Source organism: Lynx canadensis, chromosome B4 (genome assembly GCF_007474595.2).
Source record: "Lynx canadensis isolate LIC74 chromosome B4, mLynCan4.pri.v2, whole genome shotgun sequence".
NCBI lineage: Eukaryota > Metazoa > Chordata > Mammalia > Carnivora > Felidae > Lynx > Lynx canadensis.
The window spans coordinates 91,797,427-91,941,605 of record NC_044309.1 but is presented as its reverse complement, the minus strand read 5'-3'; the positions used below and the strand labels follow the sequence as shown (position 1 = coordinate 91,941,605).

The 144,179-nt window shown below is 39.2% G+C and overlaps 1 protein-coding gene and 1 pseudogene across 2 annotated transcripts; both read right to left on the bottom strand.

The window, feature by feature from the left end:
* Window positions 1–60,536: 60,536 nt before the first annotated feature.
* LOC115519284 lies at window positions 60,537–61,122 on the bottom strand (annotated as a pseudogene).
* A 17,069-nt stretch (window positions 61,123–78,191) lies between these two features.
* On the bottom strand, window positions 78,192–121,174 carry CAND1 (cullin associated and neddylation dissociated 1). Of its 2 annotated transcripts, XM_030323154.1 has the most exons (15): window positions 120,734–121,174; window positions 109,577–109,720; window positions 99,419–99,573; window positions 97,516–97,639; window positions 95,665–95,921; window positions 95,480–95,585; window positions 93,965–94,110; window positions 90,530–90,822; window positions 88,644–88,785; window positions 86,816–88,309; window positions 86,007–86,102; window positions 83,149–83,318; window positions 82,904–83,068; window positions 81,201–81,308; window positions 78,192–80,232 (listed from the first exon to the last, which is right to left on the bottom strand). In XM_030323154.1, exons 1-15 carry the CDS (start codon window positions 120,799–120,801, stop codon window positions 80,008–80,010), a joined length of 3,693 nt encoding a protein of 1,230 aa, XP_030179014.1. In that variant the 5' UTR covers window positions 120,802–121,174; the 3' UTR covers window positions 78,192–80,007. The 2 variants fall into 2 exon arrangements, with proteins under 2 accessions (XP_030179014.1, XP_032449901.1); XM_032594010.1 differs by lacking the exon at window positions 99,419–99,573 and having other exon boundaries at window positions 120,734–121,173.
* Between the last annotated feature and the right edge of the window lie 23,005 nt (window positions 121,175–144,179).

The window sequence follows — 144,179 nt, the reverse complement described above, 5'->3', positions numbered from 1 at the left end:
TAAAACCAATGTTCCCAATTAAATTAGATAGTGAAATTGATTCAATATAGGGACATTTTTAACTGAGAGAACTGTTTATATGAACTGAATTTATTTTTTTTAATGTTTTTAATGTTTATTTATTTTTGAGAGAGAGAGAAAGAGAGAGAGCAGGGGAAGGGCAGAGAGAGGGAGACACAGAATCCGAAGCAGGCTCCAGGCTCAGAGCTGTCAGCACAGAGCCCGACGTGGGGCTCGAACTCACAGACGGGGAGATCATGACCTGAGCCCAAGTATGACGCTTAACCGACCAAGCCACCCAGGCTCATATGAACTGAATTTAAAGAGTCACTTCAAGTAGAGCCTGCCTGACTTCATTAGATTCACAGAGATAAATATCATATGCAGCAAATAGCCAAGAGAATGTCGATTCCAAGACTGCCTTTCCCCTCTGCAGTGTGTTCCATTAATCGCAGTCATATATAAAATTTCAAGCCACAATTGGACAGGAATTACTGTGTTCTTCCAACGGCATTTCTTTTTAAAATTACATGCATCTTTCATTCATGTTGCAAGTTACATCTACTGCTTCAAAGTATGGAATGAAAAGCTAGAAAGAAATCTAGTTATCATCTTGGACAGAGTTTTTCCAACCCATTTGTTAAGCAGAGAAACTCCTCCCACCACCCCCCCCCCCAAAGGCACAACAAACTTAAAAAAGCAGAGTTTCTCATCAGGAAGGTCTTAGAGACCCATTTCTTTGGGGCTTCCTCCCTTCCTTGTTATTGGCTGGCCCCCAGCCCAAGAGCTCCTGGAATATCAATGTAGGGTATAGAAGTTGAAAGCAGATATCTGGGGGAAAAAAAACCCTCTCATTTTATGGTTAAAACGAATCCACAATAGTTAAACTACTTTCTTAAATTGACACAATCAGCTGGTTGCTAACCTGAAACTAGAATCTAGGTGTCTACGACACCAAACTAAACCAAGCAGTAATTTGCTGCTGCCTTCATTGTCCAAGATAGAAGTCATTTTTGATTATATAATTCGATATAGCAGTTAATGAACATCTGTCAAGCCACAGTCATGGTGTTTCTTCTGTTAAAAATAGAACTGTTGTACTACTCACAAGAGCCAAGGTGTGGAAACAACCTGTGTCCATCAGCAAATGAATTGATAAAGAAGATATGATATATGTACATACACGCAATGGAATATAAAGAAGATATGATATATACACATACACACAATGGAATATTAGCCACGAGAAGGAAGGAAATCCCACCTTTTGTGACAATATGAATGGAACTTGAGGACATTATGCTCAGGGAAATAAGCCAGAGAAAGGCAAATACTGCATGGTGTTGCATATATGTATCATCCTTTTTAAAAAAATCAAACCCATGAAAACAGAATGGAAAAGTAGCCAGGGGCTGGGGGTTGGGGAAAATAGGGAGAGGTTGGTAAATGGGTACAAACTTTAAGCTATGAGATAAGCACGTCTGAGGATCTAATGTAAAACATAGTGACTGTAGTTGGTGACACTGTATTGTATAACTAAAATTTGCGAAGAGAGAACTTAAATATCCTCACCAAAATAAATAAATAAGGAAACAAATAAATAAAAGTGAGGTGATGGATGTTTTAATTAACTAGACAGGGGGAATCTTTTTGCAATGTGTAAGTTTTTTATTGTCACCATGATGTACATTTTAAATATCTTATCATTTTACATGTGAATGATATCTCAATAAAGCTGAAATTTAAAAAAAATTAGGTGTATTCCACATAATCTATCGCCATGTATCTCCACCAAGAACAACCCTCTGATTGTCAAATTTGTCTTATGAACAACTAATAATGATTTAAAAAGCATTAAAAAATATAAAGTGCATAATTGAGACATAAGAATATGAAGTTGTTTCCTAAAACTGAGAACATGGATCCTTAAGTCTTATTGCCTAAACACTGGGTACCTGTCTATGTAACAGTTGCCTCTCGCCAGACATCACTGATATAATGTCACAGACAAAAGAGAGCAGCCAATGACACAAAGAAGCAAATATGGTCCACAATTGAAGTGGTCTCTTCAGACATTCAACATTCAGATGTTCAGAGTGGCGGCTGGCTGTATGTTCATTGTTTGTTTTCTACAGTAAGCTTGTATTTCTCACCATTTACATCAACCCTGAACTTAAGGTAACTATTTCCTGTCACTGTTCATTTTACTTTGTCCTGGAAAAAAAAGAGAAAAGGAGATAAGGCATTTCTGGAATAGTATAAAGTGATCCAAGCTAATTAAATGCAGTAAGAAAGAGCCAAGTGACGGATTAGCCTTTCATCCCATTAGCCCACATGCATAAACCAAAGTCATAAACATTTAGCAAGTTCTTTGTCATTTATTTTAATGCTTTTTAAATGTGCTAAGGAGGAAAAATTTATGAGGTGTTTCTACAGCATTCTGGTTATGAAGGTTCTATTTATCAATAGCTAATTTATTTCTATAATGGAATACCAGGTTACCAAGAAAGCTTCCTATAATAAATATGAGGAATTAATGTAAGAGTCTCTAATTATTGAATAATATAGGTAAGAATATAAGTAGTTACTGAAAAAAAATTATATGTACTGAATCTGCAAAAAACAGTATAAGGAGGTATTAGGTATTTTAGGGGAAAGACGGATTTTTAAAAACCACACAGGTAAGACAAATACCATATGATCTTATTTACGTGTGGAATTTTAAAAACAAAACAAAACAAGAAAACCAAGCTCAGAGATCCAGAGAACAGATTGGCGGTTGCCAGAGGTGGGATGGAGAGTGGGCAAAATGGGTGAAGGAACTCAAAAGTTACAAACCCCAGTTATAAAATAAATAAGTCACGGGAACGTAATGTACAGCATGGAGAATATAGTTAGTCACATTGTATTGCATTATTTGCAAGTTACTAAGAGAGCAGATCTTAAAAGTTCTCATTACAAAAAAAAAAAAACTTCTGTAACCACGTATGCTGACAGACGTTAACTAGCCTTATTGCGGTGATCATGTCGCAATATATACAAATATCAAATCATTACATTGTACACCTGAAACTAATATCATGTTACATGTCAATGATACCTCATAAAAAATAATAACAAAATTAAAATGCTAAAAAGTTACACAGGTTCAAAATTTTCCCATAAATAAAGGGTTCCAAAGCTCAGTTTACCATCCACTCATTAAAAGCCTAAATTCCAGTCCAAAGAATTTAGCACCACCCCAGCAAGGTTACTGTAATAGGATTTAAAGGATTACCACGATATATCTGTTAGGTAAAAATGACTAACTATGTCACATTTGCTGGGAGGTTTACTTTAGTTAACCTATTAAGTCAAACGTAGTCACATAAGTTTAATCCAATAAATCCAAAGCTTCAATATCACCAGCAGTTTGCTAAACTTGATAAATTAACCTGGCATTCCATTATTTAAAAATACCTTAATAGAAACAAAAATCATAAATAATTTTAAGTAATTCACCTGTTTTCTGTGTGCACACTGCTCCAGCATCATCCCAGCTAAGGTTCGCTGGACCTTATGTTACACAACCAAGTTTTTATCCATAAGGTGGCTGAAATTGATGACCATTCTTCTCAGTCACAGGTGGTGATCTTAAAATGGACCACACAATTTCTTTGCTATAACCACCTAACTCAGCTTGATTTGAGTGTTTATGGGGCCAATGCATCCTGACCAAAGGAGAGACGGTAGCAGTGAAAAATACTTATGTATTGAGGAATATTGAAAGTATATGTCAGTGCAATTCTCAACATTCCTTTATGTCGCAAGGAAAACCCAGCCCCAGGCAATGGAGGAGACCCTCAGAAGATCCACTAAGGAAGGCACTCCTTTCTCAACCGGTTCTAAGCTGAACCAAGCTGCAAGCAACCCAGCTGCTCACAGAAAGTTACTAAGCAGGTCAAACCACAGACATAATATTCAAAGACCCTATTTGGTCTGCCCTCCTTTAAAACAATTCAGTTCAAGTCTTCGAATATGTCTTTGAAGTGTGCCCGTTGTGCATGCTAAACACCAAAATTCTATTGAGGAGACAGGATATGCACAAAAGTGCTCCAGCGGGTTGTGGCATGGTAACTAGAAAACAAAAGGTACATAAATCATGGTTGACAGTACTAGGTAATCTCAGAGAGATTAGACAGTCTGAGAAGGCCTTCTGAGAAAAGGGGGTTTGGCTCGCCCTTAAAGACAGGAGTGATACTGGAGTGCCTGGGTGGCTCAGTCGGTTAAGTGTCCGACTTCGGCTCAGGTCATGATCTCACGGTCTGTGAGTTCGAGCCCCGCGTCGGGCTCTGTGCTGACAGCTCAGAGCCTGGAGCCTGCTTTGGATTTTGTGTCTCCCTCTCTCTCTCTCTGACCCTGCCCCTTTCATGCTCTGTCTCCGTCTCAAAAATAAATAAACATTAAAAAAAATTTTTTTTTTAAAGAAAGAAGTGATATTGTAAAGGTAGAAAAAATAGGATAAGGCATTCCAGGCTAGGGACCCAGAATAGCAAATCTATAAAGGTGATGGTGACCAGGTCTCATTCAGAAGATAACAGGGACATTTTCCTGAAGACAGGGCACCTGTCAGGGTGTTGATGTTGGGGGAGGGGCAAGCGGATAGTAAGGGTCTTCATTGCTGCAATGATGACTTTAAATTTCATTTAATAAGGCCCCCATAAAAATGAAAATATCATGCCAAATATGTTTTCTTCCAGATTTTTATGTAACTGCTAGTTAATTAACCTACAGTGCAATATTGGTTTCAGGAGTAGAATTCAGTGACTCGTCAATTACACACAACACCCAGTGCTCATCCCAACAAGTGCCCCCCTTAGGACCCATCACCCATCTAGCCCATCCCCCACCCACCTCCCTCCATCAACCCTCAGTTTGTTCTCTAAGAGTCTCTCATGGTTTGTTTCCCTCTTTTTCCTCCCTCCTGTATGTTCATCTGCTTTGCTTCTTAAATTTCACATATGAGTGAAATTATGTGGTATTTGTCTTTCTGTGACTGACTTATTTCACTTAGCATAATACATTCTAGCTCCATCCACATCATTGCAAATGGCAAGATTCCATTCTTTCTGGTGGCTGAGTAATATTCCATTGTATGTATATTCCACGTCTTCTTTATCCATTCATCAGTTGATGGACATTTGGACTCCTTCCGTAGTTTGGCTATTGTTAGTAGTGCCGCTTAAATTATGTTAAATATTATCCCATTTATGATTGAAGAATAGAGGTGCATATTTATCCCCATATAAAAATGCTCAGAAAACAATCTGTATGATACACACAAAGAAACTATTATCGGTGGCTGCCTCTGGACTGGGGAGGAGTTAGAGTTGAAATGGATTAAAGAGAAATATTAGCCTTTTATTTTATACATTTCTGTGTTTCATGGTTTTCTGTTTTGAGGGTTTTTTAACAACAGGTTGTATTATATTTCACTTATATACATACCACTTACATACATTTAAAACACAAATTTGGGGGGGAGGGGTGCCCGGTGGCTCAGTTGGTTAGGTGTCCAACTCTTGATTTGGGCTCAGGTCCTGATGTTGCAGTTGGTGAGATCGAGCCCTGCCTCGGTCTCTGTGCTGCAGTGTGGAGCCTGCTTGGGATTCTCTCTCTCCCTCTCTCTCTTTGCCCCTCTTCTGCTTGCATGCTCCCATGCTCGCTGTGTGTCTCTCTCTCTCTAATAAACTTAAAAAAAACACATTTTTAAGAGTAAATTTGTGGTGGTTTGTTCAATTTTTAAAAGACAAATGTAACCAAAACCCAAAACTTAACCAATTTTTAGGTAAAAGAAGAAAATAAAATCCAGCGGCAACTTGTGCGGCATGGTCTTTGCTGACTGGAGCCTCGTGCCATTACTCTTGACATTCTAAATGGAAGCGCTTCCTCAGATGTAAGTGTGTATTAAAACGGAAAGACGCTTAAGTTTGGCGAGGAGAATGGCAACCTACAGGAGTCAAGGAGTTGGAATTTCAAACAGAATCTGTGGTTTGCTCTCTCAACACAGACTCTTGGCTTCAGGGGCTGGTGCACAGTGTGTGGCTCGAGGACATAACCTTCAGGATGTCGGTTCGTTGACATGAATTGAGTCAACCAGGGAGGTCTTATTTTCACCCTTTTTTTTTTTTTACAGGTGATGAAACAGACGCATGGACGGGTTATATGACGTGGTCCAAATTACACAAGCAAAAGTGGTGTACGCAATTCATTGGATCCTTGAGCCTGGGTTCTTAGATCTTATACCATCAGGCCATCAGCTGATGGCCATCAGCTTCGCATCACAGCCACCAGCTTCATGACCCAGCTCCTCTCCAGACTCCAGATTTCTCATCTGTTAGGTAAGAGTGAAGTGAGATCTTGGATTAAAGAACCTGGCCTACTGCCTGACCCATGTTAAGTGCTCTACCAATTGTAGCTGCTCTTATTATTATGATGATTATCTTATTATATAATGTTGGGGATATAACAATAATGCCAATCCAAAGGCTTCCTTTTTCTGATTTGACCACAAGTTTCTAAAGGCTTCCTTGAGCGTGCCTCCCATTTGCAATGGTTTTTGTGCCACATGGACAAGCTTAGAGCACATCGTTCTGGAAAATCTGTGATTAAAGCAGAGCTGCAAGAAGGGCTAACATTGAAATGCGGGAGACTTGGGGCTCCTGGTGGCTCAGTCGGTTAAGCACCTGACTTTGGCTCAGGTCATGATCTCACAGTTCGAGCCCTGCGTCGGGCTCTGTGCTGACAGCTCAGAGCCTGGAGCCTGCTTCGGATTCTGTGTCTCCCTCTCTGCCCTCCCCCAATCGTGCTCTTTTTCTCTCTCTCAAAAATAAATAAAACATTAAAAAAAAAAAAAAAGAGGGCCACCTGGGTGGCTCAGTCGGTTGAGTGTCCGGCTTCAGCTCAGGTCATGATCTTGCGGTTCCTGAGTTCGAGCCCCGCGTTGGGCTCTGTGCTGACAGCTCAGAGCCTGGGGCCTGCTTCAGATTCTGTGTCCCCCTCTCTCTCTGCCCCACCCTGCTTGTGCTCTGTCTCTCTCTGTCATCCAGACATGAATAAACATTTTTTTAAGCATTTAAAAAGAAAAAGAAATGCAGGAGACATCTCTTTCCTATTCATGGGACGGAGGGCCTGCCAACTTACAAGCAAGGAGAAGGCCTACAAATTGCCACTCTCCAGAATATCTACATTCATGAACATGTGCAGTTTTCTACTGACTCCACCCCAGATCTCAAAAGGGAGCCATACGTCAAAGGCTGTTCATTGATCAATCATCATTTTTGGAGGGGTTGGGGTTTTTTTTTTTAATCAATTGAAACCTTGCTCATTGATACATTTTCTGTAATGAAAGTTTAAATTAAGCATTAATGTAGCCTGTTTTGTGAGGGTTTTTAAAAAGCAACTTAAAAATAGAAAAAAAGTTTAAATGCTGTCGATCTGTGTGGATTGAGCTACCCGGGGGGAAAAGGTGTGGGACGTGAGCTGCGTGGTGTTGGTGAGCAGTTTTTGCGTTCTGTCCTTTTCAACCTCACTTTGTTTTTTTATCATCATTTCCTCTGTCAACTGGCAAACTTGAAAAAGCTTTAAGGCTTTCAAATATCTGTGGTGACAAGTTGCAAACGAACCTAAAACAGTCACGGTTTTTTTTTTTTTCTCTCCAGGTGATTCTCGCTCATGCCTTTCTGAGAAAATGTCATGAATATTTCATCAAACGTGAGAGAGAAGAATGCCATCACTGTGAGCATATTTTTTTATTATATTATTTTGTTACGCAGCTGCTATTGAATTCTTTCTGATAGAGCACCTACTATTATTCAGGTCCTTTGTGATTTTGATTTTCTCAAGCCATCTGCTCCCCCTCTAACCACAAGAAGAACTTTTAGTTTCCCAAACTACCCACGGCTGAATTCACAAGGTTTGGAGGGACAGAAGTGACCCATTTGCCAGCAACTGCTGGCTTTCTAGATAGCTCTTTGATGATCCCTTGATTCCCACTGTCTTATATGAACACTGCAGAGATACTGACCATTTCTCATTCCTACAGCTCACTTTGTGCCTTGGGCAAGTTACTTCTCCTCCCTAAGTCTTTCTACTCATCTGTAGTAAGGGAATAATGATACGTACTTTGTGGGTCATTATGGAGATTAAATATATGTAAAGTTCTGCTTGTACTACCTAGTACAGAGTAAGCCAATATTTGATGCCTATTATTATAATTATTTGCCTTAAACTTATCTGACTACTTAAGTAAATGAAGGAGGTGCCATTATAATGAAACGGTTACAAATGAATAACCCTGTTCTATGGGCCTCCAGGCGAACTTGTCCTTTGGGTCAGAATGGCCAGGCTGTCCCTGTGGGAAGTCTCTTCCCAGCTTCCTTAGTGCCTGCAGGAGTGACCCCCGGGCGTGTGTCAGAGGTGATACGCCTTGGTGATGCCATACTCACCGTGTGGACGAAGACTGGGATTTCAATGTCAGCCCCACCATTTATTAGCTTGGGACTGTGACAGTGAACACTATTCAATCTCAGTTTCTTCATCTGTAAATTGGAGATCGATTATAATAGTATCCCCAGTAGCTCTTGCAAGGATTGAATGAGACAGTGTCATCAAACACGCAGTGGGATTCAGTAAACTCTCACTAGTCAGCTTGCTAGCCCAGTCCAGGTGGTGGTCAGAAGGATCAAAGGCATGTGGATTTGCTCTCCTTTCCGTCCTGACAGTTGTATCCCAGCCCTTGGGGTCAAGACAACCTCACCATAGCTTTTTACTGTTTTTAATATTAAGATGTTCTTATATTGAATCTGCTTAAATTAGAATTCCCCTCGGGTGCCTGGGTGGCTCGGTTGGTTAAGCGTCCGACTTTGGCTCAGGTCATGATCTCGCGGTTCGTGGGTTCATGCCCCGTATCGGGCTCTGAGCTGACAGTTCAGAGCCTGGAGCCTGCTTCGGATTCTGTGTCTCCCTCTCTCTCTGCCCCTCCCCACTCTCACTGTCTCTCGCTCTCTCAAAAATAAGCAAACATAAAAAAAAAATTAAAAACAAAAAAGAATTCTCCTCTACTTAGTTATCCAAAGACAATCATCCTTACTGGTGTTTACTCACAAGCCTTTATAATACAAGCATTGAGTAGATGGATTTGCACATCAATAATCAAAGCTAAGACCTACCGAGGGCTTCGGTATCAATCACTTGTGTCATTCAATTTTTACATCAATGTTTTGAAGTGCTATTCTCACTCTACAAATGAAAAAACTGAAGCTCAGAGAGGTAACCTTACCCAGATTTACAGAGCTAATAAGTTATTACATTATTACATTACATTAGCTATTACATTAGCTAATAAGCTAATAGACCCTGTATTTGAATATAGAGAATTTAAATCCACAACTACTTGTAGTATGATATACATCCCTCAAAAATGCTTTACCACGTTAAATACCATATATATATAATTTCAACCCATGTGCTGACAGACCTCTCACTGACATGCGCCCTGGGGACACCGCTCCGGCAGGACCAAGCCCTCCACTTCACCATTGGATTGTCCTGAATCTCTGAACCTGGGCCAAGCTATGGCCATTGTTCATGAAAATCTTTCCATGGGATCGTGCAAAGAAAACAGAGAGCGAATGCTAAAAACCCAATAGCAATCTAGAGCTGACACACTATATAGAGAATGGGCAGTCTGTCAATCAAACATTCTAGTTAAATCAGAGGTTTTAGCATTTGTATGGAACATTAAATGTCAGTTCCCAAAGAATATGCATATAATTTCTAAAACCCAAACTGAGCATATTTTCATCTTTCTTTGGCAATTCAGAAGTCATGGGTTGTGTCCCCAGGTCATTATCAGACACATTAGTCACCTCAGTGTAAACTACCAGCCAAAAAGGAAAGTGCAATTTAAATGGGATATACCTGGGGCGCCTGGGTGGCCCGGTCGGTTAAGCGTCAGCCTTCGGCTTAGGTTACGATCTCACGGTTTGTGAGTTTGAGCCCCACGTCAGGCTCTGTCCTGACAGTTCAAAGCCTGGGGCCTGCTTCGGGTTCTGTGTCTCCCTCTCTCTCTGCCCCCCACCCCTGCTCACACTCTGTCTCTCTCTCCTTCAAAATAAATAAACATTAAAAAAAAAATTAATGGGATATACTGGATTACAGAGAGTATATTGTATTTGACTATTGGCTGAAAGTGTCCTAAGTTTTCATTTCCATATTTCATTGTACTTAATCTGTAATTCATGAGAGCCCTCAGCTAAGCGAAAACCATGTGAATGTTTATTTGCCTAGAATAGTTTACATCATGTTCATTTGTAAATGTGCTTTTTCTGTTGCCTTAGCCCTTGCAACCTTCCTAGTGTGGATTGAAGGATGAGAACTGTGAACACAGAGATGGGCAAATGGAAAAGTCACTGGGATCTGTCCAAAACATTGGCTTAGGAATTTAGGGAACATCAGAAAAATGCCCCATTTCTCAGGGTCTCCCTTTCCTTTATCCTCTACTAACCACAGGGAAACCGCCTCCCTCCCAGCCCTGGGAGTCTTTCTCCACTACCTTATTATTTCAGCTTCCTTGAGGTTCAGCTTCAACGTGCCAGGAGACCTTAGTTCTAAGTCATCACTTTCTCAATCCCACTGCCCCACATGAGGTCATTAGTAAAGCCATCTCCAGCTCTAACCTGATCCCTAGTGGGCTGTGTCAGATGAGGGAGTCAGCACTTTGAGAGCTAAGGCGATGCTGACCCTCTACAGATACCTTTGGAGTCTTGGTACGTCTGGGCTAAACAGAGAAAGATTGTCTATGGATTCTACTTTATGTATATATACTGCCGGTTCGAAACCTCAGAAGCTTCCCGGGTAAAATCTGAAACTGGCCCAACACACAGAGGGTAAGGAGAGACCTGAGAAAGAGGCAGGCCACTCCAGATTGGTAGGTGGCAGTTTTAATAAGCAGGGAACTTACCAGTCTCCTTGTGGGTGGCCACAAGACAAATAGATCTCCACACCACCTGCCACATCTCAAAAGTTTATACAGAGACCTTAACTGGGTCCAGTCACATACACTGTCCAGATGGTCTTAACAACACATTGCTCTCTCAAGGCTGCATCCTTGAAAACAGCTCTGGCTGTAAGAACCATGGGCAGAAGGTACATTCCAAGGACAGGGGAGGGTTGAGTAGCCTCCAACTGCCTGGGTCTAGTTCCCTGGTCCTGTCCTCTCCATGACCTCCTGCAACGTGTTTCCAGTGACTTTATAAACACACAAGTGATTTCTCATTTCAGTATATATGTAAATTCCCTTTGGTTACATTAAAATCTATTTCTGTGTACTGACTACATAATTTATTGATAATCTGATGGTCTTCTTCTTACAAACTAAAAATATTAGAGGCAGCAGTGATGTGGAATTCTAAATCAAACCTTGCCACCCATCCACATCTGGCCAAGGAGACACTAACGGGTGACCTCCGCTATATTCACTGCTATGGTAGACAGAACTCTAAAGATGGCCCTCCAAGATTATTCAACCAAACACAAATCTAGGTATTGTTGTGGGAAAAAAAAAAACAACTTTGCAGATGTAATTACATTTACAGATCTTAAAATAGGGAGATTATCCTGGATTATCTGGATGAGCCAAATATAATCAGTGGAGCCCTTAAAGGAGAGCTATGTCTCTGGCTGCTGTCAGTGGGATGTAGCAGCAGAAAGCAGCAAAGAGAAGATGAGGCAGGATCGAACGAAGGTCTGAGAGACATGAAGTGTCATGAGATCTGAGCCACCCTTATTGGCTTTGAAGATGGAGGAAGGGAACCATGAGCCAGGGAATGTGGGTGGTTCTAGGAGCCGAGTAAAACCTCCTGTGGGCAGCTAGCAAGAAAACAAAGACCTCAGTTCTTCAACAGCAAAGAACCAGATTGAGCGAACAACCTGAATGAGACTAGAGGGAGAGATTCTGGCCGAAGAGCCTCCAGGAAGGAGCACAGCCCTACTGACACCTTGATGTTAGCCTGTGGGACCGTAAGATGAGCCTACCAGACATCTAACCCACAAAACTGAAAGAAAAGAAATGGATGTTGTTTGAAGCTACTAGGATAGTGGTAATTTGCTACAGCAGCAGTAGGAAACCAATGAACTAATCTCCAGTGAGGAGTTCCTGTTTTCCAAATCCTATTCCCTATTTGGTTTTCTTACCAAAATCATCTTTGATTCAATTGCTCACCTTTTCACTCCCATTTACTGGGATATAGAGATAGATCCATAAAGTCTATGTTCACTCTAAAAATGAAATCCATATCCATTATAAAGTGAGGGTCATACTGAACATCTAATTGTGTGACATTTTTCTGCCATTTACACACTGTTAGAGTGCAGGAAAGTCATTGTATCATAGAAATGCGTGGGGTTTTTTAAACACAAAGCCAGTCAGTTTGGAGAGACAAAAGAAAGGCTTAAAAATTCAGTCAAATGCATTTGACCTCAGCTTACACTGAGCTTTTATAGGAAAGAGACCCACTTTTGGAAGTAACCTTTAGGTACCTAAATTGAATGTTGGAAAGTCTCAAATGCTTTCTCAAAGTCCCAGGAATGGATACAGTATTATTTTTCACAAAACCTTGCAGTGGAAATTAAGTGAATTCAGTCAGAAATGCCAACAGTTATGGTAGACCTTAAGGAAGCCGTGGTTTATGGCCTTCGACCATTTTGTTCACAGCTTGGATCCCATTTATAACAAACGTGATGACAAATAATATATATTGTGTAATGTCTCTCAGTCATAGTTCCTAAGTGAAATTTGAAAGAGCTAACCCACAAACAGCACAATTTAACAGGATTTGGTTTATTGGAATTCGTGATAATGTCTCTGCCTTTGGAACCAACAGCAAGCATGAAATCCTACGGCAGCAATGAGTAGGTAGCCTTACCTACTGCTGAGGAAAAGATTAGAAAGATGGGTGGGCTCTGAAACCCAGTATGCCTGCTTTCCCACTGAGACTTCTCTTTGTGATAAAATCACTAACGACCAATAAGGAGACTTCCAGGGCTCTGAGCTGCCCTCTCCGTGTGGACGTGGTGTTGACATGAAGACAAAGAGAGTTCTGAGGTGGACCTAGCCTGGCCTGGGTTTGGGCATTCTGCATTTCTGCTCACCAGAGTGGACTATAGAGTAACCAAATGCACAAGCATGCATTTTGTGCGCAGTTTAAAAAAAAATAATTCCTATTGGTATATGTTTTACTCCGGATCTATTTCCTGAAACAGTGAAAAAGGAAACACTTTCCAAAGAAGCAAAAGCAGCCAATTAGCTTTCAATGGACCAAGACTCAAAAATCTGGATTCCATTTGTGGTTCTGCCGGTGACCCAGAATGAGAAAATTAACAACTTGAAGCTTGGGGGCCTTTGGCTTACTACACTCTTTCTACCATAAAATGACAGAAAGAAACAGTGTGGTGCCTAAAGGCACAGACTCCCAAGTCAGACAAACCTTGCTTCCTGTCCCAGCTCTGTCGCCTAGTGCCCATGTGCCTCCGCATTACTTAAGCTCTCTAAATGTCAGTTTCTTTACCTTTAAGTGAATACAACAGTATCTACCTCAAAACAAGATGATCTTATAACCAAATAACCTGGTAAGTTTAGCACAATTTCTTGCCCACAGTGAGCACGCACAAATTTGAACTGTTAGTATTATGACAGCTATTAAGTAGGACTCCCACTGCCCCTCGTGTAACACAGACAACTTACGTTCATCGGGCATTCCTAACTTTGCACTCATCTATAGCTTTCCATCCTCAGAACCAAGTGGCGACCAAATAAATTGCTTTACATAATCGATTTCATAAAAGTAAAAGTAAATCTCACCGGACTCACACCTTCCACCTCCACAACTTTGTATTCCTGACGTGCCCTAACCTGTAAAACTGCCTTTCACAGTGTGACTGCAAATGACACTGCTTGAAAAGGAAAAGAGAGAGAGAGAGCACGTGCGTGACAGTGACAGTGTGAGAAGGAAGCTGTTAGGACAGGGCAAAGCGGACACCCAGAGGGCAGACAAAGCACATCTGTCTCTGTCATTGCCACCTGGCCCCGTTTCCAGCGCTTAGAGACCGTTTTTGTGTGTTCGGTGTATTAATTGGGTTTCTGTCACCCACAGAGTCCACCTCTGTCAGTCTCAAGGCAGCGTCGAGGCCTGGAGTCTCGACGCTCACCTTAGGAGGAAGCTTCCTAAAAGCCACAACTAGGAAGGCTGGGAAGTGTCACAGCAAGGTGGGAAAGGAGGAACGGTGCTTACTCTCCAAGGACCGATGCATTTCTCTTTGAATCGATCAAGAAACGTTTCAGATAAGTAAACTTGTCAAGCAAATGGAAGTATCAAAAGAGTGAGGTTACCATATCTGGGTCTGCTGCTCACATGTATGCTGGCAAAGAGCGAGGCGCTAAGAGGCAACGTTTGCTTCCTTGCCACCATTTGATGACTGCGAGAAGCTAGACATGGATGTGGGCAGCAGTTACATGAGCCTCTGAGTCAGAAAATGAGGGTTTTGACTCTGGATCTCTGTGGCCTTATCTAGTAAGTTAAACTGCTCTGAGTCTCAGTTTCTTCATCTCCAAAATAATATAGATAGATAGATAGATAGATAGATAGATAGATAGATAGTTAGATAGATAGATGTTAGATAGATACAGATACAGACAGATAAAGACACTGATACAGATATTGATAGATACAGATATAGATACAGATATAGATAGATCCTGTTCTATAGAGAGATCCTATATGTACAGAGTGGTAAAGAGTTAAATGAGGCACCACATGGAAAGCCCCTGGCTTTAGGATGTTCTTAATAAATCTTCATGTCCTGCTTTAAGTCCTTGACCTCTACCAACTCCGGATTATTCATCAGTTGATTACATTGGTCACGGATTACACAGATCTTTTCTCACACTCTTTCCTTCTCTTTGTGTTTTGTCATTTTCATAGTTTCTAGCCTCTTCATTTAAGGCTATCCCTACCAGAAGGGGAAAGCAAAGAGGGGACTTAGCAAGCATTCTCATAAGATATTATAAAAGAAAGTTATTGGTACTAGGCTTAAATAAAATGGGTGAATTTTATTTCTCTAGATTTTCCTTAGAATCTATCAAAAACTCGAATGTGTAGTAGCATTATAGGTATAAACAAGGGCCAATATTATTTCTTTGAGCCTCGCTTGGCTTAAAAATAGCAGAAACCTGGGATAGTATTTCAATAGCAAAATCATTTTGCATCAATCAACACCATTTCAGAATGGTTATTATTGTTAAGAAGCATTTTCATAAAATCTTAATTTCTTATTTTACCTTTCGTACTTAAAACCTCATAATACAATTTTCCTCTGACTTCCCTGGCCTTGATGGTTACCCAAATAATATTTGAGCTCACAGGAGAGAATTAAATGGCTTCTGTCCAAATGAGATATTATTCTAGTTAATTATTAGCCATTAAAATTCCAATTTAGTGTTCAACACACCAGTAGACAGATGCTGCCACTGCCGTGGGTCAGTGCTTTTGTAAAAAACAATCCCATGCTAGTCAGGTATGAAATTACGCTGAAAGGTTGGATGAGCTAACGGCACCGTGTATTGCGAATGTGTGCTCAGAGCTCTCTGCACAGAATAAAGCCCACAGAGGTTCCCTGGGGTACGTCTAGGACTTTGGAAAGTGAAGTTCATTTACATTCTGCAAATTGCTTCTATTAATAGCATTGAAAGAAGAAAATATAGTAAAGAGCACTCTGGGAGATTTCAAGAGAAACAGCCCCTCTGGCTCCTGGAGGGGCCGTGAGGGTGGAGAAAAATGAATCACATGGAGAACAGCTTTACAAAGTAACATACCGACATGCCTCCCTTAAAACAGTTCCGAGGCCTCGTCTCATAAGCATTTAGAGGGCTCTAACAAAAAGGAGGGAACAGATCAGAGGACTCAGTCAGGAAAGTCTTTGAGGGGTGAGTAGAAGAAGCAGTAAGTGATGATCTGTGTAGATGCTTGAGTCAGAAATGAGCAATTTATGTGAGAAAGGAAGGAAATGTACTTGCTGCAGTAGAAGGTCTGCAGCAGACTAATAAAAGGTGGGAACATCTGAGAATTGTTCTGTATTTTGACAGTGAGGACGGTTGCCCAGGTGCATACATTTGTCAAAGTTCACTGAAATATAAATGTTAAATGGGTGCAATTTTGTAACTGTAAGTTATACCCCCGTAACGAATAGTTTGAAAAGATGAAAAAAAAATTAATTAAAGAAGTTCAATCAGCAGGGAATGAACTTCTTCAAAAGATCATTTCTCGACCTTTTTTTCTTTCCCTGTTTTAAAAATTGAATTTCAAATCTAATAGAGAGGGACTAGAGAGCATGCTTCCCAAACTTAACGTTTTTGAAAAAAGGCACTCATAAAAATCACACTTTTGGAATTGGATACAATTTTGATTTAACTGTGTGTACACTTTTATGACCAATGGCAAACTGAATTTGGAATATTTTTCATTCTCAGCAGCTGATTAAACTAAGATTTTGTCTTCTTGTACATTCTCTGGTAATGTATTTAGACCTTAAATCCTCAGTTGTAGATTAATACACAATTTACATAGGCTAAGCAAGTATATTGCCTTGTCTCGTGTAAACTACGTTGGTATTTGAAGGTGTAGGTCTCCAACCACCAGCATCAGCACTATTAAATGTAAAATAGAATGTCACAGGTTACAGAGAGCCAACATTCCCACTGCAATAAACAAAAGACAAACAAACTGCAAAAAAAAAAAAAACCCACATTATTTTAAGATATTAGAGTTTTCTGGAGGCAATGAGGTTTAGATTAACTCAAAAATCCCATCCAGAGTAGGGAAAACTCTTCCTAGGTGAGTTGACCGTAACCACCTGTTTTCTTCCTTTGGGGCACTCGCCAAGAGATAAATGCCATTGGTGAGAGACCAGTGATTGAGCTTGGCCCAGGTAGAGTGAAACCAGCAGAGCTTTTTGTGTTCACACACATCCAGCAGACTGAAAACTACAGGACACCCAAATGCAGGGCTAGGTTTTACCAGGGATCCTTGGCTGCCCTCAGTCTTTTGTTGCATAGAAGGCAAAATCCTACTGGAAAGAAGGAGGCTGCAAAAATACAACTGGTCTCCTCCCGAAGATAGTTCTCAGATTTTGAATTTGCATGGGTCTGAAAGTTAGAGAGTTTAACACTGCAGAATCATCAAAGAGCAAAACTTTCAGACTAAAGAGACAGACTCCCACCAATGCCTGGGTACAAAACGGGCTGTGCACAACTCGTCCACCAGAGGGTTTCCCTTCCATGCAGCAGCTGGAGTGAGCAACTTTTCTGAACCCAGCCATTCTATTCTTAGGTATTAACTCAAGAGAAAGGAAAGCGTACGTCCATACAAAGACATAAATGTCCATAAATTGCCCAAAAAATGTTCATAGGTTTTATTTGTAATGGGCGAAAACTGAAGACAACCCAAATGCCCATTAATAGAGGGATAACCAAATGGGGGCATACTTGGCACAATATGGATAAATCTCAAACTAATGACACTGAGTAACAGAAGCCAAACGAGAAAGGGCACATGCTATATGATTCCACTTCTGTAAAATTGTCAATGCAAACTTATCTACGGTGACAGAAAGCAGATCGCTGGTTGCTCAGGGATATGTGTGAGAGAGAAGGGAGGGACAGGGAGGGACAGGTGGTAGGAATTACAAAAAAGACAGCAGAAAGTGTGGGGTAGTGATGGAAATTAACTTTTAGTTCTGTATTCTCAAATGCTTTGGGGGCGCCTGGGTGGCTCAGTCAATTAAGCGTCTGACTTCAGCTCAGGTCATGATCTCACGGTTTGTGAATTCCCAGCCCCACGTGGGGCTCTGTGCTGACAGCTCAGAGCCTGGAGCCTGCTTCAGATTCTGTTTCCCTCTCTCTCTCTGTCCCTCCCCTGCTTGTGCACTTTCTCTTTCTCTCTCTCTCTCTCTCTCTCAAAAGTAAATAAGTAAACATTAAACATTTTTACATAATAAATAAAGTTACAAGCACGAGGTTCAAGATCAAGATCTAGGACTTTAGAAAAGTTATTCAATCCAAACCGCGCCTTCTTCGTCTGCACCATAGAGATAAATGGTCCCTGACCCATTTTCAGTCACTGGGTTATTGTAATTTTCAAGTGAGATCATGTCTATAAGGGCATTTTGAAATAAAATCCTTAAAGGTCTATGTCACTGCAATAATAATTTAGGCAGAGCCACTGCCTGCTATGTGGGGCTCTTGTACAGAACAGAACAAGAAACTCCCTCTGGGTGCGTGAATTACATACAGGTCCCCATGGGCTGCCTCAGTCCCCACAGGGTACACAGTGGGAAAAATGGCGCCACTTGGCCAAGAAAGGGGCAGAGCATGGTGGGTGATGCACAGTTTGACTTCTGCCCGGGCTTGGTATTTTGGGTCACTGCAAAATCCCTGACCCTTCCTCTGTGGTTCTGGGCGTAGTCCAATCCTTCCTTTCAAACTAGGTAGGAGCAGCATACCTGTGTTAGAGTTTAAGTTGAGTGGATGAGAGGCGGAGGAGGAAGAGGAGGAGGAAGGTGTACCCTGAATGTCAGTGACTGGCAGACTCACAGATTCCTTGAAGGCCCGGGATACTTATGAAGCAGGTGCGAAGGAGCACCGAGCGGTGGAATCACAGCTCAGAGAAGGGAGGACTCAGCAACAGGACCACTACCTCTTTCCTGCAAGGTCTTGCCTTGGCCTGGCCCAGGCTCTGCAGAGCGGAGCTTCATTTGGAAGGCGAATAAACCATGTGCACCAACAGACCTGAACCGGAAGCAAGCCAGGGTCAAGCTTCTGTTTCCATTCTAAATTACCTTGCTCCAAATTACTAAACCAAAGGCCATTATCTCAACATCATAAACCTTATTTCTAATTAAGATGATCCATGCCTCTTTCAGAATCACACATTCCAATTAGCCAGGGAATAAAGTTATTCCTATTGTGTACTGACATGTTAAAATTATCATGGAAAAAGTAAAAAATTACTTCAATTAAAAGAAAGTATTACTCTTCTGCCAGGCTTGTTCTGAAATATGGATTCTTCACACGGCATTACAACTTCATTAAATATATTTTTGCTTGTAACAATATATATATTCTTCAATATTTTAACAGAATGTCCTCAATGCTTCTAAGTGGCAGCACGTATGTCCATGAGCTGTGAGAGCTCATGTCCCATGCTCAGGTTATTTGCATCTAAATCTTCTAACATTATGACAGGAGATAATTTTGCCCTAGGGAGACATACAAGACCTGGCATCAGATTTCCTTTCGTATTTCCCCCTCATGTAATTACTCGGTGTTTTTTTCTAGAAAAGCTCTACGCATTCTATAAAAAGAAGATTCTGGGAAAATAACCGTAACTACGTGTGGTGATGGGTGTGAACCAGACTTATTGTGGTAATCATTTTGCAATAAATCATGTTGTACACCTGAAACAAATATAGGATAAAAAAAGTCAATTATATCTGAATTTAAAAATAAACACTGACAATCCCATGTATTTGCAAGGATGTGGAGCAACTGGAACTCTCCTACCCTGTTAGTGGGAGTGAAAACTGGCTTAAACACTATGGAAAGCTTTTGATAGTATATTTAATAAAAATAGATATACACGTGTTTTATGACCAATCCAAAAAAAAAAAAAAAATCCCGTTAGCTCTCTTCTAGACACACAGACCAAATAAAAATTCAGAAATTTGATACCTAAGAGTTCAGCCTCGTGGAGGACATGAGGAACTAGATTCGAATTCCAGCTCTGCCACTCCCCACCCCGTGGCTGAACATTCTCTGGGTTTAGGTTTTATCACCTGCCAAATGGGTTCTGAGGAGATGAAGTAAAATGATATATGCAAATCTCATGTCACGTAATAGGTGCTCATGAAATGCCAATATCGCCTCACTCGATATCTTAGCCCTTCATGGTGGCTTCAAAAATATTTATTCAGTCAACTGAAGATGAGAGTCCCAAAGAAGTTTTTATTTGTTCTGCAAATCAGGGATATTCTTTCTGGAAGTAAAGTTTGAAGAGGCAACAGGCTAAGTTCTGGGCAAAATTTCCCATAAGTCAACTGCCTTCCTTGCTCTTTCATGCTGCCTAAATATATCTTGGCAATCTTCCCCTTCCCCTACTCCACCCACAGAAACTCCAAAATCCTGTCCTTCCCTGATGTGCATTATAATCTCCAAGAAGGCTTAGGTTGCTGGAAAGCAATCCAGTTAAATCAATTCTTATTTGGCAGTAACTGCCTAACCCATCTAGAGATATTTGCATTTTAAAAGGAAGCCCAGAGTGTTCATTCAAAAGAACACATTGGCAGAATTTCAGGCAGCAAATCAAACAGAAGAAATCCTGTTGTATAGGAGAGGCATTTAGGGTGAGGACAGGCTTGGCACCCATACCCTTTAAATTATTGTATTAACGGGAGCCCTTATTGGCACAATGGCCAAGGTGGTCATTCCTAAGTGTCGCTTCTTTGGGGGGAGATGACTCTTACACTGTGGGCGCTTTTTCTCCTGGAGACCCTTTGGCTATACTTTTTCCTCCCTTAGCACCATCACTCTGACTCCAAGAAATATCAGTGCAAAGTACCAAAACCAAAGTTTTATTTCACAAAACTGTAATAACTGTAATAGTTCAATAACTTTAACGTTTTCTCCCCCTAAAGTCGGAATTTGTGACAAAGGAATATTCTTCTTCATATAAGAAAAAACCCATTGAGTTACAAATTGCAAAAGTAATTCGACTTGCAGAAACTGGGAATTGTTTGCATTAGGATCATAGATCATCTATGAACCTAGATGTTACTTTCTGTCATCTTTCTCAACCTGTCTTACCTCAAATATTTTATCAAAGATATTGATAAACAAGAAAGCCAACCAGTTTTACAGATACTAGAACATAATTATGATGACTCCAACACTGGTGGAGATCTTAATGAGAAAAGAAAAAGCACAGACAGGGGAAGAAATGGAGAGACATAGAGAATCTATTAGCTGAATGATTTCTGAATCATTTATCATTTTTCCTTGAAATAAAATCTTTGACCTTGGCTTTGAAAGTGCCAGAGACAGTATTTTCATATCAGTGTGGTGGGAAATATCTATTACCATGTATGAAACTATTTCTTTTTTGTTTCTCTTGTGTCTAATGGGTTTTTTTCCCCCTTCTAATCCTTATAGCTCAAAGCAGAAAATAAAATCATCAAAAGTTTCCACCAAAAGTACCAGATGACCTTTGCTCAGAATTGTTTTCCCTTCAGATGAAGTTGGGTGAGGATATCACTGGGAAACCAGAATTTTAGACTCCAGCGTTTCCTCTTAAAATATCACCCCCAGTGATATTTCCCAGTGATAAGCACAGTCTCCTCTAAAGCACAGTGAGAATTTTTCCTCAAAGCTTCTTCACGCCCTCCCTCAATTAGAGACTCACTGGTAGCCTCTGGGAACAAGTGTTTTAGAAGAATAAGAATTGCCAACATCCACAGCATCTTCGGAAATGCTGCTGCCAGACCCCCTAGGTAGTTTGACTGGCAAGAATGGCCTCCCAGGTAGCTTGGCTCCTAGAAACGTGAACAAACACAGCTGGCTCTCCATCACACTTGAGATACACTTGAGATAAGCGGAGAGCACTGAGCCCAAGTCCTCAGCTCCCCGGGGTGGAGTGGCACCTCAAGGGCAGGGCCACCCCACACTTAAGCAAGCCGAGAGCCTGCTCCAAGACCACGCCCCCTTGGCTGCTGTTCCGAAAGAGTTTCCATGGCTGCTACTACCCGCCCTGATGTAACAACCAGCTCACACCTTGCATTCACTCTCACTTCTTTTTATCAACCTCTCCTATTCTTCAAACACCTCCGTTCTCCTTCCCTTGCTCCCTGCCAACCAGCCAGAGAAATACTGAGTAGTTGGGTTGACATCCTCCCTACAGGGCGCTAGTGAGGCCCTGGAAGAAATGGTGGCTTCCTGCCTTTGTGAATTGCAGGGTTGCCTCACCCTTTCCCCTTTTAAACTCTCCCAGCACCTCTCTAACCAGTGTCCCTAATAAATACCCTCTACTACCTGTGGTGGGTTCTGCCTTCCTGACTAGACCCTGACCAATGCAAACACACCTCAACAATGGTTATCGGCATGTGCTCCAGGTTTTGCGGGTGTTTGAAGAATGGCTGATCTTCTGTGGGCCTCCACAACATCCTCTGAGGTCCCTTGTCTCCCTTCAAGCCTTAAGGGGCATTGAGCCGATGTCTCAATAGGCTACAGTCTATGATCCCAACTGTTTGCCTCCAGTTAAGACAGGTCCTCAAATTCTGCACCTGTTTCTCTGACCCCAAACCTCTGTGGTCCTCTGGCTTCTGAGCACCTCCAAGTCCCTTCGTCAGGGCACACAGGTGCTCTGAGGTCTCCTGAAGGCTGTGGTTCCCCATGGCCTCAGGCTGTCTCTCTCTCACTCTCTTTCTCTCCCTGTGCCCCACCCCATTCCACTTTACTGCCTTTTCTCCTTTTTTGGATATGGTGTCCACTTAAATACAGGGTGTCTAGAAGCTTGCATCCTTCCCTAGGCTATTCCCATGGAAGCAGGCCACTACCTTCAATTCCATTATGTCCCCTCATGCTTACATGGGTGTGTGTATACCTCACCCCTCAGCCCTAAGAGAGGAGGAGAAAGCACAGACACTGATATCTCACTCTACCCCCTTCGTCTCATCCTCTCTGCTGTCTACTTGTCTCCTCCTTAGATCAGAAACATCTGCTTTTACTTCTTTGTCTTATTTGATGGAGACTCGCCCCAGATTATTTCCTTCTCCCCAAAGTGTTATTTATATTCACTGCTTTCTGGGGAATCATACTGACAGAAAGTCTGTAGGAAAACATGATTTCAAGTTGGAGGAAAAAGAAATGAAAAATATATTCATTTAGTATTTTAACATCTTCCTCCCACTGCGTGCTCCCTCTGGTATATACATTTTTGTGCCCTCAGAGGACCTTTTTTCTTATCTAGATCTCTTTGTAAGTGAGAGCTAGCCCCCTGCATTCACCCCGTGGGTCGGTGCTGTTCAACATGGTAGCCACTAACCACATGTCGCTGTTGAGCACTTGAAATGTGGCTCATCCGAGTTAAGATGTGCTCTAAGTGTATTAAATGGCACACCAGATACTGAAGACTAAGTCTTAAAACAGAATGTAATATATTGCATTCTTAATCTTTATATTGGTTACAGGTTGAAAAGAGAGTGTTGATGTACTGGGATTCATAAAATAGACTAAGATTAACTTCACTGGTCTCTTGCTCCTTTTTTTTTTTTTTAATTTTTTTTTTCAACGTTTATTTATTTTTGGAACAGAGAGAGACAGAGCATGAACGGGAGAGGGGCAGAGAGAGAGGGAGACACAGAATCGGAAACAGGCTCCAGGCTCTGAGCCATCAGCCCAGAGCCTGACGCGGGGCTCGAACTCCCGGACCGCGAGATCGTGACCTGGTTGAAGTCGGACGCTTAACCGACTGCGCCACCCAGGCGCCCCTCTTGCTCCTTTTTAACGTAGCTGTTGGAGAATTTCACATTACACACGCGCACATGGCATGTTTCTGTTAGCTGCCGGCTTCACGGGACTTAGGATAGTTGCTGTGTGTTGACTATTATAGTCATGGCTGGTACCCCGTACATTTGCCACTGGGGGCCCATACCAGCCGTTTACTGATGTGGTCAGTTTCGGTCAGTGCCTTGCCATCAATTGTGATTAAATACCTTTCCTATCACTTGAGTGGATGGCCATCGGCTGGCACCGTGCTGGCCTATAGCACTGGTTGAATGAATGAATAAGTGAACACTCAGGTGATACTTTCCTTAGTTTCTACAGTTACTGCACAACGCTGACATGACAGAAAATTACATGAATCTGTCACACTGGCCAGATCTCCATTCTCTGCCCTGTGATTAGAAAGACCAAGCTAGAGGGTTACATTAATGGCGAACTACAAATGGTTTAAAAGAAAAGCCTCCTGCCCTATCTCTTGGGTGTGATGAGGTCATATTAGAGTAGGGTGAGTTCCTGATCCAATATGACTAGTGTCCTTACAAAAAGGGGAAATTTGGACACAAATGTGCACCACGTGAAAGGATCAGGGTGATGCTTCCAGAAGCCCAGCGACACAAGGATGGCTAGCCAACCACCAGGAGGTAGGAGAGATGCACCGAACAGATTCTCCTCATGACCCTCAAAGGGAACCAATCCTACTGAAGCCTTGATCTCACACTGCTAGCCTCCAGAAGCGTGAAATAACAAATTTCTGTTGTTTCAGCCTCTCCGTTCTTGGTGCTTGGTTACAGCAGCCCTAAGAAATTAACACACTCCCGCAGTCTGAATGAGAATCCGGGCTCCTTTGTCTCCTATTGGTTTCTTCACGGTAGTGGATTACCTCCAACAATAATCTGTAGATATTTTTTTCGGGTCTGTCGGTGTAATGTCTGGGTCCCGTTTTTCTCTCCAAATTCAGTGAGACACCAGTGTCTGCTTTGCCCCCCATTGTATACCCAGCATCTAGAAATAAAGAGCCACTCCATAAACATGTTATGACGAATACATGGGCTGTCCTACCTACCGCCAGAAACAGAATTAAAACGGTTCCAGGACCACACACATCCCTCCTCAGGAAAAAAAATGTCACAAAGCCTGAGAACGTACACTAACAGTTTGTCTCAACAGAAACAAACTCCTTTTTTTTTTTTTTTTAAGTTTTTATTTTTCTATTTTGAGAGAGAGAGAGCTTGTGAGGGAGGTGCACAAGAGGGAAGGAGAGAGAGAATCCCAGCAGGCTCCACACCGCCAGCGCAGAGCCCAGTGTGGGGCTCGAACCCACAAACCGTGAGATCATGACCTGAGTTGAAGGCAAGAGTTGGGCCCTTAACCGACTGAGCCACCTAGGTGCCCCAGCAGCCCTCCTTAATACAAGCTAAAAGGTGACGTTTATCCTAGATCTCTTAGGCACAGGCTAGTTCATCAGATTAGCTGGATGGTATCAGACAGGGACTGGGAGTCTGAGATAAGTTCTAGAAATAGAACCCTATGCCTCTGGAGACAGCAGGCCTACAGGACGCACCACAGTGTGCATGCAACTTTGAAAAGGCCGGGGGGCGGGGGGTGTTTCCCTAGGATCACAGCAACAAGCAAGCAGAGGGCACCAAGCCCTCACTAGTGGGAAGGGAGCCAGCCAAAGGGAGACAAGCAGAAATGATAACCGTAGCTACCACTTACTGAATCTGAACCAAGTACCATACCAAACGCTTGACGTACATTATTTCATCCGATTCCCACATCGAGTATTATTATTCCCACTTTCCATGAGGAAACTAAAGTTTAGAGAGTTTCAAGAATTTGCCCAAGGTCATACAGTTAGTGAGTGATAAGACAGGGCTTAAAATCGGGTGTTTGCTGTTATGATATTTTCCCAGCTTCCCAGTCTAGCATACAGCTGGCCTAGATGACCCCTGAAAGCTGAAAAATCCATGTATTTTAGAAAGTACTATTTACCGATGTCGGTTCACTTGTTCATCTACGAGACAGCAAACATCTTGAGACAGCAGTACTTTGTCTCCTTTATATGTGCGTACCCAAATTTAATTAGGTTTGCATTCCTACTTCCTTAACACAGGACCCAGCTTATAGCAGGAGCTCAAAAATGTGTCATGAATAAATTGGGTAAACACTTGGTGGTCACTTATATACACGTTAAAAGAAATTAATCAATCTTAGAACCCTTCTTGTCAGTAAAAGAGCAGTTACAAAAATACTGGTCTGGAAAGGAGCATTTATCTTTGCCACTCTTCAATTATGGAGTACTGCAGTATGGTTCTATTTTTTTGTGAATGGAAAAGTATTCAGGGGACGCCTGGGTGGCTGAGTCAGTTAAGCGACCGACTTTTGCTTTCCGCTTAGGTCATGATCTCACAGTTTGTGAGTTCGAGCCTTGCATGGGACTCTGCCCTGACAGCGCAGAACCTGCTTGGGACCCTGTCTCTCCTCCTCTCTCTCCCCTCTCCTACTTGTGCTCTCTCTCTCTCTCTCTCAAAATAAATACACTTAGAAAAAAGCATTCGGAGCCACCCTACAGAAAGTCCCTATCCTTAGTTGCCAAGCTGCCCTTGGGAGCTGGCCTCTAGATGCCCAACGTCTCTCCCCTTCTAGATTCTTTTTCTTCCCCTTCTAGATTCTTATGCTTAATTCTCCATTGGATTCCCTTTTGCTCACCTATTCCAATTTTTCTTGGAGTTGTTTTGCTAAATCAGGAATTTTTATTTTAATAAAACCTCCAAGGTAATCAAACAATTGATATTTTCAAATTAGATCACTCTGAAAGGTCGCTAATTTTAGACAGGCAGCTACCGATGACAGACCTCGGAGTAATTTCTCCCTCCTAATAAGGAAACCAGAAGTCCGCTGGTGGATGGACAAGCAGGATGCAGAATTTCCATTCCCAACCAAGGTCATGTGAAATGGTTTCTTGGCAAATATCCTTTTGTTTCTTTTGCTTGCCTGTATCCTAAGCGGAGAAGGGAGGCCGGCCAAATACCAACTTGAACAGTCTGTAGAGTTGCCAGTCCCCAGAGAAGGCCTGGGTTCTCATTAGCAAAGAGATATGAGAGCCTATTTTGCAATGAAATAGCTCACACAGGGCTCAAATCCTGAATAATTATCCACACTAGTGTAGGCTCTAGAATGGGAGGCCTTGAGGGGGCCAAACCCTTGCATATTGTAATTTGATATTTATGATGTTCTATCGCCATCTCCTGGAAGGAAAGACCAAGAACACACAAAAAGGATATCAGGCTTCCGGGAAGAGAATTTTCTTCACTTCTCAAGAAAGGTGAAGACCCTGCAGTCACTGAAGAGACATACTTACATCACGTTCCAGGTGAATTAGCATAACGTTGGGCAACCAAGAAAGCTAAGAGGCAAATGTTCAGAACGCCAGCGTCTGTTATTTGAGAGTGAGAGATAACATCAAGCCTATGAGTGATGAGTCTTTCCAGTTGCCAGTCCCCAGAGAAGGTCTGCTTTCTCATTAGTAAAGAGATACGAGATCCCATTTTGCAAGAGTCAATTGCACTCCAGGAGCACAAAGAGATACCGAAGGAAGGATTTCCACGCTTGGCATCGAAAGTAATCATCCTTATCTTTGCTTTTTAAGTCTCAGAATTTGGCAAAACCGTGCCAAGGATTTTAAAACATTATGAATGTTTTAAGAATTTTTCCAGATTAACTCTTCTTCCCAGGCTAGCTGGTGTTGGAGTTATGCACACATTTGTCACAAATACAGCCGAAAGAATTGAAATGCTTGACTCACTCTACACAAGATCCCATCAGTCTTCATATCTCAAGGTTTAGTTTACATATCAACAAAGGCTCATAGTGTAACGCTTTAAAATATTGTTTTAAAACACAATTTTATTTTGGTCACCATGTCTTCTCCATCAATATCCTCATGCAGGGGGGGTGAAAAAAATCATAAAACTGTAGAATAAGAAGTATTTCAGTCCAACCACTTCATAGTCCCAAATCCAAGCTTCAGTCACACAAAGAGGGGAACTCTAAGGTTAATTCTCATGAGTCATCTGTTCTCCCTGAAATTGTTCTTCCATCCTGCCCGACCATCCTGACTTTAGGGGAGTTTTACAGCTTATACAACTCACCAACATCCTGAAGTAGCCAGGAATTGTTGACTTCTTTTCTGAATATACATTATGCTTATTCACAAAGCACAGAATATGAAACAGGTTTCAGATTTTAGAATTGGAAGGGACCTCTCCTTCATAACCGATAAAAGTGATTTGTTGGTGATACCTGATGGCCTATTTTGAAAGATGGCAGGTTTGAACATGGCATTGAAATATGTCAGGCCTTTTTTTTTTTTTTTAATTCAACTTTTCCTGAGGGCTTGCCCTGTAAAAAGCACTGTGAGGAACCTCTAGAAGATTTATTTCTATTCCCCAAAAGTTGACTATGTTGTCTGAATTGGGCTTCCCAAGCTACCCATAAACTGAAAGGAAAAGTGTGGTGGTCCGTTAGAAAAGTGGATACAAAGAAGCCTCATCCTTTCCTGGGTTCTGTCTCTTTACAGTGTATCTCATGCAACATGATACTCAGGAGGGTTACTTGACAGTCAGTCACCACCTCGGAACTCTTTCCAAAGCTGCTGGCCAGAAAGAGAATTACCCTTTGTTACTGCTAAATTTCTTATGGCAGGAACTCTGCCCACACACCCTCAACAACAGTTCAGCATCCCAGCCTCGCATTCAATCCACATTTGGGGTCAGAAGTGCAATGTTCATAAATATCCAAAAAATCGAAGTGCTTCACTGGCACACAACCAAATTCTTGGAATCTTTACAGTCTGTCCTGTCCTCCTCTTTTTTTCCTTTTCCTCTCTCACGATGAAATCAGGGTTGCCTCAACAATCAAGCAGTTTTGGGTAAACTTCCCGTTCATCTTTCAGCTATTTGCCAGCTGAATATTTGCAGAACATCATTGTGTTTAACGATAAATCCATGGAAGTCAGACATGTGACCAAGACATACAAGGTTTTGATGCGATCGAGTTGGCGATTATCTTTCAACTTCCTGCATCCTGTCCTCAAAATGAGACAGCCATGTGCTAACCTGACAGTAAGACTACATAAAAGTAAACTGAGAGGCTGGCTGCCTTCATCAAATTCATTTCAAATATATATCTACAAATATATTTCACAAATATATCTAAATTGCCATGGATTCCTTTCCCTGTAGATTTCACCAGTCTCTCATGGGTTGAGTTTAGACAATTTCTCATCTTCCAGTCTCTCACCACGAGCTCAACTAGTAGCACACAGAGCTACTTAGAAGTTTCTCGAAATGTGCCAGGTTCCCTCGGGTCTCTGTGCTTCACCTACGCTCTCGCTTCTTTCTGCCTCTAATAGCGTCCCCCTTGACCTCTAGATAATGCCTATTTGTTCTTTAAACTGCAGCTCAGAAGTTGCTTTCCCTTTATCTCCTCCAGGGAGTCTGGAGTCCTTCACCTCCACACTCCTACAAGACCATGTTTATACCTCCATCGTGGTGCCATTGCCAACCAGTAAAGTTGTTTGTTTTCCCCTCCTGCCACCCATGGGTAAGGACTAACCATTGACTACCTTAGCACTCAGGACTGTGTCTAACACACAGCAAGCAAGTTGCAGATGTTTGCATGGGCACTATGGACAGCCTGCCAGTTCACACAGGCAGGAAGACAGGACCACTTACTTTCCTCCTTCTCCCTCTTACCATCTATTTGGTGTTCTAGACAGTCCCATTTCCCCATCAGCCAAAGTTTTGGACCCACACTAGTAAACCTTTCGTGGAAGTGGTTATAACTTCTCAGCTTTTCCAGGCTTCCCTGGAGAACCACTAAGTCTCTCTGAAGTCCAACAATGAATGGGCCACTCATGCCCATGTGACTAGTCCCTCTAATATGCAGGCACATAGCACCATGTCAGGCATGCCATGACACTTGGGTATTATGCAAATCTGATTTTTTTAGTCATGGACTCAGAACAGACATCAGAACTTTCCCTCTTCTCCCAGCTCAACTCGCTCAAAATCTAGGCTTCATTATTTTTTCTCCTAAAGTCAACTTTGTTATAAAGGGAGTTCTGTTTCCAGTGTAGAAATTAACTAATCAGTCCATACTGAAAATTTCTCACTGACTCTATAAAGGCACCATTACTAAATCCAGAGAAGGAGGATATTCGGGCAAATCTCTTAACTTCTGAAGAGCCTGTGACCAAGGGAAACCACAGCTCCCCAAATTAACATGCTTTGGTGTCAATGTCAGAAAATACCAGGCTTGCTAGAAAACAGACTTGACATATAGTTTCCAATATTATTTACGATCTCAATATTCCAGATTATGAACTGTCAGCTTACTCCTTTGACCAATTTTGATGATCTGCGGAGACTTGAGATACATAAAAGTCAGAATGCACATATTTTGTAATGTCAGTTTTTCGGTCTACTCATCACTAACACTTTGTTCAAATATCCCCTTTCAGGAAAGCCTTTTTTTTTTTTTTTTAAGTCTCCAAGTAATTATTTTGCTTTCAATAGTACACTTTTGCCATGCTATAATAAGAGAGTAATATTTTAATACTGACCTATAGTATGTGTCCCTGCCCCCCCCCCCCCCCCCCCCCCCGCAGCTCTGGGCCCCACACCCACACTGGGGCAGCCGCAGGGTTTCCCCTATAGGTGCTGCCTTCAATCGCAAAAGCCCTGGCTTTCAATTGTAAAAGCCAGGACTTTGAGAAAGAATGGCTTCTTGGTTTTGTTTTTTGGATTCAGCTGATTTTCTGTCTTTTGTTTCTAACTTCTAAAACACTAGGCCTTAAGTATCATACACTCAAGGACCGAGGACACAGACTTTACACAATAGCCCCTACAGTGCGATGACAAGAGTTGCTACCATACTCCTGAAATAAATAAAACAAGAGTTTGACTAGAGAGAGGAAAAGGGAGAATCAGAAGGGCTGTGACAGCATAAAGAAGCCGGAGGGTCCCGCAGAAACGCCCAGCGCTCCAGGCTGTAGACCGAATCCTGGGAGCAAGGAGACGGCAGGACTACAGAAACTACAACAGAAATCCCAGGAAAATGTGAGGGGATCCCAGAGCAGAAGCTTCCCAGAGTATTGTCCAGGAGGGTACAAGTCTTAGGAAGAAGGCCACATTTAATCTGGCGGCAATGGACAGAGAAGATAAGTAGGCTGTTGGGTGTGGGGGAGGTCCCAGCAAGTCCCACCCTCCTCACTCCCAAGCTTCCAGAGAAGTGTACGAAGTGGCTGAGAACTGGCCCGCAGCTCCCAAGAGCTGCCTGGGGAGGCAGCGTGAAGGCGGCGGTGGTGACAACCAGATGCCTCAGTGGGATCACAGTCCCCTCAAGGGAAGTAATGGCCGTGAGGCCTGAAGCCTGAGAACCAGGCGGAGACCCACATCTCCACGGAGACTGGACTGACTTCCAATGCCAGGATGAGGCCTATCATAATCTGTTCGGGCTGCTAGAACAAAATACCATACACTAGGTGGCTTATCAACAACAGAAATTTCTCACAGTTCCGGAGGCTGGGATGTCCAAGAACAAGACACCTACAGATTCCGTGTCTGGTGACAACACTCTTCCTGGTATGTGGCTGTCTTCTCACTGGGTCCTCACGTGGCAGGAGGGGTGAGAAAGCTCTCTTGGGCCTCTTGTAGAAGATCACTAATTCTGCTTCTGAGGTCTCCACCCTCATGACCTAATCACCTACCAAAGGCCCACCTCCTAATACCATCATTTTGGGGGTGATGAGGTTTTAACATAAGAGTTTTGTGGAAGTCAGTCGATAGAAGGCCCTGAGGAAGTTAGGCCACCTGAACCTCTTCTGAGGAAAAGGGTAGAGAATTCTGAAAGAGGCGGAGCCTTAAACCAGAACAGACTACGAAAGACGGAGTTTTCCATTACCCAGTAAAAATGGAGGCTTATGACTTATGCCAATTTTAATTTTAATAAAATAAATTTAAGCTTTTTCAAATATATTTTTAAAACAAGATTATAAGTCTGTTTATACTTTAAGTCCTTGCTCTATAAAAATGGCAGCTTAATACGTTGACATCATTCATTCATTCAACCAAGAATCGAATATTCCAAGCACTATGATGTAAGCTAGAGATATAAGGTAAATAAGATGTCTTTAAGAAATTTATGTTTTAGTGTAGGAGACCCTATCGTTACGTGTGATAAGTACTATTGTAAAGGCATATGTATTTGTTTTCTTTTTTTTTTTTTTTTTTTAATTTTTTTTTTTCAACGTTTATTTATTTTTGGGACAGAGAGAGACAGAGCATGAACGGGGGAGGGGCAGAGAGAGAGGGAGACACAGAATCGGAAACAGGCTCCAGGCTCTGAGCCATCAGCCCAGAGCCTGACGCGGGGCTCGAACTCCCGGACCGCGAGATCGTGACCTGGCTGAAGTCGGACGCTTAACCGACTGCGCCACCCAGGCGCCCCTGTATTTGTTTTCTGAGGCTGCTGTAACAAATTACCATAAACTTGGTGACTTGAAACAACAGTCATTTTCTCACACTTCTGGAGGCCAGAGTCTAAAACCAAAATTGTGGTAAAATCAATATTTGCTAAATTAAGAAATCCAGGAAGCACTAATATGTAATTCACAAATCATACATAAATATGTCCAATGATTATGGAAGAATCTCCCAATTAAAGTAGAGTGATTTTGGGGCGCCTGGGTGGCGCAGTCGGTTAAGCGACCGACTTCAGCTCAGGTCACGATCTCGCGGTCCGTGAGTTCGAGCCCCGAGCCTGCTTCCGATTCTGTGTCTCCCTCTCTCTCTGCCCCTCCCCCGTTCATGCTCTGTCTCTCTCTGTCCCAAAAATAAATAAACGTTGAAAAAAAAAATTAAAAAAAAAAATAAAATAAAATAAAGTAGAGTGATTTTTACATATTTTATATCACTATACATAGTTAAAATAACTAAACTACAAAACTGAGGTGAGGAAGCTGATGTTGAAAAACAGTAATTTAGCATGTTTTCTCTGCTGCCTTTTATCAGTTTGATTTTTGAAGTGCTTGATTCTTTAAACAAATTACTTTTTAAATCGACATAAGCAGCCTACAACGGTATGAGGTATTTTTGTAAGCAAATTCTCTACATTTTGGTTGCATTTTATTTGAAAGTTTGGGATCTTTATTAATCAAGGCATTCAACAAATGGAGGACCAAAATAACTTCAGCTGCTAAATGTTTTAGGAAATTAAGGCTATTGAAAACAGACATTACAAACAGACAAGCAGGGAATGTAGTCCCCATGAAAGCAAGGAACTGAACGACTGTGACAATAAACGATTAAAATGGTTACAGTGTTTAATTTTGAAATTTCATAATTGCGCTTTAAAATGTCTTGACTTGGGGAAAATCTTTTGATGGAGCACCTATTTTTAATTAGAGAAATTGCATTCAGTTCTAGAATAGAACAGAATATGGTTGAGAAGCTTATACTTTTACAACATTTGCATTTGGTGAACCATTTCAAATAATCATAAAGACAACCTCTTTGATGAATTTTGTCTTATAAAAATATATGTCAAAGAAAAGTATTCTGGATTGAAACAAAAATATCTGGGCTAAAATTTTTACTCGCTTTAATATTTAAAAAAATAGAACTGAGAATATCTTCAACTGAGCAGAATTTGCTCTGAGCTTACTAAGTACCCCAGCGCCCACAGAGAGAATATATTCTCATTAAAAATAGGATCTTCAGGGGCGCCTGGGTGGCGCAGTCGGTTAAGCGTCCGACTTCAGCCAGGTCACGATCTCGCGGTCCGTGAGTTCGAGCCCCGCGTCAGGCTCTGGGCTGATGGTTCAGAGCCTGGAGCCTGTTTCCGATTCTGTGTCTCCCTCTCTCTCTGCCCCTCCCCCGTTCATGCTCTGTCTCTCTCTGTCCCAAAAATAAATAAACGTTGAAAAAAAAAAATTTAAAAAAAAAAAAAATAGGATCTTCAGAGAAAAGTCAATTAAGAGTGTCAAAAACTTCCAAGTTATATACCATAAATCCAATTTTGAATATTATAGGGAACTTTATGAAAATGTTAGAACTATATTGACAAAATGAAAGAAAAAGGAGAAATACAGTATCATAGATCCAGCTAAGAAACGAAATAAAATACAGTAATGTTTCTAGAATAATTGTTATACTTATGTTATTTTTTAACATTTAGATCATCAGTATGTCTGCTTTAATGCTGTTATAAAACCTCATTTTTTGGAATTGTTTTATATATCCACCAATAAGATAAAGCCAATTGGTTGATCAAAAAGTAAACGTTTCCAAAGTCAGATGATTTTAATTATTTTTAAAATAATTACTTAATCTCAAAAACAGTTTGGTTCGTAAATTATATTCTTATTGAAGCTCAGCCCAAGTGCAGACTGGGGGGCAACACCGGAGGGTGGAAACAAGGCCTTTGAAGCCGATTGGATCCTGACAGTTCAGAGGACCAGACTGGAAGCAAGAGGAGAGAGGAGGTGAAGCCAGGCAGACAGGTCCCCCCACACCCACTCCGCCTAGAGCAGCTCAGCCTATGTCCAATACCTATTGGACTTCCACGAACACTCTGATTTGAAGAAATGGTCCTCTGGCTAAAAATAGGCCTGAAAACACCACTGTGGAGCAATGGAGTGAGTGTCAAGGATAAATTTTAAGCAAGGGAGTAACATGATCAGGTTTGCCTTTTTAAAAGTCACTCTGGCAACAAGAGGGAGGATGAACAACTTACAAGAAGTAAACAGCGGGATATGTGGGTTTAGCACATGCGTGGAGGACCACACTGAGGTTTAATGGCTTTTACCAAAACAAAAGAAAACAAAAACAAAAAAACAATTCTGTTTCTAGAGCCCCTACTGTGAGGATCTACGCATTAAATTATGATTAGAAGTCCATGAAAAGTTCTGTTTCTTTAGACCACCTAATTTGATTTCAATTGCGCATCAACAAGAACTATCTTACATAATGTGTTTCCTTGTTTTGATCTAGCTCCCTGGGTGCTCAGAACTAAATTAAATGTTTGAGTGTAGCAACTAATTTATTCTAGCTACTTGAGTGCAATTTTTTCCTCTACTCTGTTTCTTTGTTTTGTTTAGCTTTTTTTTCCCCCCTGAATTGACATTTTCAGTATCTTTTGGGAATACAGAATCTAAATGACAAGTAATAACTGTAATGATTGCTAACATTTTATAGGACTGACATATGTCAGACAATGTTCTAGACTCTTTATGTACATTAACTCATTTATTCTCACCAAAAATATGGAACTCTCTCTGGCTTTGTGATTAGTAAACTTATTTAGAAAACACTGGTGATATCGAATGGCATCTGTTTCTCTTCATCACCAGTCTAGGCTTAACTAGTCATGTCTGTGTTTAAAACCTATCAAAGGATTGGGGTGCCTGGGTGGTTTAGTCAGTTAAGCGTCTGACTGTCGATCTCAGCTTAGGTCTTGATCTCAGGGCTGTGAGTTCAAGCTCCGTGCTGGGGTCCATGCTGGGCGTGGTGTCTACTTAAAGAAAAAAAAAATCAAAGCATTGAAATAGCCAATTTCAAGAAAATAACTTTTATGAAATAAAACGAGAATCACTAGAAGCCCCCTCTCTGATCCTTAACTCCCTGTTACTTAAATTAAGTATTAAAATGATACACAACAACGGCATAGGGAGTTCCGACGAGAAAATTAGTGCAAAGTCATGTTGAACATTTTACTGGGGTAAACAAATGTCAGTGATTGTTTTTCTGAGAAAGCTACAACGAGGATGTCTCTGTTACAGTCTTACACCTCTCATGGGCTCCATGGGCAACTCATTCTTCACAATGATTCCGGAATTTGATCACTTCTCAACACCTCTGCCCTGGTCCAGGACACCAGCATCTCTTACCAGCACCACGGCCACAGCCTGCTAATGGGTCTCCTGCTACACACACAGTCTTTCCCCCTTGCACATGACAGGCAGGGTGATGGCTTTCAAAATACCATGCAGAGGGGCCCCCGGGTGTCTCAGTCGGCTCAATGTTGGTTTCAGCTCAGGTCATAATCTCGCTGTTCGTGAATTCGAACCCCACATCAGGCTCTGCGTTAACAGTGCAGAGCCTGCTTGGGATTCTCCCTCTCTCTGTCTGCCCCTCCCCGGTATGTGCGCTCTCTCTCTCTCTCTCTCTCTCTCTCTCAAAATAAATAGATAAACTTTAAAATAAGGGAAGCAGATATTGCCCCCTCAGAAATGTCTGAGTCCTAATCCCCGGCATCTGTGGATATGTTCCCTTTTTCGGCAAAAGGATCTTTGCAGATGTGGTTAAGGATCTTGAGGTGGGGGTAGATTATTCTTGATTTTCCAGATGTAATCACAAGTGTCCTTATAAAGAGGGAGGCAAGAGTGTCAGAGTCAGAAAAGGAGATGTGACCACAGAAGGAGAGGTTGGAACTGTGTCATTGCTGGAGGAGGGCAATGAGCCGAGGAATGTGGGCAGCCTCTAGAAGATAGAAAAGTCAGGAAACGGGTTCTCCCGTGAAGTTCCCAGAGGGACAGCAGCCCTGCCATCACTTTGACTTTAGCCCCAGGTTATAGACTGAAGTGGGCCTCCCCCCCCCCCCAGAAATATGTAGGAGTCCTAACTCCTAGTACCTCAGAATGTGACCTTCTTTGAAGATAGAGCCTTTACAGAGGTAATCAAGTTAGAACGAGCTCATCAGGGTGGGTTCTATTCCAATATGACTGTTGTGTTTATAAAGAGGAAATTTGGAGACAGACATGCTCGGGGTGATGCTTCTAGAAGCCCAAAGAATGCCAAAGACTGCTAGCAAAATGCCAGAAATTAGCGGAGAGGCATGACCTCCTTTTGCACTTCCCCTCACTCCCTTTGTCCCAGACCCACTGGCCTCCTTGCTGTTGTTTGAACATCCTCGCTCACTCACCCCAGGGCCTTTGTATTTGCTGCCTCCTCTGACCAAAGGTTCTTCCTCCTCTTATGCTGCCTTACTTCCATCAAGTCCCTGGTCATACATTACCTTATCAGAGAGGCCTTCCTTCAACCTTCTATATGAAAGAGAACTCTCTGTCTCCTTTCTCTGCTTTAATTTTTCTTAGCATGTATCACCATTTGACATGCTCTGCACTTGTTAATTTGTGATCATCATCTCCCTTCTTCTCCATGAGAACATGAGCACCTGGAAAGCAGGGGCTTGTCGGGCTCACTCCTGTGTCCCCGCTGCCTATCACAGTGCCAACCGCAGAGGAAACACTCAGTACATCTTTCTGGTTTGAGTGAATTCAAATCACTGCTATCTTCTGCCTCTAGACTTCTTTCCACTTCAACTATTTTCGGTATCTTTGTCTTTGCGCACGTAAACAACGAAACCATAGGTTCTGGGGTCAGAAATCCAATATTCGCACTCCACGTGACCTTCATCAAAACAAATTGGAAGATGAGCTCATAAGGGAGGCAGCGGCGCAGCTTTTCCAACAGAACTTCAAAACCTTTCAAACCAGATAGTCAAGCGCACAACGAGGCAGGCCGCTCCTGACCAGAGAAACCAGTCAGTTGTAATGACAGCTCTGGACTTATAATTAATCCCAAAAGGCTGGCTAGGCAATTAAGCCTGGGTTTGGAACTAGATGTTAAAATATTAACACACTAAAACATTTTTAATGCAGTAATAAAAGGGGGTAGATGTGGGTTGTTTATAAGGAATTCAAAATTAATTATAGCTTTCAAAAGCTCTCCCATTTCCAACTTTAAATTTTATCTCCTAGGATGTGCCTGTGGTGACAACATAGGCAGGCTCGCGATGAAAGTTACAATGCGGATAGATAGGCTGGGGAGTGCAGCTCCGAAGGAATCTGCGGCTCAATCCCACGCTCTTGCGATTTTTTTCCCCTTAAACTTAGAGGTCAGATCAAGCTCAACATGTGAGTATAGGGGAAGATATAAGCGCTTTTGTTTTAACCATAAGATAAATAGCATGCAGTCGATTCATCTCACATCTTGGGAGATCCGTCTAGACTCCTGTAATTGCCATCATAGGAAGAGGCATGCTTCTGCCCTCCCTAGACAGTCTCAACAGAAGGAGCCAATCTGATTGGTCAGAATAGGACATGTTGATTAATATGTTTCTGGTAGCTGTTTCCCTTGGGTGAATCTCTGCCTCCTGTTCATTCCGTAGGGCAGGAATAGTCCCTGGGTCAGGGCTGCCTCTGGGGCCCAGCAGTCTTGCTCTGTCCCGTCTCATGCCCACACATGTTGGTCACTGATGAGAGAGCTCCTCTACTGGGAGGCCAAGCAGAGGTGGTAAGACTCCAAACTTTGGTTGTAGGCTCGAGAGGAACTCAGAAGTCCCACTTAGGCCTCAAACATAAGCCAAATTTCCCTTCATGTATACCGTTGAGAGACCATACTGGCCTAGTCTCCCCTCCCCCCAACAGTGAAGTGACCCCTTTCCTTTGTTTCCCATGTGCTACTGGTCCTTATATCCATCTCCCCCTTGCACAATACTATTAGAACTCTGCCTTTTATTCCACTCTACATATAATTTCCCCCTACCGTGTACAGAGAAACGTATCCACTCTGGCATGATCCCTTGGGTTTCTTAATGAGCATGAGAGCACAACGGCCATTGGCTGAGAACCACCCCGGCGATTGGTGGGGCTCCCTCACCAGTTAATCTGCTCTCCCTAATTTAGATGACGTGAAATTACATTACAGCGAAACCACATGAACCTGCAGGGCTGCTTGTGAGCAGTCAAATCTGTCAGCGTGAACTGCAAGATTGCTGTGTCCACTGTTTTATTTTCAGCAATGTCGACATTCTGTAGATTCCTGCAGGCAGCCTTACGTAGGTGTTAAATGCACGGGCTGAGGAGTTAGGCAGCCCGAGACGGAATTCTCAGCCTGTCATCACAAAGTATGTGACCTTGAGCATATTCCTCGGGACTTTGTGTCCTCAACTCTCCAGAGGGAATAATAATACTTACTTGATGGGGTTTGGGGAGGATTACACACACAAAAAAGCATTTTTCACGATGTTTGCCACCTGGCGAACACTCAATAAATGTTAGGAGAGATTGCTATTGTTATTCCTATTGTTTCTTCATTACCAAACGAGTTAGTCTCCATAAATACAGAAATGATGAAGACTCACTCAATTAATGTTCTTTTTGGAAAGACATCTAAAAGTAAAGCCATCCTACAGTTTTACATGGGGAAATAGCATACATAACTAAATAAAACAACCAACCAGTCATCACAGTGTGCCCCCATAACCCCAATGTCCTGTTCTAAAGCCTCAGAGAGAAAAAAAAAATTGACCTCAATGGAAAAAGAATACAAAGTATGGCAAACTGGGGTTTTCCACTGCTATCTAATAAATTACCAAAACTTAGTGGCTTGAAACAATACAAACTATTACATCACATGGATTAGGTGTCCAGGTACATGTTAGCTGGGTACTCTCCTCGGGGGTCTTATGAGGCTAAAATGTCAATCATGGCCTCAATCTCATCCAAGACCTGGGTCCTCTTCCAAGTTTGCTGGTTGTTGGTAGAATCAGTTCCGTGTGATTATAGGACTGTGTCCTCATCTTTCTAGCTGACTGTTGCCTGGGAATTACTCTGTTACTACATGCCATCTTCTTAGGTCCCTGACACATGGCGCCCACCAGGAGCATTTCACATGATTGTTTGCTTCTTCAAAGCCAGCAGGAGAGCATCTCTGCTGCTTGGAATTTCCCTGACCTATAGATTTCACCACCCACCCCCACCCCCCACCTGATTAGGTCCAGCCCACCCAGGACAAATTCCCTTTCAATTAATTCAGTCAAACGACTGGGGACCTTAATTACATCTGCAAAAAAATCCCTCCATCTTTGTCATACAATAACATATGTTTGACATATGATAACATATATAACCTAACCATGGATAACCATGATATCCATCACTTTCACACCTCCTGCCCCTACTCAAGGGGAAGGGATTACATGGGGTATATACACCAGGTGACAGGAATCATGAGGGCTAGTTTAGAATTACACCAACCACAATCGGAAATCAAATACTAAAACCATAAAACAGAATTCACAGATTTACTTATTCTCAGGTCAAGTAACATTTGCATTACTTTTAAATAAAGATAGAAATTGAGAAATCACAGATTCTGGAATAAACATAGTGGGTTGAGCACATTCACTTATCTCCTCTGTCCCCCCCAAATGCACTCAAATTACAGTAAAAGAATAACACAAGGCAAAGCTTCCAGGACAAGGAAAATAAGAGTATGAACAAGAGATGTTGACAAGCATTTGGAAAATGAAAATGGATAGAGACATGGTGAACGGCCCTGACAGAAGAGAGAAAACTGAACCCAAGTGCTCACAGAGGCAGATACCAACCAACAGAAACCCAGAAAGACGCAGGGATCAGGGTCCCTATGGTAAGGAGCAGGTTAAGGAATGAAGAAGAGCCTCTCCCAAGATCAACATCCCCCACCACGGTGGTACAATCATCACAACTGATGAACCCACATCGACACATCATAATCACCCTAAATCCATAGATTACATTAGAGTCCACTCTTGGTGTTGTACATTCTGCGGGTTTGGACAAATGTATAATATGACACATATTCATCACGATGGCATCCTGAAGGGTATTTTCACTGCCCTGAAAATCCCCATGCTTTGCCTATTCATTGCCCCTCACCCCTACAAACCTCGGAAAACACTGATCTTTCTCCTGTCCAAATAATTTTACCTCTTCCAGAATACCATATAGTTGGAATCTTACTTTTGTTATGCTATGCATAAACATCCGTGTGCAGGCATTTGAGTGGAAATAAGTTTTTCAATTCCGTTTAGGTAAATACCAAAGAGCATGATTGCTAGATCATAAGGTAAGAATGCTTAGTTTTTTAAGAAACCACAAACTGTCTTCCAAAGTGGCTGTGCCATTTTGCATTCCACCAGCAATAAATGAGAGTTCCTGTTGCTTCACATCCTCACCAGCATTTGGTGTTCCTGTGCGAGATTTTGGCCATCTAATAGATGTATAGTGGTATCGCCTTGTTATTCTAATTTGCATTTCCCTGACGACATTTGATCTGGGGCGTCTTCTCATATGCTCATTTGCCATCTGTATATCTTCTTTGGTGAGATGCCTGTTAAAGTCTGACCAATTTTTAGAATCAGTTTGTTTAATTTTGCAGGCTACAGAATTCTAAATTCTAGGTTGATGGGTTTTTTTTTTTTCCTCTCCATGCATAAAATATTTTACTTCACTCTCTTCTTGTTTACATGGTTTCTGAGCAGAAGTCAGATACAATTTTTATCTTCATTCCTCGGCACTTAAGGTGTTCTTTCTTCCTCCTCGGGTTTCTTTGGGATTTTTTTCTTTATCCTTGATTTACTTTCGTTGGAAAATGATATACCCAAGTGTAGTTTGTGGGGTTTTGTTTGTTTTGGCATTTGTCCTACTTGGTGTTCTCTGAACTTCCTGTAGCTATGGTTTAGTGTCTGACATTAATTTGGGGAAAATTCTTGGGGCACCTGGGTGGCTCAGTCAGTTAAGCCCCTCACTTTGGCTTAGGTCATGATATCATGATCCGTGGGTTCGAGCCCCGCATAGGACTCTGTGCTGACAGCTCAGAGCCTGGAGCCTGCTTCAGATTCTGTGTCTCCCTCTCTCTCTCTCTGCCTCTCCTTGTTTGCATTCTGCCTCTCTCTCAAAAATAAATAAACATTAAAAATTTTATTTTTAATTTGGGGGAAATTCTCAATCATCGTTTCAAAGATTTCGTCTGTTCCTTTCTCTCTTTCTTTTCCTTGTGGTATTCCCATTATGAATATGTTACATCATTTGTAGTTGTCCCACACAGTCCTTGGATATTTTACTCTGTCCTTTTCAATCTTTATTTTCTTTGCTTTTCAGTTGTAAAGGTTTTTATTGAAATATCCTCAAGCAGCGACTCTTCCCTCAGCTGCGTCCAATCTGCTAATAAGCCCATCAAAGGCATTCCTCATTCCTTTTACAATGTTTTTGATCTCTAGTATTTCTTTTTGGTTTTTTTCTTAGGATTCCCATTTCTCGGCCCCCGTTGCCCATCCTTGCATGCTGTCTGCTTTATCCACTAGCACTCCTGGCATTGTGATTAGAGTTGTTTTAAATTCTCTGTCAGAGAAAGACAAATACCATGTGATTTCACTTATATGTGGAGTCAAAAACAACAACAAACAAACAAATGAGCAAACAAAAAAATAGAAACAGGCTCACAAATACAGAGAACTTGCGGTTGCCAGAGGAGATGGGGTGGGGAATGGGTGAAATAGGTGAAGGGCATTACTAAGAGGTACAAACTTCCGGTTAGGAAATAAATAAGTCAAGGGAATGAAAAGTTTAAATGTAGGGAATATAGTCAGTAATATTGGAATCATTTTATATGGTGACTGTACTTATCATGGTGAACATTACGTAAGGTATGGAATTGTCAAACCACTCATTATAATTAATATAACACCGTTATAACCATAGTTCAATAAAAAAAAAAAAAACCCTGTCTGATAATCCCAACATCCCTGACACGTCTGGTTCTGATGCCTGTTCTGTGTCTTCAGTTGTGTTTTCTGCCTTTTGTTATGCTTCGTGAGTTTTTCTTGATCGCTGGACACGATGGACTGGGTGAATTGAATTGATGTAAGTAGGCTTTTAGTAACGTGGTTGTGAGGTGGAGGGGGGGTGGGAAGAGAAGCATTTTTGTAGTCCTAGGATTAGGCCTCAGTCTTTTAGTAAGCTGTGAACTTCACAGGTGTTTCTCAGTTCTGCCCCTCTCAGGTGGGACAGGATGGCTAGATTGGGCTGAAGTTGGCTATTTTCCTCCTCCCATGTGGAAGGCTAGAGCCAGCTGGAGTTGGGTATTTCCATTCTCCCTGGTCAGTTAGATGTTGATAATACTCTAACCTGTTAGGGTGTGGTTAATTAGTTTCCCCTGAAGGCAGGCCTTATTAAGAAGAACAGAGTGCTCTTGCGTATTTCAAAATGGCTCCTCACCCTGCTGGAAGCTCAAGATTTTTCACCAATAGTTACTATGAGAACCTGGTCAAATCCTAGAGGTAGGGAGTGGGTGGGCCCCCTAAGACTGAGTCTGCGTGGAATTTTTAACAGAGTGGTCTGCACCAAGCTCCCGGGAATTTGCAGTTACAGTTGGAATTTCCTTCCAGCCATGCTTTCCAATATGGTTTCCACTGGTCTCTGTTCGGGTAAGCTGTGACTTCCTGCATTTGTCTGTCTCTCCAATCTTAGGGACAGTGGTTTGTCCTGTGTCCTCCTCTTTCTTCAGATCCCAAGAGAGTTGATCCTTTAGTCTGGTTAGCACTTGTCAAGCTAGCTCTTGTCAGTTTTCATCTGGTCTAAACATTGATTCTGTTTTCCTTTTCTCCCATGTTCTCTTTTTCCTATCCATCTTTTCACATCCTGCAATTTAGCTTTCTCTTCTATTCTTCTATCCCCCCTGCATATGCTATTTTCATTTTCCAGTACTTCCATTATTCACCTATCAAAATCTTATTACGTGATTTAAGATTCTACTGGTTACAAGTGGAAGAAAAAACAACTCAAGCTGGGGTAAGTATAGAAAGGGAATTGGTTGGCTTATGGAGCTGAATTTGTGGGGTAAGCTGGCTTCAGGAATAACTGGATTAAGGGCTCAAAATTTGTCCTGGGGACTCTGTTTTTCTCCATCACTCTGCTTATCCCTGCTTTTTGACATGTGTTGATTTAATTCTCAGTGACCTCACACTAGCAAGTGGCTGTGATAATTCCAGCCTCTATTCTTGAGGCTTAAGTCTAGCTAGGATGAAAGAATATCTCTTTCCAGGCATCTCAGTAGCTCCGATTGACTCAAGTCATGTGGCCACCCCAGCCCCAACTGCTACACCCAGAGAAAATGAAAGCATTTGTTGGCTTAGATCTGGGTCGCCCTATTTGTCGTGAGCCTATCCCATTGCTCCACCAGACCACAAGGACTAAAAATAGCAAAGGGATGGATCTTCTGCTAAAAAACGGGGGCTGTTACCCTAAGTAGCATAAATGGCCGCTAGATGACTAAAGCACAATTGTCCACTATTTTTTTAAGACTCAGCTTAAGCATCCCCACTAGACTGAGGATGCTCTTTACGGGCAGGGATTATGTCTTTTTCATTCTTGTATCCTAATTCCTTAAACATACTAAGTCAATAAGCCTGTGTTAATGAAGAACGTGCCTACAGGAAAACAATAGGGGCAGTGATTAACTTCCAGGGGAAGTTAGGGGAAGTTTCAAAGAGAAGGTAGCACTTCAAACAAGTCTGACAGATGAGTTTGGATGCACCAGGAGTGGGGGAAATAGCAAGAAGGGCATCCAAAAAAGAGTAGCAGCTTGTGAAAATGCATGGACTAGCAGGGAATGTGTAAACCTAAATCATCTAGATTAGGAGAAGTAGGAGATAAAGTGGCAGGTGAGGGGACAGGACAGGGAGATGGGGGAACGCTTAGGAAAGACCAGAAGACAGTGAAAACCTCAAGATTTATACTTATCTCTAGGCAATGGGGAATTACTGAAAGATGAATACCATCAAATATTTCACTTTAAAATGTTCATTTTGGGGCACCTGGGTGGCTCAGTCGGTTGAGCGTCCGACTTCGGCTCAGGTCATGATCTCACTATCTGTGGGTTGGAGCCCTGCATCCAGCTCTGTGCTGACAGCTCGGAGCCTGGAACCTGCTTTGGATTCTATGTCTCCGTTGCTATCTGCCCCTCCCCCCTCTCATGCTCACTCGCTCTCTTGCTGTCTCTCAAAAATAAACATTAAAAAAATTAATTTTTATTTAAATTTAAAATAAGTTTAATAAAGTTAAATATTTTAAAATTATTTTTAATGGTTTTTTTTATTTTTTTTCAACGTTTTTTATTTATTTTTGGGACAGAGAGAGACAGAGCATGAACGGGGGAGGGGCCGAGAGAGAGAGAGAGAGAGAGAGAGAGAGACACAGCATCGGAAACAGGCTCCAGGCTCTGAGCCATCAGCCCAGAGCCCGACGCGGGGCTCGAACCCACGGACCGCGAGATCGTGACCTGGCTGAAGTCGGACGCTTAACCGACTGCGCCACCCAGGCGCCCCTTTAATGTTTATTTTTGAGAGAGCGAGAAAACACACATGCATGCAAGTGAGAGAGGGGCAGAAGGGGAGGGAGAGAGAATCCCAAGCAGGCTCCACGCCCAGCGCGGAGGCTGACATGGGGGCTCAATGCCACAACTGTGAGATCAACCACCCAAGCCGATGCCAAGAATCGGTTGCTCAACCAACTGAGCCACCCAGGCACCCCAAATATTTTACTTTAGAAAGACAACACTGATTTCTTTCTTCTTCCAATCTATCCTCCCCACTGCTGTGAGAGTCAAAAAACCAATTAGGAGACTGGTACCGAATCAGGCCAGAGGATATGAGGGAAATCAAAAGAAGTATTTTTTAGGAGGTAGAATTGAGAACTGATGGTGATCGCATCTATTCAGAGACAGATGCATGAGAATGTAGGAGATTATCAGACTGTCTGACCAGGTAGGTGGCAATGCCATGCACAAAGATAAAGAATGCAGAAAAAGAAAGGCATGAAATATGAAATATGCCTGAAATATGAAATATGCCTCTTCCTTCTCTTTGCTATTCTGTGCTGTTTTGCTTTGCTTTTCAATCCAAGAAAACCTTCAACCCATACTATGTACATCACAGTTAGGTGAGATCTCCCCCCAAGTTGACTATCTTGCCAGGGCTCTACGGACAAACATGGGGTGACGTTTCTCAACACTTGTAAAGAGGGGTTCTGGTGTCAAATCATCTGCGTAGATAATCATTTTTCCCAGGAGAGCCTGATGGAAAATAGAGCGTTTGAGAAATCTGACCATAGGACCAAGTCCTTGCAAAGGAGAAGGGAAGGCAGGGAAAGTGGCAAAGATGAGGTCTAATCCTACATTCGCTGACAGTAACTGCCTTCGCTATTGTTAGAGTATTGTATTTCAGGACTCTCTGATAGGACAGAGGGCTTTAAAGCACTTACAGTAGAAAGATTAACTTCCTTTTTGGAGTCCGTGAACACCAATCCCCTGTACATATGGGAGAATCACACTCCTACTATAATACTATTAAATGTTCTCCTAACAGCAGGGTCTGCCTTCTTAACCATTTTATATCTAATAGCATCCTGTTGTTGGGGGGTTAACCATGATCATGATACCCAGTATTAGTGGGAGTGGGGGAATTGGACACTTTCAGACAGGTTCAGGTGTAAGTTTTGAGCCTTTCTGGCCAGGACACTATGTTTCAAGAAGGCTTCCTATGTGCATAACGTCTTCTCCAGCAATTCCATTTCCAGGGAGTATTTTTGCACATGTGCAAAAATTTACTACAGGTATGTTTAGGGTGTTCTTTAATCATAAAGATTGGAACTACCCTAAATATCTAAAATTAAGGATGTTTAGGTTTTTTCAAAATAATGGACTTCATTCAGATAATGAATTTCAATAAAGATATTGAAGTGAATACAGATGTGTATGTATTGATTGTGACAAGAAATTGTTGACATTTTAGAAACTAAGACACCTTACAGAACAGAGGCTATAACCTAGTACTATTTTCTGAAAGTGAACTAGAATACTACTTGAAAGTATTAATTATTCTTCACCCCCCACCCCCATGATGATCTCCCACTCAGACTTTGAAACGCGGGGCCCCCAAAACACTAGGAGGAGTTTTAGAAATAGATTAAGAAAGAAACTAAAAAATACAAAGAAATGCTTGTCTCCCAAGTTCAAGAGCAAAAGGCTGAAGTATGAGAAAGTGAAGATTTGAAAATGGATAGGAGGTGGCCAAGCCAGTTTTTTCCTGCCTCTTCAAAAAAAAAAAAAAAAAAAAAAAAGGCTCTCAAACAGAGAGGAGGGAGAGAGGATTCAAGTAAACTGGAAAAGTAGACTAGAATGTGTGCTGCCCTCCTCCGTGGGCTGAACCTTACAGGTGGACTCCCTCCTGCACTTAGAGACTGGAGAGCAGGGCGACCTTCCCGTCAGAAGTTTGGAAGTCCTTGGTGTCCAGGTGGAGAGGAGTTTGGCCCCACAAAGGGAAGGAGAGGACAGGAGTAGGAGATTGGTCGCTGGCGGGACAGCATTTGCCTCCCGAGCTCCCCTCATTCCAGGGATGTCCCAGGGGGCACCCAAGGACTGAGCTGAGCACGGTGGCTCTGCCTGTGGCCTTGCTGCCAGGAGGGAGGGTTACTCAGCAGAGAGGGGGGAGGGGGAAGGAGGTGTCCCTGCTGAGCTTCAGGTGAGCACTCAGCTGCAGCTACTCAGGTTTCTTATGGGGGGTGGAGAAAACACCAGAGAAAAGGCACACCTGCTTCTTACAAACCAAAGAGGTCCAAAGCGACCTAGCTCACTTCTTCACTTCTCACCACCTAGCTCACTTCTTCACTTCTCACCACCTAGCTCACTTCTTCACTTCTCACCACCTAGCTCACTTCTTCACTTCTCACCACCTAGCTCACTTCTTCACTTCTCACCACCTAGCTCACTTCTTCACTTCTCACCACCTAGCCCACTTCTTCACTTCTCACCACCTAGCTCACTTCTCACCGGATTAGTTCCCCATCAGGAACTCCTCCATTTTTAAACTGCTCTTCGTGTAGGTGTGGCCGTGGAGTTCATGGCTGGGCAGCAGCCTCCCATTGTCCATCCCACGCTGTGGAGAGAGGAGCACACGTGTTTGGTTTCTCCTATAGCTTTACCCCTGGTACTTCTGAAAAACTTCCAATATTTACAAAGAATGTATAAAAACTTCTAGAAGCAATGAAAGATTTAGCGGGTAAAATATAGAAAACTTGGATTTCCATGAAAAAAGCGATAATAGCAAGGGAGCACCAGCTTTTGTGTTGGGTGGCAGCATAATCTTTATTGTTTGTGCTGAAATGAAGACAAATAGTAGAAATTGATCTATGGACTGTGAAACTGAAGATTTAGTGTGAGTTGTAGTCTCTATATTCCAAATTTAGCAGTATTCAATCTACAGTTGGTATTATTGGACTGTTGTTGGTAGTATAAACTTCTAAAAGTTACATAAAAATGGTTTAATAACCATTTGATCTAGTAATTTTACTCCTGGAAATTTATTCTAATAGCAGCATCAAAACATGCACATTTTAACCATAACTAGATAGATGATAGATTTTTTAATTGGTACTAGAAGAAACAGAAAGAGTATAACCAAAAATAAGACCAATAAGTAAACAATGGTACATACGCTCCATGAACTACTAAAACTAAATTAGAAATAAGTTTTAATGACCAGAAAAAATTATTACTATATAATAAGTATAGACGGTATAGTTTAAAATTGTATGTACTACTTGACAATTGTTTTTTTTTTTTTTAATTTTTTTTTTCAACGTTTATTTATTTTTGGGACAGAGAGAGACAGAGCATGAATGGGGGAGGGGCAGAGAGAGAGGGAGACACAGAATCGGAAACAGGCTCCAGGCTCTGAGCCATCAGCCCAGAGCCTGACGCGGGGCTCGAACTCCCGGACCGCGAGATCGTGACCTGGCTGAAGTCGGACGCTTAACCGACTGCGCCACCCAGGCGCCCCCTTGACAATTGTTTAAGAAAAATCTATGTGTAGAAAACTCTGGAAAGCGATTTACTACAATGCTGTATTTTAAGGGATCAAATGATGTTTTTCTTCGTGTTTAAAAATTTTTAATGACATTACTAGATTTAGAATAAAGGTTATTTTAGACGTCCTATGTAAACTTGCCTCTAACCATTAAAAGATAATACAGATGTTTGTTACAGTAGAATATTTAATTTGATAGTGTTATCAACTGAAAATGAAAGTTATGGCAACTTCCTATCAATAGTTGATAATAGTTTTCAAATTCCACTTACAATTTTTTTTTTTTTTTTTTTTTTTTTATTTTTGGGACAGAGAGAGACAGACCATGAACGGGGGAGGGGCAGAGAGAGAGGGAGACACAGAATTGGAAACAGGCTCCAGGCTCCGAGCCATCAGCCCAGAGCCTGATGCGGGGCTCGAACTCACGGACCGCGAGATCGTGACCTGGCTGAAGTCGGACGCTTAACCGACTGCGCCACCCAGGCGCCCCTCCACTTAAAATTTTTAATGAAACAACCTACGATATTACCTTGTACAAAGTTTCATTTCCGTTAGATTTTTTTTAACCCTATTTATCTTATGGAATTTTAAATTCATAAATCATTTCTTTTCCTGTAAGTATTTAAAAGCCTAATATTAAACATGCATTTTTCATGATTGTGTCCTTGAAGGAAAAAATTAACTTCAGTAAACAAAAGCTGTATAGAGATCGATAAGTCTATAAAATAAGGCTATTCTGGGATAGCCTTCAGAATTTCCTAGGCTTTGAAACATTATACCAATATCACATAATTATCATGTCCTACAATTTCTTTATCTAGAAAACACTTTGACCTTTAAATATCACATGTTAAATATTTTCCCATTTTCATTGCTAGTGAAACAAGTCCAAGAGTTTAATATCATAATGTGTGGCTTAAACTATTTTTGATATTTATTTCTAGAGAAAACTCCTTTCTATCCCCATTTATCACTTCAACTCCTTCACAGTTAATTAGAACTGTTTACTTATTTGTACTTAAATTCCCATACCTAAGGCTATTATAGAAGTCACCAAAATAAAATGCTGACAAGTTCATTTTTATAATTCTTTGTCGATGGAAGGGTTCAGAAATTTTATAGCCAATACTCCATGAACATCAAATACTCGTAATTCTTTTCTATTAAGTCACCAAATCTGCAGAGGCAAAAGGATCAAGCGAAAACCCAAAGAAAAAATAATTTCCACCACAAGATACACATTAACACTCAACTAAGTCTTTAAAAAGTTAATAAATTTAATTTAAAAAATAGATCACTAGTCTTTTATGTATATTTTGACTGTTAACTGTAGAAAAGTTATGTAAAGAGCAAATCCGGGAAAGAAGACACCAGAAGTTGTGGATGGAGGACAGAGGGACAGATGGGCCAGACAGGGTGGACAAAATGACAAGCCAGGCCATTTGAACACACTTGAATCAAAATCATCCTATCAAAAACCTAAATCTCTGGAGTCTTATGTTTTATGACAAAAATAATATGCAAAATAGACATAACCGACTTTTACTGCATCTAGTAACCCAATCCTGACTACAGGAGACTTATTCAGTTCTATATTTGGATTTTTTCACCTTGTGTGTGTTATTACCATTATAAACCATATATGTTTAAAATACAAAAATATTTTAGGGGCACCTGGCAGCTCAGTTGTTTGAGAGTCTAACTCTTGATCGGCTTAAGTCACGACCCCAGGGTCATGGGATTGAGCCCCCACCCCCCACCCCGCCCCCCCACGGATCCTCTCTCTCTTCTCCCCCTCAGCCTCCTCCACTGTCGTGCTGGTGCACACGCTCGCTCGCTCTTAAATAAAAATAAACTTACACGTATTTATATTTTATATGTAAATATATATAATTATATATATATATTATGTATATATAATTATGTATAATTTTTAAAAGTCTTTTAAAACTGAGTTAGCCTCTAAGGATATCCCAATCCTCTCTCTCAAGACACCATTTTAAAGGAGTTTTTCAGAGCACCTGGGTGGCTCAGTTGGTTGGGCATCAGTTGGTTGGACTTTGGCTCAGGTCATGATCTCCTGGCTTGTTAGTCCCAGCCCGGGTCGGGCTTTGTGCTGACAGCCTGGAGCCTGCTTTGGATTCTGTATCTCCCTCTCTCTCTGCCCCTCCCCTGCTCACACTCTATCTCTCCTTCAAAAATAAGCGTTTAAAAAAATTTTTTTAAATGAGTGTTTCAATCTTAAATATAAAACATGTTTATAACTGAGACAAGGTATCTGTTATAAATCTGAGGATTGCCTGCGCCATCCAGACGTGAGAATAAGGGATCGTATTTTGTTCCAGATTCAGCCTCCAACTTGTCACTCTCAGGGAAGGTTGACAATAGCATAATTGTGACTTGTAGGGTCTAGAATCCATTCTCAGGATTTTCAGATTGAAAACAATGTTTCATTAAGCAATGACTTACTAGTAAAAATGTATATTAATAATGCTCAAAGAAAAATCATTTATAAAATCTAGGTTAGAAAATATGCCGATAATATGTTTTGGAAAATGGATGGCAGTGCAGTAACCTCCTGGTTATACAGCTTGCCTGCAGCATCGTTCAGAGGCAGGATAGACAGCACTGGGGGCGATGGAGCATAGTAAGGAAGAAGTTCAGTAACAGGGCAACTGCAGAGACCGTCTGACCCATACTGATCCTGATTCACACCCTAGGAATGGTAGCTGATGATGAAGTAAGGCTAAATATGTTGAACTTTTAATAGGGACATCTTCGTGTGGTCAAAACAAACCAAAAGAGAAGAAAAGAACAATTGGTTTACAAATTACTTCGTTAAAATATGTTTTAAGTCACTTTATTTAAACTAAAAACAAAAATTAAAAATGTATCCATTTTCCCACCTGCCTATTGCAAACAGCAGTATGTTCTCTGTCTCTATGTGCGTGCTTTTTCCCTTTTATTTAGAGTCCACCTATAATAGAGCTCTCCCTATCTGACTTTTATCACTTAGCATAATTCCTTAAGGTCCATCCATGATGTGGCAAATAGCAATAGTTTCTTTTTTTTTTTATAGCTGAATAATATTCCTGTATGTATGTGTGTGGTGTGTATCTCATGATTTCTTTATTCATTTATCCATCAATGAACATGTAGATGATTGTAAATAATGATGCAATGTACGTTGGGTGTACATATATCCTTTTCTTCAGATAAATGCCCAGAAGTAGAATCAATGGTTCATAAGGTACTTCTATTTTTCATTTTTTTAGAAACTTCCAAACTGTTTTCCATAGTGATTGTACCAATTTACATTCCCACCAACAAAAGAAGTTCCATTTTTTCCATAGCCTCACCAACACATGTTATTTCTAGCCTTTTTGATAATAGTCATTCTAACAGGAGTGAGGTGATATCTTTTTATGGTTTCATTTGCATGTCCCTGTTGATGAGCAATGTAGGGTATCTTTTCACATACCTGTTGGCCATCTGTATGTCTTCTTTGGAAAATGTCTATTCAAATATTCAGTCCATTTTTTAATTGGATTGTGGGTTTTTTTGCTACTGAGTTGTGCAAGTTTTTTATACATTTTGCGTATTAGCCCCTTATCAGGTACATGATGTGAAAATATTTTCTTTCAATACATTGCCTTTTCATTTTGTTGATGCATTCATTTATTTGCTGTGCAGAAAGTTTTAATAAGCAAGATGTAGTCCCACTTGCTTATTTTTGCCTTTGTAGCTTTGGCTTTTGGTGTCAGATTAAAAACATGACTGTCAAGACTGAGGTCAAGGATATTACTGCCTGTGTTTTCTTCTAGAAGTTTCTTTTTTTAATTTTTTTTAATGTTTATTTTTGAGAGAGAGAGAGACAGAGTGTGAGTAGGGGAGGGGCAGAGAGAGAGGGAGACACAGAATCTGAAGCAGGCTCCAGGCTGCGAGCTGTCAGCACCGAGCCCACCATGGGGCCAGAACTCATGAAATGCGACATCATTACCTGAGCTGAAGTTGGATGCTTTAACCAACTGAGCCACCCAGGTGCCCCTAGAAGTTTCTTTTTTAATTGAAGTATAGTTGACATATAAAGTTATAGTAGTTTCAGACGCATAGCCTACTAATTCAACAAATACATTATGAAATGTTCACCACTGTCCTCGCACACATTCATTTCAATATTATTGACTATATTTTCTATGCTATACTTTATTTTATAACTGACAGTTTGTACCTCTCAATCCCCTTAACTTATTTCACCTATCCCTCTACTCCCTCTACTCTGAAAACCACCATTTGTCCACTGTATTTATGAGTCTCTTTCTTGCTGTTCATTTGTTTTGTTTTCTAGATTCAAGATATACCTGAATTCACATAGCATTTGTCTTTCTCTGTCCAACTGATTTCACTTAAGATAATACTGTCTGGGTCCTTTCATGTTGTCACAAATGGCAAGATTTCATACTTTTTATTGTAGCTGAGTAACAGTCCATTTTATGGACTTTAAACATTCATCTATTGGGAGACACTTAAGTTGTTACTATATCTTGGCTATTGTAAGTAATGCTGCAGTAAACATAGAAGTGCATGTCTTTTTGAAATAGTGTTTTAATTTTCTTTGGAAAACACCCAGAAGTGGAATTACTGGGTCCTATAGTACTTCTATTTTTAACTTTTTTTTTACTCCTCTTAATTTTTTGAGTAACCTCCATACTGTTTTCCATGGTGGCTTCACCAATTTGCATGGCCACCAGCAGTGCATAAAAGTTCCATTTTCTGCACATCCTTGCCACCTCTTACTTTTTGAGTTTTTTATACTAGCTATTCTGATTGGTGTGCGGTGATAGCTCATTATGGTTTTGATTTGGATTTGCCTTTCCCTGATGATCAGTGACATCGAGCATCCTTCATGTGCATGTCGGCCATCTTATGTCTTTGGAAAATGCATATTCAGGCCCTCTACCCATTTTTGTTTTCAGTTTAAGTATTTGGGTGTTTGGCAACCATTCCCAAATACAACACACCAAACAATTTACAAATATCTTCTCCAAATCAGGTTGCCTTTTCCTTTTGGGAATGGTTGCCTTCACTGTGCAAAAGCTTTTCTATTTGATGTAGTCCCTGTTGTTTATTTTAGCTTTTGTTTCCCTTGCCTGGGCAGACATATCCATAAAAATATTGCTAGGGCCAACGTCCAAGAGATTACTGCCTCTGGTTTTGTTTAGGGTTTTAAGGTTTCAGATCCTTAATCCATTTTGAGTTGAATTTTATATACGGTGTAAAAAAGCTGCCCAGTTCCATTCTTCTACATGTAGCTCTCTGGTTTAACCATCACCGTATGTTAAAGAGACCCTCTTTTCCCCACTGTGTATTCTTGCCTCCCGTGTCATAGATTGACCACTAAGCATGGGTTTATCTGGGCTCTCTATGCTGTTCCACTGAACTATGATCTATTTTTGTACCAATGCCATACTGTTTTGATCACTGTAGATATGTAGTATTGCTTAAGTTCTGGGATTGTGTTTCCTCAAGCTTTGTCCTTCTTCGTCAAGATTGCTCTGGCTATTGGGGCCCCTGGGTGGCTCAATCAGTTAAGCGTCTGATTTCGGCCCAGGTCATGATCCCATGGTTCATGGGTTCAAGCCCTGTGTCTGCCTCTGTGCTGATGGCTTGGAGCCTGGAATCTGCTTCAGATTCTGTTTCCTCCTCTCTCAGCTCCTCCCCCACTCGCACTCTGTCTCTCTCACAAAAAATAAACTGTAAGAACATTTTTAATTTTAAAAAAAGAAAAGATTGCTTTGGCTATTTAGAGCTTTTTGTGTCTCCATACACACTTCAGGGGTCTTTGTTCTCTTTCTGTGAAAAACACCATTGGAATATCGGTGGGGATTGCAATGCATCTGGGTATTACTCTGAGTAGTATGGGCTTTTTAACAGTATTCCTCTAATCCATGAGCATGGAATATCTTCTATTTGTGCCATCCTCGGTGTCTTTCATCAATGTCCTATTTTTCAGAGTACAACTTTTTACTTCCTAGGTTAAATTTATTCGTAGGCATTTTACTATGTTTGATGCAATTTTCATTGGAATTGCTGTCTTAATTTCTCTTTTGGATAGTTTGTCATTAGTGTATGAAAACACAACAGATTTCTTTTTTTTTTTTTTTTTTTTACAACAGATTTCTGTATATTGATTTTTGTGTCTTGTGATTTTATTGAATTTATTTATTCTAATAGTTTTTTGGTAGAGTCTTTAGGATTTTCTACATATCTTACAATGTCATGTGTAAATAAGACATTTTTACTTCTTTACCCATTTGAATGTCTCTTATTTCCTTTTCCTTACTGACTGCTGTGGATAGGATTTCCAGTACTATGTTGAATAAAAGTGGCAAGAGTAGGCATCCCTGTCTTGTTCCTGATCTTAAAGGAAAAGTTTGCAGCTTTTCACCATTGACTATGATGTTTGTTGTGGGTTTGTTTACATGGCCTTTATTATATTGAGGTGTGTTCCCTTTAAACTCACTTTGCTGAGAATTTTTATCATGAATGGATGTTGAATTTTGTGAAATGCTTTTTTACATCTATTGAAGTGATCATAATTTTTATCCTTCATTTTGTTAATGTGTATTACTTTGATTTGTGGATAATAAATAAGTCTTGAATCCCTGGAATATTCCCACTTGAATGACGTGAATTATTTTTTAAATTATTTTTGAATTCAGTTTGCTAAATATTTTTGCTTTTTTTTTTTGCATTTTTTTATATCTATGTTCATCTGTTCATCAGGGCTATTGGTCTGTAATTGTCTGTTATTTACTTCTTTTTTGTTGTCTCTTTGTGTGTGTGTGTGTGTGTGTCCGTGTCCTTATCTGGTTTTAGAGTCAGACTAATGCTAGCCTTGTAAACTAAACTTGGAAGCCTAAATTTCTCCTCTTTTTTGGAATAGTTTGAGAAGGATAGATATTAACTCTTCTTTAAATGTTTGGTAAAATTTATCTGTGAAGCCATCTGGTTCTGGACTTTTGTTGGGAATTTTTTGATTACTGATTCAATTTCATTAGTAGTAATTGGTCAATTCAGATTTTCTATTTCTTAGTCAATCTTGGGAGATTGTATTTGCAGTCTATCCATTTCTGCTAGGTTGTTTAATTTGTTGGCAGATAATTTTTCATAGTAGGACCTTATATTTCTTTGTATTTCTGTGGTGTCTATTGTAATTTCTCTTTTATTTCTGCTTTTGAGTTCTCTCTTTTTTTCTTGGTGAGTCTAACTAATGGTTTATCAATTTAATCTTTAAAAAAAAGCACTTAGTTCTATTGATCTTTTTTATAATTTTTTAGTCTCTATTTAATTTATTTCTATTCTAATCTTTATTATTTCCTTCATTCTATTAACTTTGGGCTTTGTTTTTTACTAGTTTCTTTAAGTGTAAGGTTATATTGTTTGAGGTTTTTCTTGTTTCTTGAGGTAGGCCTGTATTGCTCTATACTTCCTTTTTAGCATGCCTTTTGTTGCATCCCAAAGATTTTGAACCATTGTGTTTCCGTTTCCATTTGTCTCTAGATATTTTTTTATTTCTTCTGATTTCTCCATTGATCCATTGGTTGGTTACTAGCATGTTGGTTAACCTCCAGGTGTTTGTTTTTTCCCAATTTTTTTTTCTTGTTATTGATTTCTACAATTATAGAGTCATAGCATTATGGTCAGAAAAGATGCTGGATATGGTTTCAATCTTCTTAAATTCACTGGGATTTGATTTGTGGCCTAACATGTGATCTATCCTAAAAAAAATGTTTCCATATGCACTTGAAAAGAATGTGTATACTGCTCTTTTTGGATAGAATGTTCTGTATACATCTGTGAAGTCCATCTGGTCTAATGTCTTGCAAAGCCACTGTTTCCTTGTTAATTTTCTGTCTGCATGATCTATCCATTGATGTAAGGGAGTGTTAAGTCCCTGCTAGTATTTTATTACTGTCAATCTCTTCCTGTAGGTCTGTTAATATTTGCTTTATATATTTAGGTACCTCTATATGCATAGATATTTACAGTTGTTATATAGTTGTCAGATTGACCCTGTTATCATTATAGAATGGCCTTCTTTGTCTCTTTTTACAGTCTTTGTCTTAAAGTCTATTTTTGTCTGATATAATTTGCTACCCAGCAATTTTTTTCTTCCACTTGCATGGTCTATTTTTTCCATCCCTTCATTTTTAGTGTCTATATGTCTTTTGGTCCGAAGTAAGTCTTTTGGAGGAAGCATATAGATGAATCTTGTTTTTCTATCCAATCAGTTACCCTGTATCCTTTGACTGGTGCATTTAGTCTATTTACATTTGAAGTAATTATTGATAGCTATGTGCTTATTGCCATTTTGTTCATTATTTTCTTAGCTGCTTTTGTAGTTTTTCTCTGTTCTTTTCTCCTCTTGCTCTCCACCCTTGTGATCTGATGACTTTTTTAACTGTTATGCTTGTATTCCTTTCTCTTAATTTTTATGTATCACAAGTTTTTGGTTGGTGGTTGACATGAAGTTGATACAGAACATCCTGGTTTATAGCAATCTATATTAAGTTAATGTGGCTTAAATTAGAACACATTCTAAATGCATTACATTTTTTACCCCCTCCTCCATGTTTTACGTATATGATGTCCTATTTTACATCTTATTTGTGTATCCCATAACTATTTTTTGTAGCTCTCACTGATTTTACTACTTTTGTTTTTTAATCTTCTTGATAGCTTTAAAAATGACTGATTATTACCTTTACTGTACGTTTGCTTCCACCAATTAAGTTTTTTCCTTTCATAGTTTTTTTAATGTTTATTTTTGAGAGACAGAGAGAGACAGAGTGTGAGTGGGGAAGGGGCAGACAGGGAGGCACAGAATGTGAAGCAGGCTCCAGGCTGTAAGCTGTCAGCACAGAGCCCAATGTGGGACTCGAACTCATGAACCATGAGATCATGACCTGAGCTGAAGTTGGGTGCTTAACCGACTGAGCCACCCAGACTCCCACCTTTCATAATTTTTTTATACTTATGGCTTTTTCTCCTCACTGAACAAAATTTCTTTAACATTTCTTGTCAGGGCAGTATAATGAACTCCTTTAACTTTTGTTTGGGAAACTTTTTATCTGTCCTTCAATTCTGACTGACAACCTTGCTATGTAACATATTTTAGTTTGTAGGTTTTTTTCCTTTCAGCACTTAGAATACATCATGCTGGGACACCAGGGTGGCTTGGGCATTTGAGTGTCCAACTTTTGATCATGTCCAGGTCATAATCTCACAGTTCGTGGGCTTGAGCCCCACGTCAGGCTCTGCCTTGATAGTGTGGATCCTGCTTGGGCTTCTCTCACTCTCTCTCTGCCTGTCTTTCTCTTTCTCTCTCAAAGTAAATAAACTTTAAAAAAAAGAATATATTTTGCCACTCACTTTTGGCGTGCAAAGTTCTTTTTTTTTTTCACATTAATGCATAACTTTAAGACTGCGTACATTACAACAGTGCATTGGTGATACAGGTTGTAAAATGTTTTCCACTCCTTTGGGTTTTGCATATGATGATTTTTCACTAGTCACTACAGGCAGATTGATCAAGCTTTATTTCTACGGAGATTTTTTTAGCTTTTTTTTCTTTTAAACTTTTTTTTTTAATGTTTTTATTTATTTTTGAAACAGAGAGAGACAGAGAATGAGCAGGGGAGGGGAAGAGAGAGGGAGACACAGAATCTGAAGCGGGCTCCAGGCTCTGAGCTGTCAGCACAGAGCCCGACATGGGGCTCGAACTCATGGTGTGTGAGATCATGACCTGAGCTGAAGTCGGACACTCAACCGAGCCACCCAGGCGCCCCACTTTTTTAATTAATCCAAGTTAGTTAATGTATAGTGTAATAAAGATTTCAGGAATAGAATTTAGTGATTCATCACTTACATATAACACCCAGTGCTCATCCCAGCAAGTGCCCCCTTAATGCCCATCACCCATCTAGCCCATCCCCATACCCAACATCCCTCCAGCAACTCTGAGTTTGTTCTCTGTATTTAAGAGTCTTTTATGGTTTGTCTCCCTCTCTGTTTTTATCTTATTTTTGCTTCCCTTCCCCTATGTTCATCTATTTTGTTTCTTATTATTTCACTCATATGTGGAATTTATCATATTTGTCTTTCTTTGACTTCTTTTGCTTAACATAATACACTCTTGTTCCATCTCCATTGTTGCAAATGGCAAGATTTCATTCTTTTTGATCACCAAGTAATCCGTTTAGTGTGTGTGTGTGTGTGTGTGTGTGTGTGTAGACACACACCACATCTTTATTCATTGTCGATCGACATTTGGTCGCTTTCCATGCTTTGGCTATTGTCAATAGTGCTGCTATAAACACTGGGGTGCATGTACCCCTTCGAATCCGCATTTTCGTATCCTTTGGATAATTCCTAGTTGTGCAATTACTGGGTTGTAGGGTAGTTCTATTTTTAATTTTTTGAGGAAACTCCGTACTGTTTTTCAGAGCGGCCGCACCAGTTTGCATTCCCACCAGCAGTACAAAAGTGTTCCTCTTTCTCTGCCTCCTCACCAACATCTGTTGTTTCCTGAGTTGTTAATTTTAGCCATTCTGACAGGTGTGAGGTTGTATCTCCTTGTGGTTTTGACTTGTATTTCCCTAATGATGAGTGATATTGAGCATCTTTTCATGTGTGTCTTAACCATCTGGATGTCTTCTTTGTAAAAGTGTCTATTCATGTCTTTTGCCCATTTTTTCACTGGATTATTTGTTTTTTTGATGTTGAGTTTGGTAAGTTATTTATAGATTTTGGATACTAACCTTTTATCTGTCATTTGCAAACATCTTCTCCCATTCCATCAGTTGCCTTTTAGTTTTGTTGATTCCTTTGCTTTTTATCTTGAGGAGGTCCCAATAATTCATTTTTGCTTTTGTTTCCCCTGCCTCTGGAGACCTGTCAGGTAAGAAGTTGCTACAGCTGAAGTCCAAGAGGTTGTTGCCTGTTTTGTCCTCTAGGATTTTGATTGCTTCCTGTCTTATGTTTAGGCCTTTTATTCATTTTGGGTTTATTTTTGTGTATGGTGTAAGAAAGTGGTCCAAGTTCATTCTTCTGCATGTTGCTGTCCACTTTTCCCAACACCATTTCTGAAGAGACTGTCTTTATTCCACTGGATATTCTTTTCTGCTTTGTCAAAGATTAGTTGGCCATACATTTGTGGCTCCATTTATGGGTTCTCTATTCTATTTCATTGATCTATGTGTCTTTTTTTTTTTGTGCCAATACCATACTGTCTTGATGATTACAGCTTTGTAATACAGCTTGGAGTCTGGAAATATGATGCCTCCAGCTTTGGTTTTCTTTTTCAATATTACTTTGCTATTCAGGGTCTTTTCTGTTTCCATACAAATTTTAGGATTGTTTGTTTGAGCTCTGTGAAGAATGCTGGTGTTATTTTGATAGGGATTGCGTTGAACATGTAGATTGCTTTGGGTAGTATCGACATTTTAACAATATTTCTTCTTCCAGTCCATGAGCATGGAATGTTTTTCCATTTTTTGTGTGTGTGTCTTCTTCATTTCTTTCATAAGTTTTCTATAGTTTTCAGCATATAGATCTTTTACCTCTTTGGTAAGGTTTATTCCTAGGTATTTTATGGTTTTCAGTGTCAGTGGAAATGGGATCGATTCCTTGATTTCTCTTTCTGCTCTGCTGCCTCATTATTGGTGTAGAGAAATGCAAACAATTTCTGTACGTTGATTTTATATTCTGCGACTTTATTGAATTCATGGATCAGTTCTAGCAGTTTTTTAGTGGATTTTGGTGGAGTCTTCCGGGTTTTCCATGTGCATTCAACTAAATATGAATCAGAATAGATTAATACTCCCTTTTTATCATTACACTTATCTAAAAAATTGCCAGGAGACCACAAGGCAGGATTTGCTTTAAGACCAACACACAGAGTTAGTTGGTGACTAATGGTGCTGGGACTTGCTGGGCCAGGCCATAGTAGCATTTAGCTAAAATGTCAAAACCATCAAGAAGAAAGTCCAGGTTTGAGGCAGTAGGTCTGCAGCACCTGCTGTGAAACCTCCTTGATGTGACTGCATAGCTCCATCCTTGAACATTTGCAGGGTGATCACCACTGAGGGAGCACTTAGCTGTAGGTGGGCATTCTTGGAGCCCAATATGTAAGCACAGTGACTGGGTGGGGGCAATAGGAGTTGGGGAGTGGGCGGTCAGCAGGATACCTGCTGACATGGCCATAGTGGTTCCAGCCACCATGTCTATAGTAACACTGCTGCCCCTAAGTGGAGAGATGGGAACAGGGTACACTGTCACTAACATGTCATTGGGCTGTACCACCATGGTGTGATGGGTGATGTGAGGGGGTCCTGCATACAGTGGCTGTGTGTGGTACATGGCCTTGCTGTACACAGGGACTCTGCTGGGGATAAGCGCTTCCACATGGGGTACACAGTGGTCTGGTAGGGGTTGGGGGAGCAGGAATATGGTGGCACTGTCATGCTGGTGGGGGAACAGGATGCTTTGTAAGGGGTGTTAGGAATGTAACCTGTTTGGAAGGTAGGATTCACTCCAGGGTACATGTTGAGAGTAGGCAGGAGCTGTGGCTCCATAGCCCATGGGGAAATCAGCTGGATAATAATTGTTTTGACATTTGCATAGGGAACCCCAAAAGAACCAGGACTATAAATGGGATTCATGATTTCAAGAACAGACCATATTGGAGGCAGCTTGGGCTTCAATGACCAATGCACACCAGCCCAGGGCAGGCTCAGGGAGGGGCCAGCACACTGGAGGCCCTCACCAGTGGTGGGCTGAGCCAGGAGGCCCCCATCTCTGCCACCGCCTCTCTGGCTAGTGCTTGCAGTCACCCTGGTCTGCCTAGTCTGCCTCTCCTCCTGGCCTGCAAAGTTTCTACTGAAAACTCATCTGACGGCCTTACAGTGTTACCCTTGTATGTAACAGTTTGCTTTTCTCTTGCTGCTTTTAAGTTTCTCTTTATCTTTAATTTTTGCCATTTTAATTATTATGAGTATTGGTGTGGACATCCTTGCATTCATCTTATTTGGGGCTCTCTGTATATGCTGAAACTGGATGTTTGTTTCCTTCTCAAGTTAAGGAGGTGGTCAGATTGTATTGTTTCATATAAGTTTTTTACCCTTTTACCTCTCTTCTTCTTTAGGAATCCTTATAATGTGGGTGCTTCATGTCGTCACAGAGATACCTTAACCTAGCCTAATCTTGTTTTTATATTCTTTTTCTTTTTGCAGTTCAGGTTGGTTTTCTTTTTTTTTTTTTTTTTTTTTTTGAACGTTTATTTATTTTTGGGACAGAGAGAGACAGAGCACGAACGGGGGAGGGGCAGAGAGAGAGGGAGACACAGAATCGGAAACAGGCTCCAGGCTCTGAGCCATCAGCCCAGAGCCCGACGCGGGGCTCGAACTCCCGGACCGCGAGATCGTGACCTGGCTGAAGTCGGACGCTTAACCGACTGCGCCACCCAGGCGCCCCAGGTTGGTTTTCTTTCCACTATTTCATAGTGCTGATCCATCTTCCTGCATTCTTTAATATGCTATTGATTCCCTCCAGCTTGTTTTAATTTCAGTTCTTGTGTTCATCAACTATGGCTGGTTCATTTTTATATTTTTGACCTTCTGCTGAAGGTCCTGCTGAAGTCCTCACTAATTTCACTCACTCTTCTCTTATTTTAGTGGATATCTTTAAGTCCGTTACTTTGAACTCTTTATCAAGTATGTTGCTTGCCTCCATTTTGTTTAGCTCTTCTACTGGGAATTTGTCGTGTTCCTTCGTTTGGATATTATTCCTCTGTCTCCTCCTTTTGTCTGAATACTGTTTGTTACTATACATTGTGTAGGACAGCTATGTCCCCTGGCCTCATAAGTAATGGGCTTATATAAAAGGTCTCTTGTGGTGACTAGAAGCATAATCCCCCCTGGTCACCAGAACTAAACATTCAAAAAATATCCCCTTGCATGAGCCCTCTTGTTGTGGATGAGCCACAACTACTCTGGGAGCACTGATGGACAGGACTTGCCCCGGAGCAGCTAAATAAGAAACCCAGATATAGCTACAGCAGGCATGCTGGTGGATGTGGCTTGCTACCCCCATGTCCCCAGGTGGGAGTTGACCTGTGTGCCTAACTTGCTGTTGACAGCAAGGACTGCCTGCCAAGTATGGCAGGGCAGTGGTCACTCCGAGGGAACACCAGAGAAGCTACTTGCTAGTGTGGTAGAGAGGGAGCCACATGGGAGGACCACCTGCCAGTGTGAGTGGGTTCGGTCCACAGGGAAATACCTAGGTGGGCCAAGCAGTGCTAGCAATGTAGACAGATCGTGTCAGTACTAGTTCCAGTAAGCAGCCATCTGGCTAGGCAAACAAGAAGGAAAGAAAATGGTACATCCATTCCCAGAGACATCCTTGAAAATTCCTGCCTCTCTAGCACATATACTAAATTAGTCAGTGAATCACCTTCACATACACTGCAGCTGTTTTTTAAACTGTTGCTTCATGCTAGGTCTCAGGACAAGTGATATAGAGTGCTGGCCCTTTAACAGCAGAGACTTGGTTTAACCCTGTAGCTCCCCCAGAGTTATGCACTACTGATTTTTCAAGGGCCGACGTTATAGGGAATTGCCACCACAGTCTACTTCCTCAAGGCCAGGCAGGTCCAGTTTGAGTATTAACTCCTATTCCTTCTCAGGGAATGTCTGTGATATCCTTCTCATGTGAAGTTGCTGTTGGACTGCAGAATTTTATTCTATACTGCATTTCATAGCAACTACATTCTAAATGAAAACTTTTTATGCCATTAGTTGTATAAGATCTCTGATTCTGAAGTAATTTTCAGAGTAAGTTGCATTACATGATGTTCTTGCGTAAGTTTGTCCTTGGGTGGAGGTGAGGTCAAGATCCTCCTACTCTACCATCATTTTCTCTATCAATATTTCTAGGATTTTTATGGTTCCAAGACTTAACATTAAAGTCTTTAATCCATTTTCAGTTTAATTTTGTTTATGGTATACAAAGGGACCCCAGTTCCATTCTTTTGCATGTGGCTGTCCAGTTTAGCCAACACCATGTGTTGAAGATACTGTCTTTCCTCCATTGTGTATTCTTGCCTCCTGTGCCATAGATTAATTGGTCATTTCATTGTGGGTGTATCTGGGCTCTCTGTTCTATTGAACATTGGTCTATTTTTGTGCCAACACCATACTGTTTTGATCAGCGTAGATGTGTAGTATAGTTTGAGTTCTGGGACTGGGATCCCTTCTTTGTCAGCATCACTGTGGCTATTCAGAGTCCCCCCACCACCATTCACATTTCAGGGTTTTTCTCTTTGTGTGAAAAATACCATGGATAGGGGTTGCATGCAATCTGTGTATGACTTAGGGTAGTGGGGACATTTTAAAAACACTAACTCTTCCAATCCACTAGCAAGGAGTATCTTTCCATTGGCTTATTGTCTTCACTTTCATTCACGTGTTGTGGTTTTCCGTAATCAGGTCTTTCACCTCCTGAAACAGATTCATTCTGAAATGTTTTATTCTTTCTGATGCACTTGTAAGTGGGATTTTCTTTATTTCTCACTCTGTTGGTTAATGGTCGGTGTGTAGAAATGAAACAGAATTTTTGTATATGGAATTTGCATCCTGCAACTTTACTGAATTTGTTTCCTAGTTCTGTGTTTTGGCAGAATCTTTAGGGTACTCCGTGTGTAGTGTAATGCCTCCTGCAAATAGTGACAGTTTACTTCTCCCTTTCTGATTTGGAGGAGTTTTCCTCCTTTTCCCTGCTTAAATGCTGTGGCCAGGACTTCCACCATTATGTTGACTAAACATGACAAGAGTGTGGGCATCCTGGTCATGTTCCTTCTCTTACAGGAAAAACACTCCATTTGCACTTTCTGAGTATGATGTCATCTCTGGCATTGCCATGTACAGCCTATAGTATGTTCCCTCTCAACCCATTTGGTTGAGAGATTTGGCCATCACCAGATATGAAGGTTACTTTCAAATGCTTTTTCTGAATCTCCTGAGAGGGGCATCTGATTTTTGTCCTTCATTTTATTTGTGTATCACACGTGCAAATTTATGGATGTTGAACCATCAGTGTCTCACAGGAAGAAATCCCCATGGATCATAGTGTATGACTACTGTAATGTATTGTTGAATTTGCTTTGCCAGTATTTTGTTGACAATTTGTTACAGCTCTGTTCATTAGGGATATTGGCCTCTATTTTTCTTTCTGTGGGTGCCCTGGTTTTGCTATTAGGGTGATGCTGGCTTCATTAGGTGAGTTTGGAAGTGTCCTCACCTCTTCTGTTTGGGGAAGAGTGTGAGAAGGATTGGTATTTGTTTTCTTTGAATGCTTTGTAGAATCGACTGGTGAAGCTGTGTGGTCCCGGATTCTTATTGGGAGGCTTCTGATTACTGATGCAAGCTGGTACTGGTACTTGGTCGAATCAAATTTTCTATTTCTTGAGGGTTCGGTCTTAGGAGGTTATAGGTTTCCAGGAATTTATCCATTTCCATGGTGTCCCCTGTTTTCTGAAAATACTTGCTCATTGGCGTCTCTTGTGATCCTTTGCATTTCTGTGGTATCAATTGGAATGTCTCCCCTTTCATTTGTGATTTTATTTGAGGCCCCCCCCCCTTTTTTTTTCTTGGTGGGTGTGGCTAAAGACTGTCAATTTTGTTTGTTTTCAAAGAACCAGTTCTTAGTTTCATTGATTTTTTTTTTTCTAATGCCTTGTTAAACTCCATTTTATTTATTTCCATGGGGATCTTTGTTATTCTGTTCCTTTGCCTGACATTGGGATTCATTTTTGATCTTCTCTCTCAAGTTCTCTGAGGTGTAAACTTTGGTTGTTTGAGATTTTTCTCATTTCTGGAGGTAGGCATGTATCGCTATGAACTTCCCTCCTAGAACTGCTTTATCTGCATCCCATTAGTTTTGGTATGATGCCAATCTGTTCTCACCTGTCTCAGGGTTTGTTTTGCTTTGTTTAGTTTTTCCTCCTAACTTTTTCCTTGACTCACAGGTCGCTCAGGAACATGGGGTTCAATCTCTACATAGTTGTGAATTTCCCAGTTTCCTTCTTATAGTTGAATGTCCTGAGATCATGCTTCATAGCATTTCAATCTTCTTAAATGTATCAAGGCTTGTGTTGTGGGCCAACATAGGATCTATCTTGGAGAATGTTCTTTGTGCTCATGAGCAAATGTATGCTGTGCTGCTTTGGGATGGGTATTGTATATATACCCACAAAGTCCATCTGGCCTAATGTGTCACTGAAGGCTAATAGGTTTCCCTATTGACTTTCTGATGGATGACCTATTCCTTGATGTAAGTGAGGTACTAGAGTCCCCTGCTGTCACTTTCTGTTTCTCCCTTTAAGCCTTTTAATATTGGCTTGACATATTTAGGTGCCCCTTTGGGTGCACAAATATTTATAAATGTTGTCACGTCTTCCCGTTGGAATGACCCCTTTACTATTACATAATGTGCTTTGTTGTCTCTTGTAACAGCCTTCCCATTTAAGTCTGTTTTGTCTGATAGAAGCATAGCTCCTTCAGGTTTCTCTTGGTTTCCATTTGCATGGAACATATTTCTGTATCCATTCATGTTTGATCTGTGTGTGTCCTTACATCTTAGATGAATCTGTTTTAGGCCACAGACAGATGGGTCTGGTTTTGCCAATCATTCAGCCATTCTGTCTTTTAGTTGGAGCATTTAATCCATTTACATTTAATGTAATTATTGAAAGGCATGTGGCTACTGCCATTTTGTTACAACTATTTTCTGGCTGTTTTCATAGTGTCTCTCTATGCCTTTCTTTCTCCCTTGCTCTGTTCCTTTGTGGTTTGATGATTTTCTTTAGTACTGTGCTGATACAGTGGATCCTTAACAACAGGTTTGAACTGCGTGGGTCCACTTAGACTTGGATTTTTCTCCTGATGATTTTTTTTAAATTGAAGTACAATTAACAGTGTTATATTAGTTTCAGGTTTATAATATGATGGAACAGTCCTACACATTTTTCTGTGCTCAAGATTAGTGTACTCTTAATCCTTTTCATCGTTTCACCTGTCCCCCTCCCACCTTCATCTGGCAACGATTAATATCTCTCTGTATTTAAGACTGTGTTTTTTGTGCTTGTCTCTTTTTTCTTTGTGTGTTCCTCTGTTTTGGGTCTTAAGTGCCACGTTTGAGTGAAATCATACAGTATTTGTCTTTCTCTACTGACTTATTTCGCTTAGACTTACACCCTCTAGGTTCATCCATGTTGCTGCAAATGGCAAGATTTCATTCCTTTTTGTGGCTGTGTACTATTCTATTAGGCAGACACCACATCTTCTGTATCCATTCACCTGTGGTTGGACATGTGGGTTGCTGCTATTCCGGGGCTATTGTAAATGATGCTGCAAGAAACATATGGGTGCATGTACCTCTTGGTGTTAGTGTTTTTCATCTCCTTGGGTCAATACACAGGAGTCAAATTACTGGAGCCTACAGTAATTCTATTAAGTTTCTGAGGAAGCTCCATAGCGTTTTCCACAGCGGTTCCACTACATGGCCTTGCCACCCACAATGCATGAGGGTTCCTTTTTCTTCATATCCTGCCCCACACGTGTTATACCCTGTGCTTTTTAAGCTTAGTGATTCTGACAGTGTAAAGTGATAGGTCATTGTGGTTTTAACTGGCAGTTCCCTGATGATTAGTGGTGTTGGGCATCTTTTCATGTGTCAGCCCTCTGTATGTCTTCTTTGGAAAAATATCTGTTCAGGTCTTCTGCCCATTTTTGTTTTCAGTTGAAGTATTTGGGTGTTTGGTGTTGAGCTGTATGCTTTCTTTATATATTTTGAATTTTAGCCTCCCTGCTCTTCAGAATCAGGTGACAAGTGGTGTATTCTAGCCTTGGCCGTAAAAATCAGTACATCAGTTTTGTGCATTCGCTCCCTCAGGATATACTGACTGTGTCGATAGTGGCAGAAGCAGATTGTGAAGATGGCACCTCCTAAGACAAAGGAAAAAAAGAAAAGCTGACTCTTACCATTTCCCTTGTTCCCAGAGAGTATCCCAATGTGTCCCTGCCCCTACTGATTATACATTAAGATTATCCAATGAATCTTGGGGTGCCTGAGTGGCTCAGTCATCTAAATGCCTGACTTTGGCTCACGTCATGATCTCACGGTTCTTGAGTTCAAGTCCCACGTGGGGCTCTCTGCTGATAGTAGAGAGCCCGCTTGAGATTCTCCGTCTCCTTCTCTCTCTGCCCCTCCCCCACATTCTCTCTCAAAAATAAATAAAACATTTTTTAAAATTAGCCAATAAATCTCTTCCCCATAATAATGTCTGGGACCCTTCAAACGGCTGCTTTTGTGCTGATCTTTGGGATGAGTAATTAATGCGTTAGCCCTTTAAGAGACTTCTGTCTCCTTTGGGTCTCACCAGCATGCATGCTGTTGGTTTGTTTGTTTTTAACATTTATTTAGTTTTGAGAGACAGAGACAGAGCACAAGTGGGGGAGGGGCAGAGAGTGAAGGAGGCACAGAATCTGAAAAAGGCTCCAGGCTCTGAGCTGTCAGCACAGAGCCCGATTGGGGGCTGGGACTCACAAACCGTGAGATCGTGACCTGAGCCAAAGTTGGGTGCTTAACCAACTGAGCCACCCAGGAGCCCCCTGCTGTTGGTTTTTAAAGCTAGATATTTTGAGGGGTCATCTTGTGCAGGAGATACAAATTCGGGTGCCTGATGTGGGGTACAAATCCTTCACTCTTCGGGGAGATGTTCCTCATTAGTGATTTCCCTCTCAATTGTAGATTGCTGCACCAGGGATGGTCTTTATGGTGAGACCATGTCTCAGCCTCTTCTACCCACCCTGATGTGGTCCCCTTTCTTGTTTGCCAATGTGAATGAGCTGCTCAGCTAGCTTTCAGATCTTTTTCGGAGCAAATTTTTCCACGTGTACTTGTAGATTCAATGTGTCTATGGGAGGAGTTGGGTTTAGGATCTTCCTCCATTGCCATCTGGAACCACCCTCTTCTCTCTCTCTCTCTCTTTTTTTTTTTTTTTTTTTTTTTTTTAAATTTTTTTTTTTCAACGTTTATTTATTTTTGGGACAGAGAGAGACAGAGCATGAACGGGGGAGGGGCAGAGAGAGAGGGAGACACAGAATCGGAAACAGGCTCCAGGCTCTGAGCCATCAGCCCAGAGCCTGACGCGGGGCTCGAACCCACAGACCGCGAGATCGTGACCTGGCTGAAGTCGGACGCTTAACCGACTGCGCCACCCAGGCGCCCCACTCTCTCTCTCTTTTTGAAGTTATTTATTTTGAGAGAGAGAGAGAGAGAGAGAGAGAGCACAAGTAGGGGAGGGGCAGAGAGAGAGAAGGGGAGAGAATCCAAGCCTGCTCTGCACCACCAACATAGAGCCTGATGCGGGGCTCCATCTCGCAACCATGAGATCATAACCTGAGCCGAAATCGAGAGTCATACTCTTAACTGACTGAGCTACCCAGGTGCCCCTCTCTTTTCTAATTAATAACATTCATTACCATTTCTTTCATTTTTTTTTAAGCCTCCAGGAAAACGCTATATTATGCTGATGGCCTAGCACCTTACTTTAAATCAAATTGTTTTAATGTTTCACCATTCAGGATACTATTTATTATCATTTCTGGTAACTACTCTATAATTTTATTATTTTGGTTTTCTAGTATAATGACTTATGTTTTTATGGCTTCAAATATTAAGCCACACTAGCAGGTTCAAAATTTGGTGTAAAATATTCCCCCTCAAAGTATATCCCTTCCTCCCTATTTGGAAAAATCCAACTAGTCAGCAATGGGAGTAATATAAGGAAAATCTGTAAGTGGACAATTAAGCTCCCATAGTCATTCATGTATGAATAAATGTATTTCTCAAAATATATTTGAGTGCTAAATTATGTGCCATCCTCTGCGGTGTGGGTATGTGTGTGTTAACCTTCTTAACAATCTTTTGAGGCTGGTACGCCTGATTCTATTTTACTGATGAAGAAACAGACCTGAGGACATTAATAATTTGGCCAAAGTCCCACAATTAAGATAGAATCAGATTTGAACTCAGGATCACAGCCTGAGCTTTCACCAACTATGTCATAAGGTTTCCCATTAATCCATTAGAAAGAACAAGAAATAACAGAAGCTTCAAGATGGCAGACGTATGTCACGTACTATTTATTCAGTTTCAAAATTCTGCTGAAATGATAGCAAACATTTGTAAAATATAAATCCAAACAATATAGAGAGCAAAAGGGAACGTCCAAGTATTTCAGCAATTCTGGCAAATTTCTAGAAGACAGAAAGCAGGGTGGGCAATGGAATAAAGGAAGTCACAAACCAGACAAAACAGGAATCCTTTTAGGCCAGCCAAGTCCCCAGAGAGGACTCCAAACTGTGAGACATTAGGTACAGAGGAGGCCTGGGTTGCTGGTAGTATTAGGTTATACATAAAGGACTGTCTGCGAACAGTTGATTCAGTCAACTCTTCCCTTTGTCCTCCCCTACTCAGCAATCATAGGCAATGGCATGAGGAATAGCAGTGTCAGCACAACGGTAACAGAGGTGCTTTAAAAAAAAAAAAAATTGGACTATACTACATGTGTGGAAATGGGACAGGCTCCAAACATGGAAATGGGACAGGCTCCAAATATGGGAGTCGGCCCCTAGGTTATGCCCTCTTTGTCACTTAGCAGCAAGGAAAACTCCCCAGACTCCTTGTCTCAGCCTACAAGACAGTATCCAGTCATATTAAAGGGAAAAGAAAACAATATATTCTAGTCAAAGGCATCTTTTAAACTTGAGCAAAGATACGAAGGTAAAGAACAGTGTGGTGGCTCAGGAAAACAGTTCTTTCTTGCCAGAGGATAAAGGTCAGTCCTTGGTGTGACAGATGCTAAGGCTAGCGGGACAGACAGTAAGTAACCACATCTGGAGATTGTACTTGCCCTATGGGCAGAAGGGAACCACTGAGGGATGTACTGCAAGGATATGAAATGGTCAAGACCGCTGTTTTGGCAATTGTGTACAGAAAGGAGTTGGGAATGCATGCTCTCCGGGTATTTTAATACGGTTGTTCCCAAAGTGTGGTCTGGAGAGGCAGAATCCGGGCCAGGCAACTTATGAGAAACACAAATTATTGGGCCCCACACCAGCCTACTGGACCTGAACCTCTGAAGGTAGGGCCCAGCGATCTGTCTTAACAAGCCCTCCAGGTGATTGTGACGCATACTCACTTGAAACCACTCTTCTAAGGAAGACCTCTTACCTTGAAGCATTTCATCTTTCCTACGAAACTTTTCTGCCTCGCCCAGGTAGAGTGGATCATATTCTCCATTGTCATCCTCTCAGTCCCCATCCCTCCTTATAGAGTAGAATTTTGTGGTGCTTCTGTAGGTCTGTTCTGTCGTGGCAATGAGCCCACTTCTTCATATCAGGTACTGTCTCTCACCCGCCTTTGCAGGCCAGCAGGACCTAGCAAACCACTTAATAAATTAGCTTGCTGAATGCATGAACACAAAAAATACCTATTAGGAGGCATTTGCAGTAGTCCAATCGAGCTAAGGAGAAAGTGAGGTCTTGAGCCAAGAGGAGTTGGGATGGACCTGAGAAGTGTTCAGGAAATCAAATGGGCAGGATGCTAATAAGAGCTACAATTACATAGCACTTACTTTGTACCAAGCGGTCTTATGGGCTTTACAAGTATTTCTACTCATCCTCACGATAACCCAATGAGGTAGCTACTATTTTTATCCCCATGCTATAAATGAGGAAACTGAGGCTAAGAAATTTACCCAAGTCGAGCAGCTAATATTCAGCCGACATTCAAACCCAGGCAATGTTTGGCAGCAGAATCCTTGGGCTTGACATTATTCTGCCTCCAAACTTGTGCTAAGATTTTGAGTGGTTGGGTAAATGGAGGGCCTTCCCCAAAGACATAAAGACAGGAAAAACTCGGGGAAGATGCTGAGGTCAGCCTTAGATATGCTGTGTTTCACATACCTTGGCAGGGGGCCTAGCCAGTGATTTGATGTAATAGTCTGAAATACAGGGGCATGGACTGGGCTCAGTATATGGATTTTAAAACCAACATGTAAACAATGAGAATGGATGAAGTGACCTAGGAAGTATTTGTTACAGGTATCCCCACTTTTCAAAAGTTAATGTTACGCCGCTGTGCTTTTATGAGAGGCCTACATGAGTACGTGTGTTCACTAACAAAAAGAAACCCCAAGAGGGTTTCTGCTTTTATGAAAGAAAGCAAAAACAGCATTCAGCGGTTGTTTTGCAGCAGTTAATAGAGGCAGTGCACGCTCCGAGAGTGGCACCACCAACTCCTTCCCTGGAACCACACTCAGCAGCTCAGCAACAAGCTGCCATAGCTTTGAACTGTGTCTGTGGGCAGATGCGCTTTGTCTCCATTCATTTTCATTCATTCACTCCATTCATTCATTCATTCTGTTGGAAAGACGTGTTCAAAGGTGTCAGAAAAGCTGGCAGGTTATTTTTTGGCTTTGGGAACACTCAGAAGTGTTTCCATGTAAGTCAACGATAGTTGGATCTTCACTTTATGCCATTTTGTCTTATGAAAGCTTTGATAGAAGGCTCAATTTTTGGTAGCAGGGGAAACCTGTGTATATAAGAAGACATGTGGACCAAAAGCCCTAGTGAACAATATTTGAGGGAATCTTGAGATGCAGGGGCTTCATAAGGAAACCCCAGGAGACAGCAGAGTCTTAGAAGCCAAGGTAGCAGGTAGTCTCATGAAGGAAGTGATGAACAGTATTAGTATCCATACATTCAACTAAGAAAAAGAACGAAGGCCATCTTTTGGCCAAAAGAACGAAGGCCATTCATCTTTTGGCATTTAAGACGTCACTGATAAAGGGATGAAAGCCAGATTAGACTATGTTCAGTGGAAAGGCGGCAAGAAAATTGGGAAAGCAAACCTCATTCTCTATAGATAACAGGATATCTTGTGGAAGATGCAATTAAAATGAAGTTTTTAAGATGAGACTTCACTGTACTTCTGCGGCCAGCGGCTGGAACCAGTGGAAGTGGTGTTGAGAATAAAGGGAAGAAATGAACCAACTTAACCAAAACCTGGGAAAGGCTGGAGAGCGCAGGGCTCTGGGAGCTAACGGTTGGTCTTGAGCTAATGGGTAACAACTCAATCTCTGAGCTGAGGGTATGAGTGAAGATGGGAATGGATGTGAGAATTTTAGATGGAAGGATGACCTTAATTTTACTGATAAAATTAGACTACTGGTAACCCAGTAGGTATGGAGAAGGAAGCTAAGTATAAAACTTAAAGCAAGATTTAGGGAGTGAGTGAGCATCCTTAAATGCAAATAATTTTATGAGTGAGCCATTTAGAAAATCAAACCAGGAGATCAATACTGGGTGGAAAACAGGTTAGGCAGGACTGAGAACAAAAGTGTGGGAAATACAGACTGCAGGACTCTATGATGTCAAGATCAGTTTAGAGCCAGTGAGCACAGAATTTGATGGACAGGAAGTTGTAGTTGAAGTAGGATATCTGGGGTTAAGTTCAAGTAGCTCTAAATGAAAATATCTAAGCTGTATCCCTCAGAATGGTTGGTTGAAATAGTAAAGATGAAAGTTGATAAAAGGAGAGATCATAGGGTTGGTTATCTACATATGTATGTTAGAAAATAACCAACATTGCTGGTACTTTTATTTGAATACACTTGAAATGGGGAGGGATGAAGGGGACTTGAGGTAGGCGATCCATTTCCCATGGCCCTGGGTGCCAGTGTTGAAAACGGGTAAAATTTTATTCTGGAAAGGGTGAGGGTAGTCATAGAGGATAAAGAGAAAAGATGGAGAGGAGTCAGACACTGGCACTGAGTGAAGAAAAAGTTTCAGAGAAACTCGGCATGTTGATTGAAAAGAACTTGTTATACGTAGGAACATCTAATTTTGAGTTGTGGTGGGGCATGCAAAGTGACATCTCTTCTACATCCCTTGCCTCTATTTAACAAACAAAAATCACAACTCAGCTGAGCTTACTATCACAATTGCCTCGAGAGTGAACGTTCAGCTGTTACATATGGCCATGACTTCTTGCCCATCAAAATGTGATCATAAGTGATATGTCATGGTTGGGCACAATAGGAGACAGATGTGATTCACTTTCCCTCTGTCACAGCAATGGACAGGTAGCCCGGTCATACTGCGTCCTAGTGAGATGGGAAGGCGACCCCCCCCCCCATGCTATCTACAGTAGACCTGTAGAATAATAAGTTGTCCTAGACTCCCTATTTGGGGGACTGTTCATATTGCAGTATTATTTTATATACTTCTGTCCATTTGACTTCAAACATCCTGACTTCCATTCCAAACTATATTCATTATTCGTTCAGCGTTAGCATTCCTTCTCACCTGTTTATACCAGTAATGTCCTAATTCATCAATGTCTGACCTTCCTTTTAACCCATTCTCTAATTTTTCAAAAAAATACAAATCTGATCACACGACTGCCTAGCTTGTAAGTCTTTCTGTGGTTTGCCATCATCCCTGAAATTAAATCCAAACTGTTTACAAGGCCCCATATAATCTGCCCTTTCTAGCCTCTCATTATTATATTGCCAAGTACAGCCATACTCAGCTTCTGAATATGCCATGACCCCTTGTCTCTACACTTTTGCCAGTTCTGTTCCCATTGGAGTACACAGCTTCCTTGGCTTAGGCTTGTTCTGAACCCAGACCAGGAACCACTGTGGTACAAACCAAGCACAACCTTGTATTTCCTCTATTACAACACTAATAGTAATTATGCAGTGTGTTTCCCTGTAGGTACTGTCTCCACTACCAAGCACATAGTACTAAAAAGTAGGAGGTACCAAGGAAAGGTGGGGGGGAGGGGAGGTAATTAGCTTTGCCTCTGATACATTTACAGGAAGGGAAGCATGGTAGTATATTTTATATAAATCTTGACACGTAGAACTCTGTGAGTAGGGGCTATTGCAGAACACTTATCAGTCAGGGCTCTTATCTGGAGAGCAACGCATGGTCCTCTGATAATCCTTGACTGCATCTTAGAAGACAACTGATGCTGAAACACATTTCTGAATCTTTTAAATGGCAATTTTGAAGACTGATTTGTCAAGGTTATTCTGGACCTATGCTGTGAAACAATAACCTCATTAATATTTCAGTATCATGTAAAAGGAGAGAAACTCTTATTTTTGCTCATGCCATTCTCCCAAGTGGTACTTGAAAGATGACTCACACAGTAGTCTTGTTTCAAAGAACAGGCAACCTTGTGGTCGTTCTTCTGCCACTTGCCTACCACCATCTGTCTTTAAAATCCCATGTGTGGGTATCAAGATTCATACGGAAGCATTTTGTTGTCTCCAAACATCAACTTATGCCAGAAAAATAGCAAAAATCTGCTATAGTCAGCTTTTCAAGGTTCAAATAGATATTGCCTTGGACTTACAAAAAACAGCACTATTCGGCAGGTCTTCACATATTCTAGCTAAATAGGAAATTACTTGTACTGGGAAAGAAATCATTAGTTCAGTAAGGTAAATTAATCAACTACTCTCTTGAAGAGAAAATGAACAAATCTTATTCTTTTTGTAAGAATTAAGGAAAACGTACCAGTTGCTCATGGCTCCTGTCCCTAAACTCTTGTATACAGCGCATTGATCCCAAAGCGTTCAAACTGCTTCACGTCCCCTGTACAGTAGCAGCCCCTTTATGTTCGTATTTCTATTAGGTATGCAGAAAGCATTTTACAGCCAGAGAAAAAGTGTGTGTTCAGGGATTTAAGACCACCCATTTCAATCAGAGGCACGAACAGTATAGAGAGTAGAAACCTATTTTCACTAAATCATGAGACTTGAACTTAACGATTAGGAAGAAAATAGGTTCATCTGAAGTAGTACTTAGGAAGATGAACTGACACAAGAAGGTCTGAAAGCTTCTACATGTACAGTTCTCGGTTGGGTTTAGCTGCTAGAAAGAAATCTCTGCCACGTTTCTTAATCGGGGCAATTTTGCATACACGGGGGAGGGACATTTGGCAATATCTGGAGACAATTTGGTAGTTAACAGCTGGGGCTGGTGATGGTACTACTGGTATCTAAGTGGGTAGAGGCAAGGGGATATCTTACTGCACAGGGCAGCCCTCATGCTACAGAATTATCTAGTCCAGAATGTCCATTGTGGCAGGGATAAGAAATCCCGGTCTAAAAAAGAACAGGTCTTTCTCCATTGAAATCTAAACCTTGGAGGAAAGCACGGATTTTAGATCTAGAATAAAGAGCCAGGAGTTTATTTCCAGCCCTTTTAGGAAAGCCTAACTAAACTGAGTTCATAGATGGTAATGATTCCAAACAGAATCACACATTTGTGTGTCTTCTAAAAATACTACACTAGGATTATAGTAAGCTACCATCACACACATTTAGCTGCCCTTACCTAAGAAAGCAGTTGGGCTTCTATTAAAAGTGAAATGTCTGTGAAACAAGTAAAACAGCTTTTCAGAATAACAGGGTTATTAGTCCAGGCTATTAAAACATGAGGTTACTATGATGCCATACATTAACCAGTTCTGGAGTACAATTCTTTACATCTCTCTCTGTGTGTGTGTGTGTGTGTGTGTGTGTGAGCATTCTAGTATACTATCACTCAATGTCCTTAGTTACTGATAATGGCTAAATACACACTAATTCCAATACTACCTAATCTGGGAAATTTTCAGTTGATAGAATGTAAGCTTTTTCTAAGACCTAAGTGAAAATTCAATTTGCCAAAATCATCAAGAATAATTACTTAAGATCAGAATTAAAAGGTAGGAAGAGGTCAGGGTATTAAGATTCCCTCTAGTAAAAATTTTATTCTATTCTGAAACCTGACACACATTGACATCACAGGGTCTAAATAAAGTAAAACCTGCAATATCCCCTCTAGTTTTAATTGAAGTTGGTTTTTTATGATGCCCAATGAAAAATCCCAATTTCAATTAGAACTTTATAAGCAGAAACGTGTTGCTGATAGATCTCGTCCTAATGTGTAGCATAGGTGTTCACAACATCTTTTCTAGGAATAGGAAAAGAAGTAAATTTTACTGTGTATGCTTGAGAAAATGGCCTCCTCTGGTGAGCCCTTTGGGAGCTCGCCACCAAAGACTTCCATAGTGTTCCATATTTACAACCAAAGGTATCAAAGGAAAATTTATCACATTTAAAACCAGAATATCCTTTTCCCAAACAGTAATATGAAGTGTTACTCCATTTTCCATTCTACAGATTAAATAAGATTTTAAAAAGATGGATCTGGGGTGGCATTGCTTTGAAAAACAGGATTCAATTTAAGATAGAGCTAGAATCCAAAACATGCTGAAATTTTTAAGCTCTTTAATATCAAAATATTTACGAAGCATAATATATGTAAAGAATGGCAGTTAACTTTAACAATTTCAATTTTTGGTAAAATTTAATGTGGGCAGAAAATGTTACTTCAACATTTTAATTGTGAAGTATTGCTATATACTTTGTCACGTGGCTGAATAAAGCTCATGGCTTATTAACTAGTGAAGTGTTTCAGTGACTAGGGATTTTAAATATCTCATTCTTTTGAATTTCAACCATGACTGTATAATCATATTCGTTTGTTGTCCCCGAGCCTGAACGAGGTATAAACAAAAATCCCTTAGAAATGGTTAAAATAGATACGCTCGTATGTTATCATTTACCCAACAAAAATGTAAAAAAAAAAAAAAACTGATTTGAGTAATTATGGTTACATAAAATTTTTTGTAACTATTCAATCTTTTAAGCATTCTAATTCCCAATGGTCAGAAAGTTTTAGCCATCACCACTGAAGACATGACCACCTTTTCAAAAATTATCATTCAGGGGTGCCTGGGTGGCTCAGTTGGTTAAGCATCCGACTCTTGATTTCAGCTCAGGTAGTGATCCCAGAGTCATGGGATCAAGCCCCATGTTGGGTTCTGCGTGGAGCCTGCTTAAGATTCTCTCTCATCTCCTCTCCCCTGCTTACGCTCTCCAAAATTAAAAATTATTCAGTGCTATTGATTTTATATATAAATTTTTAGGTTAGGCCTTGCCATACCAAATTTCCTTTCTGCCTTGGTTTCATAAAATAGCCTCAAAATGCAACCCTGTATTGAACTTTTGTTTAAAGAGTCAGATCTAAACAGTTTATATGTCCTCAAGAAAATCGGCAAACAGCTGTTTTCTATTAACTTGTAGCTCTCCAGAGAAACCTACATGTTAAGGAGGTTTTGCTTAATGGTTGTCCATAGTAGGTAAAAGACCAGTAAGTAGTATGAATGGCAGACTACGACCAGACCCCACAGCTCGCAACCTCAGTTCCAGAATTAGTACATGGCCACTAGAAGTAACAAGTTAATCAGTCTGACTCAACATTTAAAATCGGAGTATTCTTCTTCTCTGTTAACTAATTTTGTCATGTATGTAAATATATATGTGAATATATATATTTTAAAAACTACTAAAACCAGATCTACTACTAGAAAAAAGTGTAATCTACTTTCGTATTAAAAGAATTTCAGCTGTTAGAAAAATCAGCTGTCTTCCAAGACAAAAAAAACCATGCATCTTGAAGTTTAAAAAAAAAAAAAAAATCCAATACATAAGAAGTATTTGGATTTAACGTTAGACAATTAACTAAGACAGTCACACAACATATGCATGTCAGTCTCCTATATGGTCCTAGAGCCTGCAGTATTGTAATTTATTGTGAAACCATGTAACCAAATACTTAAATATATCCACAACATCTATACCACGGTAATGCATAGTACATAATATACTAACATCTCAAAATAAATTTCTATTACAGTTTTATGCAAATTATGGTAGAAGATTATCACCTGCCACATTTTGAAATGGCACCAACTTCATGTAACGTTCTAGATTAATGTACTAAAATCCTTACTGGTAATGATGTCTTATGCATTATCATCTGAACATTTGAAATCAAGCTGTTAATCGAATCACCACAGTATGTTATCAATTAAAATCACTGCATATTCAGATGTTAAAGCAGGAAGTTATACAGCAGGAAAAATATTTCTAATTCACAGTTTCAAAAATAAAGGGTGCAGTTTTCAAATATCTGATTGCTTAAATTGGTCGATTTAACAACTGCCTCCTTCAATACATGTAAACTATGTTTGCACAGCATTAGGAGATGTCTTTTATTTCAGAAGTTAGTTCTTACTGTTACAGGAGCACCACAAATTTGAAGGAAGAGGCTACAGTGTGAAATGAGCTCACTGAAGGATATGTTAAATAAAAATTTAACTACAATATAAGGTACTGCAAAGCTTTGCTTCCCCCCAGCACAGACCCCTTAATCAGGAAAAGTAGTCAACACTTACCAAATACAATATGTGAATTAGCGCTACAAGAGGGGGGAAAATCTAACTCAACTAAAAGAAAACACTATATTAGCTAACAAACCTGTGACAGCTTCAGAATTTTCCTAAAAATAAAATTCAAAAGCGTACACAGTATTTGTATCCTTCAATAAGGAATGTAGGGATCCAAAGGGAATGAAAGAAACATCTGGCTTTAAAAATTTCTAAGTTGGAAACACACACACACAAATGGGTAACTGAGAAAAACTGAGTACTTAAATATTCAAATTTTAAATGTGTAAGAAAATTTATAATAGAAAAAGTGGCAAACTGTTATTGTGACTTGATTTGCTGAAAACATCTGCAAATTCACACTGGCATTAAGAAAACCAAAGTTTCAAAAATTTACTCCTCTCTCTCTCTTTCTCCAGATATGTTTTCTGTGCAAAAATAAATATCTGAAAATTGCACTAATACAATAATACTATTTTAACTTTTGTTATTATGAATAATCTGCACATGCTGCTTTACAGACAATACATATTTGTAAACTTGCTCATGCAAAATTAGTGTGCACAATAGGGATACTGTTAATCCCCATACTTAAAAAAAAATGATACCTTATCTTTTTTTAAACTGCCAAACCCTCTGAAACGTAACAAATCTTACACAGATATTCTTGTCTGCCAGCTAAAAATCGATTTATGTTGCTGAAACAAAAAGTTATACGAGAAAAACATGGTTTTCGTCTTGTAAAATTTTTTGATTTTTTAAAGAAAAGTTATAAAAGAAAGAAATTCATGGTCACAAAATTTCAACATTTTAATCCTAAACATTACAGGGCAAATAGATACTGGACCCTATCTCCATAAATCCTAAATTTTAATTTCCATTTTTTAAATGTTGCCCTAACCACTAAAACATTAGTGGCTTTACAACCTCTGGAGATTGTGGAAATACATGTTTCTGAAATAAATGCTACAAAAACAACAATGGAAGAAAGCCAAACTGTCTCCATGAGAAGAGGGAAAAAAATGGAACATTTTGAAGCCTTAAATACTTCTCTTTCCATGTCTTATGGTTAACCTGTCAATTCAGTGCATCATATGGTCAAAGTAATGGTCCCCGTGTTGAACAAACATCTAACTAGTGTCCATTGATTCCAAGTTAGTAGACGATGAATCTTTTTGGATACTTTCAAAGATGGCCGCCAGCTCAGGGTTAGAACTGATCTGTGACTGGAATTCACTCATCAGTGGACTCTTCTCTGCTTCTGGAATGGTTAGCAATGCTGCTACTGCTCTCATGGCAGATCGCTTTAGTTCATCTTGCTTTTCAAATTCCTGCTTTACTGAATTTGCTTTCACCTGTAACATTGAGTAAATTTATATTATAGGGTTATAAAGACAGCTCCTGAACAAAATTTAAGCATGTAGAAATTTCTGGTAAATAAAGCAAAGCCACTCTTATAGGTCCAAAAGATACATTATACCTAAACACAGTTATTTTTAAACTGCTGAGCAGTAGCTCTCTTCCTTTGAGGGAACATTTTATACAAAGCCCCCTTATAAAAACAAAATCCAGAGCCCTCATGGTTGAAAATAGAATGGGACCCAGAGCCTTACCTGCTTAAGCAAGTCCTACTCTGGCCTCCAAGAAACTATTCTTCTAGCTACCCTGTTCACTCATTTTTCTTCAAACATGTCATGTACTGCCATGAACTGTGTATTTCTTCTGTGAAAAGTCCTGTTTCCTTCTGAATCTAAAAATAATTCTAACTTTTCAAGGTCCATTTTATATGTCGTCGTGCTCATATGAAGTTTTCTAGGACTCCCACTCACCACCTCCTCTACCAGAATACACCATTTCCTCCTTTATGGTCTCAGAATCGATACTTCAACATATGATACATAACTATAACATTAAATAAAAGCTTTTAAGAATGGCATTTAATGGTGCTACGTTTTCTAAAACATCCACATCTAAAAGGTTAACTTTTTAAATTTTTTAATGTTTGTTTTTGAGAGAAACAGAGTGTGAGTGGGGAAGGGGCAGAGAGAGAGAGGAAGACACAGAATCTGAAGTAGGCTCCAGGCTCTGAGCTGTTAGCACAGAGACCAACGCGGGGCTCGAACCCACCAACCTCGAGATCGTGACCTGAGCCAAAGTCAGATGCTTAACTAAGCTAACCCAAGAGCTCCTAAAAGATTCACTTTTAAAGCCAACTAATACATAGGGTGTTAGCATGGTTAAATCTGGAAAACTACAGTATGGAATCAACTAGGATTCTTGAATATACCAAGTCTGGCCTAGGGTGATGTCTATCAGTGATTACCTTAGTTGTACATGTGGCACGTAATGGCTCAACAAGTCGGTCCAACCTCTGTAGCACTGCACTTGGACAAAGGGTGGAGAGTCTCACCAACATTAAAAATGTGAGCATCTATTAGAAATTAAAACAAAAAATTTAGACTTTGCATTATTTTCTAAAGACAAAATTCCAAATTCTGACAAAGCTTTTAAGAGGAAATGCATAGCATGTACCATTAAGTTTCATTTTAATGTAATCTGCCATTTGGAATCACATAAATTTGTTTCAAACTTTATTCTGAGGAATATTAATTATGAGCATTAGGGAGATCGACCTTAGAATGTGGTCCTAGAGTCCAAAACTAGTAAAGTGGTTCTCAATCCTGGCTGCACATTAGCGCTGGAAAGCTTTAGAAATCTGCCCAATTCCTCAACCCCTTTCCCAGAGATTTTTACTTAACCTGTCAGGATAGGATCACAGATACAGTATTTGTTAAAAAGCCTTGTGTGTAACAGAATGGAAACCATTGAACAAGAAAATAACTAGGAGAAAAGCTCTGTAATAAGTTTCCACTGTCTTAGCAGATATTCCTAAAAAAATCAAAAAGACTGGTTATTCAGTCTTATATTATCCTTATATAATATATAGATTATATATATAATATAGATTGTATATATTATTTTATATAATATCTATATATTATATACAGATAATATATAGAATATATGTATAGAATAATACATATATTATAATATATTATCCTTATATTATCCATATAAAGCCCAGTAACTCATAATCTTTTTTTTCTCTTACACTATAAACTACAGAATAAAACAGGAGGATCCTATCACTTCTTTTGGGGTTCTCTTCATTGAATTTGGGAGGGTCAGGTTACTACCACATAGAAAACAAGTTGGAATTCTGATAGTATGGCTGAATTACTTTTCAACTACCACTTTTGCCCTTCTTGACTAAAGGGCCTGAAGAAGAGACAATGAACGTTTTTTAAATCACCCTTTTATAGTTCATATTTAAAATGGACATGAGCAAATAAAACAAAGAGCAGCTATGCAAAGTTCCTACTCTAAAACTTTGAAGGGTATTCTAATTTCTACAGATTGCTATGTATATGTGGAAACAGTCCTTCTGTATTATCCTTTAACAATACTTTTGATATTAAGCCTATTATACTGGAAAATAAAAATCCCCCATTCATGTAAGTAAAACAGTTATCATACAGAACAGCTCTAAAGACAGACAAAAGAATTAGCCAAGACACTGATGGAAAACTAAAAAGGAAAAGAAAAAACTCCCTTGAGAAGATTACTGTCCAATATTACGACAGGGCAAAAAAAAAAAAAAAAAAAAAGTAGTAGTAGTAATAATTTCACTCCTTATACTCTGAACACCAAAACCTGCCTGGACTCTTCTTTTAAGTAATGGAAAGATCTCTGGTCTATGCATTAAAGCAAGCTGGCATACAGAATTTGAGAATTTTCCATCCATAACTTAGACTTGACTTCCTCCTCCAATGAGGTTTCTGGATTTTCCCTGTAATGTTATACTGTATTACTATTACTTTTGCATATTCTAGTTTATAGTACACTTATTAAATCATGACAAGCAAATCAATTTTTCTTAATACACAAGAGTAAATTGCAAGGGTGAAAGTCACTATAGCAAAGTCTTCCTCTAAAGCAATTTATAAACAGGCACAAATATCTTACCTTAATATCATAATGGTCCTTCAAACCATCTTCAACATGATTTAGAAATTCAAAGATATCTAGTCTATCAAGACAACTGTCTAAAAGTGTGTACATACACTCAAAAGCTGCCTTTCTAATATCCAGTCCATCATCAACTGTATGCTTAAATGGACCCATTTCTACCTGTTGAAACAAAAAAGAATGTGTGGATATACTTAAAAGTAAAGGACAAGCTTAGATAAACAGTAATATAACTAACTTACCTCTCTTATAAGCTCCTTTCTAACTTTTGTTTCATTATAAAGATGTGGCAGAACAGTATCTAGAAGATCCCTTATTAACGACGGTTTATTATGTGCTGCTGAATTGAATGTGACCAAGGCTACTCTTCTTACATTCAAATCTGGGTCTTCCAATGTTTTTAGGAAATCACCTGAAAATTTTAAGAGAAACATCATATAGTCATGGTAGGCTTAAAATACAATATACATTATATATTTTTTCTAAATGGCTAAGTTTATGTTGATATTATTATTTCTTCCATGCAGGTGACAGAAGGACACGATAAGTGAAATACAGAACTTCTTTTGGCAACAGGTAATCAATTAGACCCACTCACATTCAGACTTGATAACCGATTCTTAGCACCATTATATAATGCAGAGGGTATGGAATGAGTGAGCCCCAAAAGTTCTTCAATTACGTTTACAGATACTTAATTTTAAAAAAAGGTAGGTTGCACAGAGAAGTGACGGAACCAGCAGCTATAAAAATATTGCGAATGGTGCACTCAAGAGTTCAAAATTAGTATTTTCACTAAAAGCAACAAAAATAGAAAACACTGAGTTCAAATAAAATAATTAGCCTGAGACAGATCCGCTGCTTGATAAACTGAACACTATTAATAAGTACACAATTTATCGGTTGATAAGGAGACATGCGCCTTCAAAATACTTTTATTTCTATCTTTAATGCTGAATGTATGAATTGGTAAGAGGTTAAGAATACAGAAGGAGGAACCTGAAACTCAACACAGAACAAAAAGTAGAAACTGCAAACGTGGGGAAGAAATTATAGTGCAAAGATGTTTGGAGTCACACAGAAGGGGATCCAAATCACTTCATTTGCCAATTTTATGACTTTTGGCAAGGTACTTTAGGCAAGAGCCTCAGTTTCTCAGCTTATAAAATGAGCATTCCAAACCTTTTAAGACTACATGAGTAGAATAAGCTGCATGTACACTGTTGAATAATCTGGGACATACCTGGTATTCTTATGGAGCTACCATTCTTCATTATGCAGTCTCAACCCTACAATCAGCAATCTTTTGGAATACACGGGGAAAAAGGACAGTGCCAACACTTGACTGTATCACAACAGCAATTTGAAAAAATGGAAAGGAAGTAATACTTCAGACACCATACACTGGGGGGCAAACTCAAGGCTGACCCCCCAGGAAACTTCTGATTACAAAAAAGTTCAGGAGATACCTTGGATTCAAAAAGAATTCAAATACACCAGACTAAATCTCCTCCCTCTCTTTGCTTAGAATTACTAAGACAGTAAATGAGAATAATACTTTATTCTAATTATCTGCTTTCAGGAAAGCATCTAAAAATATTGCTATTATTATGGACAAATGATGACATGGACTAGGATCAAAGATCCCCAAATCTTCAGTTTAAAAATTATAATTTTTAAAAAGCTTCCTAGGTGTTCCTAATATGAACACCACCTAGGATGTTCATATTAGTCACAAATAATACTAAACTAGATCATAATTCAAAGAGAATGACAATCATCTGATCAAATAACTATACCAACGATACACAATAGTTGACTTGTCAACTTGGAAATATGTCTCTAGAGATGTGGCGCAGGATTCTTTGTCCTATCTTGTACAACACAAAAAATGTCAACAAATATATCAAAGCAAAAAAACAGGTGAGGAGAACAAAGGCAAGAATCTTCCAATACAGACCTTCTTTAAATTATTTCTAGGTCCCAGCGATAGCATCCATTTATCCCTGCATCCCTCTTATTAACTGGTAATCCATTTCTTAACTGAAAATCCATTTTCATTTTTATTTAATCCAAGTTAGTTAACATGTAGTGTAATCATGGTTTCAGGAGTAGAATTTAGTGATTCATCACTTACATATAACACCCAATGCTCATCCCAACAAGTGCCCTCCTTCATGCCCATCACTCAGCCCATCTCCCCACCCAGTACCCCTCCAGCAACCCTCAGTTTGTTCTCTGTATTTAAGAGTCTCTTATGATTTGCCTCCCTGTTTTAACCTTATTTTTCCTTCCCTTCCCTATGTTCATCTGTTTTCTTAAATTCCACATGAGTGAAAACATGATATTCATCTTGCTCTGATTTATCTCTTAGCGTAATACATTCTAGTTCCATCCATGTTGTTATAAATGACAAGATTTCCTTCTTTCTGATCACCAGGTAATCCACTGCAATTCTTTTAAATTGTGTTTTTTCCCTTTGTTGGCCTACTGCACAATGGCACGAAACTACAAAGCTTCTTTGCCATATCCCTCTATTCTCTCTGCTGTTATTGTCATTGCTCTGTTTCCAAGAAAACACCAAACTAAGCTCTAAAGGTTTTTAGTTTTACCAACTCTAAGAAAATTGATGATGATGAAATCAACACAAGAAATTATAAAATCATTACTAATAATCCTAGAAGCTAATTCTTGACGTCACAGAAACAGAGACAGCCCTAGTCTTTCTTGGCTATCTTAGTTCTACCCGACTCAGTTTTTTATTCTTCCACCGTTTCCACCTTACATATGAAGTCTTCACAGATCTCCCTGGGAGCTGGAGGGTTTACAAGTAATAACAGAAAACCGGGGCTCCCACAGATAAAGCAAGAACCAAATATGTAGTTGACTCTGAAGGACATCCTAGTGTTATTTACCAATTTCAGTGATTTGCAAAATTATCTGGTAACAACTGCAAACTGAGGGATGATAGATAATCACACATTATCAATTATCTTTTTAATGAAATAATTACCAGACCCTTAAAAGCATTTTAGTTCCTTGGTAGTATTTTTGGCTACTGAAATTATTAATCAGTATGTTCATCTTTGTTTCCACTTACCTATGCAGTTCTTTAACAATGGATCAATAGGTTGCGGATGATCAGAAATAGTAAACTTCACAGCTGTAACCACAGAGCTTCGGGCATACGATGAGCCTAATTAAAAATAAATTTTAAGTCTACTGGTATGTAAATTCACTAAAATCCACGGGCATCTTTACCATTTTCAAACCACTTTCAACTAACACCAGTGTCTTCAATTCCTTAAAATTCTCTTTGGTCCAGAGGGGTGACACTTACTGTTCTCAGGGAAGCAAAGTTTTACTTGTAAACTATAATCCCATTATTTCAAAAGAAATAATGTCTTCTGGGAAGGAGAAGGGCTGGAAGAACAGCAGTGGGGGATCTAAGCCCTCACAAAAGGGAAGTGTTTAAACCCACAATTTCTTAAAAAAGCAGTTTCTAAAAAAAGCAATGGCTATTATTATCCCCTATTTGGTCGAAAGGAGTTGACACTGGTAATCTGAAAACAAAACTCTCCTAGGTTCTTTCCTTTGAACTAAATTCATTAATTTTAGTATTATAATTAGTACTACCAAGCTCCTTAGGAGACGTTAATTCAACAAACATCTGTCTTTTCCACAATTTTAAGATTAAAAAGTAGCACTGAAATATAATGAACACTGGAAATTAGAACAGATTCATTTAACCGTTATCTTATTATTCTATCTTTTTAAACAACAAAATGTCACTTGAATATGGCAATAGGTTCTACATATAACACAAGATTGTTTTAGCTTCTGCATTAGGCATCTTTCAAGGTTACCAACTGCTAATAAAATTTTAAGTAAGAAAATCTAGGTACCCACCTGATATCAAATACCCCTTAAGCCGTGGAAGGAGAGTTTCTGGATCAATTAGAGTGAGTTTCCCTAGACATTCAGCAACAACATTTCTGGTTCCTTCTTCTGCACACTCACAGTGCTTTAGCAATAAGGCCCAGATATTTTCAACATATGGTTTAAGGCCCACCACTGATGCAGAACTAATAATTTCCTTCAAGGAATGAAGCAGAAGATACTGCCTTTTGGGTTGACTGGTTATTTCTTGTAAGACAAATGGCAGATACTCAGGAAGGTTGCCCACGCTAATGCTGCCTAGTGCATAGGAGGCGGCTGATTTAACTTCTTCACTAGGAGATGAAAAGGCTTCTAATATTACAGATTTTAGTTCCAGCTGCCCACTTAAGTCAATATGATGCCCAACTTCTCCAAGAGAAAGCAGAGCTAAGAGACGAATGGAATCTGTAGACCTTGAGTTCTTAACATCTTGAATAAATTGACCTACTACAGCTGGTCCTTCTTTAGGGCATGCTCGAGTAAGGGCAGCTACACATTTGGCAATAGAATAGTAAGACTGCTTGTGAGTAAGAGCTGTGCTCTGAGAATAAACTGGACCAGTCAGCATGCGCAACAAATCCATGTAGCCTAGATTATTTGTTCCAGTGACAACCAGAGCTTGGAAAAAGTCTAGCATGGCGCTAAGAGCTCCCCCCTGCAATAAAGGTGATCTCACAAGTCCAATAAGTTCATTGAGAATGGATCCACTTATTTTTGAAAGGGAGGAGGGATACACTTTCGCCAGTGTGGTAAGAAAACTGATAGCCATCTGTGAAACATGCATATCGCTTTCGCTGATAAGAGGTGGGAGCTCATCTAGAACTGCATCTATCATGGCAGCTGTCAAGCTGTCACTATAGTTTTTAATTAGAATATCTAGAGCAGAAAGGGTACCCAGTTTCAAAGCTCTCTGGTTTTTCCTGAGAAATGAAGCAAGGATAGGAACCCCTTCTCCCAGGACAGGCCTCAAATCTATCTTCAAAGGCGACCCAGCAATCAGTGTCAACGCCTTCACTGTGGTTAACCGGGTAATTTCATTCTTTAGTCTCTCCAAGAAAATCTGAAGCGTATTAGGCAAATCAGAACCCAAATTGTCTCCAAGGTTGCAAATAATTTGCCCCATACAAGAAATAGCCCTTTCCTTGACTTCCTGATCAATGTCGGCTGCTTTTAACCTCTTAATGGTGCAGGTAAATAGATCTTTGATATAAGGAGTTGCATCAAACGAGGAAGGCTGATCTAAAGGACGAATTACTTTGACAAGCTGTTGGGTAACAAGAAGTGCTTCAGATGTAATCTTGTAAAATGGGTCTCCGACACAAGCCACCACTGGAGGGACCAAAGCCTGAACGTGAGGATGGAAGACTTGAGGAGAGTGGTTACAGAGGATTACATACAGACACGACAGAGCATCAATCTTCAAATTTGATGAACTTGATTTATCATTCAGTGAGAAAATGATTCCTAAAAAGCCAACAAAAAAAAAGGTCCAATAATTCTTAGTTTCATGAAAGAAAAAAATTAAAACCTAATCCCTAAAATATTACTAAAGTTCCCACTTCGTCATACTATCTCTAAAGTAGTAGAGACTCCACAATCTATGATAAATAGGACAGCCAAGAAAGTTAGAGTAAGGTTTTAAACTTTGTACTTGAAAGTTTCTAACTTGAGTTCAAGATGGTTGTACGTGCAAATTAAGTTGTCACAAATTACGCTTTTGAAGCAAACAACAATTTAAGCTTATCGAAGACTTAATAATAGTCTGTGATAAGTCCCCAAAGTGATTTATCTTTCATACCTGGTACAAGTACAGGAATGTGTTGCGTTAGGGCTCCAGGTAGTACATTTACCAGTTCAGTTAACATGTTAAAACAACACTGCCGGGTCTTGACACTTTTTTCTTTCATCTGTTTGTGCAGAGCTTTAACGATGTTGGGAACCTGTAATTATCACACACTCATTAGCTATTGGTATTTCCTCAGTACACTTACCACAAATTATAGGGGACGGGGAGAATGAACAGTTTATCTTTTTTTGTCAAATTCCTAATTCTGCTATCTACTAACAAGACTGTCTGATGCAGCTTTTGTTGTAGCCACTACATTTGTTTTCTTTGAACTGTATTTGCTTTATACTGATAACAGAGAAAAGCTAGCATTAGCTCTCTAACAGAGCAACAAGTCTTCCTTAATTTTTGATTCTGAAATACATAAGACTAAGTAGAAATCTAACCAAATAGTAAATTTTCAACCAAAATTTTAGCAACATAATTTATAAATGGCTTTTTGAACAAAAATAGCACAGACACACATTAAACGAAAAGGGACAAATTATGGAAAAAAACCATTAAACAGGTCTTTATTTTTGCTTTTAGTTTGCTCTCACAATGAAATAAGACCTCACTTCAAAATATAGCTACATGCAGCAAGTTTATGATTCAAAGACATCTGCTTCTAAACTTTCTACCGTTTTGTTAGCTGGTAAAACATAAATAGGGTATTTGGGTGGGAGGATACATACAGACACGTACATGTTGAAGAGTGATCTGAGGGCTAGAGACAAAAGACAACCTGACTTGTCAAACCATCAGAATGTCCCATGATTTTACCTGACTTCTATAGATTTATTTAATGGCTAGTGTCCTCCATACACTTTATCTGTTTCCTTCTACAGTGCATTCTTCAATGTTCACCTTTAAGTTCACCAGGAATTTTCTGTTAATTTGTACTACTTGAAAGCAAGAGACATACGGTATGTACATCTCCCATAGTTTCGTTGTTCAGTCCCTCTCAACATCTGTTTTGTAATTTATAAAAATGAACCAATGTGTACACCATTGGGCTGCTGTAGGGATTAAATACAAGATAGGAAAATGCCTAGCGTGCACCAAACATTCAATAGGAGCTATCTAGCTCTGATCTTTAGAATCTTAGAGATGTTCTAAAGTGAAAAATATCAATGCCAGCTCTTATTAATAAAAATCCGTAAGTACTTACTATGTACTAGGCACTACACTAAATGTTTACATAGATCATCTCATCTCTTACTTCCCTGGGTAGACAATTCTAAGTAAACCATTACTACGCGTGAGAAAAGTGAGGTTTAAAAAAATAACTACCTTGTCCAGGATCATGCAGCTAAATTAGAGCTGTGGAGTCACACTACTTGTGTTCATACTTTGCTTCACTCCTAAGATTCCTCTGTTAACATCAGAGATAATTTTACTGAATCTTAAAATTTTTAATATTGCTTATCTAATAAATCAAGAATACCTCAATCAGGATAAACTATAAGTGACATAGCATGAATGAGTATACATAAACTCCTATAGAAGTATATCCCAGAACTCTGCTTCTCTGAAGATGTTCTGAGACTCACATTTCCATATAAAAACCCAATTTTACAAGATCATATTTATGAACATGACTTTCAATCATAATTTTTTTTTAATTTTTTTTTTTAATGTTTATTTATTTTTGAGACAGAGAGAGACAGAGGATGAACGGGGGAGGGTCAGAGAGAGGGAGACAAAGAATCCGAAACAGGCTCCAGGCTCTGAGCTGTCAGCACAGAGCCTGACGCGGGGCTCGAACTCACGGACCGTGAGATCATGACCTGAGCCGAAGTCGGCCGCTTAACTGACTGAGCCACCCAGGCGCCCCTCAATCATACTTTTAAACTGACCTGACTCTGAAGCATTGTCAGAGGTGTTTCTCCCTGCTCCATAGCATCAGGGTCACACAGCCAACTTTGTACAGGACGAGTTTGCTTCAAAAGAGAAAGGTATGCATGAAAAACATCTGCCTTTACATTCTCTTCACGCTCTTTAAATCTCGATATCAGTGCAGGAGAGACAGTCTTGTAGAATTCTGGAAGCATTTCATGCCTTGTGCTAACTACAGCATCCAAGCACTTAGCGGCCGCACGTCTCACTTTCCAGCTCATGTCGTCATCATCGCTGTATTCGTCGTCACTCCCTAGAGAGAAGTTTTAATGTTAACAGGTAAGAAAAGTTTATCATTTAATACAGAAAGTGAATCGATATTCAGACTAAGACAGTTTTAAAACTTTTCACTTAAGTACAGCAAGTGTTAAAAGAGCAAGTACTTAACAGATAGAAATTATACCAAGTTACATATAAATTAACCTCTAAAGAAAATAATCGTGATTGTTTTTAACTCGTTAATCATCTTCTCACTTATTACGGGTAATGAGCAGCTTAAATCATTTAAAATCATTTTTAAATTATTAACACATGAAACTTCTTTCCAAAATAAATACTTGTAAAACATAAATCTCTCATCCCAACCTTTTAAACAGTATGTTTACTTACTTGACACTATAGGAAAAGCAATCAATCAATCACAGAAGGCATTAATAAGATAAACCAGCAAATATGATTTGTCACTATAGATGATGTATTAAAAAGCATGGTTACAATCCTAGGACATGCTGTAGACTAATTTTCTGGGGAGAGAAAGAATCCTGACTGACATCAGCTTTCTTTGGGATTACAAGGGTTTTCACTACATTTAATGATGGGCTCTTAGGAAAAAATATGTGTATTTTCAACCTTTCAACGTATTCTCATGACAGTTTAAAAACACAGTACTTCCTCAATTACAAGAAAATCCTTCTAACAACAAAGCACCATCTTCTCCAAATTCCTGTTAAACCTTAAAACAATAAGCATTCCGAGTATAAGCATTATCAACTCCACCTCACTTATGTATGCTTCATTACATACATATGTAATGTGTGTGAAATCTCTGAAAATTATTTCCTTCCAACACTATCAGACTGAATCAGTTGGGCAACATAAAGTCAGGAGGATGGCAAAAATGCTAGCAGTTCTTAGAACACTCTAAAATTAACAATAATTTTGTTATTAGATAAGATTATAGCCCTGACACGCTGATTCCTCAGTGGGGGGAAAAGATGTCATCTCTTCACGGGCTTATATTCCAATTAGCTTAGTGACAGCTAAATGTGGCCAGCTATGCCTTACAAAATCCTAGGATTATATTAAAGTTTTGTTTACTTAATTTCATTTTGGCACATTATAGGAAAACCTAACCAAATACTACTAAACCCAAGGCATATGACTTATTTGCAAATACATATTTGAAAACTAAAAGGTACTATATCAAAATAGATTTAAAAGCAAACAAATAAATGAAGTTTTCCCCATGGCAACCCATGTGAATTATTTTGTAGAAATATACTTTATTGGAAAAAAAGGGTTATTAAAACATTAAATATCCTAATCACTGAAATTATGGTGCTTTTATGTTACAGTAACACTATGGTGCAAAGACAGTCATTAGGTATAACCCATGAAAACTGATGTAACAGCTAAAGGACTTGGTTAGTTATTCAACATAAGTACCTGGCACACTAAAAACCAACAATCAAAACTTGGAAGATATTGCTACTGCTTTTTTCAAAAGATATTCTATTATAATCCCTTCATTAATACAACACATTTACTGAGTGCCTACTGTGTGTCAAGCACTACCCTAGGCACTGGGATAAAGCAGTCAACAGAGAGACTAAAACTCTCTGTCTTCATGAAACTTACATCCTAGATGTGGAAAATAATTACAATATGTCAAAAGGGATTAAATGCAATGAAAATAAAAACACTGAGAAGGAATAAATAAAGAGGAAAGCCCGGAGATGAGAGACTGAATGAGGGGGGTATACAAGAAAAAGTAATTATGTATAACCTCAAAGTTTTTGGCCTGAGAGACTAAGATGAGATGGAAAAGGCTAAAGAATAAACTGGTTAGGCAGGAGATAGGGGAAAAGTGGGGAGAAGATATTTTATACATCTAAGCAGTGAATCAATTAAGCAGATGTATACATGAACTTAAAAGTCACAGGAAAGATCTGGAATAAAGAAAAATTTGGGTTTTCAGCATAATGATATTAAATGACATTTAAGGATATTAAACCTAGGAGACTAGGTAAGATGAACAAGAATATGAGTTCACAGAGAAGTCTAAGCCCTGGAATACTCTGAAGTTTAGTGGTCAGGATTATGAAGAGCAACCAGCACAGCGACTGAAAAGGGTAATCACAAAAACAGGACTACACCCAGGAGAGTGTGGTACCCTGGAAGTTCAAGAAACACTGCCGAACTTAGTAATAGGCAAACATTTGAGATCACTGGCGATCCTGTCCATCACTGAAGACTAGATTTAAGAGAGAAGAAAAAAGGAACTGGAGAGCGTTCTTTTCAGTTCGGTTGTAAGAGACAACTGGGCATTAGCTGCCCGTGTAATATTGGGTTAAGGGAGATTTTTTTTTTTATAGTCGCTTGTTGTTTTAAGACAAATGAAATTATAGACTTAAGAGGACATAAATTCAAAAATCAAAAGTATGAAAACTATCATGAAATCCACCAACCCATATACCACATAACTTACCTATTTAATTATCTCCACTATGATTCTTTTAATACTAGCAGAAACAACTTAACACAAACATCTATGTTCCTAAAAGTGCTATCCCTTTCCAGAGTAAATACTACAAATCACAGCATGAGGACATCAATCTTAGGAGCCTGAGTAATGTTTAGATTATTTATGAAAGTTAAATGGAGCCTCAAACAATATTTAGGATTTTTCATGAATGTATACAACCAGCCAAACAACTGAATATGTATATCTACATCACAGTTTAAAATAACATTCATTTCCCTCCTTACAAAATCTTTGTAGAAATTTGAATAAAGAAAAATAAAAACAAAACAAAACACACACACAAAACACAAATATCGTTTATATTGCTAAGGGAAAAATACTAACATCTTTTTTTTCTGTATATTAAAAAAAAATAAAACTGGGACATAACTTTGTCCCACTTTTTCACAAAGCTTATTAATAAGTGCCTTAATATTTTTCTAGAACAGGACTCTGAAAATGTTGTATAGCAGTTTAATACATAGATGCCCCATAATTTATTTAATCAACTTGCTATTGTTGAATACTGAGGTCATTTCCACTTTCACTATTATAAATAAATGGTACAATTTGGGGTTAAGAATCCTCTCCATCTATAACGCTGGCTCTTTGATGAAAATTTAACACACTGCTTCTATATAATTTGAAATACCTTGGTCGTCATCATCACCACCGTCTGCATCCATGGCATTTTCATCTTCATCTTCATCATCATAATTATAATTTGGATCATAGGTAAGATATTTAAGACAAATATTTATAATGGTAGAAACATGAGGATATACTTCCTTAGGACATCTGAAGAAAAAAAATAAAAGCTGCCTTGAATAACTATTTTTCCCCTTCATTTAATATCTGACACATTTTGCTTTATTACCAGATTTCTTTCTTCCCTTTAACGTAGCACAGAAAAAGTGGTTCTTAGCCTTTTCAATAGCAATGACTCGACATATTTTAAAATATTTACTTTTCAAATGACACTTAATTTTAAGATGAACTTTCCCCCTCACATTTTCACATCTCTGAAATCAGGATGATTCTTACAATAAATGATATACTGTGGTTAATTTAGGGTGGAATAGAAATCTGTATATTTATGTCTATTTTCTGAACATATGACTAGAAGACCAAGCCCAAGTGAACATGCTCTTCAGCAACTAGGACTGTTTGTAAAAATGCCAGTGCACAATCTTCTAGGCTAGGTCTTCTAGCTATATGCTATACGTTCTAGCTCTGGCTATATGTTCTGAGACAGAACATAGAAATGCCCCACAATAAAGGAATAATTAAAAGAACAGAAACAAATCCCACAATTTCTGATTTTAAAAATTTGATATGGGGGCGCGTGGGTGGCCCAGTTGGTTAAGTGTCCGACTTCGGTTCAGGTCATGATCTCACGGTTGATGAGTTTGAGCCCCGTGTCGGGCTCTGTGCGGACAGCTCGGAGCCTGGTGCCCGCTTCGGATTCTGTGTCTCCCTCTCTCTCTCTGCCCCTCCCCTACCCATGCTCTGTCTCTCAAAAATAAACATAAAAAAAAAAAATTTGGTATGACCATGAAGCTGCTTCTCAAAACCATGAGTGGGACAAAGGATTATTGCAGATAACAAGTGAAGTCTCAAGACACTGTGCTACCAAACTTAATTCTCACCAAAGGCAAAAAAAAAAAAAAAAAAAAAAAAAAAATCTGCTACTTAGCCAGTATGGCCTTCTAGCACATAAATGCAGATTTTATTATTAGAACCAAGGTTTCCAAATTGAGATCCACTGTCCTAGCAAAATGGAGGTGATAAACCTCAACAATTGCTGAAAAGATATAAAATTCACTATTGATTTTTGGCCAGATAATTAATTTACCCTAATGCCCTTTAGGATAGTAACCACATTATCAAATTAAACCAAAGGACAATGATAAATGACTTTCTAAGTTCAAGTCCTAAGAATGAAATGGAAACATTTCAAAATAAAGACTGTATTCTGAAATATAAGATGATATCCACTTCAAATACTATATGATCAGCTTAATAATTTAATCAAGATACATCTGAAATCCAAAACTCAAATCCTGACTGTCAAAACAATCCATTTCTCCACACCCACCTAACCTAGAGAGTAATTATTACTCTAAGGGAACATTTTTATTTGAAAAATAGAGATCTTAAGACTTACCTTCTCACAAATGACTCAAAGGCTTGAATGCAATACTCTCTTAGTTCATCATCATCTACATTACAAAATTTTACCACCAAAGGAATTATCTTCTCAAGGTATTCACCTAAGAAAAGCATATTGGTTCTTAAAAATATTCATTTTTTTCTTTAAAGAAAATTTTAAAGTATTTAAATATTTCTTACCTATTCTATGACCAGCTTGCCTACTAATTGCAGCAATACATTGTATGTAGGTCCTTGTTGTTGACATGGAATCATTTTTGGACAATTCTGACAACAGATGTTCAATAAGATCTACAAAAACTATATTTCCACAGCTCATAACCAGATGGCCAAGAGCAATAATGGTTCTTTTCCTCACTGCAAGTCTAGGGCTGGTCAACTGGGGGAGCAGACAGGTCAGAATTGAAGGATGGAAATTAACAAGAAGTCCTCCTTGCCTTAAAATAAAAAAGAAAACAAATAAATTCAAGATGTTTGAGCACTACTTAAATATCTGGCCTCTGACCCCAATGTAGGCAAAGAGTAAAAATGTTAGAAGGCACTAATTCAAATTCAGAATTCAAGTAAAACTAAATTCTTACTCTCTCTACCAACCCAACTAAAAAGTTAAGTAAATACAGTTTTGAAATTTGTATCCCAAAATTCCCTTCTGCAATCTAGAACTGTATCCCTATCCAACCAACAAGCTTGAGAATACATGAAAAAACCAATGGTCTTGTCCCTTTCTCCCCCTCCCAGATTTCTAACTGTTTTCCCTATTAATAGCTTTTTCTCTATTATAGCTTTTTGGGAGTTCACAACACTCAAAATCTCAGCATCTCTTGACTATCCCTGCGGCCTTCCTCAACACATCTATATACGAAGTTGCATTGATCTTGTTGATTCAACCCTCTCTTCTAAATCATTTCACATGGGCAGGTCAGGGAGTCAATAGCAGTTAAGCATCTATGTGCCAGGACACTGCAACTGATCCAGTCACAGGACAAGAAGTCTAACTGAATAGTTCCTACTTAACCAAATTAAGTATAAATCCCTCACCCTCTTCAACATAACCACAACCTATGAAAATGATTTCCTACTACTCTTCTATGCATTTCATATATGATGGAAAACAAGAATACAATGTTTCCCAACTCCAAGATTACTTAATGCTAATATATTCTAAGCCTGGGCACATACACCAGTGTCCTATCCATTCTTCAAAATTAAATTCAAATGCCAGTCTTTCTTGGAATCGTCCATTTTAAACCCAAAAATACACTTAATAGTTTCAGTATTTAGTCTCATTCAATCTTACATTGTAGTCATTTTTGTCCTTATCTCCTATAGTACCATATAAGCTCTTGTGTGTGCCAGGATGACTGCTCTTACCTTTCGCTATAAGTATGTACCAGACGAAGGCATTTGATTATTTTCAAGTTGCAGTGGATCAGGCAAAAACAATATACAATGAAGACATAATGATTTGGAGAATTAGGGACAAAATGAAATTGACAGGTCTTTTAAGGTATATTCCCCCTAAGAGTTGCTTAGATCTTCCTATCTTCCCAAGTTTGACCTCCAGATGAAAGCAAACACGGAACAAATGTACAAAGTCAAGCTCCCTCCTCCCAAAACATGCAGTATAATCATGGGTGCTAAAATGTATACCAGCATTATTTTAACTGGAAAATTTGTTACTTCTACCCACACAACTCTTATCTAAATAGATCATTATATTCAAAATATAAGAGTAAAAAACTAAATATAAAAACTGTGATGAAACATTCAAATGACAAATTTTATTACTTTTCAAAACTACAAAAAATGCTTGCTGTGCAGGATTACATGATAAATAGCTTATTTCTCCTCTTACCCCTAACCACATATCTATAAAACAGCCACAATTTAAATATGAACAATTACAAAATAACAATATTAAAAATAAACAAACATGAACAATTTTAGGCGAAATTTTATTTTTATCAAAAGGCGTTTTAATAAATGCACAGTTTTTGTATTACAAGTAATATAAATCACAGGCATGTTTACCTGCTCAACATATCAGCCATAATATCCAAAGCTTCTAGCTGAACAGAGACATCTTCCTGCTTTGCTATTGCACTGGTAAGACGTCCAGTAATCTTTTTACATACATTAGCAGCTAATGCAGAGCCTGCATAAATAATAAACCAATTATAATTTCAAGGCAAGTAAGTATGTTGATTCCACTTTGTATTTATGGTGGTTACCAGATATTCAACAACTCAAAACTTGATTATAATCAAGACTGACTCAAGAGATTCATGTCAGAAAAATCTGTATTTCAAAACAGATTGTTTTCCAATAAAATAATTTATTAGACATAAACAATAAGAGATAATAACTGCAGAAGGAGTACACAACATAGGCAAAACAATACCAATTCAACAGACTCTCCTGGACAACTACTTCTATATACAGAAATGACTCGCCTGTGGAGCCAGTAACGGCTATAGTGTTTGCACCTCTAGACTGGAAAGCAGAAATGATTATTCTTCTACTTGAATACTCTTATTACTAGTAACCTAGATATTTTAAAATTTCTGTGAACTAAAAACCAAATATATTCTAACCTCCAATACCTAACATGGTCTCTTAAAAAAAAAAAGAGAGAGAGAGCTGTAACCTAAAATAAGATCCTTCGTACTCCAAAGATCCCAAAACTTCATTATGAAGTAGAAATGCTGTTCCAAAGAACTCATAAATCAAGGTTATTACTATTCTGAAGTAGATTCATATTGTTACTGGCAAGTGGAAGAAAAAAAGGAACAAGAAATAATCTAAATGGTTAGAATTCTTGTTAGAACCAGAAACCAACTAAAACATGTTTCAATGAGAGAAAAGAACTAAGGATGATTATCAGTGTTAACTAATACAAGAGATATTTTACTGACATAATTAATCAATGTAATAATATAAGATATATTTTATTGAAATAATTAATAAGAGTAAGGACAAACTGGTAAGATACAATAGAAAAAGCATCAGCTTTGGATTAAAAGATAATGGAGGATTTGAATCTTTACCCAAACAGGTAATCAAAACTTTGGGTGAATTAACCTAGTCTTTCTTTCAGTTCCCTCAACAATAAACTGGAAATATTAAGACCTCCCATAAGGCTGATCTTTAGACTAACTGAAATAATACACGTGAATCATCTAGCATGGTAGCTAGTAGAGCAAATGATTAATCAATACTTGTTAAGTAAAGGAGTAAAACCCACACACTTAGACTACATTACCACCAGTCTCCATCTTTCCACAAAATAGGGAGGTAATAATTTCACCCCATCTGTGAATCAGACCATCAAAAACCTTAGCCTGCTGATTTTAGCGGATAGCTTAGTAGTCAAAACCAATTCTAAAATCTGCATTACCTAAATATTTGTGCCAGAGACCAAAATCTAATTAATAGACAAATTCATTAATTGTAGTTTTAAATTACCAAGGTAGCTGTAGATTCAGCCTTAAAGATACTAGTAAACTCAACTATTTCACAGCTGTTTTAACGGTGTTAAGTATTACACATCATAAATTTTGATACAAAGCAAAATTAATACTGAAAACAGAGAACTAATCAGAAATAACTCAAAATTTTGGTTATCTTTTCCCTCATTGCATAGGTTGGCATTAACTCTATTCTGTAGTTATGGTACATACAACAATATAAAATCTTGGTATTCCTACAAGATACTTAAATTCAATCAAAAGATATTCATTTAAAACTGAAAACTGAATTTATTTTTAAGCAAAAATAGGACTTCAGGTTTTTTTTTCCCTTGATTGTTCAATGGGATCTTTACAAAGACCTTTTGACAGGCACTGCTCTCCCTCCCTGACCAGGAGAAAAAAAGGTGGAGGGCAAATACCTCCAAGTAAAAAGGAACTAGGAAGAAAATGGTGCTCTTGCTTACCACTGGAAGCTGGAGGAAGTTCTCCAATTACTGTTTTAAGGCCAATACTTGAAATATCTCGAAGTTGTTCTTTATCAGAAAGCATGTTAGTGCAGAGGGTATCTACAATTGTCTCTACTTGGTATTCTTTCACTTTACTCACTAAGGGGCCAAGACTGTAATATAAAATAGAAAATAAAGTTTTTAATTTACATTAAATACAAAAACAGAAAAATAGACAAGTAAAAGAATTTCTTCTGCCTAGCAACTACCGGCACAAAGCAAATACACTATGCCTGAATCACAGATAGTATATGAATAAGGGTTTAAAACAAATTTGATTGATGGGTTTCCCACATCTCCCCACTGATTTCTACCATGGTATCATGAAACAAGATGCTTACCACCCCCCCAACCCTTCAAATACACAACACATTTTTTTAGTAATAAAAAGGCTAATTAGGAGTCTGCTCCTAACAGGGATTCTACAGTTTAAATGAAATAGCAATGCCATCCAATATTTCACTTTGCCAATTTTAACCCTTCCTTCCTATCATCACCAACTCTATCTTGTGAACCAAAAAAATTTACATCCCTCTTATTTTCTTGTTTAAATTTTTAAAGCACTAAATAATCTGCTGCAAAAAGTTAGTACTACTCTGTCTTCCCAAAGAACCTTGTATATTCCTTCCATATTAGTATCTTACACTATTATTATAGGTTTGCATGCAGGTCAACTGTTTGAGGATGAAGAAAAGTTCTTCCTTTGCATGCTTCCCATAGAATTTAAGATAGTAGATGTTTGGTGCATGAATTTTCACTGAAGAGCCATTGTATTCAAGACTATACTGAATAAGAAAAGTATGGCTCCTATCTCCATGCATTTACCACTGGTTGATAAGGTAAGGAATTCATACAACTACTTGAGAAATGAAGGCATTCACTACTCTGCACAATTTCTTAAAAAAAAATTAAAAAAAAAAACTTTTAAATTCAATGTTATTAGCATTTACAGGACAGGAGACTGAACCTTAGGGACAGATTTTTAGGTACTGGACTTTGATGGAATATTGTTAAAAAAAGAAGAGCATTTCAAATGGAAAGATCAGAGAACAGAATGAGTGGAATGCATACTGAAAGAAATGAGGGGTGAAAAGAACTGTTTGATACAAAATACACATAAAAGAAAACAGGAAAGGTAGGCCCCTGAGACATTATGGAAACCTTTAAAGTCAGGCCAGCAAATTTAAATGTGATGTGGTAAAATCGGGAGCCAATGCACTTTGTCAAGCACACGTGACATGATAAAAATAGTTTAATTTGATAAATGTCAGATCAATGTTTCATATACAGACGCTCAATTAGCTGTCAACTACTTGACTAGAGAAGTCAAAGGCAGTGCAATTTGGAGAATTAGGAGAAGGACGAAAAAAAATCAGGAAGATTGGATTTCTCCAACAACAGTCCAATCCAAAATGATGGCAATGACAAAAGAGACATGGCATATATGTAGAGACCCAGGTGAAACAATGAAAACATTGAGAGTGAAAATAAAAGGGATTCCAAAAAGGAATTTAAAGAGTTTAGCTTCTGGCAATGGCAAAATAGTTTTGTTGGACTAACCCTTCTGCAATAATGTCTGTCAACTCTCTAAAACTGTATTTTTGAAAACAACAACTTGAATGCCAGATAATGATGTAACTAAAACCAGAGAAAGATCTACCTAGAACTCCAAATCCAATGAAATTATTCCTTAAAACTGTAAAGATAATTTATTATCACAAGCTGAAAATTTATCACCACCAAACCTATACTACAAGAATTGCCAAAGAAAAGTTCTTTAGGCTGAAGAAAAATTAAACCAGATAGTTACTCAGATTTACAAAGATCACCAGAAATGTAAATGTGCATAAACATAAAAGGCTATATTTAGAAGACTATATGGGGCACCTGGCTGGCTCAGTGGTAGGGCATGCAACTCTTGATCTCAAGCCCTCCCACTGGGTATAGAGTACTAGAAAACAAGTAAATAAATTTAAAATTTAAAAAGACTATATAGTTTTTCTTCAAACTATAATATTGTATTATAGACACACATACATATATTTTTAAAAAAAGCACAAATACAGGAAGAAAGTAAATGAAAAATGTTTCAAGGTTTTTATACAATTTATATCAACTAGTACAATATTAACTTTTAATAGATTGCCATAAATTTAAGATGCAATTTATAACCCCTAGAGTGACAATTCTCAACTTTTTGGTTTTAACACTTTGAAAATCAATCAAGATCCCAAAGAGCTTTTCTTTATGTGCACTGTATCTGTCGATGTTTATACCATATTAAAAATTACAAGTAATGAAAATAAACTATACTCTCAAAAAAGGTGAGAATAATAGCACTGTTTTATATGTTTGCGCTTAAAAAAATGGATCTCATTATCTGATTTTGCATTCAGTCTGTTGTGATATCACATGTCATGTGGCCTCTGGAAAATTAAACCATGCACTTAAAAGAAAATGGAGAGCCAAGGGGAAAAGAACACCTTAGAATTATTCACATGATAATTTTGACACTTCCAGGGTCATGGGATGTTCCAAGGTCCCCTGAATCAAACTTTAAGAACTGTTGCTATAAAATATTTGATTAATCCAGGGGCCCCTGGGTGGCTCAGTCAGTTGAGTGTCAACCCTTCCTATCAGTTCAGATCATGATCTTGCAGTCCTGAGATCGCCCAGTCAGGCTTTGAGCTGACAGTGCATAGCCTGCTTGGGATTCTGTCTCCCTCTCTCTGCTCCCCCACTCCTGTTCTTACTTTGTCTCTGTCTCTGTCTCAAAAGTAAATAAACATTTTTTAAAAATATATGTGATTAACCCAAAAGAAGGCAGGGAAAAAAAAAAAAGAACCCAGAACAACAACAAAAACAAAATAAGAAGAATGACACACACCTAAATCCAAACAAATCAAATATTTACAATAAATGTCAATGGACTACATAGGCACTCCTATTAAAGGGCAAAAACCATGAAACAATCAGAAAAAAAAGCAAGAATTAACTATCTGCTGTCTACAAGACACATCATTTAAAGATAAAAACACAGATTCAGATTAAACTGAAAAATAAAAAAAAGATACATTATGCAAACACTAATCTTAAAAAAGCTGGGGTGGGGGCGCCTGGGTGGCTCAGTCAGTTGAGTGTCCAACTTCGGCTTAGGTCATGATCTCATGGTTTCTGAGTTTGAGCCCCACATCCGGCTCACTACTCTCAGTGCGGACCCTGCTTCAGATCCTCGGCACCTCCCTCTCTCTGCCCCTCCCCTACCTACCTGTTTTTATTCTCTCTCTAAAGTAAATAGAACATTTTTTTAAAAAGCTTTGAAAAAAAGCTAGTGTGGCTTTTCCATATTAACATAAGAGAAAATATATTTCACAATAAGGTATATTTAAAGAGAAACATTCTATGCCCATAAAGGTCAAACATCAAGAAGACATAATTATAAATGTATATGCACTTAAGTCATATAGCTTTAAAATACATGGGAGCAAAAACTGATTATCAAAGATAAACTATCATAGTTGGAAATCTTAAACACTCCTCGGTATTTAATACCAACAACAACAAAAAAAACACAAAGGATATAAATCTGAACCTTATCAACTACCCTGACCTTTCTAAAACATTATACCCAACTACTGCAGAATATACTTTCTTCCAAGTATAGATGGGACATTCACCAAGGCGTACCACACGCTGAACCATAAAAGAAACCTAAGTAGACAAAACAAACATCCTGAAATTTTAAAGAGTATGGTTCTCTGACCAAAATGGAATTAAATTAGATACCAGTAAAAATAAACATCTAGATAACCTCCAAACATTTGACAATTGCTTCTAATAACCCATGGATCAAAGAAAAATCACGCTGAATTAAAAATGTTTCAGACTAGGGGCACTGGCTGGCTCAGTAGAGCATGCAACGCTTGTTCTCAGGGCTGTGAGTTTAAGCTCCACATTGGATATGGAGATTATTTAAAAATAAAATCCTGGGGTGCCTGGGTGGCTCAGTCGGTTGAGCGTCCGTCCGGCTTCAGCTCAGGTCATGATCTCATGGTTTTTGAGTTCGAGCCCCACGTCGGGCTCTGGGCTGACAGCTTGGAGCCTGTTTCAGATTCTGTGTCTCCCTCTCTCTCTGCTCCTCCCCTGCTCGTGCTCTGTCTCTCGCTCTCAAAAATAAATAAACATTAAAAAAAATTAAAAATAAAATTAAAATCTTAAAAAATAGATTTCTACCAGAATTTGTAGAATGTAGCTCAAGAAGTAATTAGAGGCACATATATGTCTTTAAATGCTTAAAAATGTGAAAGGAAGAAGATGAAAAGAAAATAGTAAAAGAGAAGCAATCTATGAAATAGGCAACAAACAATAGAGAAAATTAACAAAACTTAGTTCTTTAGTAAGTAAAGTTGGTAAATCCCTAATTAGATGAATTGAGGGAAAAAAAAGAGAAAACACAAATTATCAAAATCAGAACTGAAAGAGGATATTCACCGATGACACTGATGACCCGTTTAGGTAGAAAATCCCAAGGAATTAACAAAAACTACTATTAACCAGGAAAGTATGAGATACTATGGTTCCCTGTGAAAACACTCAGTATTGTTAAGATGTTGATTCTCTTCAGAAATCTATATCGCTTCAACACAATCCCCATCAAAATTTGAGCAAACTTATTTGAAGAAGAGAAATTGACAAACTGATTCTAAAATTTACATGGAAATTCAAAACAACAAAAACAAAAACCAACAACTAAAAATCAAAGTTCTCTTGGGAAAGGAAGAATGAAGCTACAGAACTTACACTACCTTACATCAGGCTTCTACAGATCTATACCAGCATTTTTGAACAAAGGGCAATTTTTACCCTCCAACAGACAGCTACCAATGTCTGGAGACATTTTTGGTTGTCACTCCCGGGGGGAAGAAGGAATGAATGGTACTAGCAAATAGTGGCTAATGGCCACGATGCTACTAAACATCCTACAATACACAGGAGGCACAGGATAGCTCTTCACAACAAAGAATTATCTGCCCAAAAAGTCAATAGTGGCAAGGCTGACTAATACACTACACTAATGTAACAGTTTTGTACTGGCAAAAGAATACACAGAGACACAACAGAGCCTCGGAATAAACCCACATTTTAATAGTCAATGATTTTTGACAAAGATATCAATGCAATTCAATAGAGAAAAGAAGGTGTTTTCAAGAAATGTTGCTTCAGCAACTGGAAATTTATGTGAAAAAAAATGAACTTGGGGTAGCTCAGTTGCTTAAGCATCCGACTTTGGCTCAGGTCATGATACTGCATTTCCTGCGTTCGAGCCCCACATCAGGCTCTGTGCTGACAACTCGGAGCCTGGAGCCTGCTTCAATTCTGCGTATCCCTCTCTCCCTCCCCTACTTGCACACGTGCTCTCTCTCTAAATAAACATTAAAAAAAATTAAATTAAAAAAAAAAACTCAATTCTTACTTCACAAAAAATTCAAGACAGATCACAGGACTAAAAGTAAAAGCTGAAACTCCTAGGCTTTTAGAAAAAAACAAGAGAAAATTGTTGCAACAAAAGGTAAAACTAAGGTTTCTTATGATAGGGAAAACAATTACCACGAAAGTTAAAATTAATTTATGAATTAAATCAAACAAAACTGAATTTAAAACTAAAATTAAAAACTTAAGCTTATCAAGTTGGGAGAAAATATAAAATATATGTATATATATGAATTGCCTATATTTCCCCGCCTCAATTGGGAAAAGTCCAGCAAAAAAAAAAAAAAAAAAAAAGTCTAACAAACACAAAACAACACTGTCATCATGGACATGTAATTAAAACTACACCTATACAAAAACAAAAACAAAAAAACTACACCTATACACTTATTGGAATGGCTAAAATTAAAAAGTGACAAAACCAAACGCCGAGGAGAATGTGGAAACAACTGGGACATTCGTGTAAAATGATAAAATACTTTGGGAAACAACTGGGCAGTTTCTTAAAAATCTAAATGGACAACAGCAATTTCATTCTTAGGTATTTATCCATAAGGAAAGACCTATATCCTAAAGAGGACTCATACAAGAATGTTCATTTTATCTCTATTCAAAATAGCCAAACCCAAGAAAGAAACCAAATACATAAATAGATATCAATGGACTACTAATCAGTAATAAAAAGTCAAGAAATACTAATACACTCAACATGGATGAATCTCACAGATATGGTGAGTGAGAACAGCTGACACAAAAGAGGACATACTGTATAATTCCATTTATATGAAGTTCTAAAACAGGCAAAACTACTTTAAGGTAAACAAAACAATGGTGACCTTAAGTAGGAATGTTGTATGTGAGATAAGAATACAATTTTATCTTTTTCAAATGGTTAACCAGTCTTTAAAAAAAAAAAAAAAAAAGTTCAACTTCCCATCACGTAGTTTCAACGTTTATTTATTTTTGGGACAGAGAGAGACAGAGCATGAACGGGGGAGGGGCAGAGAGAGAGGGAGACACAGAATCGGAAACAGGCTCCAGGCTCTGAGCCATCAGCCCAGAGCCCGACGCGGGGCTCGAACTCACGGACCGCGAGATCGTGACCTGGCTGAAGTCGGACGCTTAACCGAATGCGCCACCCAGGCGCCCCACCATCACGTAGTTTCTATTCTATTTTACTCCATTTGTCCATTAATGCCTCACTACTGTGATTAGAGAAACATAATAGTCTCTTCATATCTAGTAGGGCTAAGCAATACCTCTCCAACTTCAGCAACTGATATACTTTTTCAGACTTTTCTTGGCAAACACCTGCCTCCTTCCCTCTCCCATCAAAATATACTTTAAAATGGGGCGCCTAGGTGACTCAGTTGGTTAAGCGTCCAACTTCGGCTCAGGTCATCATCTCACAGAGTTCATGAGTTCAAGCTCCACATCGGGCTCTATGCTGCCAGCTCAGAGCCTGGACCCTGCTTCAGATTCATCATCTCCCTCTCTCTCTGCCCCTCCCCATCTCGTGCTCACTCTCTCAAAAATAAACAAACATTAAAAGAAAATTTAAAAATATTTATTAAAATATACTTTAGAATCAACTTGTCTAGCTTGTGGAAATAACTGATTTTTACAAGTAAGTTAGCACTAAGCTTGGAGAGAACCAACAACTTGTTGAGTTATCCTATCCAAGGGCATGGAATGTCTTTCCATTTATTCCAAGTACATTTTTGTCAGGGGTCAAAAATATTTTAAAGTTTTCCTTAAGTTTTGAAAAAGATAAAACTATAACCTTACATACACCATACAATACCCTTACTCAAGGTCACCACTTCACACTTCTTGTTACATTTCATTCCTAGGCATTTTGTCTTTCTGTTGCTGTAATACATGAACATTTGATTCCATGAGATATTCCAATTGGTTACTGCTTGCTTATATGAAAGCTACAGATTTTTGTTCATTACTTTCACATCGTATTACTTCACTGAATTCTTCCTATTTGCGTTAAATTTTTTTGACTGACTTGATTATTCCCACGTTCCCATGAACCTCTTCCAATTCTTACGTGTCCAGTTTTATTACCCACTTGTCCTACAGTGACTAATACCTTCAAAGAGAATCTAGTGGAGATAGAGACCATCTTTGCTTTGTAGCTGATTTTAGTTGTAAAGGTATCTGGTAATTTATTGGCTTTTGGGCTGAGGTATGAATTTATATGTTTGTGTACTTGTAATGCTAAAATAGGTCTTGTCAACTCCATGTTATTAAATGTTTCCCTTGAAACAGGTAGCGAATTTTCCCTAGTCAGATAAAGCATCCCTGACCTGACCTGTTCTTCACTCCAATGACATATTAAGTAGGATATTGGTCTTTGGAAGGTGTTTCACTCCTCTAATTACACTAAGTAACCTAACTAAGTGTTCTGTTTTGTGTTGTTGTTGTTGACCTAAGTGTTGTGTTTTGTGTTGTTGTTTTTTAATTGTCAATGCTGAATCTTACCAGTGCATTGACAACTGTTTTTTCTTCCTCTTATCTGTTAACATGATGAGATATACTGATCAAGCACATAATACTGAATTGTCCTCATATTCCTGGGATTGATCTCACTTGATCGTGGTCTATTACACTTACTATATTGTTGGATTATACTTTTAACATTTAAATGGTTTGTACTTTTCTTTTTTAGTATTATCTTCAGTCAGGATTTGTTATCAGTAGTTGGGTTTAAATAAAAGACAGGGAAGTTTTCATACTTTATGTTCTGAAATAGTCCTAGAACTCTCTGTACTGGAATTATCTGTTCTTTGAGGTTTCAAAGACTTGTGTGAAAGATTTCTGGGCCTGAGTTTCTTTTGGGTGATAGATTCTTTAATAATTTTCCCAATTTCTCAATAAGGCTACTTAGTAATTTATCTACTGTGATTTTCCCTCCTCCAAGAATCACTCTTGGGTTTTATCTCCTACTGTATTACTTTTGTTTACATCTTAATTCCTTTCTTTTTTCCTGAACATATGCCATTTCTTCCCCCAACCTGTTAATTTTAAGTATAAAAGGTCTTCAAAACATCAAAAGCTCAGGTTCCTAATGATACATCCAAGTAAGAGCTATGTACCTCTCAACTCTCAACCTGGGACAAACACTACTTTCAAAAGCTGGTAAATGCTCAGCATATATTTTGAACAGAACTTAATTTTATTAAGCACAGGCAAAAACAATAAAAGATAAAAAATCATGATTAAAGTAAATTATACTCATTTGCATTATTCTGCATCTTATCTTTTGAAGACACATTTTAAACTTGCAAATGTCCCAAGTTAAAGAAAATTGTACTGCAGGTCTAGAAATTCTATGATGACCAATGATTTCTCACATTTTTGCCTGTTTTTACAGCAAGTATGTAAAAGCTTAGCCTAAAACAAACTTAAAACCTTTATAAATAAAATGCAACAAAAAAGTAATCATGAGACTTTATTTAATGCTTTATTTAAACTGATGCCTAATTATCATAGGGCATACAAAATGACAAAATTCCCTAATCTGTCATATGAAACTAAACGTTATACTTTCTAATAACTTACTACGTAAATTGTTAAGGTTTTCTAGTATTTGATATGCATAAATTAAACTATTTGTGAATAGAATTTACTGAGAACTCAAATTCTGTACCTGATTACTAAAAGTAAGAGGCAAACTGTCAATATCATGCCCAATTAGATGCTCCTACTGCACTGTACACAAAAACAATTGGAATTCCCACAATTTTTAGGAATAATTCTTTGTAACTGCTGTGTCATCACTGTTAATTTGGACTAACTATGGTTTTAACTGCTGCTATTGTTTACAAAGTCTTCTTATTTTTTATTTCCCTTGATCATTGGTTCTTAAATTTTCATACAGAGATGAATAGAGGCAGGGAGGCCTTGTAACCCAGCTAAAAAAAATCAAGTCAAACAAGTGAAAGAACCACTCTTTCTGAAGTTTCATATATATATTTCACGCAAATTAAAATACCATAGGTGCACTTGGGTGGCTCAGCCGGTTTAGCATCCAACTTCAGCTTAGGTCATGATCTCAGGGTTCATGAGTTTGAGCCCCGCATTGGGCTCCATGCCAACAGTGCAGAGCCTGCTTAGAATTCTCTCTCTCCCACTCCCCTCCGCTCCCTCCCTCCCTCCCTCCCTCTCTCAAAACTTTAAAAATAAATAAATAGGGGCATCTGGGTGGCTCGGTCGGTTAAGTGTCCAACTTCATGATCTCTAGGTATAAGGGTCGAGGCTCCACGTTGGGCTCTGTGCTGACAGCTCAGAGCCTGGAGCCTGCTTCAGATTCTGTGTCTCCCTCTCTCTCTCTGCCCCTCCTCCACTCACACTGTGTGTGTCTCTCTCTCAAAAATAAATGAACATTAAAAATTTTTTTAAATAATAAATACCATAAAAAGCCACATCTAGTCAATATAGAAACTTTAAGAAGTGTGTATGTACCACTTACAAACATTAAACACCCACGACTCACCTGCAAACCCTAAAGAAAACTACAGAAAGACACAGCACAAGACTAAGATAATTTACCAACTATTACACTAAATTTTTTAATGGGGTGGTGGAGGTGGGAAGCAAGTAAAAAACACTTACCATTTGACAGCTAAATTCTGTACCTCTCCATTTTTATCTTCCAGTAACTTCAAAATCATTTTCACTACTTTCCTTTCACTATCATCATCCAACTTGATGGAATCTTTCTGCAGTTCTGTCATCAAATCATTTGTAGCCATAAACCTATCAAAAAATTAAACTGATTGGTAATTAAACATTTTTAAGCATTAATTTTAAAAAAAAGATTCTCCTCCAGGTTAGTCCTGTTTTAAGTTACTGACAGGACCTACAGTGAGTGCTCTTTCATTCTAATTAATAGCATCATTGCTTCCAGGAGGAGAAAGGTGCCTTTATTTTTTCTTTGCATGCAGTTTGAATTTTATCTAGGAAGCCTTTAACTACAAACATTAAGAATACCTTCTTGTTTACTATTGTGTGTGTTGGGGCACGGGGGGTGGGTCACACATTACAAAATTACTGGGAAACTTCCAAAATACAAATTCTCACCTCTACCCCAACTCCCATCACAAGGTATCAGGTGTATTTTCAAAATGATAAAGAGGTGATTCTAGAACATCATTCCATCTGACATCCAGACCCCTCAAAAACCACTTCCACAGACAAGTTTAATACTGAATAGTCTGACAAAAAACCCAGATTGATCAACTGTCTAATCTCAGCTTTAAAGTAAAGGGTTAACAGGAGACAAAAATAAGGTAAACAGATGTTCAGATTTTTTCCTCATATACCTCACCAAACAACGGTCTTAAAAGTAATTTCTCGTAGTAATATATATAATCACATTGAAATAAAGCCTCTCAAATCTGTTTAAGGGCCAAATGAATTTTTCCCATAGTTCTTGGTTCTTCTCTACTTATTGAAATAACCTTACTTAAATAACAATTACTTAATGCTTTTCTCCTGTATTTGAACCAGATCCAGTTTGAGGAGAAGTGTAGTTATTTTATGTTACGTACAGAAATGTCAAATCCATGTTTAGATCAATTAAAAAACACAACTATTGGAGCTGAAACGATAAATAACTACACAGATAGTCTGGCAATATAGGCAATAAACTATGGGATAAGGACTAGCAAAACAACTTATTTAGGAATTTAAGGAGTTAGTATGTTCATTCACTTAATGCTGATTTGACAAAGTTTTAAACTATAATGCAAGCACAATTCTTACCAAGTTTTATAAAACAGCTTATAAAGAAAAGCCTGTGTTCAAATTGGCATTACACAAGGTAAAGTAAGCATGCACTTTTTTTAAATGAACACAGTTCTAATTGGAAGCTCCTCTCCATTTTATATGATGACAAATGAAATTAAAACCACACGATATTCTAGAAAATAAAAAACAGAAATGAGCAGCATACGAATGCAGGCACTTTACACACCTTAAGCCATTTAACATCTTAGCCATTCAACTTACATAAAATCCATGAAATAAAACGTCAGTAGTTAGTAGTTAGGCGCTCTAAAGACCCCTGAAACGCTTATTATCTGGTTGAAAAGAATATGGCAATCTTCAACTTAGGTAAAAAAGCAAATAATCTAAAGGCAAAAAGTTGTTTTATGGTTCTGAAGGGAGTCTACTGGTACACAGGTTCTTTCCTTTATTTACCACTTATTTATTCACTGCCTATTATGCTACAAAGGCTGGACTATGAGAAAGGACAAAAAGTAAATAAACCTTGGCTCCTGACCTCAGAGGAGTCTACTCATTTTCAAAAATCTATGATTAATCCAAAACCACAAGGTATCACCTCACACCAGTCAGAATGGCCAATATCAAAAATACAAGAAATAACAAGTATTGGCAAGGATGTGGAAAAAAGGGAACCCTCATGCCCTGATGGTTAAGACGCAAACTGGTATAGTCACTAGGAAAAACAGTATGGAGGTTCCTCAAAAAATTGAAAATAGAAATACCATAGGACGCAATTCCACTGATGGGTATCTGCCCCCCAAAAACAAAAGCACTAATTCAAAAAGATATATACACGGAGCACCTGGGTAGCTCAGTTGGCTGAGCGTTTGACTTCAGCTCAGGTCATGATCTCAGACTCTGTGAGTTCGAGCCCTGTGTCGGGCTCTGTGCTGACAGCTCAGAGCCTGGAGCCTGCTTCAGATTCTGTGTCTCCCTCTCTTTCTGTCTCTCTCAAAAATAAATGAACATTAAACAAATTAAAAAAAAAAAAAAGATATATGCACCCCTAACTTCATTGCACCATTATTTATAATAGCCAAGATATGGAAGCAACCTAACTGTCCACTGATTGATAAAGAATGATGGAATATTACTCAGCCACAAAAAAGAATGAAATCTTGTCATTTTCAACAGCATATATGGACCTAGAGGGTATTAAAGGGGATTCAGAGGCACAAACTCTAGTTATGAAATAAATGGCAGGGATGAAAAGTAAAGCATAGGGAATATAGTCAATACTGTAATAATTTAGTATGATGACAGATAGTGACTATACTTATGGTGACGACTGTGTAATGTACAAAATTAAAACTGTCGAATCGTTATGTCATACACCTGAAATATAACACTGTATGTCAACTACACTTCAATACAAGTATTTTTTAATTTAAACCTATGATTAATGGTTAAACATTTTTTTTAAAGTTGAAATAAGCACCAGTAAAATTAGCAACAGGTATTTTTACAAATGAGGAAAAACAGATTGAAATAGTATTAAGTTATACCAAAAGTTACTTTTTATGGTGACCCCAAAACCAGAAGGTTCTAAGAATTTCTTCCTTCTGTTAATTTGATATAAAAATTTGCACTATAAATCATCTTATAAAAAAGTTGTTTGACAAGCTTAAAATCTGTCCATGGCAGATTCAAAAGACAATTTGTAAAATGTCTCTTAAGCGTTTACTATTTTAGGTATGGTGCTAAGAACGAAGATGATAAAATAGACTCAGTCCCTTCCTCTTAACCTTTTCATCTAATACGGCAGACAGGTAAATGTACAAATCCCAATCTTACAGATTTTGAAAAATACTCAAGGACATTTGACAATCATCCCACCAAAGAACAGACTATTGGTTTGGATCTCAAAGGATTAACACCTTTGAGTGTTAATTTGCATGGGGAAAGCTGGTTTGGGATTTAAAATTTTCATTTTTGTCTGTGTTAGTGTGGGGTGGGGTTGGTAGCACCAACAGCAATGCGAAGGGATGTAACGCTTCATGAGTGAAGGGCCAAGAAGCAGTTAAGAATGGCTGGGACACAAATAGAAAGAAACCTAACAGGAAGAAGACGGAAATGTAGGTTGAGGTCAGGACAAGAAAGGTCTTACATACTCACTGACTATGTAGTGAGAACCTATTATGTATCAAGTACTATGTTAGGCTCTGTATAAACAAGAGATGGTAAAAGCACATAGTTCTGCGGTCTTGAAGCTTACAATACAGTCAAATAGAGACATTTTAATTAAAAAAAAACTACATATATGGGTTAATTATATATGTAATTATGAACAGAGATAAATGCTAAGAAGGGAAGGAAAGGAATACGGCACAAAGAGAACTCAATGGTATAACAAAATAACCTGATGTAGACTGCATTGGGGGGTTGTGCACCAGGGAAGAGTGAGACCTGAAGCATGAGCAGGAAATTTTTTTGGGGGGGCGGGGAGCAGGGAGATGGCCAAGTAAGCAAGGACCAGGAGGTTAAAGAGATTTGGGGGTCTTATTAGGATTTTAGTCTTTATTTTAAAAGCAATGGGAAGCTACTGAAAGGCATCTGAGGTAGAGATGGGGAGACTATGGAAATGATTAAATGTGCATTTCAGAAACATTCCTCCAGCTACATACACTATGGTAAGAGTTTGGAGAGAACCAAGCTTCCTTCAGCCAAATTGAATGGAGAACAGTTAGGAGAGTTCGTGCAGCAGTCTAAGTGAGAAATGATGGTAGCCAGAACGAGGGTTATGACAATCAATGGAGGAAGAAAATTGGACATACAATCGATCCTCATTATTAGCAGAGTAAATGCATTCTTGTTTCAGCTCACACACTGTAGAGTATCCTCTTCTCTATGTATTGCCACATCTTTTGCATGTTTGTGCTTTCTGTTAGTAATTTTGCTGTTTAAAATGAACCCCAAGCATAGTGAAGTACTGTCTAGTGTTACCAAACTACAAGGCGGCTGTGATGTATCTTCCAGAAAAAAATACACGTATTAGATAAGCTTCTTTCAAGCATGAAGTTAGTGCTGCTGGTCATGAGCATGTGTGAATGAATCAACAACGTAGTTTAAATAAGGTGTCTTTAAACAAGAATACACAAAACAAGGTTATGAGCTAACCAACTATGAAAATGTTGTGACTAGAGGCTCACAGGAACCTACCACTGTACTTCTAGAAGGCTCAGAATCACTAATTCAACATTCATAGTAACTTTATAGTACTAACTACTGAGAATAATAAGAACCAATCATTTGAGATTTAAAAGGTTAAAGTAAGTCTTTGAAATGGATTAGATATGGGGATGGTAAGGGATGAGTTAGAAAATGGACAAAGGAGGAGGAGGAAAACCACAGGACTTGGGTGTTACAGTCAGGTATGTACCCCTTCAGGAGTCTTACTGTGATTTAACAGCCACTGCCACATTGGATGGTTCCACCACTCATCTTACAACAGGAGAAAGGATTAAGAAACCTGGCTTAACTACAGACTACACTGAATGTCCATTCCTCAGAATCCTAATCAACAAAATCTCAGCAAGAGTGAAGGTGTGCACACCATAAATCAATGCCCTGCAGCCAAAAGTGAGGACTGAGAAGGAAAAAAACTGTAGCTCTGCACTTCAGGAACTGATCTGAGGCTTATACCTCTATCTCAATGTTATTTCAAACCAATCTGATACTTACCGCTAAAACATATTGTTTTCCTGTACAAACAACCTCATAGAACATCCATCTCAGACAAGTTCACTTACCACAAAATATGGAACATCCCCTTTCTAACTCATTAAGTGACTGCTTCTTCTTCAATTAGTTTTGCCTCTGCTTTAGTCTTGCCCTCCGTGTATTAGGATGTCCAATGATGGAATTGCCCCACTTTCCAACAATCCAATCTAATGGGAAACTCCACTTCCTCAGACCCTTCCCAAAATTACCCAAATGAATAGGACCCAACATCTTTTTACTGAGACTTCGCATAGTGTGTGTTCTCCCTCACTGTAATGGTAATAAACCCAACCTGTGTCAGGGATGACTCTACAAGAGAATTTCAAGGAGTAACAAGTGGTAAACAGTCCTTGTATATCAAGTAGATAAACAAAGAAAATATCCACTGAATTAGTTACATAGAGCTTGTTAGAAATTTGGGGAAAAGTAGCATCGGTGATCTTAGGTGGGCAACAGCTAAGGAGTTTAGAGTTTGTCTTGCAGTCAATGGGAATTAGTGGGGAAGGCAATGATCAGCTGTGACATTTGGAAAGAAAACTCCAATGGAAGAGTTACCAACAGACTGGATTAAAAAGAGGCCTGAGACGGGAAGACTAATTTGAGAAATACTCATCAGAGAACTAAATGAGACAGAGAAAGGTAGAAGGGTGACATCAAGGTTTTCCAAATTGGGCCATCTGGTAGATGGTAATCTAACAGGACAAAATAAGAATAAAAATGGCTTAAGACGGGAGACAGGGAAGTTAGAACGTTAACTTCCAGGCTTCTACAGGAGTCCTAGGTGGATGTAACCTACAGGCAGTGCCATTTCATTCATTATTCAATAAGCAGTTGGGGGGTACCATCATTAGGAACCGTGCCAGGCTCTGCAAACAGTTAGGAACACCTGGCTTATTCTACTGAACTGAAAGTTCCTTGAGGTGAGTTATTCATCTCTAGTAAATCCAAGGTAGAGATGTAGAAACAGTGGTAGAAATAGATACCTTATATTGCACAATGAGCAGCTCTCACAACCCTCCCCTCATGTACAAACACAATTTTACCCTTGTTACCAAAAGAAAGCTAAATAATACCGGCCAAGTGCATCATGTAGTGAACCAATTATCTTTCAAAGAACTTACCACTATCTCATTTTTTCTTATTTATTCCCTTAGAACATGAATTTAGGACAGTCTTAGTATTGTTCATGTAAATAAGACTAATTTTTAGTACTCTTTCTTCTTCCCAGTTTCCTCAATGAGGTCTTTCTTCTATTTTTCAGTGGTGAGCCTTAATCATTGCTGATAATCAGCGTTAGCAGTACACCTTTATCAAGAAAAATCACGTAAGTGAAATCCAGTAGCTTACTGCCATCAACCAGCAAAGTACGTAAAAAGTGCCCAGACATCACCTTCTTAACCTCTACAAATCTATTTCTTCTGATTAAACTTACTTTTCTGCAAGTACAAGTTGTCCAGAGAACTTAGCTAGTATTTATTGTTACATTATTGTAAATGCCCATGTAATACTTTCAGCTGTAAGACCTCTACGGTCCCTTCCAGCTCTAAAAGGCTATGATTCCATACCAGACCTGAGGTTTTTATTAATTAGCATTTTAAAGTTTCCAAGAGAAAATACCTTCTAATGTCCAAAACAACACATAAATAAATAAATTTGGTAACATAAACCATTATCAAGCTAGGAAATTCTGCAATGCACTAAAAAATTATTTTAAATTGTATCAAATGATATTAAAAAAAAAAAAAGATTGGGAGATTTTACAGTGGTTTCTGGAAGACATTTCCCAAAATCCTTACATGCTTTTCTCTCAACTCTGGAATTAAAATCCATTCAACTAAAACAAGCACCTATTAAGAACCCGCAAGGCCAAAACAGTACAGGATTCAGTTCAGTGAAACAAGGTCCCCACCCTCAATCAGTTCCCTACACGATACTGACCCCCAGCTCCAGTCAAAATTACCTACTCCCTCTCCCCCAATGGAGTTTTGTACAGTGTGCTTTCATACTTATACTCATTTTCTCTACCTACAATTTCAAGGCCTAGCTCAGATCACTCTATGAACATCAACCTCCTTGCTTTCATCTTCTCTGCCACTTAAGCCTAATAACTACATACTGCCCTGGGTTCTTCACCTTTTTATAAAAATGTCTTAACCATTCCACAAGCATGGAGTATTACTGAGGGCAAGCACTAGATCTTAAACATTTTGTAGTCCTTCTCAGGGAGTTACTAAAAGCATCTTCTAGCACAAAATATTCCATAAGCCTGAGAAGGAACTGAAATTTAAGTTCTTAGTCTTAAATGTACTCTACTCAAAATTCTGGAGAAGTAACATAACATGGTAGCTAAGAGTTCATGCTCTGGGGGTGTCTGGAAATCCCAGATCTAATGTCTAACCCACCTTGGGCAAGTACTTAATTAATATCACCACATCTAAGATTCCTCAACTGGAAGAGAGACTGTTAGTATTCACTTTACTAGTATCATAATAAAGATAATTAGGATCAAGTGTACGAAGTCGACAGTAAGCATTAATGTTAACTATTATGTAGAAAAAAATAAAATAATGGTAAATTTTCTTTAGCTCTTGATTCCTCATAATACCGTAATTCAGTTAGTGGTGAAGCATATGAAAATAAAAGCAAAACTTTAGTTACCTCAACTCACTGAATTTTCAACATTAATATTCATAAGTGGAGCATTCACATGATTCGTGAACACTAAAGTTTCCATTTTGTTATCTACAGAATTACCTAACTACTGGCACTAAACCTTAACATACCACCTTCAGGGACGCCTGGGTGGCTCAGTTGGTTAAGCGTCCAACTTCGGCTCAGGTCATGATCTCCCAGTTTGTGAGTTCGAGCCCGGCATCGAGCTCTGTGCTGACAGCTCAGAGCCTGGAGCCTGCTTCGGATTCTGTGTCTCCCTCTCTCTCTGGCCCTTCCCCTCGCAAGCTCGTGCTCGTGCGCTTGCTCTCTCTCTCTCAAAAATAAACATTAAAAAAAAAAAGATACCACCTTCAAAGAATACAGAATACTAAAACACGAAAGGACGTTAGACCCCCCCCAACTGAACCCATGATTTAAATCTTACAAAATGATTCTTTAAAAATGCTGACATCTGAAAATTTTGAAGCCTATACCCATTTCTTTACATGAACAGACTATGTAGTTATCCAGAGACCTAAAATTTCAGGCCTATTAGGGACCTTTTGTAATCACTCATGTACAAAGTGAAAATTTAATCCCAAATAAAGTAGCCTGCCCAAGATTTCACAGATGGTTCACAGAAAAGACTCCTTAGAACCCATGACTAGAACCCATATTTTGTGACCAGCAGGTCATATTCTCTATGGATTCCACCATGAGAATAATAATCTTTTTTTTCTTTTCAGATATAGCATTGTTTTCTTCTGCCCTTAGCACAAGTAGTGCTAAGTGCCCTTGCACATGTTTGATATTCCAGACTTTTAACTTTGTCCTCAAGATCTTTCTGTTGGTAGATATTTTAAAGCATGTAGCAACAAAGTATGATATTTATACCAAAATAAATTTCAAGTGAGAAGTTAAAAGGCATAATTTTAAAATAGAACACATACATTCAAATGTCTGTACTGCAATTATACAGAAAAATGTTCAAAATACTTGACTTCAAGTGCTATTTTAATCAATCTGTTAAATATCTGTAATTTAATATACACAGTGCTTTAGTTCCAAAGACTTGTCTGTTAACTAGATGGCTTGAACATAAGACATGTCTTTAGAACAGAGTTAATAAAAATCTTAATGTCAAGGGGCACCTGGGTGGCTCAGTCAGTTAAGCGTCCGACTTCAGCTCAGGTCATGATCTCACACTCCGTGAGTTTGAGCCCCACGTCGGGCTCTGTGATGACAGCTCAGAGCCTGGAGCCTGCCTCAGATTCGGTGTCTCCCTCTCTCTCTGCCCCTCCCCCACTCACATTCTGTGTGTGTGTGGCTCTCTTTCTCTCTCGAAAATAAACATTAAAAAATTTTTTAAAAAAATCTTAATGTCAAATTGCTCAAGTCACGGTTTCCACACTTATCTTTCTATAATGTTCACCAACTATTAGAAATATATCAATATTACACTTTTAGAAAAATAATCCACCAAGCAGTGTTTTGATTTACTCTGGCTGAAACTGGCAGATAATCCTTATCAAGTTCAACACTGACTATAACTTAACATCAGAGCAATATTTCTTTCATATAGTTTAAAAAACAAAACATGAAAGCATGTATGTATTATCTTTATAAGAAATTTAAGTATCTTCATTCAAAAATCACATATGCAACATTCACATGACTTGATTTGTTTATACCAAACATATTACCCATACACAAGTCTCACTGGCTGACCAAAACAGTGCCATTATAGGAAAGTGCTACCTACCTCTAGTATGAAATTGCATACAATCAGAATGATATTGAGTACTTTTACAGAATGAGCCAAACAGACAGAAATGGGAAGGGGGCAAATCTCACCACACACTCTACACAGCCTAAGTATGAATACACACACACACACACACACACACACACACACACTTAAATGTGTGTGTGTACATATCACCCAAATATGTATTTCAATTTCAGTGTCTTGCACTGGGAGCAAGCAAAGCTCCAAAGGGAAGTAAACAGAATTCTAACTCTAAAAAAAGCAAAAAAAAAAACTTTTATTTTCTCCAATAATCTTGATTTTGATCTACACCACCCAAAACAAACACGTCTCTTCCAAAAAGTCACAACACTAAAATCTTCGGTATTAGCAAACCGGGTTTAAAAAGTTTCAAATGCAATACTTAACTCCCTAGGTAGCAAAACTTTAAAAAATTCATTTCTGGCTTTGAAGTCACAGAACCAGAACTGTATTTCACTGGCCATTTGAATACACCAGCACATCAATTTAATTAGGAACGTGATCATTACATTTTTCATGGTTCTCTTTTCACAAATGGGGAAATTTCTTCCTGGCAGGTAAGGTCTGGATGGGTTTTCAGGTGTTAAAGGGTACTGTTCATATCTACATAAAACTTGTGTAGACTTATAACTTATAGCCTTAAGACTTTGATTACAGCCACGATTTTAATAGAAGACTATCTGTTCTTTTCTTTAAAATGCACACAAAACACAATCAACGAGCCTTAGAGAACAAAACAGGTATCAAAGAAATATAAAGCTTGTTTTTAGACCAGGAGCTTATTTATTCTGTGATAAATAAGGATAGGAAGTAGGAAGGAAGAAATCCAACAATTACTGTAATGCAAAAAATAAAAATAAAAGAGAGAGAGAGAGAGAGAGAAACCAAGATAACCCGTGAAAATATAATATTTCTTCAATACGCATGCTACAAGGTTTGGAAACGATTGCACAAGTCTTCTGGAACAGAACTGCTAATAAGTGAGGCTTCATATTCACCACCCCCGTATTTGAAAACTTCTATCAGTAAGATCCATTTGCTCATTTTACTCTTCTGTTTAAGGTTCAGGAATTCACCTTTCTGGCAGTAATTCTGGATATAAGGAAATGAGACTGGAATCCCCAATTCCTGCTTAGTTTTTACCTGACAAGGAAAAATGACAAGAGACGCTGGCGGGAAAACCCTGCGAGTCAAGTTTCCCCAGCCTGGCTCCCCTCCACCCCACCCCCTTCTTCCCACCTTCCCGAAAGGAATGGTCCAAAGAAAAAGTTTATAACCCAATCCAGGAACAGCCACCCCAAAACAAGCACATCATTGAAGCTGAATGCACCTAGGCGCACTCCCAGCTGCGGGAAAAGAGGCGGCACCTGGGGCCCGGAGTGGGCAGCAGCCAGAGCCCCAGCGAGCAGGGCGGCCTAGTGCCTGAGGCGGGCGGGCCGGTAGGCCCGGCCTCCCGGTCCCCAAGCCTAGAGCAACTCCCTTCCCCACAACGGCGGGTGATTTTGCCCCTTCACGCCACCTGGGACGCGAGAATCATGTCTCGGGATTGGGGTTGGGGGCAGGGAATGCAGTGGCGGCGTCTGGGGACGCAGAAGGGGCCTCAGACCAGCGGCGGGCAACCGCCTAAAGAATGGGGGGAGGGGGCTGGAAGGTGGGAGCGCACAGGAGCCTGCGGGAGCGGGGAGCGGGGTGGTGGGCCGGAGACCTCGGGAAGGCAGAGAGACCCGCCAAGGCCAAAGGGGTGGGGCAAGGCCTGTGTGAGGGCCAGGGCCGCGGATGGGGCACCCCAAGGTGGGCGCAGGGTCGGATTTCGGCCTCACCTGAAGTCCTTGTCGCTGGATGTCATTTTTTCCAGCAAATTGGAAATGTGGTACGAGGCGCTCGCCATGTTGACGGCCTCGATCCCGCCCGCTGGCGTTGCTGGTGCTGCTGCCCGCTGCCGGCGCCGCTGTAGCTGGGGCTCCTCCTCTCGCTTGCGGCGGCTCCCGCTTCCAGGGTCGCAAAGCGACGCCGACGCGGACTAGGGAGGCGCCTCGACAGGCTGCCTCCTCCTCGGTGAGGAGCGGGCCTGTCCCGGAGGAAGCAGAGGCTTCGGGGCCGGCCTAACGACGGCGCTGCTCGCAGGAGAACGAGCTCATGGGCAGCGAGGAATACAACAGGGCCTCTCCGGGGAGCTAGACGCCTCTACTCGGATCCGTCTCGCTCCCACTCTCTCCGCACTCGCTCCCTAGGGCAAGAGGCCAAAACCCGCCTCCTTCGCTCCAGGGGCGGGGGCGGCGAACGCGGGACGCCACGGAGAGCTGGGGTCAGGGTTCACGAAGGTCTCCCCACGCACGCTGTAGAGACGCTAGTTAAAAGGCAATCCTGTTGGCTGAAGACTCCGTCAGTCTTCGCGTGACCCGCCTTTCAGAAAGCATGACAACGACCAAAATGGGCTGTTCTCGCGAGACTTGAAAGCGACGGTTAAAGGACGGGGGGGGGTGAGGGGTAAGAGCATGCTGTAATCTGAGAATAGCTTGATTTTTTTTTTTCTGTACGACAGTACTGGGGAAGGTTTACGATTCTTAAGGAGTATAAGGCCATAGAGTACTGATAATTAAGGTGCAGCGTGGCAACCAACATAAGAATTATTAAAAGGAGCTTTCATTTCGAATCGGACGCGTGGCCTACTTCGCCTTCACCACGGGGGAACAGTGTTGCCACGTGAAAACCACAAATCCCAGAATGCAGTCGGGGTTGTTACACTGAGTCAGGATGTGATTGGCTGAAGGAACTTGTAGCTTCCTCATTGGCTTCCGTGAGAGGAGTGGATGCCGGGATTTGTAGTCTAGCGAGGCAGTTGTGGTGGATAAAACGTTTAGCTCCCCGCGCCCTTGGTTTCTGCCGCGGGTTTGGATTTCCTCTTGCAGCTCTTTTTGCTGTTGTGGGGTGTCTGCAGAGCTTGGCTGCTGCGGTTTGGGCAGGCGCATTGCGGATCAGTTAGTGTTCTTGGCAGAGATGTAATAGAGATTTCCTAGCGCTAATCCTTGAGAATGATGGTAGTCTCATCCTCTGAAGGCAGCGGAGTCTCTGCTGGCTCCCTCAGTGCATGAAAGAGCTAGCTAGCTCCCTAAAGCAAGGAAGGTCAACGACCAACGATTGTATTCAGGCCTACTCGTTTTATTCAGATTATCTAAAGGACTATCCTCTGTAGTCAGCTCTTATGGATTTAATAATCCTGCAGTTGTGTATTTTATTGTTTCCAGACACACACATACACACACACAGCAGTGGGAGATCAGATACCAAATCTTTTGCTTTAGTACCCACGTTTTTATCTGTTTAATTGGAATTGGAGCTAGCTAACAGGCCTTTCTAAAAGAAGAATGGGAAAGCCCAGTCAGGCGACAACAAAAATTGTCTCTCTTACTGCTCTTGTTAAGAAAAAGAAAAAGCTCCTTACTTCCAACTATAAAATCTGACGCTTCCCTACTGTTCTTTCCTGTAGTTGTCTTTTCTAAAAGTCAGGCACTGTTATAATCAATAACGGTTAAAACCGATGAAATGTGATCTGGCCTCATAATTCATACCTAAATTTTCCCCTCGTTTACCCCCACATGTCCTTTTACTTTAATGCTGTGTTCCTCCCTAGTAGCACCGTATCTTTTCACTCATTTTACCCAAGTCAACCATCATTCTCTAAGAGTTTCAGCCACAGTTAACTCCCTTCTGAACAACCTTTCCACAATATTTATACTAACTATGCTTTGCACATCACACACAAACAAGCTGGTCATTTACCTCGGGTGGACCCCAAGGCTTAAAATCTCAGTCATCTGGTGATAACATTTTTTTTTAGCCTGAACTAGTCAGACACCAACTCATGTTTTCTCCATTTGTGTATTAAATCCTTTCATTTTTCAGTTTCCAACTGAACTATGATATTTGTTGCCAGACAGCTTGAATATAAATTCTGCTTACTGACACTTATTAGCTGTCTTAGGCAATTCATTTTAAGGTCTCTGAGCCTCGTTTCTTTATGGCTAACACTACAATCATCAGAGTACAGTATTATCCAATCTGGCTGTTTTAAGAGTCAGGGTGGCTCAGCAGGTTAAGCGACCGTCTTCAGCTCAGGTCATGATCTCACGGTTTGTGGGTTCGAGACCTGGTTGGGGTTCTGTGCCGAGCGCTCAGAGCCTGGAGCCTGCCTCAGATTCTGTGTCTCCCTCTCTCTCTGCCCCTCCCCTTTTCATGCTCTCTCTCTCTCTCTCTAAGATAAAGTAAAAACATTAAAAAAAAAAAGAGTCAAAGGAGCCATTGTCTGAGCCAGCTAGTGTTGCCATAACTAAATACCATAGATTGGGTGGCTCAAACAACAAGAACTTGATTTCTCATAGTTTTGGAGGCTAGAAATCCAAGTCCAAGGTAATAGCAAGGTCATTTTATCCTAAGGGCTTAGCTTGCAGATGGTGGCCTTCTCATTGTGTCCTCATGTAGTCTTTCCTGTGTGCACCCACACCCCTAGTATCTCCTTCTCTTCTTTTAAGGACACCAATCCTATCGCATTAGGGTCCCTCCCTTTTAACTTCATTCAGTTGTAATTGTGTCCTCATTTAACCTCAGAGATCTCTTTAGCGGTTCTGTCTTCAAATACAGTCACACTGGAAGTTAGGGCTTCAACATTTGAATTTTGGGGGGCACACAGTTCAGTCTATAACAGATATCCCATATAAACTGTTCAGCACACTACTTGGAACGTAATAATATTTGTAAATAATATTTCTGGCATTACAAAGGTCGTGGAAAGCATCTAATAAAAGTCAGCTATTATTAGTAGAATATTCTCTCGGTCTTTTACTTGTCCTATCCCAAACCATTCTGCGTAGCCAGTTTAGAGTATTTTAAAACATTGTTTTTAGAGTGCCACTCAGCAATTTAAAAGGTTCAGTGGCTCTCTACTACTGAATGAAGTCCAAATGTTTTGGCAATCAGTAGCCCCCTTCATCTGTCCCTAACCCTTTTTTTCCTGAACTTTCTCCCACTATTCTAATATAGGAATTGCTCCCATCAATTTTTGGAGTCCCTCAAAGACCCAACTCCAAGTTTTTGTACAATCATCACTATAATAATAAGCCCTTACTTATAGGTCAGGTGCTAAATTCATTTAATCCACATTTTAAGTATGAGAGGCACAAACAGCTGAAGTAACTTGCTAAAGGTCACCAATAAGGTACAGTTGGGATTAAAATCCAGGCTATGTGGTTTCAGAGCCTATGCTCCAAATCTCAGTACTAAAACGCTTGTCCCCACCTGGAATGCTATTCATCTCCCCTGTCTCTTTCTAGGATCTTGAACCACTATAATAGTGTTTATATTCTAGCCTCCAACAAGAGTGTAAGTTTCTTAAGAGTGTATACCAACTTTAAACAACTACTGCTTCTTTCAAGTACTTAGCCCATGCCAAATTCATAAGAGACACTCAAAAGTATTTAATTTGGGGGTGCCTCAGTCAGCTAAGCATTAGACTCTTGATTTCAGCTCAGGTCATGATCTCATGATCATGAGATAGATCCCCGTGTTGGGTTCCACACCAGGCATGGAGCCTTCTTAAGATTCTCTCTCTCTCTCTCTCTCTCTCTCTGTCTCTCTCTCTCTCTCTCTCCCTCTCTCTCCCCCTTTCCCCTGCTCATGCTCTCTTTCTTTTTCACACACACAAAAAATACTTAATTCTGTTTTGTATTCTTGACCTCTTAGAGATTTGATCTGTGTATTGTTGAATATAGCTTGTAACTAAACAGTGGGAAAATGCTTTCCTTTAAGGATCTGTAAATGCTAAATTAATTTTAAGTGCAAAAGGAAATAAATAAACCTAGACAAGGCTGTCGTCCAAGAGTTGTCTTTCTAGTCAATGGTCATAATGGAAAACTGAGACAAGAAAAGAAAAATGGTGTCCTTCAGCTCTTTGAAGCTTCTTCAAATATCAACCAGTAGGTTGGCTTAATTCACAAACATTTATTGAGTGACTACACTGTTCTAGGCAGTGTACTAGATACTGGGGATGCAAAGATGAGCAAGAAGACGTTTTCCTTCATTTGGGGGAGACATTCATGTTGACCAAATCTTAAATTTCATACAATTTTTTTTTTGTATTTTGTCTAAAGGAATGGATCCTGAAATTGCCTTTAAGATGTAAATATGATAAAAGGTAAATATGGTAAAATGTAAATAACTATCAAAAGATAACTCTCAGTAAAGAGAAGGCAATGGAAACAATACAATTGACTTATGAAGTCATATGAAGTTGTTGGGGTACAAGCATGAAATGTTACTTTGTGTTTTGTTTTTCAAACAAACGCTGTTAATTCTTTTACATGACTCTTAATGACATATTGGGCAGATCCCAGAACTTTACCTTTGAAGTCTTCAAAGTTCAGTCTAGTTTTGTTCAACGTCCATCCTGACACCACCTCCTGTTTCTATACCCCTTACAGTTAAAGGGAATGACAAGGGAGAAGATAAGGGGAAAGAGGAAATTTTTCTTTATTTACCTGCTTATAGTTCTACCTCTCTCTTGACTGTTGATCGCAGATACCCAAAGACCGACTGGCTCATGAGGGTCAAGGTTGTAAGTTCTTTAACGTGTCTTTCAGAGGTCTTCCTTCTGCACACGTCCATGACTTAACACATCTGAGCATTCCCTAGTCCTCCAGGTGGCAAATAGCACTCACAGATGGAGGCCCTCACGAAGGCTCCTGCCTATCTTATTTTGAAGGGAGTTGCTTACTTCGCCTGCTGAAACTCAGGCATCCTCGCCATTATGGAGGGGGTTCAGACTCCTGCACTGCAAGACCTCTTCCTGTACTGCCATTTCTCACCATTTTTCTTCTGCTCTCCTCAAAAGGGCACAAATCAGTAGGCGACCACCCAAGGGGGAGTTGGGGGGTACCAACATGAAATTTATTTAGTGTTTTGGTTTTTTTCATCACTGCTCTCAAATACACTCTGTCAAATACTTTCCTTTACCCTTAAGAACACATCTTGGGCAGACCTCAAAGCTCTCCAGAACTTTCTCTTCCTTCAGAGATTCTCATTTCTTCTGGGTGGTGGGGATATTTTGTTTTTGGTTGGTTGGTTTTTTAGAACGGGAAGGGGAGGAAAGACCCAGCACCAAGCACTTTCTGTCAACTGATGATTTCCACATTTCTCTTAGAATGTTCTCTTATCCCATGGTAGCCCTCTTCTATGGACTGAGAGGATGTTGCTAGGATGATGGTAACAAAGTCACTTCTAAGAGGGATGGCTTCGTGGGTCTCTTTAAAAATGGGATATTTTATGCCTAACATTTTCAATCTAAGGGCTTCTAAGAAAATAGAAGTGTCTCATTTCATACATATGTGGAGGGAATGTGTGGAAAGAGACATCTGAGAATGTGGAAGGGCAACAAAGACAAGTTTAAAATGACAATGACTCTTGTATAGGGAAATGATAGGTCTGGAGTGATATGACAAAGAATGAAACTTTCTTTTTCTGTTTTATGACTATTGAAGCCTTAATAAGTACCGTACAATTTCCCAGTGATTTGAGAGGAATGCTATTCAGTTCAGGTTAATTTTCCAAAAGATGCTTCAGGGCTTTATATCAGTTTCCATTACTACAAGGAGGCTTCCCATTATTACAAGGGGGCTATAACATAGCATTTCCCAAACCATGTACTGGTCCCAAATACTAATTCCATAAGATGTCAATAGAAGCAGATATTATTGGGGGGTGTGTGTTATGGCGGGTAGCATTTTGGTTTAAAAAAAAAGTTTAGGAAACAGTTTTATTAAATCCAGACAAATCTCAGGACATTCCATATGCTAATGTGATGTGAATACCCAAGAAGAATATATAGAATCCCTATGGACTGACCTGTGTGTTTCATTCACTCCCCACCCTTACAGGGGTGACAGGTTCAGATGCTGAAGGGCCAGCTTCCAGTGGTATGGTATTTGGAGACAGGACCTTTGGGAGGTATTTTGGTTTAGATGAGGTCATAAGGATGGGGCCCTCATGATGAGATTAATGCCCTTAAGAAGAAACACCGTGAGTTCTTTCTCTCTCTGGGTCATGGGTCTTTCTCTCTCTAGGTCTCTCTTCTGTGAGGACACAGAAGGCAGTCAACTACAAGCCAGGGGGAGAGCTCTCACTGGTACTCAACCATGCTGACACCCTAATCTGGGACTTCCAGCCTCCAGAATTGTGGGAAATACGTTTCTGTTGTTTTAAGCCACCCCAGTCTATGGTATTTTCTTATAGCAGCTTAAGCTGACTAATACAAGTATGCAGGTACTTTACACATTTGAGCATAGAGGTTTGTTTAGAGTCCTACCTATTACCATTTCAAGGAATGAGTACCACGAAACATTGAAAATCTTGTTTCATTGGTGAATTTTATTCTGAATTGAATGCCGCATGGGTGATGGGGAAAAAGACAATCTTGGCAGAAAATAAGTTTATTTGACATTCATTTTAAAACAGCCTTCTGCCAAGTAAATGTGGATTGTGCTTAATTCATAGATTTGCTGTAAACTGAGTTAAAGGAAATAAAGAGAACAGAACTATACTTATTCAACCAGTTACTAATTTCTGAAATATAATTCTTTGTAAAATGTCAAAGCTGATGTGTTAATAGTGGAGGAAAAGGGCGGTTGTCATTGTGTGTCAGCATAGACAGCTTTGCACACAAATAAACACAAAATGCACCTGTAACAGATCATTCGTTAATAATGAATTCACCTTAGATGCAAAAGGAAGTAAATGCTGTAGAAGACTGATCTTAAGAAGATTTATTTCCAATTGTTTGGAAACAATTCCACAGCTAGAGTTTTTTCTATGATCTACTCTCTTCTAAACAACTGCTAGACGCTCTTGGTTAATTTTTAGTGGCACTCTAAATCAAACTGAATTGTTATTCTATGAAGGGATTATTCTTTTACAGTTAGAAATACATTTGTAGCATATTAGAGAACATTACAAAGATTATTTATATCACAGAGGTGTTTCCTTTGGAACATCTACCATTGCATTATTACTTTTGACTCATAAGTCTGGCATTTTAAAATCATAACACCCTCTGATTTAAATTTATAAGAACACTGTCCAGGATTTTCAGACAACTAAAAATATAACTTTACAAATGTAAATCTGGTTATCAGTTTTTACAGAAGGATGCAGAAGAAAGTGCTAGAATTCAGCAAACGCTGCATTTTGCTTTAAATATGGATGTTGTACTGATGAGGTCTGATCCCGTTGTTTAAAATGGTATTCTGCTTACCACCAGATGCAAGTTTTGACTTTTGAGAAAAAGTGTGAAAAAGTAATTAAATGGAAATAATGAGTCCACAGGATCAGAGATTGAAAAAAAAGGTACAGTAAAATGAGGTTGGAAAAAATGGCAATTTTAATAAAAATAAATTAAATGAAATGGTACTGGGATTCTTTCAACAGTGGGTATTTATACAGTGAAATTAGTGCATCATTATTATATATACTAATAGGTGAAGTGATAGAAATAACACATTCTAGAAATAAATTGCTGATTATATAAAATACTTTTTTATTGTATTTATATCACTTTGGAAAATACAAAATTTTCTGTATGATCTAAGCAAAATACCTCAAACTCATTTTACATTTCGTGGAGAATGCTACAAAAAAATTGCACCATTTCCTAACAAGTGTGAGAGCTTTATTATAATGGAAGCAGTTGTTAACTCTTAACATATGTCACAATCTAGAATTGGTTTAAGGAAAATGTTTCTTGTTTGGGGCAAACTACTACTTTTAATAGTCCAAATAAGGCTTAAAACAGGAGAAAATACTTACAGAAGATACATTTGAGAAAGGACTTTTACTCAGAACTTATAGAGCTCAATAAGAAGACAGAAATTCCTATTAAAGAAATGGACAAAAGATTTGACCAAACTCTTCACAAAAGAAGTTACAGGATGACAAATAAACACATGAAAATGTGCCCGATATCATTAGCATCAAAGGACAAATCAAAGCTACAAAGAGATGCTGCTACAAAGTTTTTAGAATATTAACATCAAAAAGGCTGCTCATACTATGTGTTGGTAAGGATACAGCACAACTGGAACATTAAGACACTGCTCTTGGATATCAATTTGGCAGTTTCTCCAAAAGCTAAACACACATCTACCATATATCCCAGCCACTCCATTCCTGGGTGTCTACCGCAAAGAGAAGAACATGAACGTTAATATCAGATTTATTTGTAGTAGTGCAAACTGGAAACAACCCAAATGTCTGCTGACAGGTGAACAGAAAGACAACCTGGGATATATGTACACAGTGGATTACTTCCTAGCAGCAAAGTGGAACGAACCACTGATAAACCCACCAGCATGGATGAATCTCAAAAGCATCATTTTACATGAGAGAAATCAGAGGAAAAAAAGAGTACAGACTCTGAGTCTATTGATATGTAATTTTAGAAACTGCAAACTCATCTGTAAAGACACAAAGCAGATCAATAGGTGGCCAAGGGATGAGGGTGGAGGACAGATTAAGACTCCAGGACGGTTTTGGAATTGATGGAAATGTGAGTTATTTTAACTGTAGTGATGATTTTGCAAGTGTATACATATGTCAAAATCCATTAACGTGTGCACTTTAAATGTGTGCTGTTTATTGGATGTCAATTATACCTCAACAAAGATGTCAAAATAATGATTAAAACAGAATCGAGTTACCTAAAAATAAACAAACTTTTTTAAAATACAAGAGTCAGAATAACTTCAGTTTCTTTCATGGATTTTTCCCTCAAAGAGAGCATTTGCTCCAAGACATTAGAAGAATAATTCAGTATTGTCACCCCGGGAGAGCAAGAGATACTTACTACAAAGGAGGAACCAGGAATTGTAGAAAAAAGAGTATATATTGACCATATACCTATTTACAGTCTTGGGGTGCCTGGGTGGCTCAGTTGGTTAAGCGTCAACTGTTGATTTCGGCTCAAGTTATAATCCGAGGGTGGTGGGATAGAGTTCTACATTGGGTGTGGAACCTGCTTAAGATTCTCTCTCTTCCTCTCTGCCCCTCCTACTCTCTCTCTCTCTCAAACACAAACAAACAAAATACATTTACAGTCTTGATAAAAAAATTTTAGGAACTAGTGATACTATATTTATGACACTTAAAAATATGTGCTAATGCCTCATTTGAAATAACTTAGTATATACATTTATTTAAAAACTATTCACTACTCAAACATAAACCATTTTGCCTGTGCTCCATCCCCATAGGTCCAAGTGTTCTGGCATGTTTCTGCTTACAAACTGCACATTCACCTTAAACCCAAGTTGCCATATTGTATAGCCAGGTGATTCAGAGAGCAGACTCGACCTCACAGAGACCTGGATTCAAAGCCTGGCTATACCACTTATCCTGTAATCTTGGGCAAGGTCTCTAAAACGAGAATACTACTGATAGTACCTAGGATTGTATGAGGCTTAAACTAGATCTATATAAAATGCCTGGCACAGGTACTTAATAAATATTACCTACAGAGAAAGACAGATACCATATGTGTTCACTCTTATGTGGATCCTGAGAAACTTACCAGGAACCCATGGGGAAGGGAAAGGGGGAAAAAAAAAAAGAGGTCAGAGTGGGAGAGAGCCAAAGCATAAGAGACTCTTAAAAACTGAGAACAGGGGCGCCTGGGTGGCGCAGTCGGTTAAGCGTCCGACTTCAGCCAGGTCACGATCTCGCAGTCCGTGAGTTCGAGCCCCGCATCGGGCTCTGGGCTGATAGCTCAGAGCCTGGAGCCTGTTTCCGATTCTGTGTCTCCCTCTCTCTCTGCCCCTCCCCTGTTCATGCTTTGTCTCTCTCTGTCCCCCCAAAAAATAAATAAACGTTGAAAAAAAAATTAAAAAAAAAAACTGAGAACAGAGGGTTGATGGGGGGGAGGGGTATTGAGGAGGGCACCTTTTGGGATGAGCACTGGGTGTTGTATGGAAACCAATTTGACAATAGATTTCATATATTTAAAAAAAACTGAGAACAAACTGAGGGCTGATGGGGGTGGGAGGGAGGGGAGGGTGGGTGATGGGCATTGAGGAGGGCATCTTTTGGGATGAGCACTGGGTGCTGTACGGAAACCAATTTGGCAATAAATTTCATATATTTTAAAAAAAGAAAAAATAAAATTACATTGACCATTTGTTAAAATAAATAAATAAATAAATAAATAAATAAATGAATATTACCCATTCTTATTTAAGAACAAAATTAGTTTTCTCTAAAAATTTAACCCTCCTTCCCTGTCACCATATTTCTTTTTGTAGCTCCCGCAAATATTCACATCTTTTAGACTGAAAATCTTGGGAAAATATTTGAATTTTGTGTTCCCTTCATTATCTTCATTCACTGGAACACCAATTTTTCGTGAGAAGGTTACTTAGATTTTTCTTTTCTAATCAACTCCCAGTACAATTGGTCTCTCCAGACCCTCTTGAACTCTTTGCTATATAGTTGTTCAGCAAACCATAACCACAGTAGACACTAGCTGGGTGATTGAGGCACTAGCTGGGTTACTTAGCCTCAGCAAGCTTCAGTGTCTCCACTACAAATGCGGGGTGGGGGGTGGTAATATCAACCTCGTAGAGTTATGCGAGGACTAAAAATCCTTTTTACGGTGCCCGTACAAGAGTAATTATCTGACAAACGGGGGGTTACTTTTACCATTTTCTAATTCTCTGTTCAATATTTACAACTTAAGATCATGTTAGCTTTTTCAGTCACCACGTCTCACTGTTGCTTCGCTGATTTTACAGCCCACAAAGCCTCCGAACATTTCCCTACACACACTGGGCTTCGGTTATTCTACATACCATCCTCCTCTCCTTGCATAGTTAGTGATTCTCAGCTGGCTCAACTGAGAATGAACTGGAATGCCCCTAAAAATACTGATGCTCAGGCCACACTCAGACCAATTAAATAAAAATCTCTCTACGTCAATTCTAACATGCAGTGTTGGCATTGAGAACCGCAGCTTTGTTTTGCTGGTTTGGGTTCGGCTGCATTGTTCATGTTTGCTTGGTTTTGTTTCGGACCTACTTGTAGAATTTTGCGTCCATTTCTGAAGATATTTTTGGATCTTGGTTTTACCATAAGACATGCTACCTACCCCTTGTACTACCCAGTTTCTGCAAATTTAGGCATCGTGTCAGCAACGTCCTTAACCAAATCATTCATAAAAATTAGAGAATAAGACCCTAACATACTCCTGGAGAATTCTCCATAACTTGGCATCAACTCATTAGTCAGCACTTTGGGGAATATCATTAATCGATTACTCTAATTATAAATCCACATAACTACACTGACAATATTTCTTGATGTGCAAACATCACTCCTTCTAAATCTTTTCCTACTAAGGGTACTATAAGAGACCTTGTTAAGGACTCTCTAAAATCAATATATATATTATGATCCTATCTAAAAATGATATGAAGTTTGTATGGCCTGATTTTTCTAGTAAACCTGCTCTTCTCCTGATCACAAGTTTCCTTTCTCAGTTCGTAAAGACTCAACAGTTCATCCTAGAGTCTCACTGGGAGTTATAGCATGCTCTCAACTCAACTCAATAGCTTGCAGATTCTTTTTTTTTTTTTAATTTGAGATTTTATTTTCCAATATTTTAAGCACCCTTCAGTTCTCTCAAAATTCCTGAAGATTATCAGTAGCCACTTAGTAATCATCCACAGCTCTTTGATGGATAGATATGATGGTATCTTTTTGACATATTGTTCACCCAGGCCTTGAGATAAACTTGACCAGATGGGTATTTCTTTGCTACTTTACTCTCTTGATCTCCCTTGCTTCTTGTTACTATTTATTTTGTCCTTTCCAAGAGATGATAAATCTTCACAGAAAAAAAATGGAAACGCCTTTAAACTTAGTAAAAGTAAAGTTAGTAAAGAGAGTTCTGTAGCTGAATTTAATTTTTTCTTTTTTTTCTTTTTTTTTCTTTTTTTTTTATGAAATTTATTGACAAATTGGTTTCCATACAACACCCAGTGCTCATCCCAAAAGGTGCCCTCCTCAATACCCATCACTCACCCTCCCCTCCCTCCCACCCCCCATCAACCCTCAGTTTGTTCTCAGTTTTTAACAGTCTCTTATGCTTTGGCTCTCTCCCACTCTAACCTCTTTTTTTTTTTTTTTCCTTCCCCTCCCCCATGGGTTCCTGTTAAGTTTCTCAGGATCCACATAAGAGTGAAACCATATGGTATCTGTCTTTCTCTGTATGGCTTATTTCACTTAGCATTACACTCTCCAGTTCCATCCACGTTGCTACAAAGGGCCATATTTCATTTTTTCTCATTGCCACATAGTATTCCATTGTGTATATAAACCACAATTTCTTTATCCATTCATCAGTTGATGGACATTTAGGCTCTTTCCACAATTTGGCTATTGTTGAGAGTGCTGCTATGAACATTGGGGTACAAGTGCCCCTATGCATCAGTACTCCTGTATCCCTTGGATAAATTCCTAGCAGTGCTATTGCTGGGTCATAGGGTAGGTCTATTTTTAATTTTCTGAGGAACCTCCACACTGCTTTCCAGAGCGGCTGCACCAATTTGCATTCCCACCAACAGTGCAAGAGGCTTCCCGTTTCTCCACATCCTCGCCAGCATCTATAGTCTCCTGATTTGTTCATTTTGGCCACTCTGACTGGCGTGAGGTGATACCTGAGTGTGGTTTTGATTTGTATTTCCCTGATAAGGAGCGACGCTGAACATCTTTTCATGTGCCTGTTGGCCATCTGGATGTCTTCTTTAGAGAAGTGTCTATTCATGTTTTCTGCCCATTTCTTCACTGGGTTATTTGTTTTTCGGGTGTGGAGTTTGGTGAGCTCTTTATAGATTTTAGATACTAGCCCTTTGTCCGATATGTCATTTGCAAATATCTTCTCCCATTCCGTTGGTTGCCTTTTAGTTTTGTTGGTTGTTTCCTTTGCTGTGCAGAAGCTTTTTATCTTCATAAGGTCCCAGTAATTCACTTTTGCTTTTAATTCCCTTGCCTTTGGGGATGTGTCGAGTAAGAGATTGCTACGGCTGAGGTCAGAGAGATCTTTTCCTGCTTTCTCCTCTAAGGTTTTGATGGTTTCCTGTCTCACATTTAGGTCCTTTATCCATTTTGAGTTTATTTTTGTAAATGGTGTGAGAAAGTGGTCTAGTTTCAACCTTCTGCATGTTGCTGTCCAGTTCTCCCAGCACCATTTGTTAAAGAGGCTGTCTTTTTTCCATTGGATGTTCTTTCCTGCTTTGTCAAAGATGAGTTGGCCATACGTTTGTGGGTCTAGTTCTGGGGTTTCTATTCTATTCCATTGGTCTGTGTGTCTGTTTTTGTGCCAATACCATGCTGTCTTGATGATGACAGCTTTGTAGTAGAGGCTAAAGTCTGGGATTGTGATGCCTCCTGCTTTGGTCTTCTTCTTCAAAATTCCTTTGGCTATTCGGGGCCTTTTGTGGTTCCATATGAATTTTAGGATTGCTTGTTCTAATTTCGAGAAGAATGCTGGTGCAATTTTGATTGGGATTGCATTGAATGTGTAGATAGCTTTGGGTAGTATTGACATTTTGACAATATTTATTTTTCCAATCCATGAGCAGGGAATGTCTTTCCATTTCTTTAAGTCTTCTTCAATTACCTTCATAAGCTTTCTATAGTTTTCAGCATACAGATCCTTTACATCTTTGGTTAGAATTATTCCTAGGTATTTTATGCTTCTTGGTGCAATTGTGAATGGGATCATTTTCTTGATTTGTCTTTCTGTTGCTTCATTGTTAGTGTATAAGAATGCAACTGATTTCTGGACATTGATTTTGTATCCTGCAACTTTGCTGAATTCATGTATCAGTTCTAGCAGACTTTTGGTGGAGTCTATCGGATTTTCCATGTATAATATCATGTCATCTGCAAAAAGCGAAAGCTTGACTTCATCTTTGCCAATTTTGATGCCTTTGATTTCCTTTTGTTGTCTGATTGCTGATGCTAGAACTTCCAGCACTATGTTAAACAACAGCGGTGAGAGTGGGCATCCCTGTCGTGTTCCTGATCTCAGGGAAAAAGCTCTCAGTTTTTCCCCGTTGAGGATGATGTTAGCTGTGGGCTTTTCATAAATGGCTTTTATGATCTTTAAGTATGTTCCTTCTATCCCGTGAATTTAATTTTTTCTATTCAGTAGCATTGTGCCATTCACCCACAGGTGTAGCCTTGTACCCCATTCTTGTTTCCTTAACTTACAAGTCTTTTTTTTTTTTTGCTATTCATAATTTTCACAAGCCTCAGTATCTTGTGAACTTTTAGCTTCACTGACATTTCCATATATTCCTTGCTACTCCTCCCAATTATTTCCCCTTCTTCCTCCTCCACAAATTCCCCTCCTCCTTTCACCTCTACCTCTTCCTTCCCCTCTTCCTCCTCCTCCCCTTCTTCTTGTCCTCCTCCTCCTCCTTCTGCCTTTGCATCGTATTTCTTTTTTCATTTTTTCAAGAGTCCTTTAAATATGAACTTCCTGGAGATTTCTCCATGCATTCATATCCATCACTTTATCTTTCTCCCTTTTTCTCCCCCATCAATGTAGATCAGAGGTACAAGATTTTTTTCTGTAAAGAAGCAGAGTATTACCTGCAGGGTTATCGGCAGCAGTAGAAGCTAAGAGAATGGCATAGAACAGATTCTTCCCCAGAGCCTTCAGAGAGATCATGGTACTACCAACACCTTGATTTTGAACTTCTAGCCAGCCATGGGAGAATAAATTACTGTTGTTTTGAACCACACAGTTAGTTTTACTTTGTTACAACAGCCGTAGGAAATTAAAATAGAAACACATACAAATTCACCTTGCAAATGATGGTATCTCAGCCTCAAGGTTTGTAAAGGTCTCTTCCGGATATTTGTTTATTTCCTCAGGGGTTCTCTCTCTTCTCTTCTATGCTGTCTTGCTTTCCAAGATGACATCAGGCCATACAAGAAACATTTATATGTCATGGCTGCATTTGGGATGGAGGGCCTGGTCTTCTATGACCTATGGTTGATGTCAATTGTGACTTCTTAACCCAACTGAGACTTTTTTTTTTTCCAACTGAGATTTCTTAACCCAGGGTCTCTATACCCTCGTGTCCAATCTCACTTCCTTCACTATGGTACAGCTTTGTCTTCCTGACTGAGGTATAGTTGGTCCTACCTAGTGTTTGGGGTCATACACTGGCAGCCATTGATGATGAACATGACCTTTCCCCTGACTCTTATTCCAAAGTGCCTATTCTCTATGGCCTGCCCCAAATGAAGCCTGTTTGGTTATCATTGTCTCTTCTCTATTTATGCTATCTTCTTGTAGGCTCAGGACCTCTCAGTGAGATACTTTCTTTGCATGAAGTCAGACGGTGCTGGACACTGGGAGGCTGCCTTCCGACCCACAAATCTAGGGCCCTCCCTCAGCCTTCTACTCTACCATTTCTATAGCCTAAAGTCTGTGATGCTATATTAACCACGGCTTTCTTTGGGAGGCATTGAAAGTGTTTTCAGTCTTCACCTGAGGAAGCCAGCTACAGACTTCTGACCTGGAATTCTCCTAAACATATCTGGTTGCTTCTACTGTTGTGCTCTCCTCTGAAATTCACCTCTGGGCTAGGGAGGGAGAAAGCCACAGCTCTTCTGTTTCCACCCCTCAGCAGCAGGCAGACTATTTCTTTCCCTTACAGGGTGGCAAGAACTTTTCCACATTACATTCTCATTGTTTCTTCTGTATATCCAAGTTATGGTCAGTCCTTTTTCTTTAAAGTTTATTTATTTTGAGGGAGAGAGAGCAAGCACAGAGGAGGGGCAGAGAGAGAGGGAAAGAGAGAGTCCCCAGTAGACTCTGAGCCACCAGCTCAAAGCCCAACACAGGGCTCGATCCCGTGAATTGTGAGATCATAACCTGAGCTGAAATCAAGAGTCAGACACTTAACCAATTGAGCCACCAAGCACCCCTCTGGTCAATCCTTTAAACTTTGGTTCTAGAATAAAATTTAAACTTTGATGATGGTGAGAAAATCCTTTTTTCTCTCTTAAAAACCATCTTTCAAGACTGCTGTCTTCCTATAAATTTTTACAAGTCAAATTTGGAACTAAAGGCTGATCAATGACTTTTTCTTTCAAAACTCTACTTGTTTCCTTTTCCCAGAGATAAGATGCCCACAGGTAAGCCAACTCTACCTGGCAGAAGGACTATGGATGGTAAATACGAGTTCTTGAAAAAGAAAAATACACCAGAAGATATTTCAAAATAGTTCTACAACAGAGTCATTCATAACTTTATTATCAGAACTTCATTTTTTTTTTTGAGAGCTTTCCTAACGTGTTGAGCTTTGTGTCTTTTAAGTCCAAAGAGTTGTTTTGTTTTGTCTTTACTTCTCTTAGAAGACCTTGAATTGAGTTTACATGATGAATACAGCTATTTGGGGCTCTGATGAGTTAGCCATACTCTTTTAGCTTTAGAAACATCTCTACGGGACATTTAGAACAATTTCTCAAGAGCTGCCCTGGAGGGCATTCAGAAACCCTCCAGAGTTTATTCTCAAAAAAGCTCTCTTGTATCCAAGCTGAAATTCCCAAGGCCAGATTCATCTTCCATGACATAATTCTCTCCTATCTCTGGAAGGAATTTCTGTCTCCCTAGGCATCTGTTAGTATCCTGTAATCCCCTACACCAGCATTCCCAAGGGTCTCAACAAAGGTATCTTCATGGTTTCTCCTGGGAAGCTCCAGTCAAAGAGGATTTCTGATGGCCTATTCTGACATCCAGAATTGTTGAGAAGGGTGTACAAATACTACTATGTGGCAGTGAATTTCCTGTCAAGTTCTTCTATATTTTTAATATGTATCATTAACCATATACTGTGAATTGAGAAAAGTGAAAAAAGAACAAAAATTTTCAATGTAGATCACAAAATTAGCCCATTCTCTCAAGTGATGAATTTATTTTTTCAGTATTTTCCCACTTAAATTGTGTTCTTTTATTTTCTAGTACTTTTCTTTATTTCTTTAATGTTTACTTATTTATTTTGAGGGAGAGAGAGAGAGCATGAGCAGGCTCTGTGCTGTCAGCACAGAACCCATCACGGGGGCTCCATCTCACAAACTGTGAGATCATGACCTGAGCCGAAATCAAGAATTGGGCACTCAACTAACTAAGCCACCCAGGTGCTCCTAGTACTTTTCTTTAGAACAGTACATTATTGTAGTCCACCGATTTTCTTCCCACATTCCTTTCCACATTCTTTTCCTTCAAAAGATGACAAAAATATATTTAAAGAACAATATGAATTTTAAATGTCAATTTAAGGACTTATTAAATTATATGAATAAATATAATTTGAATGTATACATTCAAGGTAGCTGTTTTGCATTTATTGACTCAAATTACCAAACATTTGTGAGTCCACATTTTGTACAAGGTGCTGTGTTAGCTGTTGCAATACCATACCAACCCTTTAACAACCCCAATCTGGTTATTATAATTCACAAGATACAGTATGGCAGAAGGGCATGGACTTGGAAGTCAGATCGATTTCAGCTCTTCTTTGATCTGCCATTTACAAACTGTGATATTGGGCAAAATAGCTATTATTATTATTATTATTATTATTATTATTATTCAGGCTGCTGATGAAAAGTACCACAATGTTCAGCGTATGCACTGAAGGGAAGTGACTAGTTCTGAGATTAGTAAGGATGAATCTGAAAATATTTGACAAAGAAATGGAATTAGAGGGAAACTTTCAAACATGAGTAGGACTGCAGAGGGTGAAACTAAGGCAGGGCCAGGAGAAAAAGAATACTCCTTGGTTTATAAATAAAACACCCAAAGTTTAAAAGTATTTATGTCTTCTTATTTGCCCTATCCATTTAATTAATATAAGGGTTCTAAATGTTATAATTAATTATATTATAGTAATTATATAATATAAATGTAATAATTATACATAATGAACATACATGTTGTTTTACCACTGTACATAAATGTGCTACTTTGTTGTTTATATTTTATGACACATCCAAGTGAATATGCTTTGAAAATGTTATAATCTGATAAAACCCAAAGCATATACCGCTTTTTGACCTACTATCGTATATAGTTAACCAAAAATGATCTTTAAAGTAAATAATTAAGGAATTCTGTACATTAGTCTCACCTTTATCCAGTGGGGTCTTTATTACTAACCTTGTGTTAAAACCTTGCACAGCCCAAAATCTATTTTCCTGGCTTCTCTCAAACTGGGTGCAACTCTGTTTTAAGCAGAACACTTCACCACGTGACAAATAGCTTAGACGGTAGGGAAATTGTTTTTTCACTATTGCACACAATCTCTCTAGAAATGTTGTTCCTAAATGAATGTGCTGTTTGTTTGTTTTTTTTTAATGTTCCCTAATCTTGTTCCTGAAAGTTAAATACATTAAGATAGTTGCTAATCAGGGGACTTGTGGATTCCAAAGAAAGGACAGGCCAGCCTGTACTTGTCTAGTTCAGACTAGCAGTGCACCAAGTGGGGGGTGGGGGGAGGTTTGTGCATGCAGGCATGCTCAAAACCACCCACTGAGATACAGCTGGAAAATATGAGGACTTATGTTTACATACATGTTTTTTACATTCTCCTTGTATACGTTGTTTCATCGTGCGCATACTTGGTTACCATCATAACATATGTATCCAATTTGTACAAAACAAAAAAAGCATTTAGATAAGTTGGGAGGAATGTGCTCAGTTGTTTTTAAACGTTAGGGATGTGCAATTGCAAACACTGATGCACTGCATAAGAGTTAGCGCCCTTTGAATCTTATGCTCCGGGGACTAAGTTGGGGTTGGTCACACAACAGAAATAACCCGAACCTTCAGCGTCATTTAGCATATCTTCTGTCAGAGAATAGATGGGTTTATGAGCTACATTTGGACTTTTATGCTTGCTTCACCATTGTAGGTGTTTTTTATTTTATTTTTTTCTTAAACAACAACAACAAAAACAGAAGCACTCCATATTGCTTGGCCCCCGGCTTCAGTAAGTATCATTGTGCTGTTCTATTTATCAGCTTGAGATTGGCGATAGCAAATAATTAGCAGTAACTTCATAACTGCCACAGTGCTATCATTTATTGAATAATTTTGGACCTCACAGAAAATATAATGGGTAAAATGGGAACGGGCTTCTCTCACCTGCATTGACTCCAGAAGGGGAGGATTTTAATCTCAAACACAGAAACTATTTGTTAACTTTTCTTATGGGAAGCCCCCGTCACCACCACCCCTTTCCTTCCCTACCACACACGCACACACACACACACACACACAAACACACACAAAGGTTGTTAATCAGAGATACTCTCAATTAGGGGAATGAAGGATTCTCTAGTCAGTTTTTTGTTCCCTGAATAAATTTTGATTAATATAAAAATGATTTTTAACCAATGCTCATGTTGAAAATGACTTCAGAGAAGCACCTGGGTGGCTCACTCAGTTAAATATCTGACTTCGGCTCACGGTTCGTGAGTTCATGTCCCTTATCAGGCTCTGCTGACAGCTCAGAGCCTGGAGTCTGTTTCAGAGTCTGGGTCTCCCTTTCTCTCTCTGCCTCTCTCTCTCTCTCTCTCTCTCTCTCTCTCTCTGTCTCAAAAATAAACATTAAAATTTTTTTAATGACTTCCAGATGTTATAGTGTACTTCATTTTAATAAACACTGTTCAGTTTATTTTTTTCTGATAAAGCATTTTGTAAGACCAAGGATTCCCATTCCTTATACCAACTTTCAACCTCTAGAATTATAGCAGTAGGAGAATAAATGTCTATATGGACCTCAAAAAACGTTTGACATTTAGGGATTATTTTCACAAAATATTTAGGTTGACATCCTTTTCTTATCATCTATCTTTTTCTCTGAAAGTGTTACTGTCAGACTATTTTGGTTAAATTGAAGATTCTGGTCAATTGCATGTAGGGGGAGAAGGTGGGTGTCCTATGAAGTCCCGTCTTACTTGAAGTATTCCTTTGAATGACCAGTGCCTTAAAAAATAAGTCTAGACAGAATCAACCATTAACACTCTTGAGAGTGTTAATGAAACATTTAACACTCTTTCTGATCCTGTTTTCTTCTTTTTTAAAGATCTTACTTTTAAGTAATCTCTACACCCAATGTGGGGCTCAAACTCACAACCCTGAGATCAAGAGTCACACGCTCCACTGACTGAACCAGCTAGGCACCCCTCTGTTTTCTGACTTTTTCTGTGAAAATTTAGCACTGAGGGCGTTGAAGCTATTTTACATATTCTTTTCGCCAGAAAGTGTAGGAAATCTCTGGTATAAAAAAAAAAAAAATAGAGAAAGATCTCATAGCCACAAACATTTGGAAATCCTAGGTGTAAAGGAAACTAATTTTCTTCTGGTTTCCAATTTCTACCAACACATGCTATCAAGTTTGTTTTACATGATGAGCCCACTGCCTGAGTCCACAAAATCTCAGAGATGAGAGGGTCTAGCATCCACTCTACAAGAGATAAGACGCAGGGTAGTTGTTTACTTTGGGCTGTCAATAGTGGTGAGCCATGACGCTTGCTTCCAGTCTTTTCAGAAAGAAGCATTCGTGCCTTCAAATGCCTCGTGCCTTGATCTCGGCTCAGGTCATGATCTCACGGTTTGTGAGTTCGAGCCCCGAATCAGGCCATGTGCTGATGGCACAGAGCCTGCTTGGGATTCTGTCTCTTCTTCTCTCTTCCCCTCCCCTGCTTGTGCTCTCTCTCTCTCTCTCTCTCTCTCTCTCTCTCTCTCAAAATAAATAAAAATTAAAAAAAAAAAAAGGTGACCTCAAAGAATGTAATTTCCATACTGGTTTATGGTATTGTTTGAGTGTTGTCTAAGGCTAGTCTCTCCTAAAATTATTTCTGGAAGAGTAGGCCAAACTTCACCATGAAACAAATCACCTGATAGTATTTTTTTTTTTCCAAAGGTGGCACTAGTACAACAAATTGTTAGAATAGAAGGTGCTTGGTAACATTTTTGAGTAATAATACAAAATATTGCATCTATTCGCACAGTTTACAATAGCTATTATGTACAAGATGACCTTCAAATATATAATTATGTAGGAGCATTTTATGATTTTTAGAAATGACTATAGATCATCTCACCTTTAAATTACTTGATTGGGGTGCCTAGGTGACTCAGGTGGTTAAGTGTCCCGCTTGAGCTCAGGTCATGGTCTTGCAGTTTGTGGGTTCGAGCCCCGAGTCGGGCTTTTGCTGGCAGCTCCGAGCCTGGAGCCTGCTTCGGATTCTAGGTCTCCCTCTTTCTCTTCTCCTCCCCCACTTGTGCTCTGTCTCAAAAATAAATACACATTAAAACAAAATTTTTAATCACTTGAAGTTACTCAGCTTTATTTATTTATTTATTTATTTATTTATTTATTTATTTATGGCAAGAACACCTTAAGGCATAAAAGTAAAATGCTGATCTAATTGCAGCTGATGGCAGCGATAAGGCTCCGGAGTTGGACAGAAATGCATGAGTTAGAAAACAGAATCTGGAGCTTAATCAGCCTTATTTTATACAAGAATAACAACCTCTAGTCCACAGATGTGTTGTGAAGACGGAATGGAAACATGCAGGTGCAAGACTTCACCCAGCGTCTGGCACATGGGAAGCCCTCTCTTGGAGGTGGCTATTAATAGTAATGCCGTGATAGTTTGTAGGAGGCCTTAGAACAGAATTGTACCCTCTCCTGGAGAGCGAGAGAAAGATTTTGAGAAAGTGGCAGTAGTGTTTGTTATCTCGGAACAAGGCAGCTCATCTCCCTCCAAATGTTTACTGTCTTCATCAGCAGTATCCCGCCTATCATTCAGAAATAGAGCAAACTATTCTCAGAAGTTAAAACATTTCATTAACGTCATTCCCATGGAAACTTCTGCAGAAAAGAAGTCATGCTGATCAATGGTAATTGATTATGTTAGAATCAGATACAAAATTCAACTCTCACTGCTTTTTAATCCAAGCCTGCTCCTTTACACCCATTCAGGATTTAGCCAGGCGATTGCTGGCTCTGGCATGACTCAAGAAATTAGGCAGACACCTAGCCCATTTATGTTCGCAGGCAGAAAATCTTTATTCCTTTTTATCTCTACCAAACCATTTTGCAAATTTTCTTTGTAACATGCACACATGCTTTTGCACTTGCAAAAATTTGGGCCGATAGACAAGCAGTTCTTACCACAAATGTAATAGTTGAGTATAATTCGGTCTTTATTTTCAGCAGTCGCAATAAAAGGAAATTCAAAATTTATCAAATAGATAGCTTAGGGAGTGGTTATTCATATCAGAATTTATCATTAGCTTCTAGAATAAAACAAAGGGCCGTCAGAGAAGCATGAAGCTAAAATGTTAGGAGCTCTTGAGCAATGAAGCAATGAAAAAAATAATAAATTTACCAAACTTTTACTTATATACAGTCTGCTGGGGCAGATTTACCTCTGGATACTCCTGGGTCTGTTTGTTTATTTGTTTTAATAATATTAACTTTTTAAAAATAATTCAATATATAAATAAAATCATTATGCCCCAAATTGAAATATTCTGAGTTGAGGTACTTTTATGTCTTTTGTGTATGAAATGAAACGGACTCATGTCCTGTTAGGGACAAAGATAAGGATAAAACACTAAAATAAACAGAGCTGTTGTTAGTAAGGAGACATATTGAAAAGCCATGATGAAGTTTCTGCCTCTTCATTAGGCTTTTCAGTAGACACCTATAACAGATGGTCAGTAATCTGAGTGGTTTTAGAGTCTGGTGGAAGTTAATTCTGGTTAGAGGATTAGTCTCCAGTGTGCCTTGGCATAGATCTTGTACTTGGCCATGTCTTCCTTTGCCGTCTTTGGACAAAATTATAATAATAGTGCGGAATCATTGTTTCTTGCTTGAGCTTAATGACATCACAGAATTTTCCAGTTCATGCTGGTCAGCTCCCTGTCCATTTGCTCCTGGGCTACCATCAAGTTCTGGATTCAGATGAATTAGGTGCTATGACACACCATTCACCCCAATGTTCCTTTTTTTGAAATCTAAATTATCACAAAAGGGAACACATAACTGTTGGCCTTTAGCATAAATCTTAGAGAGTATAGAAAAAAATATCATCTAAAGTAGGGGTTTTCAGACATATTTTCAGTATGTCACACATTAA

Excerpts from the sequence above, each read along its gene's own strand:
- CAND1 (XM_030323154.1), bottom strand. The coding sequence starts at position 120,801 with ATGGCGAGCGCCTCGTACCACATTTCCAATTTGCTGGAAAAAATGACA. Across the intron at positions 88,310-88,643 it reads CATTCCTGTACTTGTACCAG|GAATCATTTTCTCACTGAAT; the intron begins GTATGAAAGATA and ends TTGGCTTTTTAG. Across the intron at positions 83,319-86,006 it reads ATTGTTAAAGAACTGCATAG|GTGATTTCCTAAAAACATTG; the intron begins GTAAGTGGAAAC and ends TAAAATTTTCAG.